Raw genomic sequence first — 144,179 nt, forward strand, 5'->3', positions numbered from 1 at the left:
TGGGTTGGGGTTAAAAAATACTTTCTGCAAGTTATTAAGTCTAGTCTAGCTGGGGTCAATACGGGCAGAGGAGGATCCCCTCGCAATCTGCCGGACACCGAAGCAACACACAAGGAGCTGCCACCACCTTCATAGGGCGGGGTCAGCAGCAGAACCACGTAGTCAATTAGCAGCTTTTTTCCTTTATGTAGCATCCACCTTCCAATAGGCTGCATGCTGGGTGCTGTAGTTTCAATGTCTCCCCTCCAGTGGGGTCCGTGTCAGTGCCGATATTAAAACACCCCAATTGTTTTCCACAATGTAAAGCCTTACAGTGGGCCTCAGAAAAATGCTCCGGTTTCAAAATGAAGATTCCACTTGAAAGCTTGAAAAGTCTCATCATCACTTCAGAAAACTCACCCAAGGGACCGATGTCAGGTGTTAGTGAGCCCTCCTTGTTTGACTGGTCTATGTCCTCTCCCATTTCCCTACTTGGCAGGGACGCCCGCAACACCGCTGTTGCTGCCTCTGAGTTCTCCCCTATTATTGCCCTTCATATGTCTTCCCGTGGCATCCTTGCCTTTTTTGCTCCTGTGACACACCCGCCCCTCCCCTTTGCCTTCTTTTCCATACCCCACTTCTCCCCACATGTTGATGCGTAAATATGGCCATTGGTTGTAAAAAATTCCCCTTGCAACTCTTCCATGTCCTCGCATTGTCTACCAACTTCAGGGCGGGTGCTTGCATTTGAGCCATTGCGAGCTCCCACCCCTCCCAATCCTTTGCTTCTGCTGTTGCAGCAAAGTAGGCCCAAAGCTGCTGTGCATCCTGGCCACCGCGGTACTCAACTCCTGCGGCACCCCTGCAAGGTCCAGCGTCCTCATTCGCTGCAATATTCAGCGTAACGCTGTGAGGTAGCCCCTCGTCTCCCATCATCCAGCCGGGGTGTTATGGAGCACTCTCCTTTTTGTGGATGACCTAAAATTGAAAATGGCATGAGCCTTACAGAACGGTGACTGTGGGATGTGGCAATTTGGGGTCATGCTGATCGGGTGTTTTTATGTGTGTGATAGCTATTAAATCCAAATGTATCCAATGTGCCCGGCGCAGTGGCCCTACGCCACTACTGACACAACTTTTTGCTCAGTTTACACTTACCCTTTTTTGTCAGAACGTACTGCTTTCTTGCTTATAATCTATGTTGAACTTGGCCCTTTCGGCAGGTTCACCCTGAAACTTTTTGCATTTTCCTAGCCTGTTTCTGTAACCTAGTGTTGGTGATTTTAGGCCTCTGTGCACTTTTTCACTGTGGACCAATGTGAAGTGCGTGTGCTCTCCGTGTATGTGTGGTGAGAGTGGACTGCCCTCCCATAGGAAGGCATGGGTATGTGTGTGTCCATGGTAGTTCCTGATGTTTGGGGAGTGCAGGGTCGAGTTTGGTGTGTGCAAACTCGTGAGATTAAATGCTGCACGATGATGTGCGCGGATTTATTGTATCTAGTGGAGAAGTGCCACTTTTAGCAGTTGGCATGTCTGTGCAGTGAATGTAAACTGACTGTCTGGCTTGTGATTGGCTGGAGCTGGCTGGTGTGCCTGGCTCCAGGAGTCAGTATGGGTCTGCCCGGTGGTGAATGGGGAGATCTGCATGTTGATGGCAGGGAGGAGTGCACCTGGGACCTGAATAGTGCTGGGCCTTCCCGCCACAATGCTGGCTCCACCCCCTGTGGTGTGTCTGATGTCCCTGACCCATCCTGTGAATAGGCAGAGGGGCTGAACAAAACAAAGTGCTCCAGAACCAGTTGCATCTGGTTCGCCCCTTGCCTGCACCTTTGGAAATAAAGGAAATGTGTGTATAAAAGAGGGGCTGTGACCCCATGAAAATGTTCTTGCTTTTGCAACTTGAAACTACCAGGGGCTTGCTGCTGCTGGGGCCCAGGGGAAGGCTTGCCTCCCTGGGCCCTGCCCAGCCCCTGGATGCCTTGGATCTCTAGCTAGGGTCCCCTTTTGTTTCCTTGATGCTCCCAAGTGCTGCTGGGACTATTTGCTCCAGTGTTGCTTTTGTCAAGCTTGTTAGAGCCTAAGCACCTTGCGAGCGCTGTATTTTAAATGCCCCAGGAGGAATGCGTGGGCTTGGCCGCGCTGGGCTGCAGCTGGTGGGAGGGAATCCCGACGGTGGGATCCCACCCTCCCTACCAATGTGAATGCTGCCAGAATCACCAGTGCCACCCCGCTTATTTTTGTTTTATACGGGTGCCCACCCCGCCTGATGGATGTGCCATTGCTTTTTTTTTAGCAGGTGCCCACCCTGCGTTGTGTTGTGCCCTTACGAGGTAGCCTACCCCTTGTATTGTGCCGAGAATAGATCACCCCGCGGCACGTGCAGCTGAGGCGGAAGTCAGGCAGCCAATGCCTGGAGCGGGGCGTGACTTTCGCTTGCAGGCAGGAAGTCCCGCTCGCCACCCTAGATCTGCCCAAGAGCCTCGCCGGCTCCATTGAGAAGTCCCGGGTCCCAGGAGGGGGCCTTGGTGAAGTAAACAGGCAGCAGCGGCCGCCGATGGCAGCGTGGGGCTCCCAGGAGGGACAGGGAAGCCATGCGCCACAAGGGGAGTATTGCCGGTCCCGGAGGCACTCGAGAGAGAGCCCCGCCTGGCGAGCAACGTGCCGGTCCCAGCTTGGAGGAGACCGTAGGAGTCCCCGCCCGCACAGGAGCCCGGTGAGTGAGGGCTGGGCAGGGGGGCATGGCCGCATCTTTTCCCGAGCGGGCTCCGCCTCAAAGGGGGCTTGCTCCACCGAAGGGGGCACACAATTGTTAAAAGGGTCCAGAGGGACCCATGTCCGTTCTTGTATTTTGTGCCCCCATTCCTCCCAGAGCCTAGATGGCTCCCACGTGTGCCCATACCAATTCACCCAGGCCCAGAGGGGCCCATGCTTTACTAGGGGGGCATAATTTGTTCTAAAGAGCCTAGATGGCTCCAGCCATAACCTACCCTTTATTTTAGCGCCAGTGCGCTCCACAGTGTTTAGGGGCAAGTTCTCCCTCCTGATTTTTGGCCGCATAATCATTCAGAAGCCCCAGAGAGGCCCATGTCTTTCCCCACACTCCACAGTATTTTGGGGGCAGAATGATTCCTAGAGCCCGAGTGCCTCCCACATGTTGTTGGCTCCAGTACTCTAGGGCCTAGAGGGCTCCACTGCGTTGCTGAGGATTGTCAGAGTCTAGAGGGGTCCAAACCTGTGGCGCATGTGATTAAAGGGCCAGTGAGGGCCCAGGCCGCATTTCTGCATTTCCAGCTGCCCAGCAAGTAGTGGGCAGCTGCACGTTTAGGTAATTCTTTTTAGGGGACATGGTCTTTTGAATCTAGGAGTGAGTCTCACTCCTTCGCCCTACCTTGGCCTCCACAGCTGCGCAGCACTTAGTGCCAGCTACAGCTTTTAGGCCCTGTTATTGTTCTCAGCTGCCCAGCAAGTAGTGGGCAGCTGCATCGTTTAGGTTTGCGCAGATGGCGCACCCCTGACTGGCACTGACTAGGCAGCGCGCCCTGACATTCTGGACACAGGGCATTTGAGCCCCTTCTTGGATGGCCAGTTGGCCAGGGGGGCTGGTAGATGTATAGGACGCAAGGCCCTAAGGTTGATTTATGTGCTAGAGTAATGTGGTGCTAGGAAATGTATTGTCTATAGTATATTTTGCGCACCCTTTATCTGATACCTCTAAACTGTGGTTTATGATTATGAGGTTATTTTGCATTTCTTGTGGTTATGCTAGTGAGATGATGTTTCACTCTGTGATTTACGCCCCTAATGTGAGTTATACTTAGGAGGAAGGGTCTAATGTGTTTAGACAAGTGAGAGATGGCATATTGTGTTTATGCTGGTGAGGTTGGCGCAGAATGTAATTCGCGCCAGAGGTGACTGTGCATAATGTAGGTTATGTTACAGGTTGAGGTGGAGTACAGTGATTACCAGTAGTTACTGGTTGTGTGGTTATGACCTATGTTACTTTGACCAATTTCTGCTAAGTGCTGATCCTGCCAGTGGCCCAGTCATGTGTAAATAACCCCTTGTGAATATTGTCTGTGCCAGTTGGCATAATGTATGTTATGTGTTTACTATCTGATGTGTTATGAGAATACAAAAGCTATTTTTATAGAACCTTGTGTGGAGTTCCTTTTGTAGTGTGCCTGAGATGTTGTTGCTGTGTGCGTGCGCAAATGCTTTACACATTGCCTCCGGGATAAGCCTGACTGCTCGTGCCAGGCTACCAAGGGGGTGAGCAGGGGTTATCTTTGGCGTGTAACTCCCTTGCCCTGACTAGAGGGGTGGTTTCTGCCTGGCTTTGGCGCAAGACTTAGCCAACCAGAAATCCCAGTTTTAACATTGGTGATCAGCAGTGAGGATTAGGACTTGTGTTTGCGCAGTACCTCAGCGACAACTGGCTACATTACAAAACTCTGCATTTTAGATAGTCACATGTTGGGGATTATTGTTTGTGATTTTGGTTTTCCTCAAGAGTGTCATTTTTTAAATGGTGTTCCTGCGCTTTGATGTTTAGTGGCAGAAGAGAGAAAATGACAGGGCGGGACGCCAGTAGGTGGGGTGATTCCCATGGATAGCGAGTCCCTTGCTGGGTCCAGTACACACTCCCTGTTCCTGTCCACAGAGGTGTGGGTAGATAGGAGAGAGGGAATGAGGAGAAATGGTTAGCTCGGGAGGGTGGTTATGCCCTGAGTGTAGTGTGTGTATCTGGTTTCCCCAGTATGGTGGGAGCCAGTAGTGGCAGCAAAACAGTGTCCAGTGCGTGAAGTCCCATTCCCAGTTCTCAGAGTATGGTGCCTGGTGCTCAGTAAGAGGGGTACAGGTTGAGAGTCAAGGGCAGTGAGGAACTGTCTTACCAGTCTGGAGGGGGCGTGTGTGGATGAGGGGTGTGTTGCCCTGGAGGAGTAGGTGTGAGTTCTTTGTTTGATAAGAAGCTTGCACAGGAGGTGTACCTCTGGTGGTGTGAGGTAGGTCCTGCAGAGGCCCTGGAGGAGTAGGTGTGAGTTCTTTGTTTGATAAGAAGCTTGCATGGGAGGTGTACCTCTGGTGTGCTCGAGGTCCTGCAAAGGCACTGGACGAGTGAGTGTGAGTTCTTTGTTTGATAAGAAGCTTGCACAGAAGGTGCACCTCTGACGGTGCGCTAGAGGTCTTGCAGAGGCATTGGCGAGAGATTCCAACAGGATTGACATGTATATCTTCTGGTCTTGTGTGGGAGAAGAGGTTCATGTGTAGCCCAGCTAGGTTCCAGTAGAATGGGAAGGGTTGTAGGGCCCCACATCCTGTCTCAGAGGAGAAGGAGTGGGAGGGACTGCATGTCTCCATGTGTCTGAAACACTGTCTCAGGGCCTGGAGGGTTCCCTAAGGGAGGACCAGGTCGGGGGCCTAGGCTGTACTTATAGGTCATTTGAGGAGGATCTTCCTGTGTCTAGAGGACGGGGAGTTTCTGTAACCAGTACTCCGGCGGTCCTGGTGTTGGGCAGTGCCGCTCCTAAGTAGAGGGTGCAGAAGTCCTGGTTAAGGGGTGAGAGGGGGACAAAAACCCCAGTGGAAAAGCCAGTGGGTCAGGGGCCAGCCAGAAGGGCTGATCCACCCGTGAGTGACCATGGTGACACCACGTCTGTTCTGAGATAGGCAGACTGTCACACGACACATTAGTGATGTGTCACCCTCAAGGGGGGCATGCGGGCTCCCCGTGAAGTCCTGGTTCGCTGGGCATTTGACCGCCCTGAGTGCTGACCATTTGTGGGGTCTCTGGGGGTCGTTCCCTGAGGAGGGGAAATCCAGGTTTGGGTTGTAGCCTGACCTGGAAGGCAGGGCATCTGTAACCAGTGTCCTGGCCGGGTTGCCTTCTAGGGGTACCCATGTGAACACAGGAAGGACCCATCTGAAAGGAGAGGGAACCTGTGTTTCCCAGAAGGGGTGGTGCAGGCCTCGCCGGGATCTTTAGGGTCCCTGGCTGACTATGGTAGTACTACCATGAGAGCAGGTGCGGCCCATCTTAAAGGAGAGGGACCCTGCTCTACAGTGGGAGGGTGTAGAACTCTGGAAGGGGGTGCAGAGTGAGGTAGTCCTCGCCTCTGACCCCGGTGCATCCGGTGATTGTAGATCCCAGGCGGTAGACCAGTAATGGAGAGAGGTCCTGAACTGGTGGGAGAGTTGTGTTCTGGAGGCTGCTTCCCTGGGAGGGTGCCGAACCCCAGAAGTAGAGGTAGGGTGGGGCATTCTTGCCCATGACCTCTGGTCAGCCTGAGGGTGCGGACCCTAGGTTGAAGGATCAGTGGTTGTTTGGAACTACACTGAGAAGGAGAGTGGAGAATGGCTATTGTGTGCCAGGGGTTACTGTCCACCACTCTGTGGATTGGCCAGGACCTGTGACATCTGGATGGCTTAGGGCCTGGTCCTGGCCGTGGACAACTAGAGAGTTCCAGTGGGGTATACTAGTTGGGCCGGAGAGTTCCTGTTTAGAGGAAACCATGTGGGTTCAGAGTGGCCTAGAACCGGAGGGTGTCCCTGCCGTGCGGGCCCGTGTCTGTGTTCTATTGCCCAAAGCAGGGAAGCCCATCAAGGGAGTGATTGGTCTTCCCTTCCTTTTAGCTGGAAGGGGGTTGTGTTAGACTTGGCCCTTTTGGCAGGTTCACCCTGAAACATTTTGCATTTTCCTAGCCTGTTTCTGTAACCTGGTGTTGGTGATTTTAGGCCTCTGCGCACTTTTTCACTGTGGTCCAGTGTAAAGTGCGTGCGCTATCTGTGTATGTGTGGTGAGAGTGGACTGCCCTCCCATAGGAATGCATGGGGATATGTGTGTCCATGGTAGTTCCTGATGTGTGGGGAGTGCAGGGTCGAGTTTGGTATGTGCAAACTCGTGAGATTAAATGCTACATGATGATGTGCGCGGATTTATTGTATCTAGTGGAGAAGTGCCACTTTTAGAAGTTGGCATGTCTGTGCAGTGAATGTGAATTGACTGTCTGGCTTGTGATTGGCTAGAGCTGGCTGGTGTGCCTGGCTCCAGGAGTCTGGATGGGTCTTCCCGGTGGTGAATGGGGAGATCTGCATGTTGATGGCAGGGAGGAGTGCACCTGGGACCTGAATAGGGCTGAGCCTTCCCCCGACAATGCTGGCTCCACCCCCTGTGGTGTGTCTGATGTCCCTGACCCGTCCTGTGAATAGGCAGAGGGGCTGAACAAAACAAAGTGCTCCAGAACCAGTTGCATCTGGTTCGCCCCTTGCCTGCACCTTTGGAAACAAAGGAAATGTGTATATAAAAGAGGGGCTGTGACCCATGAAAATGTTCTTATTTTTGCAACTTGAAACAACCAGGAGAGGGCTGCTGCTGGGGCCCAGGGGAAGGCTTGCATCCCTGGGCCCTGCCCAGCCCCTGGATCCCTTGGATCTCTTGCTTGGGGTCCCCCTTTGCTTTCCTTGATGCACCCAGGTGCTGCTGAGACCATTTGCTCCAGTGTTGCTTTTGCCAAGCTTCTTAGAGCCTAAGCTCCTTGGAGCGCTGTATTTTAAATGCCTCAGGAGGAATGCGTGGGCTTGGCCACGATGGGCTGCAGCTGGTGGGAGGCAATCCCGACGATGTGGATGCTGCTGGAATTGCGAGTGCCACCCCGCTTATCTTTGTTTTATACGGGTGCCCACCCCGCGTGATGGCTGTGCCATTGCTTTAATTTAAGCAGGTGCCCACCCTGCATTGTGTTGTGACCTTTTTAGGGAGCCTACCTCTCGTTTTGTGCCGAGAAAAGATCACCGCCGCGGCCCATGCAGCTGAGGCAAAAGTCAGGCAGCTGATGCCTGGAGAGGGGCGGGACTTCCGCTTGAAGACAGGAAGTCCCGTTCGCCGCCCTAGATCTGCCCCGGAGCCTCGCCGGCTCCATTGAGAAGTCACGGGACCCAGGAGGGGGCCTGGGTGAAGTAAAGAGGCAGCAGTGGCTGCCGATGGCAGCATGGGGCTCCCAGGAGGGACAGGGAAGCCCCACGCCACAAGAGGAGTTTTGCCGGTCCCGGAGGCACTCGAGAGAGAGCCCCGCCTGGCGAGCAGCATGCCGGTCCCAGCTAGGAGGAAACCGGAGGAGTCCCTGCCCACACAGGAGCCCGGTGAGTGAGGGCTGGGCAGAGGGGCACGGCTGCATCATTTCCCGCACGGGCCTGCCTCATAGGGGGCTTGCTCCACTGAAGGGTGCACACAATTGTTTAAAGGGTCCTGAGGGACTCATGTCCGTTCCCGCATGTATGCCCCCATTGCTCCCAGAGCCTAGATGGCTCCCATGTGTGGCCATACCGATTCACCCAGGCCCAGAGGGGCCCATGCTTTACTAGGGGGGCCTTAATTTGTTCTAAAGAGCCTAGATGGCTCTAGTCATATCCTGCCCTTTATTTTAGCGCCAGTGCGCTCCACAGTGTTTGGGGGCAAGTTCTCCTCCTGATTTTTGGCCGCATAATCATTCAGAAGCCCCAGCCCCAGAGAGGCCCATGTCTTTCCCTACGCTCCACAGTATTTTGGGGGCAGAGTGATTCCTAGAGCCCGAGTGGCTCCCACATGTTGTTGGCCCCAGTACTCCTAGAGCCTAGAGAGCTCCACCGCGTTGCTGAGGTTTGTCAGAGTTTAGAGGGCTCCAAACCTGTGGAGCATGTGTATTAAAGGGCCAGTGAGGACCCAGGCTGCATTTCTGCATTTCCAGCAGCACAGCAAGTAGTGGGCAGCTGCACCATTAAGGTATTTCTTTTTAGGGGACATGGTCTTTTGAATCTAGGAGTAAGTCACACTTCTTCGGCCTACCTTGGCCTCCACAGCTGCGCAGCACTTAGTGCCAGCTGCATCGTTTAGGCCCTGTTATTGTTCTCAGCTGCCCAGCAAGTAGTGGGCAGCTGCAACGTTTAGGTTTGCGCAGATGGTGCACCCCTGACTGGCACTGACTAGGCAGCTCGCCCTGACATTCTGGACACAGGGCACTTGAGCCCCTTCTTGGATGGCCAATTGGCCAGGGGGGCTGGTAGATGTATAGGGCGCAAGGCCCTAATGTGTTTAGAAAAGTGAGAGATGGCATATTGTGTTTATGCTGGTGAGGTTGGCGCAGAATGTAATTCGCGCCTGAGGTGACTGTACATAATGTAAGTTATGTTACAGTTTGAGGTGGAGTACAGTGATTACCAGTAGTTACTGGTTGTATGGTTATGACCTATGTTATTTTGACCAATTCCTGCTAAGTGCTGATCCTGACAGTGGCCCACTGGCACAATGTATGTTAAATGTTCACTATCTGGTGTGTTATGAGAATACAAAAGCTATTTTTATATAACCTTGTGCGGAGTTCCTTTCGTAGTGTGCCTGGGATGTTGTTGCTGTGTGCGTGCGCAAATGCTTTACACATTGCCTCCGAGATAAGCCTGACTGATCGTGCCAAGCTACCAAGGGGGTGAGCAGGGGTTATCTTTGGCATGTAACTCCCTATCCCTGACTAGAGTGGTGGTTTCTGCCTGGCTTTGGCGTAAGCCTTAGCCAACCAGAAATCCCAGTTCTAACAATCTAAAATAGAAACAACATGTTAGCCTTCTTATTCACACCACTTGTACCCAGAGTTTGTCGCACCAGCCCCTGTGAACCGTACATGCAGGCGACCGTCATTGTCCTCCTTCCCTCTGGTCTTACTGCGAAGGCCAGGTGGGCAGTGCTTCTCCGTAAGTGCCCCTCAAAACTCTTCCTACTCCATTCTGACTGTTTATCAAATCACCCCTCCCCGACCCATCCAGCGTTGGTGGAGACGTCCTGGGGAAGGGGGAAAAGAAGATGCTAGGAGCTCACTAGTCTCCCCAACCCCACCCCAAACCCCCCGGTGATGAGACTTGCACCCCCTCCCCGAGCCAGAGGGGTTCGACCCAGGGAAGTGTTGGACTGAAGTCCTTGACTGGGGTTTGGTGCAGGACCCTTGGACCATAACTATGTATTCGGCTGTGCTGCGAACCCCAAATAACTGCGCCCTTCATTTGCGGCCTTGGGGCAATACTGCTATGCCATCACCCTGTAGCTTAATACCTCTGCTAATATACGGTGCTGTAAGAGGAAGGCTGCGTATGAACCATGGCTCCCCCCATTCCTGCATTGCTGCCTTATTACTTGACCTACCTGCATTAATGCTATTGTAGCCCTACCAGTTCCATCCCCATTGAAAGATACTGGTCCTGTCACCTTCCCGCCATTCTATGTTCCGTACTGACAGTGTATCCATACCATCCCCAACCATGACCCGTTTGGCATTGATGGAGCTGTGCTGGGGAAGGGGGAAAGAGGTGGTAGGAGCTTATACCCTATACATCATAATTCCCGTCACTCCATCTCGAGAGTAGTATGAAGATTGGACTCATTCAGAATCTTGGGTCTTTTCAGCTTGCTGTCGCTCCTTATGTTTGCTGATCATCTTCTTAATAAAGTCTTGTGCTGCCTTTGGAGAGTGGCGAACTGTAGAGCGTCCATCATGTGTCACCTTCAGCCGAGCTGGATAAAGCATTGCATACTCCACTCCCAGTTCTCTCAGTTCCTTTCACGCCAGGTTAAAGTCCTTGCGCGCTAGTTGAACCGTCATTGAAAAGTCTGGGTAAAACGCCAGTGTGTTGCCCTGGTAGGTCACCGTCTGTTTTTCTAGTGCCATTCGCAAGATGGCATCGCAATCTCTATAATTAAGGATCCGGGCAAGTATGGGTCCCGGCGTGGCACCTGGTGGGGGTCTTGGGGCCAGGGATCTATGTGCATGTTCTACTGTGAGGACCGGTGAGAAATTATTAGCACCAAACACCTCACGAAGCATGTCCTCCACATATGTCTCCATCCATCACGTGTTTGTGGATTCTGGAATTCCTGCAATTCTGATGTTATTGTGACAGGACCTCGCTTCCAAGTCCTCCGCCTTGTTTTTAAGGACCTCTAACACTTTCTCCATATCCATGCACTTTTGAGTTGTGGCATGTGATTCATCCTTCACTGTAGCAATACGCTTCTCGGCCTCATCAAGGCGTTCCCCTTGCTTATCTAGTTTTGCTGACATGTTGTCAACTCGTTGATCAAGGGAATCCAGTTTGCCATTGATGTCTTGTAAGCTTTGTTGTATCGCCTTTAGAACCTGTTCCATTCCGCTGCCCGGCCCGTTTTTCCACCTCCAGTTCAGTGTCTGAGAGCGCTGTTGCACCTATGGCATGCAGTTTCATTTCAAATGGTAATTTTGATTGCTGCTTGTCCGGCTTGCCCATGATTACAATAACCAGCACTACCGACGTCGATGTAGGATGCCATATAATACCTCAGTTGGAGTGCTAGCTTGCCCTGTTGTTCCACTGTCCTGCTCCCTGCGTCCCCAGTCCTCAACACCACGTGCAGAGTAGTCTCAATAATTTGCGCCACACAGCACAGCCTTTCGGTGGTAGCAGTTGTTGACAGAAGCCGATATCGTATTGCCACAGATTTAATCCACCACCTCAGACTTACAGATTGCCCAATAGGTTCTGCAGCCCCCTATCAGCAGGTCACAGGGCCTCTATATGGAACATCACCTTGTCACAAAACACACAGCATAGCAATCCAGTAGCTCTGGACAGCAGGACACAGTTTATTAAGTTGGGTCCATCAATGCTGTAAGGTATGGATGATAGGCTTTACCCTCTCATGCTTTCCGTGTGTGGTGGCAGCAGCACTCTCAGTGTAGTTTTAAGGGGATTAGCACACTTTTAAGGTAGCAGCGCTGTGTAGGTACATTCGTTACCTTTTCTCGGCAATTTCATACCTCTCGTCCACATTTTTAGGAGGGTGGCGCCGTGAGTATGATCCCTGCAGCACACTCTCAATACAGGGCAGGGCAGTTTTCGCGTTTATGTATAGTACGTAGCGGCGCATTAATCACAATTCAGTGGCATGTCCGTTAACAGAACTGCTCATCCATATGACTCCTATGCTGACATATGTTTGCAGAGTGCACTGCCTAATGGCCAAGAGCAACAGCCACGGTGCTGCTGTTATCGTAATCCGCCATTTTGTACATGCGTTTTGTTTTCTCCTTTCTTTTATGACACTCGCGCATCGCTGGTTTGTTCACAGCGCGTTCCGGTATGGTGAGTTGTCAGCTATCTCCCCGTGGATGCATTCATTCAATAGTAGTAGCTGTCTCCTTTGCCTTTCTTTATAAATATGAGCCAGGGAATTTTCCCTGCGCTAGAAAAGGTTAGTATTTCTTTGAGTTCCTGCCTATAGTTTGAGAGCTCTGGTGTTACCCAGAGCCTGCGCCAAAACCTGAGAGGTTTGTGCGCTAGCTCCTCATCAATGGGTATAACCCCCAAATCAAGCCTTAAAGGAAGAATTGGGTTGCTAGATGGTAGTGCTAACAGCTGTCTTAGAAATTTATTTTCTACTTTGGTGATTTCGGCCCTACAGGAGTATCCCCTTAGTTCGCTGCCGTACATAATCACACCCCTAGCTTGCATTTTATAGTCCTCCAATGGTGGGCCAGCAGGTTTAATGTTGGACTTATTGGAAAGCTTAAGGATACTGCCTACGAGTTGGGCCAATTTTAATTGTTACTTGATTTGCTGGGGGCCCCACGTCGAACTCTGATTAATAGTGACCCCCAGGTAGTCAAAAGTCTATACCCTATCCAGTCTTGTTGTACCTAGACTGGGATTTGACAGAGTAGTTGCGGGGGGTTGAAGATCATAAATTTGGTTTTAAGAGAATTTATCTCCAAACCCCGACCTCTGCAGTATTCCTCAAAGCCGTCCAATATATGCTGTATCCCCATTGGAGATTTAGATAACAAGAGGGTGTCGTCAGCAAACATGATCGCAGGGACCCTACTACCAGCCAGCTTTGGAGCATCGTTGTTCTGTACTCCATTCAGGTGCGTGATTACCCCATTGACATAGAGGCAGAACAGGGTGGGTGCGAGCACACAACCCTGCCTTATCCCCCTGCCAACGGGAAATCTAGATGACAATGCACCATTTTTCCCACATCTGACTTGGGCAAAGTTCACCTCATGTAGCCTCATCAGTATGGTCAAAAATTGTACCGGTATGCCCAGCTCGAGCAGCACAGTCCAAAGTTTCCCCCGGGGGACTAGATCAAAAGCAGAGCGAAGGTCAAAAAACACCATATAAAGGCTGCCACCCTCTTTTTCCAAAACAGTAGTGACAAACGAAAAATGTGGGCAATGTTGGAGGTGTTCTTCCTAAACCCTGCTTGATACGGGCTAAGAATTGTGTGCTCCTCTATCCAGTCCTGCAAGCGGTCCAAATAAGTCTTGCAAAGATCTTCTGAGGGACATCAATAAGGCTGATGGGCCTGTAGTTGGCTGGGAGCAGAGGGGAGCCCCTTTTGAAAATAGGGACTATCTCTGCGCCCAGCCGAGTACAGGGCACCGCCATGCCTCTCAGGACCGCGTTGAAAAGGATTTGGAGTTACGGACCCCATATCTTCGGTTCCTGCCTAAAGAGGTCACCCGGAGGTTTGTCTAGACCTGGGGCTTTTCCTATGGCAAGTTTAGAGATTGCATTGCAAACTTCAGTTGAAGTGAACTCTACCACCTCGGATTGTGGGATAAGAGCTGGCTGTGCTGATATAAATTCGGATGTGTCCGGATAGTCCTCGGTAGAATACACAGCCCAGAAGTGGTCTTCCCAAACTTCCACTTCTATGTTTGGTTCAATGGCAGCTTTCAATTCTCCGCAGCCATTATTAATTATGGGCCAAAATTTCCGGGAATCCTTCGTAGCTAGGGCAGTGGATAAACTGGACCACTTATCATAATCCCACTCTTCCTTTGCACATTTAGTCAGCCATTTATAGTGTGCTCTCCTGACTTTTATTTCAAATTTATTATTGTTTTTCTTTAGAGCCTGTACTAGCTCTTGCCTTCCTACAAGCTTCATTATACCAGGTGCATTGACGGACCCTTTTATTCTTCTTGGCCACCCGGGTGTTAAATACCTCTGCCAAGTTGGAAACTAGATCCTCAGGAAGAGCCTGCATCTTATTGTAATGATCAGGGGAAAATGGTTGAACATTTAGCACATCAACCTCAACCAACAGGGGGACTATCCGGCTGTATAATTTCCAATGTTCTTCCGGGTGTTCCATTAATTTGTGCCACCTGACTCTACGTCTGTCATTAGACAGCGTAATCCTAGCATCAAAATCCCAAGAGCTTGGAATACTGGTCCTACTAATACTGAGCGGGCCCAGCTCCAAAATTAAGGCATTGTGATCACTCTCAGCTCTTGCAATGACATTTAGATCTATAACCTTTGGCCATAACCGTGTTTCAGCCAAGATGTAATCAAGACGTGACATGTGTCCAGGTTTGTTGAAAGTACACTTGGCTGGGGTATCAGAAGGCGTACGGCCATTACATGCCCGTAAGGAATGATTTAGAGTTAGAGCCGTTATCTGTATGGCTAGAGGAGACCATGCCCTCGGGGTTGGGGCCTGTGTCGCTGGTATCGACCAGTAGTCATCCTCTGTCAATAGAACATCATCCTTCATACCCTCTAGAGGCTCAAAATGACAATTCAGGTCGCCCCCTACCAGGAGATGAGTGTCACTCGAGATGGTTTGCATAAAATGGGACAACTCCTCAATAGTCCTGGATTTACTGGCTATACTGAGGGGGCGGGAATAGACATTAATGAGGGCAAGCTTGAAAGCATTAGGCCATTCAAGGACTACACATTGGACATCTTCAGAATGAGTAATCAATGTCTTAACCGTGCATCCCAGATGAGAGCCAACCCAGATGGTAAGACCTTCTGACGGGCGACCTCTCCCCCCCCATAGGGCCGGCACATGGAATGAAACATAACCCCCACAAAGTTGTTCTTCCCGAGCCCAGGTCTCTTGGAAGAGGCACGTGTCATTTTTGTCCACGAAGGATCCCCAGTCAGGGCATGTCATTTTGTTAGGTAGACCTGCGACATTCCATGACAATATCTTAAGTGTGTGTCGCTTACCACCCGAGTCGGTGCTCCCAACAGACACCTTATGACCCCCTTCAGACAATCTTATTCCAGCTGACAAAAGACCCTGTGTGTTACCTTCAGCAATTGTGTTTGCGGCAGGTTCATTAATGCTGGTAATGGGCGGTTGGAATTTAATTTGGGTGGCTGAGGGCATTGTATTTACTGAACTTCTTCCTGCACTCTTGACTCCTATAGTGGGTATGGAATTTCCTCTCAACTTATTTCCTGGATTCACCCTCACTTTCTCTTGGACTACCCCAGTTGTACCCTCATAGTTGTACTGCAATCAATCTACCATGTCGAGGCAGCTGTATCTGTTTTGAGTGCAGATATCAAAGGGTGTAAGGGTTTCTCCATACCTGTCCTTGTTTTTTTTTCCCTGCCTCTGCTCAGGACCCAGCTAGCTTCCAGTCTAATTCAATGTCTGGCCTCCGGCGCAGGGGGCCAGGTGGCTAAAAATACGACAATGGGAGGGATTGTATAACTGACCCGGAATTGTACTGCATCCACTCGCATATGTAAGCTACAGTCCTTGCGTCCCTAAAATTTACCAGAACGCAGTCTCCTATGATATTCTTTGGCCTGTGACCCACCCAAGACACCCTACAAACAAGCAAGATTTCACTGCTAATATGTGCCGGGAGTGGTCTGTTTATATTGAGCCAGTCTGTGACTTTATTTTTTAAGGGACATGTGAGATTCCTCACTAGCATTGGTCAGTTCAGGTACCCAAGCTAGAACCACAACATACAGACTTGATTCTGGGGGCAAATCAATTCTAATTAGCCTGGTTAGACCACTTCCCTGTTGGTACTGGTGTGCCACTTTAGGTTTCTCATTATTAACCTTTGTCGAAAGGCTATCAGGGGTGTCAGCGGGTATTGTCTGAGTTGGACTAATCACGAGTGCGGGAGGCGAGTAAGGTGGCAATACAGAATTTTGTGTCAATAATTCCCCCTGACCAATTTTAGCTTGTATTTGGCCAAAAGTCACCTTGTTGGGCTTTAAGCAGTCCATAGTCACTGATGTTGCTTTTTCAATTTTTGTCAACCGCTGCTCTATCAGTGATAGTCTCATTTCAAGTGGTTGAAGTAATGACTGGAAGAGGACACCCAGTTTTAACATAAGCGAGTCCTCTATTGTAGCTGTTGTGATGGATGAATTTACCCCTCCTGGAGTGGTTGCTATTAGAGGAGGAGGTGGTGGCCTACTATCTGGAACCTTATGAGCCTTTGGAGCCTGGGCCAAAGTAGCTGAGTCACTATTATCGGTACGCTTCGCAAGCTTGGCTTCCTACCACATAAAGCTACACCACCTCGCTTCCTTTTGGGTATAGCCCCTTCGGTTCTCCCACGTAACTGCCGAATGTTGGGCCCTTCCGATCCGCACACCGCCAGATTGCTTTCAGGGGTTGTTGATGAATTAATCTCTACTGCTGGCGGTAGCTGTAACTCGCCAATTGGAGGTAATTTTCCCAGACCCTGAGTAATATCGCTGCTTGGTATAATCTCAAGTCCTTCAGTGGCAGACATTTGGAGTGTATGCTCTGGCATGCGAGCATTCGCGAGGTGCCCCAACGAAGATATTTTTGCGAAGGCAATGTCTTTGGAAAGTCGACGCTCAATCAAAGTTATTTCATGATCCAGTACTGAGTATGCTCTCGTAATAAAATTGTCCAGCGTCCCTGCTACATATCCTCCCGATGTCACTTTCTTGCTCCGGCTTTTACGCCCAGCCATTTCCCTAGTACAGTTTTAGTTATTACAACAGGTACTTACGGGGTGCAGAATATCCTTCGGTGCGGGAGTTGCAAGCCGTTAGAGGGTGGCCCGGTCCGGTCTCCTCCGGGCTACACCGGGTTTAAACGGGCCCGCCCTTGGCCCGGCGCGCGCCTGCGCACGTTCTGCGAAGCGGTAGCTGCGAGCAATTAAATGCAGGCAGATAGGTGGGCGGGAATAGGCACACAGCTGCAGAGTTTTACCGGCTACTGGTACTCGCAGTCCCGTCACAGCAATCCAAGCAAGAGCACCAGGGTCCAAAGAAACTGCTTCGAGTGGCTCCCGCGAAGCGGGGGCCGCGAGCAGTTTCTTGCGGGCAGGTAGAGGCGGGAAGAGGCACACAGCTGCAGAGTATTACAGGGCTGCTGGTCCTCGCAGTCCCATCACGGCAATCCAGGCAAGAGCACCAGGGTCCAAAGAAACTGCTGCGCGGGGGCCACGAGCAGTTTATTGTGGGCAGGTAGAGGCGGGAAGAGGCACACAGCTGCAGAGTATTACGGGGCTGCTGGTCCTCGCATGGTAATCCAGGCAAGAGCACCAGAGTCCAAAGAAACTGCTACTTATTGTTATCAAGCTATTGTTACCAGAGAGTGTCCTATAATCAATTCTATTTTTAGGTTGAGGCTACCGTCCCACAGCGAAGCAGTGGGGGGGGCGGAGCCGAAGATTTAATGATTTCAACAGTGTGGGACTTTATACCGCCTCTCTCTTCCATTGGCTAGCTTCGTAAATGGAGGCTAGCCATTGGAAGAGAGGTGTGTCAATTACTATTTTCCCCGCCTTGATGCGATCCGTGGGCGTTTCTGCCTCTTTTTTTAAGTCCCGCCCCTCTTTCATCGTCATTCGTAGGTGGGCGTTTATTTATTATTTTTTTTGCCGGCACTTTTGATTTGCCATTTCCCCCGACCGCCGCTGGAGGAAGGTTGTGCTGCCCGCCCGCCCCCCCTCTCGTTGTGCTCCTCGAGCCCCAGAGGCTGCTGACGTCGCCCAGCTGCCTAGAAGGCCCCCGCAGTACTTGGGCACCTATCTTCACCTGCAGAGCCCCCACCGCTGGAAAAGACAGGCTGCGCACACCCAGAGGCTGCTGACATCGCCTCTCCCTCCTCTTTTCAGCCCCCCACCACTGGACATCGAAGCCGGGACTTCCGGTCTCCCCCGTGGTTCTATTTTTAGGCAGATTCCGGTAAAATGCCCGTATTGGTCTGTGCCTCTGACACTGCCTCTGCAGCGCCCGGGTCACAAACTTGTTGCCAGTTTGTTTCCAGCGAGTAAAAAAAGTATACCTTAAGGGTCAGACCTTGTTGTTTATGACTCCGCCCCTCGTGTCTCCACCCATTTTTGTGGGTTCTCGGGGTACTGTTTCCCTTTCCAGCACTCCATAGTAGAAAAACATACATGAAATCCCGCATACCCATGTGCACACAGAAAGAGACCCGGTTATACAGCCGGACAAACACACGGGTACTGACTGAGGTGAGCATGCACGAACGGGCGTCGGGTAAAACAAAACTAGCAATGCGCTTTTTTTCAGACCTCCCCCGTTGACTTGTTGTGATTGGGGTGTGTGTGCACGTGGTGTGTATGTGCGTATTCCTATTGTTTATTTTGTTCTTTATTCCAGGTCAGGATGTATTCGTTGTTTTTTTTTCCTATGTTACTTACCACTTTCTTATTCTCAAAAACATGTTTTATTTACAGGAGGGTGAACTAAAGAAAGAGCGTTGTGTTTGAAAAAATCATATTATCAGAAAGAATAACGCATGTTGCATGAGAGATTTACAGTCAGACTGAGCTCAACACATAGAAAAAGCCCAGTGCGCTGGTAACGGGGTTTGGGAGTTGCAGGTTTTCTGTGTTAACGTTTCTTAACCTTGTTATTCTGAGTTTAGAATTAACAGAAGAGATGCACGCGCCTAGTAGCGGCCCTTACTGGGCTCCCACAGCCATGCCTGTAAATCAACAGCTGAATATCTGTTACACTGCTGTGGGATCCCGACGATTGAACAATCCATGCCCAGTCCTTGTGAGCCCAGGCCAGTGTGCACCAGAACACCCATCACCACCTGTGTGCGCCCAAGACACTTACCACCACCGTTGTGCGTCCAGGACACCTACCACCTTTCACCACCGTTGTGCGCCCAGGACACCTACCACAACCGTACCCTCTACCCTTGAATAAGATGCTTTAAATTAGCGGAAACATTCATGCTGAGCAGCTTAATCGTTGGATGTTATTCTAAGCCAAAATACCCATCACGGAAAGATGAAAGGCTAAGTCCGCCCAGCGCATAACCTAGGGGGAGCACTGCAGCCGGTAGTTTCGTGCAGCCGGTGCACCACCCATCTCCACAACAAATACGCTCGTGGGGGTGTCGGGAGTTATCCTCCGTCCCAAACTCAGGGCAGCATATCTGACATCCAAAACGAACACCCTGCTTACAGTGTATTTAAGTGCGTCAAGGCGCTATATAAGGCCCTTGGACGCACACAGAGCCCCTTCTCACCTGTAATGCATGGCACCAGGTGGCCTCTGGTCGGCTGGGGGCGGTGCTTGAGCCGACCGAGGGCCCCCTCACCCGGTCAGCTGTCCCCCAGCCCGCCGGTCTTCCAGCGCTGAGCGGAGCGCAGCCTCCTCCCAGGGTTACCACAGGGACCGTGTGACGGGGAGGGAGAGATGCTGTGTGGTGCTTGGAAAGGGCGTGAGAGGTCGGCCTGGTACTGCATAGGAGTTTAACGGTGTGCGGCGTACTTAGCAGTACCATTAACGCTATAAAACAAAAAATATATATAGCGCTTCACACGACACGTCTAGGTTTCTAAGCGCTCTAAATAAAACGCGTTGCTTTACTAATTGAATGGAACTCGTACGAGTGAGCAGGTATGCAGGAGGCATGGGGTTGTAGGGTGCGCCGGAGTTAATGAGGTGTAGTGGTGTCAAATTGGTGGGGTAGGTGTAGGAGTCACTGACTGATGTAGAGCTACTGTAGGGGAGTGGAGAGGCGCTAAGTGTTAATGGGTGTTGGACGAGTGTGTCATGTTCATGCGAATGGTATGAGTGGACGTGACTGGGTAATTTCGTGGGTATACGTGTTGGGTTGTGCTCTAAGTGTGTGGCATGTGTATGTGTATGTGTTTGTGTAATCTACTTATTGGACATTTGTTGTGGGTGTGTGGTGTCGAAGATGACTCAGTGGAGCCTATAGGTGTGATGTGGGTGGATGATATACATCAAAGTGTAGATGTGGTTATAGATGGTTTGTGTGTGTGTGTATTTAGCTTGAGTGTTTGGAGTGCGTGCAATGGGTGGGGGAATCTTGTAGGGTTTGAGATTGTAAGCGGTAGGTTCTTGGGGTGAAACCTATGAGTCTCACACCAAGGGTGGTCATAATAGTGGGAGGGTGATGTTAGATTTTAGAGAGAGGCTGAAGGGAGACATGTATATATCAAGCTGTGGGACGCGTTTTGAATGCTAATGTAGAGTTTAGGATTTTTTTATTTGTGTGATAAGCAGGTTTATTAATTGAATGCAGGAGGATTATAGCAGTACGGTCCAACGTATGATTGTTTGGAAGGGGTTTTCTCTCGTGGTGTAGAAGATTTGGGGTGAGTGTAGAGTGGTTAAAGGGGTTTACAGTGCATGGAGGAGTTGGGGCAGAATGCAGGATATGTGTTAGCATAGTCTGTGTGTGTGTGGCGCTCTGTCTGTGTGTGTGTGTAGTCTGTGTGTGTGTAGTATGTGTGGGGCTCTGACTGTGTGTGGTGCTCTTGTCTGTGTGTGTGTGTGTAGCGCTCTGTGTGTGTGTGTAGCACTCTGTGTGTGTAGCGCGTAGCGCTCTGTGTGTGTGTGTGTGTGTGTGTGTAGCTCTGTGTGGATAGCTTTTTTTGTAGGTGACTTTATGTGTGGGTGACTGTCTGTGTGAGAGTGGCTCTGTGTAGGTGGCTCTATGTGAATGACTGTGTGGGTGGCTCTATGTGTGCGGCTCTGTGTGGGCGGCTCTGTGTGGGCGTAAATGCAATAGGTCATGCATTTGCGAGCGATTAAGCTATTGGCATAGTAAATGACAATGCCATTTATTTATGATAAAAAAAAGTCATGAGCAATGCCAATAGCTCTACCTTTAATAATGCCGAGACCATTGCATTGTAAATGCTTGTTTTCTAAGTGTGATGGTTGGTGGTGCAGGTAGTAAAAACTTACTAGTAGATCTAAGCAGATAGGTATATAGGGCACGGGCGCCATCTTTGTATAAATGGCACATTCTTTCACCATGATTTTAATTGGGTCTACATTTGCCATCAGACCAATTTCCTTTCCTGAAAAATCCCACACATCTGATCTCAATGTATTTTTCAATTCATCAGGTAAATTATTTTCAGCAAGAAGTGAAAACATCTCATCAACTTCCATCCCTTATTTTGCTAGCATCATTTTAAAAGCAATATCTTTATCAGGTGTTTGGAAAGCAATACCATCAGGCGTACAATCGATGGTACAGTTAATTTTTCACAACAAATCTCTCTGCAACAGGTTTACTGGACTCAAATCGCATACCACAAACCGATGCATGTCTTTGAAATTTCCAATATTCACTTCTATTGGTTTGGTTACTGGGGTTTTTATTTGCTTATTTGACACTCCTACAACTTGGATACTTTCTCTCGAGAAGGGTAGGTTTGGAATTTATGCTGCTCTCACGGTAGACCGTGTAGCACTAGTATCCACTAGGAAAGTGATGTCATTACCTTCAACTTTTCCATCAACAAATGGACCTGACTGATCTACCGCCAAGGATGAGCCAAGCACTATTCTTCCTCCCCCCTCAGGCACCGTCATTGAGCATGTCTGAATCACTCTCATTACTTTCCATACAACATTGTTTAACCATTTGTGTATTTTTACCACTCTCTCCACAAAATCCGGTGTTCACACTGTATCTCTGCACCTGAGCTCTCGCATGATTTGGCATAGGGGCTTGTGGCACCTGTAATTGAGTAGTAACTACTGGTTGCTGTTGCTGCTGATTCCCAACCACCTCATTCTGCATCTGTGGATTTAAAAGTTGGTTTACCCCATTACTCTGTTGAACATTTCTATACTCATTCTTCCAATGTCCATGCTTTCTGCATGTGTGACAAGGGTATTTCTTTCTCGCTTCTTCTCTTCTGTTCGAGAGGAACGCGCGAGTACGTGAAATAGGAGCAGCATAAAACCCATGGTAGCAAGCATTTTATATAATTCTGAGGAACACGATAATACCATCAAGTGACCATCCGGCGTTATAGTGGGTTTAGGCTCAGAGAGAACTCCATGGTACCAGCGTATATTTCTACACAAGGAATGTTCCTCGTATAACTGTATTTCCAAAGCATAGGAAGAACTGGAGGGCATGACTATTCTATATTTCTCGTAGTTTTAAATGATTTTAATTGACAACACACATTGAATACTTCGACATCAAGATTTAGAAAGGTATCCTGATATCAAAGGAAAACATATAGCACATGACAAATAATAATCAAGAAAGGTGGAGATAATCTTGATGGAAAAAGAATTCAATATGAAATAAGGAAAGAATTGATAGTGGCAACCAACCAGTGCCTACTGTAAGAGAGACATATATAACTGTCTTGATAAAGATGGCCTATCATTTATAACCATCAAAACGCATCGACGCCTTATTGTACATAATCAAGGGACACAGCCTATCCTGTAGACATGAAAAATTGAGGGTGTCCAGGATTAGCCAAGTAGTTATTCTCCCTGACATGTGTTTTGATGGCAAACAATAGTGTCTCTATTTTGTCTCTCTGTTGGGGTATAGTGCCTATGAGGAATTAGGTTGGGCTTTTTTATTGTGAATTGTTTAAAAAAAACTTTGGTCGTAGGAATCATATGTTTGTACCTGTGAAATATAGTTGTATACAAATGAAATATTGTTGCATAAGTTTTTAACTGGATTGAAAAATTTCCTTTTTTAGAATTGATTATTGTAATATTTAGGATGTTGTTTTTAATCAGAAAATAAAAAGAAAGTGTAAGCATTTACCTATTTTTGGGATTCATGGTTTATTCTAATATATGGGCTATAGTTGGTGTGATTATCACACAGAATAGTTGTTGTGAATTTTGCCCACCAAGGGACCGTTCTTTTTTCTACTGTACAATAGATGGTACAGTTAATTTTGCACAACAAATCTCTCTGCAACAGGTTACTGGACTCAAATGACATACCACAAACCGATGCATGTCTTTAAAATTTCCAATATTCACTTCTATTGGTTTGGTTACTGGGGTTTTTATTTGCTTATTTGACACTCCTTCAACTTGGATACTTTCTCCCGAGAAGGGTAGGTTTGGAATTTCTGCTGCTCTCACAGTAGACCGTGTAGTACCAGTATGCACTAGGAAAGTGATGTCATTACCTTCAACTTTTCCATCAACAAATGGACCTGACTGATCTACCACCAAGGATGAGCCAAGCACGTATTCTTCCTCCCCCCTCAGGCACCGTCATTGAGCATGTCTGAATCACTCTCATTACTTTCCATACAAAATTGTTTAACCATTTGTGTATTCTTACCACTCTCTCCACAAAATCCGGTGTTCACACTGTATCTCTGCACCTGAGCTCTCGCATGATTTGGCATAGGGGCTTGTGGCATCTGTAATTGAGTAGTAACTACCAGTTGCTGTTGCTGCTGATTCCCAACCACCTCATTCTGCATCTGTGGATTTAAAAGTTGATTTACCCCATTACTCTGTTGAACATTTCTATACTTATTCTTCCAATGTCCATGCTTTCTGCATATGTGACAAGGGTATTTCTTTCTCGCTTCTTCTCTTCTCATTTGTTCTTTTCCTTTATTTCCATTTGATACTTGACTATTCTGATTCTGTTTGTTAAACTGGTTATTGTTTTGAGAACCAGACTTTGCCTCTTGGTGTTCTGCCAACCTCACTTGTGCCCACATAATTTTCTCTTTCAGCTTCTTGTGTTTTGCATCAATATGATCACTACAATACTTCGCATACTTTAAGATATCATCTATGGACTTGCTTTGCCAGACATATGCTGTTTAATCATCTGACTAATTTCTGATCTCAATCCATACACAAACCTATACACGAAATGTCCCATATCCTTATCACCAACATTTTCAAATCCTCTATAGTGCTCTAACACCTGCAATAACCTTTCGCAATCAATAACCTTTCGTAATACGCATTCACTGACTATTTTGGTTCTTTAGTTGTTCTATCTATTTTAACCCAATTTGTTTCCTTTGGAGGAATTTTGCTGTTCAAGATAGTAATCACCTGTTGATACTTTTTCATCACCTCCTCTGAAGGCGCACCTGTTCTTGCTTCTCTGGGATACTCTTCAGTTGGCCAATTAACAGTAATTTTACATTCTGTCCACAAATCAGTTGGTACCACTATGTCAAACACGCCATCCACATCTTTTAACAAAACCTTTGAGACTTTCACATACCTCTCTACCTGCTTGAACCATTCAACCAATTTCTCTCTTAATCTGGGAAAATCATTCGTAAGAGACAAAATATCCTGTCTAGCCCAAGGAACATGAACATATCCACCACCAGGAACTTCTCTCATTGGACACATTCTTTCGGCTTGTTCTGTTTTCCTTAATGGAAATGCAGATGTTTCCTTTGTAGCTGCTTCATCCCTTTTTCTTGTCCAACTACCTCTTCATCGGTCTGCATCTCCCCATTTCTTCAAAATAGACATCAATTCTTTTATCTGCAATCTCCTTCCTGGCGCTTTCAAACTCTCCAAATACTTTTCGGTAAATTCTGACCTATATGGTTTTTGTAATATTTTTAACTTTTCTACATCTGTTCCAAATTCCGAAGCCACTTCTACTATCTTCTCATGAAGGTTCTTTGCTCTCCAGGTTATACTTTTACACAAAAACAACAATTCCTAATCTCCATATGAACCTAATCTGTCTGAATTTATGGTACCAATAATTATTTCTTCCAAATCCACTCTTAACTTGCTTACATCTATATTTTGTGTTTTTTTCTTTTCTAATCCTTTTGCCCACTCCTCTAGGTCTGCTGGTGGAAACCCTTTAGATTTCCTGCTATTGGAGTGACAGTCGGTTTTTTTCTCCTTGTATTTACTGGTGAAATTGTCTTCTGGGTTTCAGTCAATGTCTCAAGACTGGGGAGATCTAGTAACAAAACATTCAAATCACTCTCACTAGTTTGATCTTCTAACATCACCCCTTTTCAAGCACTACTCTGTAGGACTGTCACTGTTTGTAATTTAGGGGTATCTCGTTTATCACCATACAATGGAATAACAGGACCAATTGTTACTGGTACTATCAATGCTTCAGCATTCAAACTCAACTGATTTATTTTCTGAATTATTTCTTCTTTCGTCTTATTCAATGCCTTCCTTTCTTTTTCTTTTAATACTCGTGTGACTGTTGGATCATATAGAACCTGTGGTTTTAATGGAGTTCCCCTCATTGGTGCACTTGGAGTTGTATCTCTAGCATTTTCTTTATAAGGTGGAGGTCTTTTAACTAAAATATCCTCTAATAACTCATCATCAGATTCATCACATCTTGTTCCTGTCATACCTATGTGTTTCGTTGATTCTTTACACTTACTCCCTACTTGATCCTCAGCCATCAACACTGGATACAAACCCTCCGTTACTACAGCTCTTCTCTATCTTTTCTTCTGCATCCCTCTAGTGTCAAATGGGTATATGGGCAAAAATCCTCTATTAATTCTTCTACCTCCTCTGTATTTCTCTCCCTCAAATGCCTCAACTTCCCATTCCTCCTAAGCTTCATACTGTGTCAACCTAGGGTTTGGTTCTAAAGTATTCATTTGATATTTCAAATTCTAAAAAAATCCTTATATTAAACGTACCATGTTTTGGAAAAGTTAGAACACCATCACCTTTCGTATATTTACCCAATTTTCCAACCAAACAAACACATGATATCCTAGTTTCATCATTATAAAAGAAGCAGGCGCCTTAGGAGGTGGCATAAGAATTCCCTCCCTAGTTACTACACACTTGTCCTTCTTAAAGACATTTTTGATTTTATTAATCAACTTCATTCTTCCGATTCCTGTGACTAACAATTTCAGTAAGCAAGATCTAAGATTTTTTCCATATGTCACGTATTCTATTTGCTAACACTCGACCTATACCAGCGCCGCTCACAACAACAGTTCAATCAGGGCTCACTACATATTCTTTTCCACAACCAATACCAGGACGGTTCTCGTCTACTGGCCAATCACAGCTTACAACACACCCACTTGTCTGACCAATGCCAGCGCTGCTCTTTGTGACGTCAGTATGACTCCTGCTACTGACCCTCCCTTCACAAGGTAATACGATAATGTATTTTCTAACCTTTCTTTATAAATTTTTGTTAGTAACAACATAAAAACAGCGCCACTCTGCCTGCTCTGCTAAACCAAAGATATTTTTTTCACTTGATTCAAAGAGAAAGTACTTCCTTTCACTTGTGGACCCTTCGCTTTCACTCACAATCTACTCTTATACGATGTAGTCCCTAATATAACACCTACAGCCCACCGTAGCTTTTAGGTATAAGGACAACAGACAAGTAACCTTCTGCAGTGTGATTTCCTTACCACACTCTTCTAGATTCTGTTCCCGGATTCCCGCATTTGACACGGTGAACCATACAGTACTGCTGGAGAGATTAAAAATGACGGGGGTAAAAGGATGTGCTCTGAAATAGCTACGCTCTTACCTAACTGGAAGGCAACAGATAGTGTCACTGCCCCCTTATGAGACGAGCCAGTCGCTAGTGGCGCATGGGGTTCCGCAGGGATTGGCGATCAGCCCCATCCTTTCCAATATCTATCTGCGTGCCCTTCTCTCCCTGATCAAGTCCTTCGATATCGACCTTCCCAATTACGCGGACGACACCCAACTGGTGTTCTCCCTGAAAGGGAAAGGGGCGGTATCGATGGACAAGTATCAAGAGTGTATGCGCTAGACAGCAGGATGGCTCAGGCAGAAGTCTCTACGATTTAACAGGGGGAAAACAGAGGTGCTGTTCTGTCCCTCTTCCAGAGTGCACCAACTGCTAATGCCAGACTTCAAGCTCACCCCAGAGGATGACCCTTTAAATCCGGCCAAAACGGTGCGTAACTTGGGGGTGCAACTGGAGGGTAATCTCCAGATGGAATCCCAGGTCAACAAAACGACTAACGTATGCTTTGCGTTGTTGCGAATGCTACACCAGATCATCCCGCTCCTGCCTAAGGACATGCGTCCTATCGTGGAACAGAGTGTAATTCTTAGTAGACTGGACTACTGTAATGCTCTGTATTTGGGAGCCCCGCAGTACATCATATGGAGATTACAGAGAGTCCAGTCTATGGCAGCTAAACTGGCCCTGAATAGGCAACGGAGGACCTCAACAGCTGCAGCCTTGCGAGATTTATATTGGCTGCCCATTAAGGAGAGGATCTGCTTTAAGTCCTTATGCATTGTGTTCAAAGCGATGCACGGCATGGGCCCTATCCCTTTACGGGAAAGATTTTTTTGGTACAATCCGGAAAGGCAGCTTCGCTCTTTCAATACAAACTTGGTAAAGACCATCAGCTTTAAGAGAGCTAGGACGGGGGGCAGAGCCTTTGGAGTGGTAGCGTCGCAACTCTGGAATCAGCTACCCCTGCCTATTAGACAGTCCTATACGCTAATCGGCTTCAGAAAGCTGATGAAAACATGGTTGTTCCCGAGGGGCGATATCTAGTCCTCCCGCTGTAATGGTAGACCTGTTCAGCCGCAATATCTTCTGATGCTCAAGCGCCAGGATACCCTTAGGGTGACAGTTCTGCACTATATAAATATCTGATACAATATGATCTCCGTACCTTTACTTCCAGACAACATAACTACTCTCAGTGTTAAACATATAGTTAATAATCAGTAATCAATAATCTATATTCACCAAACTAATGAATAATAACCATAACTCTGCTACCATAAAACCAAACTGATCCAGTGGAAGGCAAGGTTGAACATTTCACAAAACCAAGTATTAACCCAAGTGTTCATTCACACTCCCTGGCCGAACCGCTGGGGGGTCAAGTGTTATAATTTGCTTAAGTTCGGATTAGTTAATTCCCTGTAACCACAAATCAGTTTGAAATAATATTCAATGCTACCTAATCTTTACAAATCAACACTCTTTCCTCTGGTCGATGGACCATTAGTTAAGTTAGTTGATGGTGACATTAACAAATTTCTTAACTAATTCACAGATCTCAGTGAAATACCCACAGACTCTGGGTAAGAGTCGTAAGCTTTATCTATGATTTCAGTCATAAATTTGAACGCTCATTAATAAAGATTCACAGTGCAAACTCCATCATTCTTCACATAGGTGAGAAAAATTCATTTAGCAAATACATTAATTGACACAAATTCATTCAACAAATCAAATGCAAAAAGAGTGAATAGATGAAGAGACAAAAGGCACAAACAACTTACATTTGCAAAGTAATATGCACATTTTGAGACAGGATAATATTTACCTAATGGGATTATTGGAAAACCACCCCTCTGGCCAAAGGACTAGGATCAGGAGACAAAGACTATAAGACAGGATCAGGACAGGACAAATATTTACTAGACTTCTCAACAAACCTGACACACCAGGGTGATTCCCTCTCTTACACTCTCTCCCTCCTCGATATATGTCCGCAATCTTCAAATCTAATCAGGCTGTCATTTGGATCTTAATCTTCCCAGTCTGCTCTCGCCTCTCTCTTTCTCTCTCTCTTTCGATGATGATCTTGATGCTCTCCCGATGCAGCATACTCATCTCTCTTTTCTACCTTAAAAGTCTCTCTAGTTATAGTCTTTATTTCTGCATGTCCCGCCGTCAATAGTTACAAATATTGGTGAAATACGGAATATGGTTGGACAGGGCTAGGGGAGTTTTCATCACACCATGCTGACATATTCATTTTTATTAAGGTACTTATTGTCTTCTAAACCCTTTCCCTTTAGCTCATTCATGTTTTTCTCTTTCCATGCACATATTGTTGCCATTGTAATAATTAATTCAATACAGGTTACATAGACGAGTGATACATGTCTTCTGTCCTTGAAGTCTGGAAGTCATTCCGCTTTTTCCGTCATCGGGTCACATTATGACTTCACTGAGCATGCATGATTTCTGTTCAGCCGTCGTCATTTTCTCCTTCTGTTATAGGTTTAACAGGCCCAAATGCACACTATTAACACCTTCAAGGCTAAAGGTATTCTCCCCCGGTGCTGCATTCCCTGATTTACCATTGTTCATGACGAGCTCAGCTCAACCGTGCCTCATGACGAGCTGAGCTCGTCATGAGCATCGAAGGGGTTAATAAAAGAATCATAAACAGATGTTATTTTCTTAAACATATAATTCTCACTGTTCACCACCCACTTCTACTCTATCCCATGTTATTGTTATCTATTTGGGCAAAAGTATTAACAACAGCAGATTTCTTTTAAGTTCAAGCAAGCAGATACCGGGCATGCGGTACCTCAAGACCACATGCTAGTCCTTCTTGCACATTTGTGAGGTTTTCCCCTCTCAAAGGGAGATAGTCACGTTATCTCTACGTAATTCTGGTTTGCACATGAGCATAGCTTTTTTGCAAATTAAAACAGATTTTAGTTGCGTTGCATTTTATTCCTCATTAATTAAGCACACGTAAAGCTTTTCTCCTAAATGTCGGTGTCTGGTGTATATTAGTTTAGTCTCATCTACAGTTTTAACGGTTAGTGAAAGTTAATGGAGGATTTCTCCGAGCAAGTTTTGTTTTCTTGAATCCTTGCTCCATCACTATCACCAACAACACCACCACCATCAATACCACCACCTTCACAACCAATACCACCTTCACCCCAAACACCCCCACCAATACCACCACCAAAACCACCAGCATCACCAATGCCACCACCACAATCCCACCACCACTATCAATACCACCACCAATATCACCACTAATACCAACACCACCTCTGTTCGATCGCAGCCCTGCAGTGAAGTGCTGCTCGCACCCACAGCTGGTTTCTCATGTTCATGCCATGCTAAAGACATTTCTGTGTTACAGATCATCCCCAGATATTGCTTTTAATTGTTGCTGTCTGTGAGTACAGCTGTTTGAAGCCATATTTGTGTTTGACCTCTTTAGTAATGGGTGCTTGGCATAGTCACTTCCCCTGTTCACCAAGTGAGACTAGACTTCTGGAATCACGCACCAGATGGGGCAGCTCAGGCACCTGATATGGAGCCATCCGTCACCTTATAAACTGATTGCGGTGCTGCAGCAGGGCCGTCGCGCACGGTGGCCAAAGCACACATGCGATGGAGGGAAGCCAAGGAAAGAAGAAGGTTAGCTGTCCTGCTGTCCCTCGGTAGGCTGTATCCACTGAACCAGAGAGCAGGTGAAGTAAGCAAATCACACTGTGCTGCTGGGGTTAGAGATGACACAATCCCCCTTTGCATGAATATCAACCAGGGGCACCACCATAACCTATGTCAAAGACCACGACACTACAGCATGTGGAGAATGTTTGAGCAACCTCGCTTTACACCATGCATTGTGGAAAATTTCTCAATGGGCAAGGAGAACATACAATAAAGTGTTCAAGAAACTAACATTTTCTACAGGAATTTAAAAACTACATATTTTACAAAACATCCCAAAAATGGGAAAAGGCCACTACAACGGAATAACCTAACCAGGCATGCATTACAACGCATGCGTGGTTACAACGAATGCCTTTACCACGCATACCTTTACTACGAGGTACGTAGTATCGGCATGTGTGGTAAAGGGTAAAATAAAAAAAAGGGGGCTTGGGGGGGTATACCCCCCCCCCAAAAAAAAACTCACCAGAAGACATATAGGGAAACGGCGTCGTTAAAGAGGAAATGGAAAAAAACGTACGCTTCCTCTTAACGACGTATGACGTCACCACGGAAGAAATTGAGGAAAAAGTTTGCATAGAAATACCATTCCGTTGTAAAGCATGCGTGGTAAAGGCATGCGTTGCAACGGAATGCGTAGTAAGAACATACAACCCCCAAAAATAGGCGTGCGTTATTTTAAAATTAAAATTCTTTAAGCAGAGAATGATAACAGATTTTGTTTCATTGTATTCGTCCGTAAAGGAGGGCCTGCTGCGGCAAAGAGCTACACACAAAGAGGCAAATTGCTGCCAGTTACAAAGAAAGCATTTACCATACTATTTACCATATTGTGAAATACAGCTATGCCATTTAAAAAAAATATTCAGATTTGTTGAGACAGAACGGGAAGTATCATAGATAAATCACTGAATTTCCTACCATGGTCATGTTTTTCTGGTGCCTCTAAATTGGAATTCTGCAGTATTATCTCATTCATATATGAACACCACAATCTTTAAAGTATCCCTGACAAACAAATATATAAAGTGCCTGTCAAGGCAGAGTCATCCTGGAGGTGTTCTCTCACTGTGTCACTTGTGAAAAATTGGAAAGAGGTTCCCTGTATAATAATATTATATGTTTACACTGGAGAACGTTTTGCTCCAATATAACTAGCTCTGCAGAAATAATGTCAGAATACATTTTTTATACGTCTGTCATAAATACATATATTGCACAAAAATATAATTTGTGCATTCATCTACAATGAACTGGCAATAATAGAGTTTTATGTAGCGTGTACCTGACCCGAAGGTCACCAGTTACGTTGCACAAGGACACACACATTCATTATTTGGTAGGCACGGGGAGATTAAGTGATATGCCCAGAATTACTGGACAATCACTTGCTTTATGGTGATCGGTCCGACCGCAGCTCTGCAGTGCAGTGCTGCTGGCATCCACGGCTGGTTTCTCATGTTCTTGCAACCTGCTGATGGCTGTCTTTCTTCATCAGCAATTCAAATGTAAGTTCTCAACTTTTTTTACATACAGTAGATTTTTTAGCAGTGCCTATTGAAAAAAATGCACAGACGCGGGAGGAAATTCAAGGAACGTTGTGGATATTTCTGTCACCCTCCCTGCAGCTGGTAGAAAATGATGAAGCAATGATTGCGCACATGTACAGATGTGGGAGGAACTAAAATGAACTATGTTGATTTTTCTGCCTCTCTGTATAACTCAAACAAAAGGAAGGAGCTTTTGTTAATAAACCGTAAGAGTGAAGCCGAAAAGAAGTAAAACGAAAACTGGCCATCTAGAGTTTCCAACTTCTTGAATACTGGAAAGTCTTCTATTTTAGTTTTCTTAAACCATGTGGTCGCTGCATTGTGGGCCTTGTAGTTTGCCCTTTTAACAGTTTCATCATGGCCACAAGAAGAAATGTGTTTTTCTTATGTTTCTTAGCACCCAGGATAATATGCTACATAGGTAAAAACCTATAAGGTCCTAAAGGCGAGACCAATTGCATTGCAAATGTGTAAGGATGTAACCAATCCAAAGTAGGTTTTATAATTTCATTTATTTAAGTCTTGTTGTACAACACACCGGCTGGAGCAATGGTGCCACAGCCAGGCAGTTTGATCTCTACGCTATCAACTGTCAAACTAAACTGTCAGCTTGAGTATCAGCTGGCATTCTAAAATGCCAGCTGATGTCACACAGGATAGCGCGAGGGCAGGGGACGCGTGTGAGGGGAAAAGGGAGCCTACAAGGGACACACAGTAAGAAAGTGATTAAAGATAACTCAACACATCTCCTTCTCAAAGGAGGTTAACAATGGAACAGAGGCTGAAAGGAGAACGGAGTGGGTTGGGAGCATCGTCCACATAGTTAGTCACGCACAGAGTCTTTGATTTTTCTTGGCATGGCCAAAGTATGTCCGCATCTACTGGTGGTGATTTCTGCAGTGGTGGTACTGCACTCTGACTCCAGTTCTTCTTCAGAAACTTCATTACTTCCTGCTCTGGATCCATTAGTGGGTTCGCTGCTGCTGAGATCTCTGTTTTCCCCAATGGACTCTATTTGCTCCTGATTTAGAGTAGCCTTCTCAGCCTTGTTTTGAGGGAACCAATGTTCCCTACTCTCTGTCCCCTCTTTTTCCAACTCATCTCCATACAGCCAACCAAAGTTCATTTGTTTGTCATAGTCTCTACAAACTTCCTCCTCCGCTGGTTTGTCCGGTTCCAACCTCTCTTCTTTTCCATTTTCTACATTGTCCTTCCTCTCACATTTAGATAGTGCAGATGCATGCCACACTTTCCCATCGCTGAGAAGGGCTGAATTGCAAAATCAGTTTTCCAAAACTAATGGTTGGGTGAATGTGTTTTGTCGTTTCTCAATGTGCCCACTTCTTTTTACACTCACTCTATCTTCTACTTGGATGTTTATGGGTTTGCATCCGTGTTTTATATCAAAAAAAAATTTGTATTACTTTTGTGCCTTTTGTACGTTCTTCCTGACCTCCTACGCCTACCAATTAGCCTTCCTACTTGTCTTAAGCCACCCCACATTGTCCTTGGATAGTGCTGTTCTGCCTCTCATCATTTCAAATGGGCTGATACCCGTGCTTTCCCTTGGTGTTATTCTGTATGCCCAAATCATATTCTTTAATTCCATTTTCCAACACAGCCCGTTGTTGTTCGCTAGTTGCATAGTACCTTTCAATGATCTGTTAAATCTTTCCACCACACCATTACCTGCTGGGTGGTATACAGATGTGGTTTTATGTGTAATACCATTTCTATCAATGAACTTTTTGAAGGCAACAGATATGAATTGCCTTCTCTGGTGAACACTACACCGAGGTACTTGACAATGTTGTTTGCTTCAAATTTATGGAGTATCTTTACCTCCGGCCATTTTGACAAATGGTCCACCAAAAGCACGATATACACTTGATCCCCTTGATATCGTATTGGGCCCATGAAATCTATGCCTACACTCTCCCAAGGCATCTCCGGGCAAGGCACCGGATGCAAGGATGGTCTAAGTGTGACTTGGGATTCGTCAGAGTTTTCGCATTGTGCACAGTTCCTGACTCTCCTCTCAATTTCCAAATCACATCCTGGCCATCAGTACAAACATTTTATCCTCTGTTTGTCTTATTGATACCCATATGTCCTTCATGGCATATGTCCTGAATCTAGGGGTTTTTCCCATTTTGCCCATAGTGCATCCTGGATATTAGAGTTCGCCGCACACATGACGATTTGGTCTCTGATTAAATCATCAAGCAGCTCCCCAAATTTACATGTTAGTGTCAAATTTTTGAGTATAGCCACATAGTCCTCCACACTTTCATCTTTCCCTAGCTTTCTGTGGTAACATTTATATCTGTTAACCCCCACACAGACCGTTGGTTTGTAATAATTATCTAAGTCTTCCAAAGCATGTGTACATATATCTCCTTGTTCGCCTACCCTTATCTTTTTGTTAATCTTATTATATAATTTTAGGCCTCCAGTCCCCAAACAATGCAATAATATATTTTTTTCTCTTCTGGATTCAGTGTTTCATTCTCGTTTTCACATGTGGATATATAATTGATGAAAAATTCTCCCCATTCTTCCCACTTCAATGGAGGTTCACCCGATGCAGCAAGAAATGCCTGTGGCAGTGACAAGTTGTATTTATTAACACTTGCCTTTCTGTTATTCCTAATACAACTTTATGACAGTTTACGTAAGTTAAAAAAAAAAATAAACTATGTTCAATTTCCTTTCTCTACTTTTATTTATTTTTTTTACTTTCCCCCCCAGTCTTTTATTTACTTGAAAAGTGTTATTCAGGTTTTTCTATAGCCTCCGCAATTCTTACTTGTTTCACGAAGTGTGGCGCTGGTTCTCTTTACTCCTTTCCCCGGCTGATTTCACTTCAGTATACTTTACTTTGCAATTGAAATGGCAGAGGCCGCCCAGCAGGGGGCTTAAAGGGCCGGCGCCTTAACCCGCCCCAAGCCCCCAGAAGAGAACCGGTTCTGGTCACCCAAGCATGCCCCAGAAGCGGGAAAGTGCTGTGCCCCCCCCGCTAGCAGCGCCAAGTGGGTGCCTACCTCCCAGCCAATAGGGACAGTCGCGGGGTACAAACTCCCCAATGGGGCATGCGGCCACCTAGGATGCAAAAGGGGGGAGCATTTAAGGTCCATTCCCTGGCCCAGTTGGCATCGTGGACAAGGGGGCTGCAGCGGCACGTTGGAATAATCTTGTCCCACCCACCCACACCAAAGGAGCAGCAATGTCGCAGTACTGGAAAGCGGGCAGGGAATGGGCAGAAACTAAGGACACAATGGTTGCTATTAGGCACTGCTAAAGAGCTAAAATCTACTGTATGTAAAAAAGTTGAGAACTTACATTTGAACTGCTGATGAAGAAAGACAGCCATCAGCAGGTTGCATGAACATGAGAAACCAGCCGTGAATGCCAGCAGCACTGCACTGCAGATCTGCGGTCGGACCGAGCACCAAAAAACAAGTGATTGTCCAGTAATTCTGGGCATATCACTTAATCTCCCCGTGCCTACCAAATAATGAATGTGTGTGTCCTTGTGCAACGTAATTGGTGACATTCGGGTCTGGTACACGCTACATAAAACTCTATTATTGCCAGTTCATTGTAGATGAATGCACAAATTATATTTTTGTGCAATATATGTATTTATGACAGACGTATAACAAATGTATAATGACATGTATTTCTGCAGAGCTAGTTATATTGGAGCAAAACGTTCTCTGTGTTACAGCATGCATGAAGCTTGCACTGCTGCTTATGCCAAGCAGTTCGTTCTGCTTAACTCTAACGCAATAGTTAAAAATAAAGTAATGGGAATAGAGTAGAGATAAGTGGTATACAGTGCATTCATTTATTCTGTGTTCTAAAACTGTTTCTTTTATATTTTTCATGTATCGTAATCTTTGGGCCTGGGAGATGCTATTACTCCATCTTGAAAACCCACACTGCACATGTCAAACTCCAGAAGGAGCTTAAGTCATTCGTTATTGAACCAAAGCCAAGATTTCATCACACTAGAAGATGCGCCTGGGAACCTGACTTGATGACCCCAAGCGGAAGACAAACTGTTAACATTGTATTTCTATAAGAACATCCATTGTTGGGTGGAATAAAGATGCATGAGAAAATGTAATTAATGGGCGGGAACGTTAATAGAATATTCAGAAGAAAAGTTTCACTTTGGTATGGTGTGATAACCTCTCCTCATTCTTTTGTCCAATCAAAATTGGGGATCCTTACACTTGTAACATTGGGGGTTGGTACACTGACCTGGAAAATAGTATAACTAGGGTAGGCTTAGTTAGTTAATTTGTCAGACTTGTCCTAATAGCTGACCTGTCACTACCCAACGCACTCAATAGGTGATCAGGAGCAGAGGTGCTGGCGGAGCCCTCTGTCAGAAGGTTCGAAACCCAGATCGGGGTTTGAGAGCTGAAGTGCTGGTGAAGCACTTTGTCGGAGAAATCGATAACTCTTTCCGGGTTCTGGCTGTTAGCTGCAGAGAGGGAGTAACACAGGTGTTGCAACTTTAACTGCGTGTGCTGGTCTTAGCCTTTGGTGGTCCTGTCCTGATCCAATTTGGCTTTACTTGTCCTGATTCTGATCCACGCCTGCATGCCTTTATGGTGCCTGCACTTTTGGGGTTCTGTCCTTTAAACTGACCCGTGGCCAGGGTTAGTTCTTCACACCATTCTATGTAAATATTCAATGTGGGTATGTCATTGTATTCTTTCCTTCTCTCTTCCCACCCTTTTGTGAAATGCGTAAAGACTACTTTATAAAAACTCTGCATATTTTCATTCTAATCGTTATTTTCCTAATTGAGAATTTTCTATTACTCAATGCTTGGATTATGACATTTTAAAGATTTTAGATAAAGAATTTAAACCTTTCCCGGGTTGTGGTTATTTTATGAGGGCAAATGTTATTATTCTACCTATTATTCTATCTCCTTTGATCCCTTAGGACTTTAGGTACCCATGACAAGGATTGGTAAGTCAATGGTATAGGTCCTAACGTAATTTATAAATCACTGATTAGAGTAAATGCACAGGTTACCTGATTAAATCTCATCATATGTTGTTTATGGGCCCAGGTGAGTATGGTAATCTGAGTCAGGTGACCTGCGCACTCTATCACTATCTCAAACAATTTACTTGACTCACTAGCCAACCCACTTTCCTTCCTTCCTTTTTTTTCTCGCTGGTCAGTTTCAAATTTCTTTTTGTTCCATTAACTTTGTTGCTCCTATCCTTTGTTCCTTTGTGTTTCGAAGCAGCCTTAGATTTTTATTTTTCCTCTTCTTTTTTACGCTTCTGCTTCCGCTTCTGTTTACTTTCCGTTTCACCTCTCCTTTGCTGTTCAATTCGCGTGGATATTACGGTGTGTTTCATTCCAGTAAGTTTTATAATTTCATTTATTTCTTGTGCAACACACCGGCTGGAGCATTGGTGCCATGGCCAGGCGGTTCGATCTCTACGCTATCAACTGTCAAACTTGTGAGCTTCATAGCTGCCAAGGTTTCAGATTGCTATATGTGACACATTCTTAAAATCGGTGTAATCATGAGTGACATTTCAACCATTCTGAGTGACACTTTTCCGCGAGCAAAATCAAGCAATGAAATAAAGCCATGAAGACAAAGGAAACATATAAATATCAGAAATGACACCCATTTGAACAACAGGAAACTCTAAGAAATTCTTAAACCGGCTGCATATCACCAGAAATCCAAGAGAACTAACCTATTACCCTTGTAAATGAATGGTAGTTTTGGGAATATGCGTTGCATCATTGGTACAATCAAGTACTTTTAACAGGGATATTTACCCCCTCCTCAGTGTGACGTTATTGCAGTAGCCTTAATTTAATATTACCTTGTGTCTAGTAAAGTCAAAACACTACACTACACTGATGGTGGGGGAAAAAATGCAGCTGCCGATGTCCTTCAGAAGTGTCTCTGTGTCTGTTGTACTCACTGGCTCAGCGAGCTGCATACACTCAGCTGCTGTAAAGTAGCCAAGTCAGACTGTCTGTCCCCAGTCACGACGCTGGAGGTGAGGAGCTCTCTATGCAGAATGGGTCACAGTGGTACTGCTCGGCTAATGTGAGAGACGGGCCGTGGGCCTGCCCTAAACACCACCTGCTCAGCCTCTCCCAGATGCAGAGCATGTGTTGAAGGAGAGCTCTAGTGTTGTCAGGCCACAAAAACAATAACTGGGGGTCCAGACTCGGACACAGGCTGCAGGGGCGGTGGGTGACATTTCAAAGTGGTGGGGTGCAAAGTGATTTGCATACAGCACCGTAGCGAGCGAGGGCAGCGAGCGAGCGCGAACCCCAAAAGGGGGATTTGGGGGGGTTACCCCCAAGAAAATATTGAAAAAAAAGAAGAAAAATTGTGCATTTTCAAGCAAATTTGAGAAAGCAGGAAGGTTAATAAAGCAATTGTGAAAGTGCAGTTATTACATTAATAGATGGCATAACATAGGTAGCTGCTTATTCAGTATAACCACAGAGCTTCATACATTTGGTCCTATTACGCTCAGGTGCTGAATTCAGACTATAAGACTTTCATGAAAATCTCAGCTCTAAGAGTAGAAGAAGTTGCACAGCAGTTGGGAAACAGCCTTCACAAAGCATTAGGAAAATGAGAGGCAATTACTTGAAAGCAAACTGAAAGCAATGCATCAAGTAGTAACTTAAAGCAATGCATCCAGCAAAACAGTGCATGCAGTCAACCATAAAAAAGTAAACTAAAGCAGGTGTGAACCTGTGAACCTTCACTTTGAAAGCAGGGTGCTAGTCAACAGGCCAGTCACATACATTTAAACTGAAGAAGAGTACACTTCAGCATGCAGGCACCAACATAAAAGCACCAAGCAAGTCAAACAGTTTAATGAAAGAAAAATGAAAGCAATACATCCAGCAAACAAGACAGTGACTAGAAAAGTAAACTGAAGCAAGTGCACACTGAAAGGAATGCGCAGTCATAAGTCAGACATTCACATAAAAGCAACTTACCAAGACACCCAATCAATTACATGGGAAAAAGTTGAGCCAATGCACCCAGAAAACCAGACCAACACACCAAAGCATCCCACCCCTGATTGGATGGCAGCTGTGCTCTTAGGGTCACCCCTCAGTTTTTTGGCATGGTTGAGCACCCCCCAGTTTTATGCCCTCTGTGTCTGAAGGGAGACAGGCAAAAGGGGTCATAATGGGACATCTGGCACAGCCACTTTGTAATCGAGGTCACCCACCCAGCTCAAGACTGAGTTACAGGCTGATCCTAAATCTTTAAACAACCACAAAGGTCTCCAGCTTGTTGGTTCTTGAGCCAAAAGAGTCCTCAGCTCACTGGGAGTCTTTACATCGCGCCTGAGATGACATGACAATGTCCCTTAATCCGGAGCAACTGTGGGGACTGGTCTGGGTCTGGATCTGACTTGGTACGAGCAGGATACAAAAAGTAACTGGTAGGTGGTAACCCACTTCAAGTGAAGGAGCTGTAAGGAACCTAAGCGCACTGGTGTTGATACCACTAACAAGGCAGCTCTAGCTTTCTCAGGGTGGGTGTCAGCTGTGTGATGAAACCAGCATGTGAAGCAGTTACCTCAAACAAACTAAAAACAATGCACTCATCAAGACAAGGAGTTACATGAAATCAAATAGAAAACCACCATCAAGCCAGGTAGTCACCTAAAGGCAAATTGAAGTGACTGCACACTATGGGAAGTGCACTTCACCAGCCAGCCTATTACACTAAAGGAAAATAAAAGCAATGCTCCCAATAAACAAGACAACATAAATTGAAAATGTTTCCCCGCAGGACCAACAGTCACTAAAAGTAAAGAAACAGAACGAAGTCAGAGGCACTCCAGGAATCCAGGTAGTCACACAAAATCATAACTGATTGAGCAAACTGTGTACTGAAAACTATTGCAAATAAGACAATTATATCAAAACAAACTAGTCACAGGGAAACAAACGCATGCACCCATCAAGCCGTGCATCACAAGTCAGCAAACAGAATCGAATTAAACCAGCAATACTTGGTTTCACTCAAAAGCAAGTATAAAGTGCACTTCAGCAAGCAGGTCAGCCACATTAACAGGAAACTTTCGAGGATACACCCCAAAAAGTCATAGAATCAGTTGCAAAAAAAACAAATGCACTCCAGCAACATAGGAAGTCGAATGATGAACACCACTGTACATAACAGCACTGTACATAACGCACACATTACACAGAGACTAGCAATCATAGGTGTGTAAAACAGTGTATAGGACATGTTATATAAGACAAACGACAACAAGGGGTGAATTCACATGTCATCCATATTGATAGGCAGTATAGTTAAAGAGTACTTGGTCTGGAGAAGCACAAACTCTGAATTTAAAATGTAACACAATGGATTGATGCTCTCTTTAATTACAAGAACTGATTTGTACCCAGTGAACCCTTTTCCCAACATTGGAACAATGACAGTCTGGGGGAAAAATCCATACACACTAATCTATACCTTGAAGTCTGCACGCAGTTCTTTGATGATGACAGTTAATAGTTCACTGTAAACTACAACTAACAAAAGGAAGTCTCTGACAAAAGCAGTAACCCACTGACCTGTTTACATTACATTCACTGTTATATGCATGGTACATATTCTTAGCAGCAAGCATATTAATCCTCTGCTCTGCACTACCTTACCATGAATTAAAACTTCGACGAGTCAAAACGTCTATTAGACAAAACTCCGATCTTGCCTGGAAGAACATTAATCACCTGAGTTTTTTTGACATTTTAATTGCTGTCTGGACATTGCTAGAGCGCGGCAGCAGGTGCATTTACTCACAATATAAACAAGCAAACACCAAACAGGCGCCCCACGTTCTAAATCAGCACCCGGTGCGGTGGTACCGGTCGCACCACCCTAGAGCCGGCCCTGTGCATTATATAACGCAACATTATAGGGCCCCTTCTCTATCATCACCATTAATGTGATGAGGAGACCCTGAACCCAACAGCTCACAGCTTGAATAATTTAGCATATTCAGATCAATCGCCATTTCCCTGAGTGTCTAAGGGGAGCTGCATGTGGGGGGGGGGTCTAGCTGGTCTGCGAGCATCCCCGCCCAAGCCTGCAAGTCATCAGCGAGTTTATTGTCTATTCAGCATTCACCCATACAGCTTTCTCAGTCACTGCCTATTCAATCATGTCTCAAACCCACTTACACATATCTGAGGGTTAGGGAACATCCAACGAATAGCCACTCTGCCACCCCAGCAACACGAACCTCCAACTAAGTCCCTTCTTCTTGCGTGTCGATACCTGCCTCAACAGGAATTGTCTAGCGTCTCCAGGGACTCCCCACTCTGTGGCTTCATTTAACCTATCACCTATGGACTGCCACTATGCGACCCGCTCGGGGCAATGCTATAGCATACGCATAAAGTCTGCTCCGTCAACTAAACTACTGAGGGCAGGTAGTCGGTGCACACCTCTCCCTACTAGTAATGAGGCCCAGTGGTGTGACGAAACTTAAGGCCCCCCTTTGCAATGTAAATGGATGGTCCATCCTCCGGAATCAACCAGGAGCTCTCAGGCCAGGATACTGTGCTGAATGTGGCCTCTGGAGCTCGGGCCCCCACACCGTGGGGGCTGCGGGGGCCTATGTTACATCACTGATGAGGCCACATATTGATGGGCTAGATGGGGGTCCTCAGCAGCTGCCAATGACTAGCGTAGGCTATATGTGATAGGATTATTCGAAGTTGGCATAGAGCTAAACGTGTACTGTGTACAAGTTGGCATAGAGCTGAACGTGTACTGTGTACAGCTAAGCGCCAGTCCTATCATGCTTAACACTGAAAAAAGAGTGGTTGAAGATCATTCTTTTGACATGGGTTCAATTAACATTTGGGTACATACATAACATGTTTTCAATTAGGAATGGGAAGCGCTATATAAATTCCAATACAAAACAAGTGGAACTTTAAAATGCATCCTTTGCAACGAAAATGTGAACTGTGCAATGGATAAAAACCTGCATGTGTACTCGAGCTTAAACAGGTGCAGTGAGGGGGAACTCACGGTATTTCATGCTTTACATCTATTGGAGTCGCAGGCATGTTCTATTGGGGCAGAGCTTGGGAAGCCTTCATAAATCAAGCAATATAATATGCAGGCTCTTTGCTTTATATTAATTGAAAAATTCAAAACCGATTGCGCAAAAAGACCCCATTAATTCTATGACATCTTGTTTCCAAAGGCGTTTTTGCAAACGAAAGAATACTGAATATACAAGTCTTGCAAATAGGTTGTTTCCTCAAAACGCAATGACCTTTTTATCTCTCATTTCCCTAAGGGCAGCAATAAAAACTTTAAACTTCTTAAATGGCACTTAATGCAAATGATTTTCCTGTTTACCCTTTTAAAAGTGACAGGTTGTTCAATAGAATGTATAATTGTTGGAAAATTAGAGATCACAAATGAGGCACCACGGCTGCTTGCCCGTAGTTAATTTTTCAGAATTTACTAATCACTTGACATAAATACAGTGCACAAAATGCCGAACGTGTTGAGAGGATGTTCTTTCCAGGCAAAATTAATTTATGCTACCTCTAGCCTTTGTGTCAGGTAGTTACAACGTGCTTCTTAAAAGTCACTTCTGTTTTCTTTTATGAGTGGAATGCAACCTTTGCCTCAGATTACTTGTTAAGAGAACTAACACGGCTGAGCATGGCGCCCATGACAAGCAGCGAGAGAGTGCTAACACGCATTGAAATCCACCAAGAAGCGCAGATGTAACCAACACCTAAAGCAACTTTTTTCATTTTGCAGGAAGTAGGCCCTGCTATATTACAGCAGGGGTTCTACCGTAATGAAAAAGATTTGTCATTGTAATGTCACATAATAACATCTCCACATACTGAATTCCGGACTGGTATTGCCTTATCAAAATCTCTATAACGCGCAGGAAAATTCCTGCTGCTCGAAAGCCAAAGAGATCGATTACGAATGCGCAGCAGTTATTTTTCAAACCCAAATACCCAAACGTCAGACTCCTGTTTATTTACAATATAAACCTGCATGAGCAAGAACAGAAAAAAACACATTGTATTTTACAGAAGCACACATATGTCGCCCATTACTCTGAAGTAGCTTGATGAAAAAATTGAATAATCGCTCTTTCGCGCAGGGCCTGCGCTCATTTACATCTGTGTGGAAATCACCAGTGCCATTGTACACAAGACAATCCACTCAAAGGTTGGCAGTGCGAATGATTTACACCCGTGTACACATGCCTTCAAGAGCCTCTGGAGAGGGCGCCTCTGGGACTGATGCACTGCTGAACATTGCAAATCCTCCTTCTCACTTCCTCCTCTGCCCTTGAAACACTTTTAGATGAGACGCTGAGGAAACAGGCTGACTTCACACACGAAATATCTGCATTTCACATCTGTGAATTTCTAGAGTGGCCGGGTTATTTATACATTTCTGATATTACGGTTGTTTAAAAAATGTTTCGGGTCCTGATTTTTGTTGTTGTTTTATACTTAAATGAATAAGAGATACATCAAAATATTTCTTACCTCAGACCTGCCAGTGCCAACCTATAAACAAATATCACTGTGTGATAATGGTGCTGGGCCCTGTGCCCAGAGCTACGAAAGAGGCACTCTCCTGGAATCTTCGATAGTGTGTGCCACCCCCACGCGCGGCATCCAATGATGGATGCTGCGTGGTGGACCAGCCAATCCTGGCTCTGCATGCTGCGCCAGGATTGGCTAGGGGGGCATATTTGCTGCTCGCCCTGCCGCCCTTTGAAAACCAGGGGTGTGGCAGGCAAACAAGTCCCCCTGGGTCCCGCTGGGGAGCTTGAGATAGTTGCAACTATCCCAAGCATGCGCACAGTGCACTGTAAGTTCCCCAGTGGGACTGCGCACTACGGTCTGCTGCAGCCTGAGTGTCACTCAAGCTGCAGGCCACCCCCCCCCCCCCCCCCTGCACAATTCCCGGCGGTGGGCTGAGGCTGTCAGGCTGATTGTTGCAATGTTATAGATAGCCGGCGGCCGCGATGCGGGTCCATTGTGGCTGGTGGGGCTACGCCCCTATGCCCCAATGGACGCATCGCGGCTGACAGGCTGACGGTGGCGGATATCCTGCACTTTCGTCAAGGCCCAGAGTGCTTTTCAAGCTTAACAGCAAATGATGTCTGTTTAGTAGTGTGTACAACTAAAGTTTGTATTATATTCATTAATGCATTCAAACATAAATATTTTAAAGTTGTTACCACTTATTTATGGTAATTTGTACAACACTGTTTGGCTCCATGAGCGAAACGGCTTATAAACATGTTTTTTTTAATAAAGACATGCTCGCAAAACATCAACATCTTATAAAGGAAAGCGGGGAAAATATTCGCGGGAAGAGAACAACTGCTTCATCATAGCCGAAATGTGCACTACAATTAACACCTTTGTAAACAGATCTACAAATCACATATTCAGCTGTCATGATTTAAAAACCAGCAGGAAGACAGACACGTTTTTCAAAAAAGCACACTGACACATTAATCTCCATTGATGCACATTGTCGATAAACCTCACTCTAATGGACTTCGAAATACAAACTTTTCCAAAACGCACGCCTCAAGCTAAGGAACCCATCAACATGCAATTACATAATACCTGTCGGCGCGCCGCACCAACACAAATTACAGTGTGGACGGCGCTCTAGGTTGAATCTCACTGTCTGTCTACTTTACCGTTGGGCACTGACTATGACGTCAGTTTAAGTTAGGCACCACGTGTGTCGGCCGAGGGTGGTGTGTGTCTACAACACTTGCATTCAATGTAGCATTGCAGTACTCACAGATCTGCGAGCACCTCTTAGCCTCTGCATGCTGTGAAAAGTGCCACCATGCTCATAGCTTGCTTAGTCGACCATACGCATTTTAGCAGCACTCCACGTGTCAGTTGAAGTGGCACTATAATGCGTGACAATGCATTTCAGTGCTGTGGTGCGGACCACCACACTGAAATGCGCTAGTGTCACGCCTGATGCGTGTCACTTGGTAGGGCTGCAGCTTGAGTATCACCTGTCATTCTAGAATGCCAGGCTGCTAATGTCACAAAGGGCAGGGAAGGCGCGTGAGGGGAAAAAGGAGCCTAAAAGGGACACACAGTAAGAAAGTGATTAAAGACAACTCTACAAAATGCTTGTATTTATTGATACTTTCTAAAGTACATAGTAGGTGGGATGCGCAACATCCGATTACATCCTGAAACTAATGTAAACTCTAGAGCCAGGTTAGAACTCGCTGAAAAATTAACTCCATAGTGCTTGAGACTACACTCGATTTTCGTTCGGTGGTCTCGGTTAGAAGCCAGAACTGTGCAACAGACTAACTAACCTTACATGTAAGGCAGGCAAAGCCACACATGCGAGCAACGAATTGGATCAACATCTAATAGAAAGAGGGAACGTTAACCATGTTTATTTATAGCGTTCGCACGATCAAACAATATGGACTAAGCGTTCAAAATTGAAGTTTCCAACTGCAGACCTGTGTCTTTAACTGTGACGTTAACTGGCCTCACCCTATTGGCGGCTGCTAGACAGCTACAACTCTCGCGATACCAACAACACTCTCGCGGTGTTGCATCCACTTGCCCTTCAGCACATTCAGAAACAAGTCGCTGCGTGTGAAGTGTCATTGGCTACGGCTGAAGAGACACCACGAGAATGGGGTCACATTCGGGTGTAAGAGGTAGGCGATTTTGTCACTCCCTCCTTCCACTCAACGATTCATTGCACGTGTTTCTGAAACAACCTACGGCTTGCTTTTCCATGTGTAGCGGCATTTCAGAGGTTGTATCTTAGTGCATTGATTGATGCGCCTACCCCTAACATGGCTTCTTCAAGTGACGTTCCTTCCAAATGCGCGGTCTAGTGTTAGAATACTTGAGACTTACTGTAGAAAAGTTCTCGGAAAAGTGGGCGAGTGCTAGTCTCTAATGTAAAAAAAAATGTGGTACTTTTAATGGAAAATATTTTGGGATCTGGTGTTGCTGAGAAAAGAGGATGGAGTCTTGAAAAGGGGGTACTATAGTTAACGTATGCATATATTAAAAAACAAAACTGTCGTAAAGAAATTAGCTACTAGGACAATTGTGACAGAAGGTGTGTTCTGGCTGGCTTACTTGTTTGGTAACAAAGAGGCTGCATTTTAAAAATATCTTATGCGATTAGGAAACCTGCTGCAGCGATCTTGGTGTGCCCAGTTATTTTCAAGGGCTAACGATAACAGTACGGTACATCGCGTGGTTACCTTCTGCAGAGATCTGTGTATTGCCTAGGCACAGTTTGACTCCTAAAAGTTAATGTGCTCCTGCCGAGCACTACGAGTAACATGTTGATCTCCGATTTGCAATTTATGTAGATAAATGCGCTACTGCTTTTGATACATATCCTTTTATTAGTTGTAGTTAATAAATTGTAATCCTAATCGTGCCCAAGTCCTTAAAAAGAAGTGGGGGGCCTAATCAAGTCAGGCATTATGCTATCACAGCGCGTGACATCAAATGTAGCATCACAGGAAGAGGCATCACAACCCTTGACCTCACAGGAATTGACAGTAGATCTTAAGAGTATACACACATATTTAGTAGGTTTATCACAAATGCATTTAGGCACATTACAATATTTAACAAATACAATTTTATGCCCTAGTTCCAAAAAAAGTGATGCAAACCCAACGCAAAATCTGGGACTCAATTTATACATTTATTTGTTTTAAACAGCGCCACAAGCAAATTGGCCAAATGGAGAAAAGTGGCAGTAAATCTGTTATTGCTTAATTGGCTACAAAGTCTGTATTTTGAAATACATTATGGAGTCAAGGCACTTGGTGCATAGATCTTTGGGTGCCCAATAAATCTCAGGGAATACTAATGGTAAGATACCTCTAGATCCTGGGTACTCCTAGTACGGCCTGGCAAGCCTTCCTTGGTGGCCCGCGGACCTTGCAGACATTGTACTGGTGTTTAAAAAAATAAAAAAAAAATAAAGAGTGTCAGCAAAAACCGCCGCAACAGCGCGGACTCCGAGATACACTGCTCTATGGGGGCCGGGTGATTCACAACAAAGCCTCATTAACAAGTAAATGGTCTTTTAAAGACCTGTTAAGTACTCAGGTGTAGCTGTGTGTGTGCCCAGGAAGTTGGGGTGAGGTGACAGACGTAGGGAGACGGAGGGAAACAGAGGAAGACAGACAGAGGGAGGGAGACAGACAGAGGGAGGGAGACAGACAGACAGAGGGAGGGAGACAGACAGACAGAGGGAGGGAGACAGACAGACAGAGGGAGGGAGACAGACAGAGGGAGGGAGACAGACGGGGAGGGAGACAGACAGACTGCAAGACAGAGGGAGGGAGACGGACAGAGGGAGGGAGACGGACAGAGGGAGGGAGACGGACAGAGGGAGGGAGACGGACAGAGGGAGGGAGACAGACAGAGGGAGGGAGACAGACAGAGGGAGGGAGACAGACGGGGAGGGAGACAGACAGACTGCAAGACAGAGGGAGGGAGACGGACAGAGGGAGGGAGACGGACAGAGGGAGGGAGACGGACAGAGGGAGGGAGACGGACAGAGGGAGGGAGATGGACAGAGGGAGGGAGACAGACAGAGGGAGGGAGACAGACAGAGGGAGGGAGACAGACAGACAGAGGGAGGGAGACAGACAGAGGGAGGGAGACAGACGGGGAGGGAGACAGACAGACAGACAGACAGACAGACAGACTGCAAGACAGAGGGAGGGAGACGGACAGAGGGAGGGAGACGGACAGAGGGAGGGAGACGGACAGAGGGAGGGAGACGGACAGAGGGAGGGAGACAGACAGAGGGAGGGAGACAGACAGAGGGAGGGAGACAGACAGAGGGAGGGAGACAGACAGAGGGAGGGAGACAGACAGAGGGAGGGAGACAGACAGAGGGAGGGAGACAGACAGACAGAGGGAGGGAGACATACGGACAGAGGGAGGGAGACAGACAGACAGAGGGAGGGAGACAGACAGACAGAGGGAGGGAGACGGACAGAGGGAGGGAGACAGAGGGAGGGAGACAGACAGACAGAGGGAGACAGACAGACAGAGGGAGGGAGACAGACAGAGGGAGGGAGACAGACAGACAGAGGGAGGGAGACAGACAGACAGACAGACAGAGGAAGGGAGACAGACAGAGGAAGGGAGACAGAAGGGGAGGGAGACAGACAGACAGACAGACAGCAAGACAGAGGGAGGGAGACGGACAGCGGGAGGGAGACAGAGAGAGGGAGGGAGACAGAGAGAGGGAGGGAGACAGACAGAGGGAGGGAGACAGACAGAGGGAGGGAGGGAGACAGACAGACAGAGGGAGGGAGGCAGACAGACAGAGGGAGGGAGACAGACAGAGGGAGGGAGACAGACAGAGGGAGGGAGACAGACAGACAGAGGGAGGGAGACAGACAGACAGAGGGAGGGAGACAGACAGACAGACAGACAGAGGGAGGGAGACAGACGGGAAGGGAGACAGACAGACAGCAAGACAGAGGGAGGGAGACGGACAGAGGGAGAGAGGAGGAGACAGAGGGAGGGAGACAGACAAAGGAAAGCGACAGATAGAGGGAGACGGAGGGAGGGAGTCCGGCAGAGGTAGACAGACAGAGAGCGAGGGAGGGAAGGGGAGTGGGAGAGAGGGAGGGAGGGAGGGGGAGTGGGAGAGAGGGAGGGAGGGAGGGGGAGTGGGAGGGAGGGAGGGAGGGGGGAGTGGGAGAGAGGGAGGGAGGGAGGGGGGAGAGGGAGGGAGGGAGGGGGGAGAGAGAGGGAGGGAGGGGGGAGGGAGGGAGAGAGAGAGAGGGGGAGGGGGAGGGGGGAGGGAGGGAGAGAGGGAGGGAGACAGACATACAGTGAGTGAGACAGGGAGAGAGATGGTGACAGAAAGGGAGACAGAAACAGAGAGGGAGGGAGGGAGATATATATATAGAGAGAGAGCGAGACAGAGAGAAAGATGTGTGTATGCCGGGTATGGTGGCTCAGTGAACAAAGGCGTCTGCTGCAGGGGCCTGTGTTCAACCTCTTGGTCACAGTTTTTTTTGCTCTAGTCCGCCCCCACCGGTGCGACACATGCTCTGAGATTTTAGTGCACTTGCTGGAGACAGCTGTGTTTTTGTCTAGTTCCAGTTTTGAATCAAAGTAGCATAGATAGTTATATATCTCCTGCAAAGCATATCGCTTGACAACATTTTTTATTTTATGTAGATCGATAAGTGGGTTACTGCTGTTAACTCTGAGATCCTTTTATTACATGCAGTTCATAAATTGTAATCCTTCCAATTTAGCACAGTGAGCTATAAAGGACATGTGACACCTACACCTTGTACCCCTCACTGTCTTATGTACCTCATCCTGTACATTGATTTACACACACAATTTATTGCCAAGGAATAATGTGTACGTGTGATGTAAAACTCTCCGACACCCTGGATTGGGATGACTAGCACTATAAAAGAAATACCTCTATTTTGATGTATTTAACCCCTTGCGTTCTGATGGCGGCCCCCGTCCGTCATGCACTGCGGTGGCGTGTGCGGATGACGGCTGGGGGCCGTCATGAACCCGCCCACTTCAGATTTTGCCGCACAGGCGCAGAATCGCGGCTGCACGGAAGCTGTTAAATTATTTGTGTAAACACTGGGACAGACCAACACATCGGACATTCTCAAAGTGCATACTTTTGCTTTATATGCAGGGATTGAAGGAAGTCAAAAGCATGGCTTTCTTAAGTATCTGTGAAGTGTAAACCAGCTGTGAGCTGTCGTTTTTCCTCCATTGCTTTTGCAGCTAGGTGTGAGGTTTTAGATGGCTCCCAGCCAGGATCCATCAAAAGGAGGCTAGATGGCCCCTTAACTTTGTTTTGGGCTCAGCTGGAATTTAAAATAACCATGCCCCCTCACCTGCACGTTGCTGCTTGGAATGCAAGCAGACAAAGTGCAGGCGCTGCGGAATGTGTCTCGGTGTCTGAAAATGACACAGGGACAAGTTCAGTAGATTTCTATGGGGACCAACTCCTTGGCAGGGAAGACAGCGTCCACCCTGTGGAAAAGTGGGCAGACGCCCTCTACCCGGGCTTGTCCCCTCCTGATATAACACTGATCTATGAACCGACACCGAGAAGGTGCATTCCCACTGAAAGTTTCTTTTTTTAGGACGAGCCTGGGCAGCGCATGCGCTGCTTTGCGAGCCATGCTGTATTTGAGTATGTACTTGATGCCCCTCCCTCTCTTCAGCATATTTGTCATAGGCCTGTGTCATTGTCCTTCATAAATGCTGGCTTCTGGTTTTGTTATTGGGCTTGTTAGTCCCTCCATAGTACCGCTTTTTTATCATTTGTAACCTACCACGAGGACTTGCCCTTTCATTTCCATTGTTGCACGGTACGTCGTCTTTAGTCTGTAAGCACTATTTTCTTTGAGCTTCTCTTACTGCAGGAGGGCCTCTCGTGTGCAGTTGTGACCACTGGCTTGTTTATTTAATTCGTACCAAACGGGGAGCTTTGCAGGGGACATGGGAGACAGAAGGGGGCAACTCAAGCATTTGGAATGCAATAGAACTTGCATTTGCATGAGTTTAAGATATTGGCATTGTAAATGACAATGCCTTTTTGTATGTTCTAAAAACAAAACATAAATAAAAGGCATTTCAATGCCCGTAGTTCAGACGCTCGTAAATGCGGGACCTATTGCATTGCAGATGCTTGTTCTTAACCAGTCATAATTGTAAGGTTGCTGAAAAGTGCTCATTAGGGTCATAACAATGTCTTATGTATTAATATACACAACCACTGCTTTATATTTTAAATTCAGTCTTTGTGTATCTCTAACCAGGCACTCTTATCATATAATGCCGACCAATATGGATACTATGTGACTCATACAACTTGTAACTGTCCTTAATGTGCATCCTGCAGACAGCTTAAGCTGTCTTGTTCAGAAACACTTATTGTGGGCTTACCAAGAAAATGACGTGTGCTTAGAGCCTGCCCATTGCTTACCATGGATTTGCCACTCTCATTTGCTTGCTTCTTATGATGACTCTCCTTGTCCGAGCCTGTCCATTTTACATTAGTCCCTCCTATGTGCAGCATAGCCTCTTTACCATCTCTCTGGCTGGCTTCTGTCTTTCCACTGCTCACTTTTGGAAAACTAGTTTTTGGGTCTCGGCTAGAAGCGCGTTCTCGCCAGAGAACCATAGTTGTCGGCTCAGCCGACAAGACCGGACAAGGAGTGAGAACAGAGCTGGCCACGCACGCAGCATTGTCTATGGCAGAGGCGGATTCAGACGCGCGCCTTGGGATTGGGTCGGGCGCGTGAGCTTGTAACGTAGACAGTTCACGCGCGTGACCCAATCCCAAGGCGTTCGTCTGAATCTTCCTCTGTGGCTTGATTTTGTCGCGACACGTGCGTGCTAGCGTTTCACTGCTTTCCCCTGCCCCACGCTGTCCCTGGGGAGGTTATCATGTGCAGGCATTGCCACTTTCCACCGCGTGGAAAGGCCCGCATGGCGACCCCCCCCCACCTCTCTTTCATATGGAGCATGGCAGCGAGCGCCTCAAGCGAGCTGGGGCAACCCAGCGCTGGGAAACTAGCTGCGGTATGGCCCACGCTGTCCCTGGAGAGGTTATCATGTGCAGGCATTGCCCCTTTCCACCGCGTGGGGAGGCCCGCATGGCGACCCCCCCCCCCATCTTTCATATGGAGCATGGCAGCGAGCGCCTCGAGCGAGCTGGGGCAACCCAGGGCTGGGACACTAGCTGCGGTATGGCCCTGCGTGCTACAATCGTGAATCAATTTTCAGCAGCTCGTGTGGGCGCTGAGAGGGCCGCCGTTGTTTGCCCCCAGGTCCCTGCCCAGGCTGGGAAGGAAGGCGGTTTTCGTAGTGTTTAATGCTTCATAGTTTGTTTGGCTCCGGGCTCCTTCCCATCGGCCCGGGAGGCTTGCGTCCTCAACACAGAAGGTCAGACAGAGTTAGGGCTTTACACTTGCGGACCCCCCTTACGACCTCTCTCATGTGTAGCATAGATGGAAGGGGTTGCGCGTTGTCAATAAAAATCCACAGACCACGGTATCGAAGTGGTTGGCTCAAACAGCACTCGCACTGGGCTATTGCGGGGTCACACAGTTATTATTCACACAGCTCTGATAATGCACCTCAGGCACGGGGCTGACACCGTTATTATTCACACAGCTCTGATGATGCACCTCAGGCAGGGGCTCACAGCTGTTATTATTCACACAGCTCTGGTGATGCACCTCAGGCAGGGGCTCACACCTGTTATTATTCACACAGCTCTGATAATGCACCTCAGGCACGGGGCTGACGCAGTTATTAATGACACCGCTCTGATGATGCACCTCAGGCAGGGGCTGCCTGCTGCTATTATTCACACAGCTCTGATGATGCACCTCAGGCAGGGGCTGCCTGCTGCTATTATTCACACAGCTCTGATGATGCACCTCAGGCAGGGGCTGCCTGCTGCTATTATTCACACAGCTCTGATGATGCACCTCAGGCACGGGGCTGACGCAATTATTATTCACACAGCTCTGATGATGCACCCCAGGCACGGGCTCACAGCTGGTATTATTCACACAACTCTGATGATCCACCTCAGGCAGGGGCTGACGCAGTTATTATTCACACAGCTCTGATGATGCACCTCAGGCACGGGGCTGACGCACTTATTATTCACACAGCTCTGATGATGCACCTCAGGCACGGGCTCACAGCTGTTATTATTCACACAGCTCTGATGATGCACCTCAGGCAGGGGCTCACAGCTGTTATTATTCACACAGCTCTGATTATGCACCTCAGGCAGGGGCTGCCTGCTGCTATTATTCACACAGCTCTGATGATGCACCTCAGGCACGGAGCTGACGCAGTTATTATTCACACAGCTCTGATGATGCACCCCAGGCACGGACTCACAGCTGTTATTATTCACACAGCTCTGATGCACCTCAGGCACGGGCTCACAGCTGGTATTATTCACACAACTCTGATGATCCACCTCTGGCACGGGGCTGACGCAGTTATTATTCACACAGCTCTGATGATGCACCTCAGGCACGGGGCTGACGCAGTTATTAATCACACAGCTCTGATGATGCACCTCAGGCACGGGCTCACAGCTGTTATTATTCACACAGCTCTGATAATGCACCTCAGGCAGGGGCTCACAGCTGTTATTATTCACACAGCTCTGATGATGCACCTCAGGCACGGGGCTGACGCACTTATTATTCACACAGCTCTGATGATGCACCTCAGGCACGGGCTCACAGCTGTTATTATTCACACAGCTCTGATGATGCACCTCAGGCAGGGGCTCACAGCTGTTATTATTCACACAGCTCTGATGATGCACCTCAGGCACGGGGCTGACGCAGTTATTATTCACACAGCTCTGATGATGCACATCAGGCACGGGCTCACAGCTGTTCTTATTAACACAGCTCCGATGCTCTCTCTAATACTCTTTACTAATAACTCTCTCCTACTCACTATCAACTTCTTACTCTGTGTGTGGGTGCTAATGCAATAGGTCTCGCATATGAAAGCGATGAAGCTATTGGCAATGTAAATGACAGTGCCATTTATTTATTATAAAAAAAAAAAAATCATGAGCAATGCCAATAGCTCTCTCTACCTTTAATGCTGCCGAGACCATTGCATTGTAAATGCTTGTTTCTTTTTGCTTGAATACTCCATGATCGTGTGCTTCTCCCCACGCTTCATGTTGCACTTTCTCTTGTGTGCTTCTCCCCTAACTACTGTGTTTTTGTCACCTTTTAGTGTTACTCCCATTGCCCTCTGTCCTACTCATTTCCTCCTCATCCGCAATCGTTTATATTTACTTTAACTCCCCCCTTTGTGTTTGCAGATTGAGAGACACCTTATTAATACGGAGCCATCTGACAGTCTTCAGTAAACAGGACCACTTATAGGGGTTCTTAACTCTGAAACCAATCTGAAATGGGCCCAGCTCTGCTAATATGCCCCTATGGGATAACTGCCAAGGCATTAGAGTACAAATGCAATGCCAACTACCATAGAGGAAAGTCTACACGTGGCAGGCTTTTAGTTACTTTTAAAACAGAACCACTATAGTAGGAGTTAGCAGAATTAGCAAAGGGTCTACATACAGTATAAAGGAATATTGAAGCAACACTGTGGAAATACAATGTGTTAACCGCTACATAGGTGGTCGATTATGTATTAATAGATTTTTTAAAAAAAATGTTGCAGATGCTTTACTGTTAATTTACTTTATTCACTGTGAACTATGTTTCAAGAGATTGACGTGTTCTGGTGTGTTAATGTTTTCTATTCCAAAGATGTTCGTGTACCTGCATGTATTGCATGCTCCCTTTCACGCTCCCTCTGTTGCCAGGGTAGTTTCAGTCTGTACTCTCTTAGGTCTTGCCTATGCAGCCATTGAGCTCCCTCTTAGAGACATACTGTATTCAAGATATGTGCATGAAGCTCCATCCAGTTTCCACCCATCTTTTTAATTGGCTCCTGCCACTGTCTTATTTATGTAAATGGTGGCTTTTCATTGGACAATAAGCTTAGTAGTCCCACTTTAGGACCACCTTTTCTCTTCTTGTAACCTCCCATGAGCACACTCCCTGTTGCATGTGTGGCTACTCGTTATGTTTTTTATTACAGGCTCGGAGCACTATTATCTTAAATAGCTTTGTCCTGTTGCAGGCAGGAGACGCTGTTCCGCAATGCTTTTTTTAAATTAATTTTTTCAGTGCAGCACGCCATTGCTGGAATAATGACTGCCGCGCCTCTCTTTTGGTTAGTTGTGATCCGAAGCGGGCGCGCACTTTTTTTTGTTGTCTTTATTTTCTTTGGTTACAAAGGCGGCACCCACACATTAGCTTTAAACATCTTAAGCTCAAGCGGGGGTGCAGCGATTGGTTTAAGAGTAAAGCAATCAACAGTTTTCTTTTTCCATTTCTTTACTTTTGAAGCAATAGCTGCACCCGCTCTTTAGCTTAAGATGTTTACAGCTAAAGCGAGAGTGCTGTGATTGATTTACAATGTAATTGCGCTTGCATTACTGAAAGTTTGAGCTATTGGTGGGTGTTTCATTATTATTAGCAACGCCAATAGCTCAAACCTTCAGCATGCAAGACCTATTGCATTGCAAATGCTTGTTGTTTAAACTGATGGGTCATGTGGGGTATATTACAGCTCTGTCTAGAAGAAGCACTGGTAAACCGTTCAGGTCCAAGAGTCAAAATTCACACCTGTCAGATGGGCCCTAGTGCCAGGCAAAGAGACCAGAGCGACTGGGCTGCCCTATCAAAGGACTTATCAGAATACATTTATTTTCATTATTTTGTTGAAGTTTTTTTTTACGTGTTTTGCTTGGACCCAGGCAAACATGAATGGAGTCTTGTTGAAATTGTCTACATTTTACAGTTGTTTTATATAATGTGACCTTAGTGTACCATAATTTGTACCCTCATATACTGTTTGTCCTACAGTTATGTGAATAAACAGCGCTGTACGCTAGATGCACAGTTTGCAGTCTATGGTATAACTTATTGTCTAAACAGCTTGACTCAGATTAATTAATTCTGAGGAAAATAGTCCCTCTTTCACATTTCTGTAATCCTATTTATTGATTTTTTTTATTTGCATTGTTTTCTTTTATTTTGTATTAATTATTTTCTTTCTAGCTTTATTTTGCCCATGGATATTATCAATTTTCTTTGTGCTATTCTTTGTTATTTTAATTCTGTTTCTAGATGTACAGAAATTCCATGCAGAAAAAAAACTAACATTTTCACTGTGGTATCGTGACCTGCCAGTAACAATCTTCAGAATATCATCCACCCTCTGATTCTTTAGGACAGACAAACACAGAAATCAGAAAATTGATTATTATTCACCCTTTGACAGCCATACCTTTTGGGAGACTCTGAATGATCACAGTCTGTTTGTTTGAGAAACCTAGAAGAATGTAAACCTTTGGTACATTTATTACAATGGCCACTTACTACAAGGTCTTCTAGCCACAAATAGGAGGGAGATACACATACTTTCCTTAAGATATACAGTAACTTGCAATGTATAATTTATATTATGTTCCACTAGAGAACGAGGTTTCATCTGTCATAAAAAATAGCCCTGCACAAGCTTTTATGCAAGAGTTGTTCTGAAAACTGGTTGCCTATGCTGCCTCTTTTTTAGGTCTCGCCTGAGCCACCGCATGCTCTGCGAGGCATTTGGGGGAGGGCTTTTGAGCTCTGAACACACGCTCGTGCGTGCGTTTTATTTTTTCAGAGCCCAAAATTGTCTTGTGCATGTGTCTTTTTTTTAAAAACACAGCACGCAATTGGTGCAAAGTGGGTGATTGTCCCGCCTTGTTTGTTGGATGGCCTAGGGTCCGCGGGTACGAGCTTCAACCTTATCTGTCTCCAATTATCGCATTGGTGGTAATTGCAAACAGATGGTGCTCGTGTCAGCAGGAAACAGACCAGCGGCGCTAGTGTGGCATAAGCCAGACATGGCCCTCCTCCTTTATTCCTGTTTCCCCCTCAGCAAAGCCTTTTGTTTACGATCACTTACTCACACTCCCCCCCCCCCCCCCTTCCCCTAAGTTCCCATCCACACTTTTGCGCCTCCCCCTTCCTTGTTTCTGTTTACAAAAGCTCCCCCTTCCATGTTTCTGTTTACAAAAGCCTCAAATTAATCTTTAAGTGCCCAGCCATCAAATCATGCTCACTTTTTTAAAACTTTGGCACTGTTTTACTATGCGTGAATGCTCATGTTTTTTGGGCGAGTTTACAAAAAAAGGCCCAGTTTTAAGAATTTGGAAAGTATGTGTCTTCACTGTTTGAGCTGCCAACTTTTGAACTGGGCAACATCGTTCGAGTTTGTAAATGAGCGTAATATATCCTGTGTTTGTTGTCACATAATTACACTGTACTCCATGCAACATAAATACACTCCTCATAATTCCACTCAGTTATGCATAATTACACACAACATAGTTACTCTACTGAATGCAACATACACTCCACACAATACCACTCAGTGCCACATAATTATTTGCTACATAATTACACTGCACTCAATGCAACATACACTCCAAACAATACCACTCAGTGCCACATAATTACATGCCACATAATTACTCTACTGAATGCAACATGCACTCCACACAATACCACTCAGTGCCACATAATTATTTGCTACATAATTACACTGCACTCAATGCAACATACACTCCAAACAATACCACTCAGTGCCACATAATTACACGCCACATAATTATTCTACTGAATGCAACATGCACTCCACACAATACCACTCAGTGCCCCATAATTATTTGCTGCATAATTCCACTGCACTCAATGCAACATACACTCCAAATAATACCACTCAGTGGCACATAATTACACACCACATAACTACTCTACTGAATGCAGCATACACTCCCCATAATACCACTCTGTGCCACATAATTACATACCACATAATTAGTCTACTCAATGCAACATAAATACACTCCACATAATACCGCACAGTGCTACCTAATTATATTCTACATAATTACACTGCACTCAATGCAACATACACTCCAAATACCACTCAGTGCCACATAATTGCACACCACATAATTACACTCTACTGAATACAACATACACGCCCCATAATACCACCCGGTGCCACATAATTACACGTCACATAATTACACTCTACTGAATGCAACATGCACTCCACACAATACCACTCAGTGCCACATAATTATATGCTACATAATTACACTGCACTCAATGCAACATACACTCCAAATAATACCACTCAGTGCCAAAAATTACACACCAATTAATTACTCTACTGAATACAGCATACACTCCCCATAATACCACTCAGTGTCACATAATTACACACCACATAATTACACTCTAGTTAATGCAACATAAATACACCCCACATAATACCACTGTGGCACATAATTGCACGCCACATAATTACACTCTACTCCATGCAGCATAAATACACTCCACATACCACTCAGTACAACATAATTACACACCACATAATTACTCTCTACTAAATGCAACATAAATACACTCCACATAATACCACTCAGTACCACGTAACTATGCACCACATAATTGCACTGTACTCAATGCAACATAAATACACCCCACATAAATGCACTCTATACCACATACCACCAATCAACAGAAATGCACTCCACACCATGACACAATTTCACTAAGCATAATTTCACTCAACACCACAGTTCTAGGCCACACAATTCAACTCCACCCATTTCCAATAACCACCTCATAATTACACACCAAACAATATATTTCAACTCCACAGTCCACAACGTACCTCTAATGCAGACAATATAGTGTCACCACCTGAGCACCAAACATCATTCACCACCACCATTTTGCATCAGCGCACCACCGAAGCATCACGTCAGTCTGCCCTTGGAATCTGGCTTCTGTTGATTCTCCCCTAGCGTCCGTCCCCTGCTTTTGCTCTAATTAAATTACTGTTTTCCAAACTCCACTCCCCCGTTATTTATGTCCTGCTCCCCCATAACAAAAAAAATTATAACAAACAAGCATTAGAACAGGCAGGAAGAAGTTGCCAGCAGTACAAGTAGAAAAAGACGAGAAGACATTTTTTATGTTAAAATCTTTTTTTTTTAATCAGGTTTTTCAGTTGTATATAATGTCGCCTTCGTTTGTATAAAGGTAACAAAAATGCTTAATGCTTCATTATTACTTTTCACCATAATGCACAGCAGCCACAATGCTCTACTACATAGTTAAAAGCCTGATAGCCTGATCTTGTTACCCACAACTTAATCTCCAGAGTGGCTGACCTGATCACTATTGCCTTGTCCAGATACAAACATATATTCCTCTAATTCCACCCTCCCTAGCTTTGAATACATCAACATCACGAAGGAAGCCTTCTTCAGCCTATTGGAAAGTACCAATATCCAACAGCTTTAAAGACATTTAGAGCAACATCTTGCTGTTCTCACTTGCTATGGACCAAGACATTTAGGCTGTGGCCATGAATTTATCACTTTTGACCTGCTTCATCCAGACTCACCAATCAAAGCAGGCAAACTATGCCAACGTTCAGGCCATCTTATTAAATAAATTTACATTTGAAGCAGTCCATTAGAACGTGAATTCCTTAGTTACAGAATGAGACTCTCAACTCAGCCATTGTTATTCTGATGACAGTAAAAACACGCTCTACTCTTGCCCCGCTTTATGAAAATCCAGCCACCCACACTATCATGCAGCCAGCACAATCATTTAGTCAGAATACTGGAAAAGACTGGTTGCTCCTTGGGAAAAGGTTTCTAGAGGTCAGCGCCAGTTGGACAACTTTGTTTCGTTCTTTAGCCCAAAATGGCAGCAGGATCGGCAATAAATAACCACGTGACAGAAGAGCTTGTTTGGCTCCAGTGTCCATTAGGTCATTGTCAGAGGAGCCAGATAAATGTGTGAAGCTCAAACGCTTTATTAGTGGCCCAACCACAGTGTATTGATGCACGTGTATATATATATGTATATAATATACAAATACAGACATACATACTTGTATCCCATGGAAAGGCCGCAACATCCTGACATCTACGTTCCTCTGGCCCGCCCTGTGTTTTACTCCAGTGTGCTTGACGTGCTTCATGTCTTTAGGGTGCTGGTTGGCAAAGAAGCCTAGCACTGCTAACAGATGGCCCTCGGATGTGAACTCCCACTCAAAGTGAGTGTGGATAATGTATGTATGTATGTTATGAGCATTTGTTTCACGAGGAAGGGTTAAGAGTGAGGGTTTTCGTTGGTCGGTTGCCTTTTTATGGCGTCTTCCCACATATTACCTCTGTCCTATTGTGAATGAGATAAACTAAATAATTATTATTTTTTTAAATATCTTTTTATTGGAATTTCTTGTCGACAAGACGAGTGAAAGAAAACTTTGCATCTACAATTAGGCCTTTTATTAAAGAAATACAATTCAATTGGGTATGCAGTTCAGGGAGTATTTAGGCATATCTGGGTTAAATCGTCATGATATTGCATTTCACCCTACTAGAATATCGATATGATGTTACATTCAGTCCCTTGTTCTCTCATTATGTCTTAGGGGAGGCAGGAATAGTGCCTTTTTGTAGAAATCTTTATTATAGTAAAACAATAAAATGTGTAACATAGTAAACAATCAAAACATAAAGCATTCAGATGTCTGGTATCTATGTGGTCGTTGTAGATTCCATTATTCTATATCTAGTTTCACTCCAACATATGAGGGTCATCCGTATTCATGTCTGGTTGGGGGAATGGGTGAGATTTCAAATGGGTTGGCTACTCCCTGGTGTTGGGTTCAGTTGAGGGAAGTTTGGGGCATTCACTTGTGAGTTGTCATTCTGTATGTTGTCTGGGAGCTCTCCCCGTCTTCTCCTCCCCTGCTATCCTAGGCCCTCAGCACTTTCGACCACAGTCACAATGCTATTGGGTGGCGTCTCATGCCTCAGTTGTCCTCCTCTATCAGCGCTGTTTCTTCTGCTCTGGCCCAGGCAAAAACAGCTTCTTCACAGTCCTGCGTTTTAGGTCTTATTGTTGCCTGCCAATGGAGGGCTATGCATCTTCTTGCCAGTATTGGCACAAAATCCACAAAACTACCTGGATTTAGGTCGTGGGAAGTGACCCAGGAGACAGACCTCTGCCATGAAGGACAATGAGCAGAACAGCACATCATTTAATGTCTCCACAATCTGGTGCCAATACTCCTGTAGGCCTGGAAAATCCCAAACCATGTATGTAAACCCCACGTCGGGGGTCCCACATCTAGGGCACTGCTGCTCCCCAGTACCGTACATGATGTTAAGTATTTGTGTGGTGAGGTAAGTCATGTGCAGGAAGTTGAATTGTGTGTACGTGAAGTTTGAAATCCTAAAATCTTTCTTTGGGCAGTTCAGGGCTTTGCCCCAGTCTGCCTCAGTCATCTCCCTGCATATAAAGTCTCCACATTTCTTTTGTAAGTGATTCAGGGGCTTTACTATCATCTCCCTGAATGCTCTGTATAGCCATTTTACTAAATTTCTTGCCAACCCAAGCATCACCACTGCTTGCATCAAAGCATGCGTGTCAGGTTCGCGTCTGCCTCTTCCCCACAGTGACCTAAAGGTCCCCATCATTGTGTGATAATTTAAGAATTGGCCCAGAGGCAAGTCAGAGTGCGTGATGAAGTCTTCAAGGGGGATCAGTTCTCCCTCCTGATAAGTCACAGGCCGTCAGTATGCCTGCTGTTGCCACTCTCGCAACCGAGCTTCCGCAAATAGGAAGGGGATGTCATCCCTAGGTAGGCCAAGGGAAGGTCTGGCATTTATAGGGGGGGTCCACGCTGTATGGCGCATGCTTATTTTCCAGTATTTCAGCGCAACCTGTAATAGCGTGCCAGGGGCTTGTATCTGTACCTTTTGGGTACACTAATTTTGATAGCAATCTCCTCTTGTTGACCGCTCGTGCAGAGGGTCTTAAGCTTTCCTGACCTTTCACATCCAACCACTGAGCAAGGCACTGCGCTGCTAGGTAGTAGGCCTCAGAATCTGTGACCTCAGTAGCACTGCCAGTTATACTCTTTGGCGACCCCTCCTCCTAAATCAGGTCTCTTAGCATAGAGTCCAACTCTCTGAACCATTTTCTGGGGATCAAGATGGGGATTAACGAAGAAGTATAGTGGCCTTAAGAGTACGACCATTTTAGATAGTGCCACTCAAGCCATAACTGTGAGTTTGAGGGAGCGCTAGAATTAAATATATGTTTTAAGGGAGTGCGTTACGTGGCCAAGGTTTCCATTTGATCATGGAACACCTCTATGTCCAAGTATTTAAAGGAGCCAGGGGCCCAGTTGATTCCTGCCGGGAGTGTTATCGGCTCGGGCAGTGAAGGCATGATCGGAAAGACATGGGTTTTGGAGGTAGTATCTCAGTCTTGTCAGGTTTGCAAAGTCCCTCAGTATATTCATTGCAAAAGTCACTCCTTGGGCGCCCCGCCTCAAATATAGTAGTATATCATCTGCTTCAAAAGAAATTATATACATTCCCCTCCAGTATTAGTCCCTGCCTCGACCCCTCCTGCCTAAGCTGTTCTGCTAAAGGTTCGATAGCTAGGCCGAACAACAGAGGGGATAACTGGCAGCCCTGCCTAGTCTCTCTGTAAATGTCATACGGTGCTGAGACTACTCCTCCAGTTCTGACTCTAGCTCTGGGGCCGGTATAGAGCAACTATACTCACTGGAGCCTTCATTCCTTAATCCCATTCTCTGCATGACTTGAATCAGAAAGTCCCATGGCAGGGAGTCTAAGGCTTTTTCCAGATCTCCAGCCATCACAACAGTGTCTGGGAATGTAGAGACTGTGTGATGGTATAAAACATGGTAGAACCTTCTACGGATCCCTGAGGTCGATCTTGTTGGTATGAATCCATTTTGGTCAGTGTGGATTAAGTCTTGCATGTTTGGCACAAATCGCGTGGCTAATATTTTGCTAAGGATTTTGAAATCTATGTTTAAGAATGGGCGGAAGTGAATGTACTGGGCAGTTCAGATTTAGTTTTAGGTAACAGGATCACTAATGCTTCTCTGGTGGAGGCCAGTCGTTGACCAGAGTGCAGCGCGTCAGCAAATACCTTTTCCAAGCGTGGGGCGAATAGTGATTTAAAGGTGGAATAGAATTCCACAGGGAGCCCATCCGGGCCTGGTGTTTTCCCTCTGGCCATCTCCTTGATTGCAGCTTAGATTTCCTAAATGGATTTTGCTTTCCCAAGAGCTTTCTGCATTGTAGGGTCTATTCTACATAGCTTTAGTGTTTCTAAGTACTCGTCTATGTGTTCTTTAGGCACTTTGTTTGGTTGCCTGTATACCTTAGTGTAATATTTAAGTTCCTGAATATTTATCACCCTACTGGATTTAGTCATGGCAGCCATGTACCTAGTTGTTGTTGTGTCCCCCCACTTGTGTCAGTATGCGACCCGGTCCCATAGGAGATTGATATTATAATCTCACCGCTGTATGCTCAACTGAAATTCCTTAGCCCGACTCGCAGAAACGTAACTGCTGTCTGCCTATACCTTTAAACAATCACATTTAGTTAGAGAGCTGCCTTCATATTGCCCGGCGGAGAGCACTTTATCAGGGGGGAGATCAGATGTAACTCAAGACGAAGTCCCTCGTCCCGGCTCACCCACAATGTCTGGGTCCGCACCGCCAACCCTCTTGTATATCCTTGATTACCTGAGTCCCGGCGGGAGTAATTCCAATAGCCGTAATACCCTCTCCTACAGTCTCTTCCTGTTTGGATATTAGCACACTGCGTGAACTAACCAATTACCCAAAGTACTCGTATGATTTCATCTGCTGAGTGCGGGGTTACTTTCGGTAGGTGTACTTTGCTTCCAGTGGCGTCTCCTGAGTCTGTGGTTCGATCTTGTTTCTGTGGCGAAATGATCTGTGGCGAAATGATCCGTACTATCGCTTGCAATGACGCCTTTCTATCTTGTTCGGTTTGAGAGGCAGTAGGCGTCTGCAGTTGTGACTTTCTCCATGAACGGCGTAGCCTCTTTCTGTTGGGGTAGTTCATTGCTCTGGAGCAGATTGTTTTTCGGGCTGTGGCGTTACCGGCTTGCATGCTTCCATCCACGACCACGTCTCCTCTGGGCAGTCACAAAAATGTGTGGTGCCACCTAGCATGATTCTGAGCTTTGCTGGGAACATTTGCGAATATTGAATAGCTGCCTCTCGGAGGGACTTCTTGGCTTCAAAGAAGGATGCACGATGGGCCTGTACTTTGGCTGTGAAGTTTGGGAACAATAACACCTTGCTATTATCTAGAGTGTAGGAGCCATGTGTTCTGACCTGTAGTAATATGCTGTCCTGGTCTCTGTAATGGGGGATATTTGCCACAACTGGACGAATAAACTGAATATATTTTCTCTGGTATAGTCTCCCTAAGTGGTGGGTGGGAAGGTCTGCTCTTTAGTGTATCGTTCAGGTAAAGCTCACAAAGTCCCTGAGTTGCACACCTCACCTCAGTCTCTTATTTTGGACTCTCTCTTGCCTGCAAATCGACATCTTGACCAGTTGTTACTTGTCTATTTTGTTATTTCTTGCTCCAGAAGCACCTAACAACGTAATCTAAAGGGAGGTTGCACGTCTCCACGTCAGGAGTAAACACAAGCATTTGTAATGCAATAGTCTCATATTACTGAAAGTTTGAGCTACTGGCTTTACATTATTATTTGCAACGCCAATAGCTCAAACTTTCAGTAGCACCTGCACTGCCTTTGGTTTGTTTAGCGTCTGTATTCCAAAAAATTAAAAGCCAGTTCGAATCTGGTGTCCAACTGCTTGCAAGAATTAAATCCACATATGGATTCAATTTTCCCTCTGACATGTTTGTCAATGCAGCTCAATAAAGTAACTTGGCAATGCGTGTCTCTTTCACTGGCAGCATCGCTGAGTTTATGAGCGAGGGAGAAAGAGGGCGGCTGCCAAGTCTTAATTCTCAGCTGTTAAAGTTGGTAAAATGACGAAAGTAACATTGGAAAGAATTAAATAGACAATTCTGTGTTTTTGCATTGTCTAAGAGAAAAAAATCTGCCTTTTATTAGCATGCCCTCTGAAATATTTGTCGTAATCATATCACAAATCAAGTAGCGATATGAGAACATCCAACAGGGTTATTAACCAGTTGAAATATCCCAACACTATGATCTCCAAGTTTATTATCAGCTTTTTATTCATATTCAGTAAAAAAAAAAAATCTGTTTATTGAAAATAAAACAAAGAAACCTGCAATGACAATAGACATCCCTGGTCGTTATGTAAGGAAACTAGCATACAGCGATAAAATCGAAGCATTGTGGGAATACTCAGACTCTGTTCTTTTACCAACAGTACACAGATCAGCCTTAAAATCCAGGCCTTCGTTGTTACAATACGGCATCATTAGTATCCACAATAGTTTCATCTAGCTCTCCTCGATCCACATACTTTAATCCATTTGTTCGGAAAAACCCTTCCTATGTAAACCACCCTTTCAGTCTGCATGCAGCAATCTATGCTGAATTATAATTCTTGTTGTTAATTGTAACGCTTCCTTCTGCCCATGTGACCAGGTCTGCAGTACCGCTGGCAAATACTCAAAATAAGTAAAACATGTCTCTGGCGGCTTTCCTTATTCCTGATGAAAGTTTCCACCATTTTTCTCCTGCATTCTTTCCTCTCCTAAATATCTGTATCATAGGTTTTGAGGTCTCGCCTAGCGACGCAGCGCCATGAGCTGCTCGCCTGGGCGAGATCTATTGTTGCCGACTTGCTTTGTGATGCGAGACAGGATAGGTGCACATGCTTGAAAGACCTCTGCTGTGCGCGCGTACGAGTCGGCTCGCGGCGTTATCACAGTGCCTGCTCACACCATACACGTCGCCCAGACATGCCATGTGCACGCTCCTTAGTAGTAAAGAACAACAGGAGTGTGACCCATAGACCGGATTGAGTTCTGGGTAAGTATACATCTTAAACAACAATATCTCAACCGGATTCAATGGAAAGGCAGATACACAGGTATGTACATGACATTGCAAGGTAGCAAAGAAAGGATAGACTCCCGGTATTTTTTCAAAGGTGCTCATGGCATCATGTTTTAAAAAACAATTCATACAGGACAGTTATACCAGCATTGTGGGCATGAAATGCGGAGGCAACCCAAGGGGACTTTGTGCACGTAGTGCTCATGAAGCAAAGAGTGACGACGCGAGTGACCAGTGGAAGCACAGCGGAGACACAAGGTGACAAAGTGAAAAAAATTTGTTATATACAAAACAATGGTTCCTCTTCAATGATTGGAAGACATATGACTGTTTGTGTACCTAAGTTGAGGGTGCGCCGTGAGTTGCGCTGTATGATCGGTCAATGGCGTTTCGATCCTCTCAAGTTAGGATCATCATCAGGACCGGGTTGCCATATTTAAAGGTGATGATGGGGAAGGAAGGGAGACAGAGTTACGCGGAGGTGGAGGTCAGGTGCTGTACAATGAGGCGGCTGTAGACTGGGTTCGGCAGCCGTGGTGGAATACGGTGTGAGCGGAGGAGGAGACTAGGCGCAGGGTCGGATCCCCGATCCACTGTGTGGCTCCCGGAAGGATGACTTGGGAGGCAGTGGGACTGCTGGCAGGGTTAGAGCCCTGATCTTCTGTCAGGGTCACAGGATGGGTACCTTGGAGGATGAGTTACGGGCCTCGGAACTAATCAGGAAGCCATCTGATTGCTGCCGTGAGGTCCTAGTCACCACAGTGGTGTGCGGTCTGGCCTAGCAAGTTGAGGAATGTGTGCACTCACAGCGTCTCTTTCACACAGCCTATGTGCACGCTCATGGCGTGTCCTTCAGCGTGCGCCTTACAGACATGGGTCCGCTAACAGAATGGGGGCCGGCAATGCACCCAGCCAAGCTCTCACTCACCGGCTCGGTCTGCAGGTTCCCTGGCAGTCTCTTGGGACGCCGTGGGGCTCTCCTCACCACTCGGGAGCCCCGTCTTACCTCTGGTGCCATGCAGTCTGTCTCGCTCTTCACCCGGTCCCTATGATGGGGCAGGGACTTAAGCATGGAGCCTGCAGAGTTCCGGACATTCTCCCGGCGGTTCCTTCCTGTTTGTTTGGCAGGCCCTGCCCAAGTCCCAATGAAGGCTGCCTGACTTCCGGTTTTGCCAATATCTGCCCCGGAGGCAGGGAGTGTGCCCCGCGGTCGTCCTTTGTGACCCTAGATCATGCTTATGCTATAAAGGTTACAAAAGCCAATTGCGAGTTAGGTGGCACAATAATACATTTAAAAAAATACAATTATGTTTGGGGCACTGCAACGGAGCTACGCACAGGACGGGGTATAGGTGTATATTGCATTTCCCTTACTACTCCCCATCAAGAGTGTCTACACATGCGTGCATGGGTGTGTGTGCACGCAAATGCATTTTTAAATTATTTGAATCCCCATCCATTCACGGTTGCTGCTAAAACTCTGATGTGCATACATGTGTAAATGTTATCATGCTGTTTTATTTTTTATTTTTTAGACCCTTTCCTCACAGCTGTTGATATTCTTGCAACTTAGTTACTGGGATGTTCAAACTACTCTTAATTGCTGTTTTTATTCGTTCTACTCACAACAGTGGGTCTGTGTTGTAGATGTATGATAAGATACTTCTGTATAAGTTACAAGATACGTTTATTAAGATACAGCGGAGCAGTACACCTCGCCAGCTGACCAGACCCTCAACTGACAAGTGTGGAACCTTCAAGTACAAAGTAGAATGCACATAGGTATACTGGGAGGCTTAAGAGGTGTGAACACAGAGAAAGGTCTAATGACCAAAGGTGGCCATGTTGTGAGAAGTATAAGTTTACTACAGTCTGCAAGTTTGGAGGATCAGAATAGGTATTTACTCGCACTGTCCTTGCCTAGCGTTTAGAACTTACACCTACCTGCCTGTTAACTCTTTAAGACTGTGTTTCTGCTCAATTCTTTGTTTTGACATTTTACTGTTTCTCGATAAATGCACTATTTTGACAGGCCCCTTTTAGTGTCCTTCCTTCATGTGTAGATTTTATGTGGTGTTAACTTTTACATGAGCGCGCTCACATCCCGTGTGTGCATATTTAGGTCATTTGATATGGTGTAGCCAATGCCATTCCAATTGCTTCTACGGCGAGTAAAATTAATAATGCACAGATGGATTGGTGCCGTCCTCTTTGAAGTTCAATTACAAACATCAGTTGCAGCAGGATAAATAACAAGCATTTGCAATCCAATAGGGCTCGCATTTTTGCAAGTTTAAGCTATTGGCATTGTAAATGACGATTCCTTTTATTTATGCTTTAAAAAACAAAACATAAATAAAAGTGATAGCCATTTACAATGCCAATAGCTCAAACACGCGCAAATGCGAGACCTATTGCATTGCAAATGCTTGTTTATTGTTGTAACGCACTTGTTTACCCTTTGTTCGCTTCAAATCATGTAAAGAATCCCAATTGCTACTTCTACTTTGTGCATAAATGTTTTCCCTCTGGAATGTACACTTCTTGTATTGTTTATTAATAATCCTGATGCTCCAAAGTTTAGTAGACCGTAGTGTGCTTCTAAGAACAACAAGGTGAAAAAAATCTGTAGACCCGTTTGGTAGCCTGTTACCATATTGTCATAACATCCTATTTCTTCCATTTAACCTGTACTTCCTATTCCTAACCATGGTCATTAGCACTTGAGTCTGTTTAACCACCAGTCGTACTTGTTGTCTTTACTTTTTGAAGCCCTAGTTTTTCATTTTTTTCTTAATGGACTCAATCCTTGGAAATGTATGAAATCCTTCTTGTATGTTCATGAGTCTTGAGAGACTTTGACATTTCTGATTCTCATTTCTTCCTCCTTTAGCGGAATGGATTGCTGCAGTCACTGTGTCTCTTGGCGCTGCAGCTGCTGCTTACTTTGCTTACCGGAAGTTATACTGCAAGGAAAAGTGCTGCAAGTCGATGGTTAACACCCAGATCGATAAAGATAATCCCAAGGTTGTGCATGCCTTTGACATTGAAGATCTTGGAGAAAAAGCAGTGTATTGTCGCTGCTGGAGATCTAAACAGGTGAGGTAGTGAAGAAAGGTTGGCATTTATTCCTATATGTAATATAGATCTGTCTTTTCAGTTTATCAATTACCCTGTTAAACATCCTCATGATCCTGGGTTGATAAGTGAAATTTTGGCTTGAATGCTAGTGAAAGAAGTTCATGCACCTGTTTGGGGTGATTATACAAAACAAAGTGAGAACGGATCATCCACCTATTTATTATTTGGTTACTTCAAGTCTTCTTCCTTTCGTCCCTTCGGATGTGGTTAAGGGACTTGGAACCCACAGGGTGTTTAAGAAGAAACTCTGAGACACAGGGCTGCAAGGACTACTTTAGGTGCCACAGACTGTGAGGCAAAAAAACTAAAATGTTGATGAGAGAAGCCCACATCTGAAGCAGTATCCCATGGAGAATTTCACCACTAATAGTAACAACACAATACAAGAAGCATTATAATCGAATAACACGGGGACGTTGTAAGTACTGGCGCACACAACGCTCGCAAACACAAGGAGATGATGGACGGAGAGCTGAAACTTTTCAGACACTCCATCAATCACAGATCTGGGTTGAATCCATTATCATTCTTTAGCTCACTTCGCCACCCCCACGGGACTCACGTCTGAGCATACCCGTCCCACTCGGGGTGATAAATGCAAAAACAACATTTGATGGACGGAATGCACAACAATGTCATACATTCACCCCAGTACAGAGATCTGGGCCTAAATCCATTGTTTTATTGCTCACCGCACCACCCCTGTTCAGACATGGCCATATGCAAATCAGCCTTGACCCTAAGCCTCATGGGAACATTCGGGCCCGAACTGCCAAGCCATGTCTTCCCTGGACGGTAATCAAGCATCCTAGGACCGGTTTCTGGCTATCAGTGGTCTTCAGCTAGGATGGCTTGACTCTAGTGGCGTGGAGAGCACGGGACTCGCGTCTGAGCATACCGGTCCCACTCGGGGTGACAAATGCAAAAACGGTTGATGGACAGAATGCAGAACAATGCCATACATTCACCCCAGTACAGAGATCTGGGCCTAAATACATCGTTTTTTTGCTCACCGCACCACCCCAGTTCAGACATGGCCATATGCAAATCAGCCTTGACCCTGTGCCTCTTCGGAACTGTCCAGCCCGAACTGCCAAGCCATGCCTTCCCTGGACTGGAATCAAGCATCCCAGGACCGGTTTCTGGCGATCAGCCGTCGGCAGCCAGGATAGCTTGACTCCAGGCGCGTGAAGAGTACGGGACTCACGTCTGAGCATACCAGTCCCACTCGGGATGACAAATGCAAAAACAACAGTTAAATAGCCAGCATCTAGACCGCCAGTTGGAGAAAGTAGGAGGGTCCATTGAGAAGTAACACATGAGCGAGCAATAGCCTTTGCAATGAACAAAAAGCCTGCCACTGGCCTAGCTCTTTTGTTTGATTCTGTGCTATCTAGTAGCCAAAAAATAAAGAGTTGGGTTATTTGATACATAGAACCCTAAAACTTTAGTTAAGAAAGCCTCAAGGTCCTGCAAAAAGATATCCATTTTTGGGAAAGATAAAGCCTGTGCAAGGTGTCAGCAGCAACTAGGCCACATCTATTGCACTTCCCTCCTCTCCCTCCACCCCATTTACCTACCTTTGCTGGAGTGTAATACAAATTAAAAATGGACATAAAATGCTGGTTCCTGAGACTCCCAGTTAATAACACCTGGTTTGCCAATTCCAGTGAGTCCTCAATATATGCTTCCCTTCCAAGCCTAATTTCCCATTTCGCATTCTTGGCCTCAATATCATCCGGGGAAGCTTGAGTTAAAATTTGATAAATCTTCCCTATCCGGGCCTTACTCCTCACTATCTCCAACACTGGTATCCTTTCTGAAATCAGATTTGTCCAATTCTCATTTCCACCAAGAAAGCTGCATTCATATTTTAAATCTTCAATTTCCGTCGTACCCGTCTCCATACTCTGTGGGCAGCTTTCAATATTTTGAATGTAGCTTATTTTATAATAGCTGGGTTCAAGCATTCTGACCAGACAGCCCTTCACTCCAGTACCCAACGTTATTTCATATATTGTTGGTCTGGCTTCCTCTGGAATTTCAGCCTTAACCCCGACTAAAAGGATACCCATGTGTTGTAAAATAGATGCTCAGTAGTAGAGAAAAAAGTGTGAATTGCCAGGCCCCCTGCTGTTTAGGAAGGGTCATCCATTTGGCCGCTCTTCTTGGTTTAAGATACCCCCATAGGAATCTCTGACAGATCCTATCCATCCTTGCTAAGGAGGATGAGGAAAATTCCAAAGGAGCCGTTCTAAAAAATGTATAAAAACTTTGGGAGGATCAACATTTTAATAACATTGCTTCGACCACATAAAGAAAGATGAAGATGGTCAAGCCTTTCCAGTTTTTTACTCACATTGTCCATTATTGGAATAATATTTAGATCCGGGATTTTATCTACGGCAGCTGTGATCTTAACCCCCAGGTAGATTGTCTCTTGAGCCATCAAGAGACCTTCAGTTTTAGCAGTTCCTGAGCAGAGAATCTTTGTTTTCTCCATATTTAGCTTATATCCTGATAGGGTACCAAACTGTTCAGCTAAGATATTTACCTCTGGGATTGCTGAAACGACTTCTGTAGTGAGCACTGCAATGTTGTCCGCGTACGCCAATGCTCTATAGTCAATATATTTTTAAGGGCTCATTATAAAGGGCAAAGAGCAAAGGGGAGCACAGACACCCCTGCCTCGTACCTCTACTAATATTGAACTCCTTTTAGGATAGGCGGATTACAGCATTGAAAGATATAATGCCTTAATTGCCTGGACAAAATCTCTGCATATTCCCTTCCACTGCAGGACAGACTACAGATGCCGCCAGAAGACCCTGTTGAACGCTTTCTCTGCGTCCAACAGGACTACCCCCAGCGGTGGTTCTGTGGCCTGAGCCCAGTCAAGGAGGGCTATAACCCGGCAGACATTATCTATGGTATTCCTGCTGGGGATAAGCATGTGTTGGCGGAGTGATACTCAACCTCGTTGCGAGTATTTTCGCGTAGAGTTTACTATCACAGTTTATAAGTGCTATGGGTCGATGCAATGCTGGGGTCAGGTCAGAATTCCCCTTTTTTTTTTTTTTTAAACATGACCATAGCTGTCTTCTGCCTTGAACTGGGGGTGTATCTCCTTTGAACCAGCTGGAGGATTTGCAGCATCTCTTGCTGCAGAGACTTTGAAAATGCCCTATAAAATTCTAGGCGAATGTCATCGCGCCGAAGAAGTTAAGGCAGTCTCCAGTTCTTCCAGAATAATCGGGGACGCAAGGATTTCATTTTGTGCGTATGCGACCTCCGTCTTTTGTAGATCCTTCAAGAAGGCTGCCAGAGATTCCCCCCGCCTTGGTGGAGACATTCCCTCATTATACAACTGTTCATAATTTTTAAAAACATTTAATACTTCTATTGGAGATTTTTGAATTTGGTCTCGTTGTCGTAGGCGTTTTGCCAGAACCCGTCTGGTATTTCCCCCCCCAATTTATATAATTCAGCCCTATGCTGTACATATTTAGCTGCCACCTCTGAACTGAAATGCTGATGTATTTTAGGTTTATTAATCACAATTTCCTGTTGGCACTCCTCAATATTGAGCCCTTTACTTACTTTCACCATGAGTTCAATCTTCGCCACTCTTAACTTCTCAAACCATTTCCCTTCTGCAGAGCTTTCTGTCGGGAAACCGAGAAACTCAAGTTCTCTCCTCGAGACCCTGTTTTAAAAGTATCTCAAACTATGATATCTGAGGATGAGCCTCTATTTGCATCAAAAAATTCTACAATCCACTAAGCCTTATGATCCCTATATGATTGATCACCTAAAAGTTTTCTTTTGAAGGTCCAATACCTAAGGACCCTAGGACCGCCGGTCAATGAGAATTCAGCTACTAAAGCATTATGATTTAAGATGAAGCTCTCCACTTAAGCTATTTTGACTAGGTAGTCAGAGATAAAAAAATAGTCCAGTCAGACTGATTTATTATGAGGATCCGAATAAAAGGTGAATCCTGGATCCGGTGATCTAAACTTGTACCAGCTATCGATCAGACCCTGTTCTCTCACCAAACTTTGCAGGGCCTTAAATACCCTTACTTTCCTGACCTGACCTGACCTGATAGATCAGCATTTATATTAAAGATACTATCTAAGTGAATATTAAAGTCTCCACAGAGGATCAAGAGATGTGGCCATAGGGCAAGTTCAACACTTAAATCAGTATATATGGATCACCTAGATTAGACCCATAGATAACACAGATTGTTATAGTCATAATTAGCTGGTAATTTATATTCCACTATGGCCCATCGCCCCTGCTTATCTTTCTTGCAGAGCTCCAAAACGCCTCTTGCACGGATTCTGACCCCTCTAGTTGTTGTCCCCTGCCAAGTGCATGCTAATATTTCAAAGGCGAAGTCCCTCAGCCACCATCACTTGCTCCAAGGTATGTGGGTCTCCTGAAGACAGACCACATCAATCTACATGTAGCGAAGTTTCTTAGCCAGCATGTCCCTTTTTTATCATTAAGGCCACACATATTTAATGAGCAGATACAAATTTTACCCACCATCCTTGTGTCGGCAATTCTCCATATCCAATCTCTCCATCAAGTACATTAGATGACAATTAATCATAGAAAACATTTTAATCTTCCTTAAACATATACAAACATCATGACATGTATTAAACAAAAAACGAATCAACATCTGCTTTCTCCCACCCCTTTTTCTCCCCTCCCCCAGTCCCCTCCACCCGTCACGAACGGCTAGACCTAACCGGTCCGGTGATGGAGAGGGAGCCCTCCTGTATTTCCGCCCAGCCAAAAAGGCTCTTGCTAGTGCCCAAAATAAACAAGATGACAGAAGAGAGAAAAACACCACCGATATATGGTAAGAGAAAAAACCGGAAACAAAACCGATGCCCTCCAGCATTCATAGAGTTTACTTAAGGGATTGGAAAAATTCCTTAGCTAGAATCTCTGATGGAAAAAAAATGAAGGATTTCCCTCCAGATTACTTTAAGTTTGTCCGGATTCAATAAAAACACCTGAGCGCCAGTTGATGCAACCTTTTGAGAATAAGGTTGAAGTCGCCAACTGCGTGCTACTGTCGAATGACCTTAATCAGGCCTTATAAAAAAAATGGATGGCAGTTAAAAGAACGATGTCGGTTCGCGGGCGGGCTAGATCATAAATTGCTTGGTGAAGGAGGAAGTTCCCTACATAGATCAAGATAGCACAAGGTTTGTTCCCTGCTGAAATGAAGATTTCTTCTGCTTGAATGGGAACGTGTGCACGTTGTATTTCTTGAGCCCAGTCTCAGTTTCCCAGCTCAGGAAGTGCCCCTTTCAGGAGATCAACAGTGAATTGTAAAGCATCTCCCCCCCTCAGCCCCCTCTAGAATGCCCAAGACCCTCCAGCTATTACGTCTCATTCGATTTTCAAAGTCCTTCAGCTTGCAACAGGTGTCTGACATTTGATTTTCCAGTGACACTATCATCTCTTTATAGGTTGAGGCTTCATTTTCCTGCACATTTACTTTGCTTTCCATCTCATCCTTTCTTCCCAGAAATTCAGAGCAGGTCTTAGAGATGGCCCCCTGCAGCTTCCTACACCCTGTCTGGACCCTCCAACTTTCAATGTGCATTTCATTTCTATGGGCCATGATATTTTGGTATATAGAGTCCAAGGAGGCAGGGTTCAGCTTCACCTACATTGCTTCCAGCTGTGGCTATGTTGCCTTCTAGATCTGGGGAGATAGAGTAATCCCAGAAACGACCGTAAGTTTTCTTTTCATTTTTTTACTACCTCTGTCATGAGGATTCCTCCCCTTCTTAACTGTGGCAACATCAGCCGAGGTTTCATCTTGCCCCCCATTTGAATTTCTGGAGTCTGATACAGTCTGAGTCGGACCAGTCTGAAATGTCAGATAAGGAAAAGAATTTATATCCGCCTTCTGCTTCAGCCCCTCGATTGACAGCAATTTCTCCTCTTAACCCATCTACTTTAGCAGAGAGACTGGCCGGTTGAGAGATCTCATTTCCCCCTGCCATTGGTAGCTCATCTTCATTCTTATTACCTTACCTTGCCACTAGATCCCTCTGGAGCCTGCGCTGCCTCTTGCCCCTCTGTACTACCAAGAGTTAGAGTCTGGCTCACCTCCGAGTCCCTAGGCGTCAGCAGTAGCTGTGTTCCAAAGAGCGCATCTTCCGCCTGGCGTAAACTGCTGGAACCGGTATCTTGAACTTGTGAAGCCAAGCTTTTGGGGAGGGCTGATCTAGCACCGTTGAGGCTTTCCTGTTCGGGGTCTTCCCTAAATCTCCCATAGTGGTGCAGGGGTTTAAAAAAAAAAAATAGTCCAGATGCCTTCCCTTTCCAGTACAGCAGGTCCTTTTTGCTGAGCAGCCCTGTTCCACCTTTGCTGTGGGCTTCTGAGCGATTGCTCCAGTCTATATGCGGTTTTTGACTGTTTTCATCTTAGCTGGAGGCATTGCATACATAGGAGCCGGAAGACCACCGCTCCTGGCCGTAGCAGCACCGCTAATGAGAGAGACCACCCGCCAGGCAGAGTGGCTCCAGACACTGCAGACCAGGGCTGCCAGAGTGAGAGAACTCCCAAAATCCTCGTACAGCATTTCGTACGTCTGGCGGCAGCACTCCTTTTTCCCCAGAACATGCTGAACGCAGAGAGGGCTGGAAAAACGGGTTTACGGAACGGCCGAACGGGAGCGCGATTAGAAGCCATCATCTTGCCAAGATCACCCTCGCAAGTAAATGTAAGGTGAGATCTGAAAAAGGCAAACCTTTGTTCCGCCAGCCAGGCTGGCTCCACACCCAGTGGGAGATGAACTATTCTTAACTGCAGATTCCTCACCTTGTAAATTACCCCTATGCACCATACTGGATCTAGAAAACTCAAAAACAGTGCTCCCGCATGCTGGTAGGTGGTGCTGTGTGACTCCGACTGAATGCCATTCCACTCCGGATGTGAGAAGAACTGCATGTAAGCTCCAACCACATACGCTGACGGAAGCTCCTTTCTTTCTGCATTTGAGATCTGGAGCCTTCCTCCTTCTTTCTTCACTCAATGAACATATTTTCTTCGCAATTTATTTTTTAGTGTGCAAGGATGTCACCCTCTAAATTAACAAGATTGATACCTTCTAGGGACTGTGACAAACAGATATCTGTGACAGATCACCACAAAGTGTGCCTCTGGACCTTAGGTTCTTCACTCGACTCCAAGACCTGCAATGACTGCACCAAGATAAACCTTAAGGCCATCCGAGAGTATGAGGCGAAGCTCTACGTGGCAAAACACTGGAAGTAGCCGCATCTTTCCTGCTCCAGGTCAAAGTTGAAGATGAGGACCCGGTCCTTCTACTGAAGTAGTTTCCAAGGCAGATCTTCTTTGTTTAAGTTTTCTGGTGAGCCGAATGAGAAATATAAGACGTCCAAGCGACTCTTTTTCTCCAGAGAAGGCGTCAGTGGGTCACTGTGCCTCCAGGTCTAGCTCTCAGTCCAGTCAGCAGCCGATTCCATCTCTGGCCCTGACGTACCTTGAGTTTCTGAGTCCATTCGTGACGCAGCAGCAGGTTGAGACTTTTCGAGAGGCTATGTTGCTGATTTTTGTCTCACTTCTGGTTCTCCTCAAGTATGGCTTTGGGTCCCAAGTATCCTCGGGGACTACCAGTCGGGTTACTGCTGGCAGGTTTGTTCCTTGGTGCCATCTGGGCCCCTTAAACTAGCTTCGGTTTTCGAGATGGGACAGGTGCCGAAATCTGCACTGTTTCAACATTAGCATCAGTGTTACTGGAGCAGGATGATAAAAGGAGGAGGAATGAATGGAAATATTGGGAAGTGTGAGTGGAAAAAGGGTAAGAGTAATGAGGGTCCCACTTGAATTGAAGATTTCTTATTAGTAGCTGTAGTAGTTATGGGTATGTCAAATTAGACGTATAGGTAGAATATGCAAAATATTTTTCCAGAGCTTAATACAAATCTTTGCAATACACACATTGCTAATTAAAAATTAATGAATGAGTATTTATAGAGGGGGACAGTTACCCAGCAAAAACGGCATGGTGCTATAGGAGGAAGTTAATTAAATAGCCACTTTTTATTTTTTTGCAGAAGGCCAGGTACTTTTTTGATCTGATGTTAATGGTCGATCCAGGGCTTAGAGGAGTTTTAATAAATAGATGTCCTACAGAGACAAGCTTTTTTGATTTTGTTTTTGTTCAGAATAGAGAGCAGAAATCCAGATGAGGAAGCAGAAGGCGAGAAGGACAGTACAGAGTAATATTAGTTCTAATGTCCAAAGTACATTTGCGTGTGAATAGCCCTATGACCGGTACTAAGGGCTTTGAAAACAACTGTATTCTGCACCCAGAGCCAGTGTAGGCCACATAGATCTATGGATAAGCAATTGCACCAATGAATGCCTAATGGCAGTCCTGCAGCACTATTCTGAGCAAGTTGACGTATGTTAACTAAAGCAGTAGGAGGTCCATTTTAATGGAATTCACATAATCTAGACGAATGGATTTTTTGTTTTTTGGATGGGAGAGGAGGAGTAAATCTTAGCATAATAGTCTTAAATGGTAGAAACAGTTGCAGTTAATGTTATTGATATGTGTGGAAAAAGTAAGATTGCAGTCAAATATCACTTCTAATATTTTGAAGATTCTCCAGGTGTAGGAAGCTTACTGTATTCAACAGGCCACCAGCTCAAGTACCAGGTGGAAGGAGGTCCTTCAAAAACGAGGACTTCCATCTTTTCTCCATTCAATTTAATTTAGGTAGCAGATTTGGACAGTGTCTGAATATCAGCAGTAGATTGGATCTCTTTATTGAAAATAATAATGGTTCTCATGTCTTCAGCAAAATAGACAAGTTATAAACCAAAGGAGCGAATCAGTTTGGCCAACAAGGAAATAAATATTGAACAGTATATGAATAGCACCTTGCCTTGAATACCTAAAGAGTGTACTTGACGTGAAGTATATAATGTGATACTACTGCATCAAGGGCAGTGCAGAGGTCTAGAAGAATTAAAAGTGCTCCTCCTTTCTGATGTTTTCTATGCAATCTCAGGGACTGATAATGGAGCTGACTTTATTATTAAAGTCCCTATTTAGGGTCGAGCAAGGTGAAGGATTCAATGTAGGGAGACAATTGTCTATTGATCACTTCTTCTAGACCTATGGAGTTGCGAGTAAAGACATCAGTTATAATTGAACTGTAGAAGATGTTAATAGCGTATTCAGAAGTGGGAGCACTAGGGCAGCTTTCCAGCTAGTAGGAACTTCAGCTGGATGTACATATGTTACATATAGAGGTGATTGCTGATGCCTCTTCTTCAGATGCCTAATTTAGATTGTGAGGAGCTCAAGAGTCTGGAAAAAGAGGGTCTGGAGCAACCTAGGCATTTTTTGGACATTAAATGCAAGTTGGATTATCAGTTCATAAAAGAACAAATATGGTGAAGGAGTAATGTATATAGCGAGATGATAATTAAAAAGATTATTAACAGTTGCAAAAACATCCAGCGTGAAGTTGTTTGCAACTGCAGTCCCATTATACTGTTTTAAAGCTATAAGATACACAATTTTGGCCTATGGACTATAATTCTGATGCCATGCTCTTTCAGGGCACTTGCATCTGAGTTTCATGTGTGCTGGCTCCTCGTTTGTAAGAATATCATGGAGCTGATGGAAAGGAATGTTTGTATTCAGAATTCCAGAATGACGCATCGGAACTGAATGATGAAGCTATGTGATAAATATTCTTCCACACTCACTTCAGTGCTATGAGTGTTATTCCGAAAGGATATTTCCTTAAGAATTTGCTGGAGTGGGAATCGGTTCACAGTATTTTAGTATCTCGATTTACTATCACACTACCTAATTCCCACAATTGTATGATTCAACTTGCCTTGGTTGAATAGATCTTTGCTGTTGTTTTAGAGTAGAAGAGTGTAATATATCTATAAATTATCATCACATTCAATTATCTAAAGTTTAGTTAAAAATGAGAATTTGTAGATGTTTAAAGGGTTTTATTAATCAAATCTTTTAGTAGGTCTTATTTATTGCAAATCACAAGTTCATTCAGATTAATCTCAATGATCAAATGACAGCAATATAAAATCAAAGTTGGTTAATCATTAAAATAAATGCATTAAGCATGTTCCATAAAGGAATGAATCCCTAGTCTAAGAATCGGGATGGAGTTAACAGAACCCGTAAATAGTTCGAATTGGAGAAAGAGTAAGAGAAAAGCATAACACTTCAGTGTTTCAGTCGACTCAAAAGGATAAAAAATGGCAAAGCAGAACTTCCCATAAAGAGTTTCGAGAAACTCAGTTGAGTATCAAAGCAAGTCTGGGTCTGGTAAAATGTGTGGCAAGTCGATAGAGAAAAAGTGAGTAACCTACTCTTGGAACAAGCACTAATATAGACTTAACATTTCACAATTTTGCAACATGCTTCTTTTCTCATCTTCCATCATCTAGTCGGAGTCCGATGCTCTCCTGGGAACAGGATCAAACCTCATCGTATCACAAAAAATACAGTAGTCCATGGACTGCAATGTTATGTTTTTGACTAATTTATAACAATAATTTACTTAAATGGAGTTTGTCTCTTTCAGACTTACTTTCTCACACATAGACTGCATCATTTACTTCCTAGTATCTATGTAGAAGTCAAAACATCTATATGCAATTAAAGATTTTTTTTTACATAATATCCAACTATAGAGCAAAACAAGTAGATTAGGTAGTCACGTTAGCATTTTAGACTGCGCAATTCAATGTATGAACTCTTCATTACTCCATGAAACAACTTATTTGATCACAAGTCAATAGTAGTCTCTGTGTATATAGAAACATTCTGTGGAAATACTTGAAACTGTATAACTAACTATTTAAAAATGTTTTTTCTCATGTAAGGGTCAGAAGGTAAACTTTTTATGCGTATTCAGCATTCTCTATTCAAGCTTGCTTTTCAGTCCGCTTGCAAGCAATGCTACTTTAATAAGTTTGAGGCCTAGTAAATAAGATTGCCTACAGTTTTATGCATTCAAATTACATTATTTTTCATCAAAGCTTGCACGTTCATTCTGCACATTTATTAAAATCAGCATTATTTTTCATTAAATGTAAATTCTGCCTTAGTGAATTGGCTGTGAAAGCTGTTTGAGTATTTGGAACTGTATGGATAGTAGATGGTAGCATAATGCAAAAAGGTATTGCATGGTCATCAGAACAGACCAGCGGGGCCGGTTCTTCAGCTTTGAGTAGAGAACCTGAAGCAGATATGGCAACCAAGAAACATCATGCAAACTGTTTTGCTTATTTAACTCTTTGTATGAGACCAAAAATAGAGGAGTCCAAAGAGAAGTAAATATCCAGACGGATAATATCCTGAATCCAGAGATTAGTATCTCTTAATACCAATAAGTTTAACATTTTAATCATAGGCAGAGCAATAAAATAAGCCAGCCCCTTGCTTAACTCTCTAAATGCCCCGGCGAACAGTAAATAAGCATACCAGAGAGAGAGTGAGAGGAGGTGCTAGCAAAGGAAATTAAAAAAATAAGTCATTAAGTGAAACTAAAGGAAGCATCTGCAATGATGTGAATCTTTGGGGGGGGTTCAGTTTAAGATTGCCAATCCTCAACCTTTTTTTAGGTGAGCAATTGTGTTGAATAATACTATAACTTGAGGGAATCTCAGTTGTAAGTTCTGGATTATAAGTAACCTATAGCAATATTTCTGTAACAAAATATCCATCTATTAAGATTCAGTTAACAATACAATTTCGTCCTTGTGTGCCATTATAGAAAGGAGTTACTTGTATTTAAAGTGTATTAATGTCTATCTAGATTGGTGCTTGTTAGGGCACCATCTAGGGAGTTAACGGTGGTGGTTGAAGGAAAATATTAATTGTCTTACTTGATGTGATTCATGACCAGTATAGTTAGCCGGGTTCTCTCTCTCAACTCTGCTACTTAGCATGTAGATTTATTGGCCATAAAATAATTTTAGCACTTCAAACCCCTTTGTACTTCTGTTGTTTGATACTAAGGGATTCCTGTATAAGACTATCAGTATCTATCATTTCTTGTAAGAGAATTAGGGTAATTAAATCTCAACTCCCCTTTCTTATTTACAAACCATCAAATTACATTTTAACTAGCTTGACCAACCGCTATTAGTTACTTTTGTAGATTTTGAGCTAAGATGATTTCCCTCAAATTCAGTCATAGACATTTTGGCTGTTAACTGGGAGAACATAGACTGTTTTAGCAATAGTTGATGATGGTCCCACTGTTCAAAAAGTCCTGTTTACCTCGAAATATAATGTGACCTAAACACGGTTGTAGTCAAGATAAATGCCTGAAGTACTTTTTTTCAGTGTGGAGCATTAGATATCAAGCAATATATTTATAGTTAGAAATACACTAAGGTACTTCACATAAAATATTGACATCAGCAGGGGTATTACACAAGCCCTGCAGCTCCAGTGCTGCAGGAGTTCCCCCAACCATTCAGGGGCTAACTTAACATTTAGGTAGCCCCCATTCAGGCCAAGGGGGCTCATCATTTTGCGTTAGACCACAGAACATCAGTGCATTTCTTCAACATGCATTCCATTAACTACTCTTTTTATGGAGGTCTTTTGTACTCCATAAAGTCATTGTCAGCCCATGCCTGCAATCCTAAATCAAGGTAACAACCAACTCGTGCTTCACAGATACGTTTCGCTTCCTCAGGCCTCGGTCATAAAGAATGTACTTCCACAGTATCCTATGATGATCTGTGGTCATATATTTAGAATTTTTTTATATGTGATTCCAATTAATAGGAGTCAGAACTTTTAATCTTTACTTGATCGAAGAAAGCATAGATTTCAGAAAGAGTAAGGAGCAAAACAACTCTTCTCATTGAGTGTCTCTCCACCCTCCACGTTAGCGGTGAAGTGAATATCAACATGGACCATTCCTAGACTGAGGTACAGCTTAATTTCTGTCCGGGAGCCCAGTCGTAGTCTTTAAATTGATACGCTGTCTGCGAAACACTAATGAGAGGGTCAGCAGGTGACCTACTTGGTGCTGCTCCTTACCAATTTGGCGCATTAGTTGGTGGCAGTTGACCACTCGTCTGTGGCTTGCATTGTGTGGGCCACTAAGAATGGATTAAGCTGGCACATGCACAGAGTTTGTAAACAGAGCACAGAAGCAGGTTGCACATCACATGCCTTGTATTTTTTTGCAGGGCCCTCTGCCTGGGAATGTGGAGGGGGAGCATGGAGGCACACACTATGAACACCCTTCTTCAGGGTGATTAAATCAAAAACTCCATGTGAGCAAGGTGGGTGTAAGGGTGCACATTGCCCTGAGATGTGGGTAAGGCATGGCTAGTAAGAACAACCTCCCTGCCCTTGGGAAAGGCAGCACCGATATGTGCCTCTATTGTTCCAACCCAGGGGATTTATATTAAACTGAACATTGGGAGAAAGAAACAAAAATGGAGACCAGGGCTAAAAATGTTTAGGGAGGAAGTGTGGTTTAATATAAATTCTGGGGAGCATAGGAGGACTTAACTCCCACCCCCAGCCTTGCTCAATTCAGAGGAATTATTTAATTTCCATACCGGTCTTACTTAAAGGCTTGGGAGGGGTGAATGCCACCCTTACCATCCTGCATTGCTTAAGTGAGTCAGGAGAAATTTAAAGGTGTGCAAGGAATGCAGCCGTCCCCTTTGCCCTGCTCACGGGCGAGGGGAAGATTCACTGCTTTGCTCCTCCTTGCCTTGCCCAGTGTTGGGGTGCCATATTCCCTTCGCAGTGCCCAAGTGCGGGAGATGTGCTCTACAACTGTCCTCCCCCCCCCGCAAACACCCCAGCTAGTCCAAAGAAATGAGAGGTGGGTATTACTCTTGCCTTGCCCAATGGCTTAGAGGGAAGAGAGCTCCTCGCTTAATGGTTGTGTAGGCTTTAAAAGAATGTCAACTGCCAGCTTCTCCTCTATTTGTGGCCTGTGCAAGGATGGCCATGGAGGAGCAGGGCAGCTGGCACTCTTTTCGTAATTGGGCGCAGGGCTCAGGAGTGGATGCTATGTCACATTGCTAATACACTCCTCCATGCCCTCCTAAATGCTACAAGAAACAGTTGATGGACAGAATGCAGAACCATGTCATACATTCACCCCAGTACAGATCAATGCTACTGTCATGGAGGAGTTATCCAGTTAGCACCCATTTCTTCTCCCTGTTTGCAAATGGCAACAGAGGGCCGGAGCATGTTCGTTCATCCTCTTCTCCATGGCTTTAACAAAGCTGTAGGCCACAGAGGAGCAAATTAACTGCCATGCACCAGGTGCCCTATTTGCATACAGGGTGCAGAGGGAGGTGGTTATTAAGCTGCTCCTTTTTTAAAAAATCTTTTTTTTTTAATGTCTGCATGGGGCACACAATGCATGGGTATCTATCCCCTGAGCAATCCATGGGAGTTGTAGGTCATTATTACTCTCCTCCCTCCCCCAGTGAAGAGAGGTATATAAGATCCACTGCATGCCATTTTGTTTTATAAAACCTCTCCTGATGTTCGTGAACATGGATAGAACCATTAAAACAAATCTTTGGGCTGAACGGGGGTACACCACAATTACCAACCTCACTATCATTATAACTATTACCAACATTACATTACCCTGTTCACCATTACCAAAACCTCAACCATTATTAACGCTTGCCTCAGCATCCTACTGTTATATGGCAACATACCCACCTTCATAAGTTCAGACACCCACATCATCCACCAGCATGACCACTATCTAATGCCAACACACCTACCATCATCCCCCCCCCCAACACAGCTACAATTTACTATTGTTCCACAGTGCCACTTTATCAAAGAGTATTTCATACACATATCATTTTAAGCTTTCTCAACTAACATTAGAACATTGTAATGTTTAGACCTCCTTTAAAGACAATGTAGTAGCTCCAGGCTTATATTATATATAGCCTTATAGCCCTGGCAGAGGGCTATACTGGTTGTTAAAAGCTGAGGGTGAGAGCCTTTGTCAGTAGGTATAGCCCGAGGCAGATGGGCTATAAGGCTAGTAGAATATTCCACCCACTAAAAGAAGAATGTTTTAAATTAAAAAGGGAGAAACGGAAAGATAAACATGGGAATGTTGGAGCAAAAGACTTATACCAGCCATTATAAGCCCAGAGCAACTCCATTGTCTTCAGTGTTAGTCATTCATTCTTAATCTTTATTCGATTTTACAAATAAAATCATAAAAGTCAAGTCATTAAAAATAACATACAATATTTCATTACCAAACACAATCTTATTTTAAAACCCTTATTTAAAAGCAAGCGTACAAGAAAAAAGCAAATGGATGGAGAGTTCAACAGCTGTAAAAATAGTAAGGCAGGCCTGACTTGAGTAAAATACAATGGTTTTAAAATTGGGCGTAGGAACTTATATTGTAAACTATTGTATTTTGGGCAGAGCATGACAACATGTAATGTATTGTTGATCAATGTATTATCACAATTGCAAAGGGGCAAGTCTGAATTCGTAAAACAACCATGATTAAAAGAAACTAGGTAGGGAAATAAATTCAACCAGAAATAAATTGTATTCCGTGTCAAATAAGATTCTATATTACTGACAGTTTTCACTAATGCTGCATGTCGTATGGAATATTTCATTAGTACAGAGTCCTCTTGTTCTGATACCAACATGTCCCTAAAGGGGGTTTCGACCCATTTGCCATCAGAGCAAGTTATGAAGGAAGGATTATCATACAGATCAGGCCTCCCTAGGGTCCGCAAATTATGCACCACATATGCCAGCCACGGGATAAGGGGGGATTTTTCTAATTTGAAATAATCCTGCAAAATTAGTCTTCTCAAACGAAGTTCCTCCTTTACCCAAATTGAGTTCCAAAGCTTTAGAGGACAAAGGCGGAGCTGATCTCTAATAAAACCAAAACTTAGTTCTTCGTGGACAATTTCGTGAGGTACACTTTGTGGAACTCCCAGGAGACCCCATTAAAATGTATTTTCGGCTACTTGAAGTGGAACTCTCAATATTCCAGTGTTGTATTCACCTGGAGCTCCAATGTTTGTCTTCATGGTTCTCCCTTTTTAATTTAGAACATTCCAACCTTAGTGGGTGTGATGTTCTTATATCCTTAAAGCCCTTCAGCCTCTGGCTATACCGGTTGTTCAGTGGCCTCGGCCTCGTTTTAGGCTCTGACCTATTACTCTGTTTCAGGACCTTGAACAAATGATGTAACCCTGGTCTGCGGGCTATAAGGCTATAGTAGAGGTCAGAGTTTAGGTTGACTTACTAGGGCGAGGTTGGGACAGAAAGTGAAGAATTTTTTTGTTAATTTTCTCTATTATTTTTACCTCAATAATAACAAAAGGGCACAAACATCAGGTGGCAGTACTTGGTACTAATTGTCACATGCGAATAGTTACACCATAATTATACATTGCTGTCCCAAAATTATCATTCTTATCAGCAGACATTGTTGTTAAACATGTTTTACTTTACAGGCATATCGGCTCCTTCCATCATGTTATTTATCCCCCAACTATGATGACAGCACCTTGTGTATTCAAAATCGTAGGACCCAGTCCCTCCCCAGTTGAGTCACTCCTATCCCATGGCTGTGAATTGGAATTAGAGGCCTTCTCTAGAAGATATTGCTGCAGCGGCTGCCTGATGTTGCGTGGTCTGGATGCCACAGGAAGTAATATAGCGTATAGTTCAGTTAGCCAAGCTTTCTGTGTATGAGTGTGTCTACTACCCCAATGGATGGCGATCTCCCTTTTGGCCACCAGTAATGCAATTGCAACGAACCTGCGCATATTTTTCGGGACCTTGTGAACATAGCCCAACAGTGCCATCTCCGGGCTGGGCTCAATGGAGTGGTGTACCATTTGTTATATTGTTGTAAATATTTCCCCATAGAATCTGCAGATACTATTGCAGCTCCAGGTCATATGTGCAAACTCTGCATGCTGTGCATGGCATTTGGGACACGTGTGCAGGCGGGATAGGTCGATTCTGTGCAGTTTTGGATGAGTCATATATGCTGTAAAATGTTATAATTTTTGCCTGTTGTTGAGGGATACCTTCCGTGTTCGTGTGGAACAGTATTCCCACTGGGAGTCTAGCATTGGATGTCCCAGATCTCGCTCCCATGTTTCGCAAATCTTATCTCTATTGGGGACAAGAGCCATGCTGGCTTTGTATAGCTTGGAGATATAGCCCCATCCCCCAGAGTCAGTGATTATAAGTGTTAGCGAGAGAAGCATTCTGGCTTGTTTTGTTGCACTAGAACACTGCACCCCCCCTTTCATAATGGGCAGCCAAGGGTTTGCCCGCCAACTGGATAGCCAAGGAATAAAATGGGCGCCCGCCAGTCACTAGGGCTAGGTTTTCCAAGCCCAGCTGAGCATGAATACAGTCTGTATTTCTCGGGGCTTCTAGGGAGGCCTAGCGTCCGTATCGCTGCCAGTGGGGTCGGGTCTGCAAGGTCTGCCTCTGACTTTGCATATGGAATCCATGCATCTGGGCTGGTACCAATGGTGTGCGAAGCTGCACTCAGTCACTAAGTAATAGATTTTGAAATTATGGACCCCCGAACCCCCAAGGTCATATGGCATAGTCATTGTGTCATTTGGTCACATGTTGGTTTAAATTGGCGTTTAGTTTTCCCCTAAAAATTTCAATGCCATGCGACAAAGTAGGCCCGATTTTCGCTCTCATGACTTCTAATAATGATTATAAACTCGGACCAGATAATTTTTTATATAAGTAGCGACTCAGTCAGTCGTGGCGTCTCCCCCCCCCCCCCCCCCCCCTTTGAGTTTATAGCCAGAGACTGCCCCAAAGCAATCTGCCTCATATTCAATTTCACCCAACGCTGCAGTAGGGTTAGCTGCCGTAATTGCCAGATCGTCTGCATACCCCAAAATCTTTGTTTCGAATCCGTTATGCCTCTATTTAGCTCTATCCTCCTGATAAACAGATCGGTATAAAAAGCAAAGATGAGGGGAGAGCATGGGTACCCCTGCCTAGTTCCTTGTTTGATATCTATTCGGTCACTCTGTCCTCCCATAACACGAAGTTGGATCTTAGGATTCTTATACAGAGCCTGTATGGCTCTTATACACCATGTACCAATATTTACTTTCTCCAGTGCCGACCAGAGGAAGCCCCACAAGACCCTATCAGACTGCTTCTCTTTTCCAGCAGAATAAGCGCCATAGGGTCTCGTGTGACAGAAGTGCCGTCAAACAAGGCACATACTCTCCTGATGTGTTCTGCTGTTCCCCTACCGGGAATAAAGTCATGCTGACGGATCAATATCACTTTCCCTATAACCACTAAGACGATTAGCTAAGATTTTTTTGTAGATCTTGGCGTCACTATTCATTGGGCTGAATGGCCTGTATGATCCAGGTTCGCTAGGGGGGTTTGCCTTTCTTCAAAAAAATAATCATTGTAGCTTCTCCCCATGATTGCGGAGGTGTTAATCCATTCTGAACCTGGCACATTGTACTACATAAAACTTTGCTCAATGTTGAAAAAAATGTTTTATAAAATTCTAGCGGGATAAAATCAGGGCCTACCGCCTTGCCTGACTGCAAATCTGCAATAGCTCTCTGGATTTCTTCATCTGAAAAGTTTACTTCCAAGGCTGTAGAATCTTCTATAGAAAAAGCCTCGGAGGGGACTAGCTCTAGATAATCCCTTATAACTTTAGGATCCCTAGCCATGTCTTTGCTATATAGATTATGATAAAACCCATTAAATGCTTTGAAATGTCCTTAGGGGTGGTAACAACTGTCCCATATGGTGGTCTGATCTCCGTGATGTCCCCCCTGGTAGCTATCTGTCTGGTCCTTACTGCCAAGATGTGCCCCACTTGCTCGCTAAATTCATGGTGGGTTTGTTTCCATGCCAAAAATGTACCTGCTGCTTTAGTAGCCATGATCTCCCTTACTGCAGCCTTTGCTAGTGCCAGTTCTGTAAAATCTCCTCAATATTAAGGCTAGAATTGATTGCTCTTACCAGCTCCTCCTCTAGGTCCGCAATTAATCTTTGTATGGCCTCCCTCTCCAATTTTTCCGTCTTATTTCGTCTCAAAGAGTAGCTTTTTGTTTCCCCCCCAATGCCTGCCTTGACAGCGTCTCAAATTACCCCGAGCTCAGCAATCCCCCAATTAACCTCAAGAAATTCTTTAAGCCAGTTATTCATATGTTCAACATATTTTACAAATGTCATTTGAGATGTCATCAGTGATGTCATGAGTGACGTCCTTAGCAGTGCATTGTGGGGGCGCGAGATATAGTTAGCTGAACTAACTATAACGGGGGAATTTCTATGGTTTTGACGAGTGAAATGTCCAACTAACCATAACGCACCTGAAACCTATGGTTTTTTCAGTAAATTTCTAAGGTTTTTGAAATGCTTATTTCTAACTATAACGTGCCTGAAACCTATGGTTTTTTTCAGTGAATTTATGTATGTGATCAAGTCCCCTTGGAGGGACGAAACGCGGCATGGCTGCTGCTGCACCTCGTATGGAAATAAAATAACATTGCAGCCAACTAGCTATCGTGGTCCGCACTCTTTCTTTCTCGTGGAAAAAGGGAATTGGTAAAGAGTTACCTGCAATATATATATATATATATATATATATATATATATATATATATATATATATATATATATTCTCCAAACCCTTGGTGAAGGATCACATCACGCCTTGACTCATGGTGCGTGTCCTGTTTTCTCCTGTTAACTGTTTTTTATCTGTTGCGTGATCAAACAGACATTTTGTGCATACAGGAACCCGGAGTTGTAGCTTATGTTGTATGCTTCCATAAACATAACTGGCAAATTGCCGTGGTTTTACACATTTTATCCACAAACCTAAATCGGTTATCACTATATATTTTTCTGTGAATTTGATTGGTTTTACACAAATCAACAGAGGCAGTTCCATTAGAAATTCGTTGTTTGGTGCAAATCTGGCCCGCAGTTTTTGCTGTAGTTGCTAGCAAAATTTCCTATGGGAGCTAAAATGGGAAAACCTAATATTTTTACTCCACTTCTTAAACATTTTGCCACTGTACGGCTCTTTACGAAAATTAGCACGCTGGTCCTAAGCTGACTATGCCAAGCGATTGCCATTGTTGGTGCTAATCCACCCAGGGTGTAAAAAGTTACATCCAAATATAAAAATGCCTTTTCAGTAAATAATTTGTCTGAATTATAGTTAGAACTTTTGGGTATCACTGTAATACAGGTATTTAACAGCAAGATTTAGGAGCTGTATATGTCTATTTAGTAATCTATTTTCACTTCTAAATAATTAAAGTTAAATGGCGGAGAAAGTTGGTTTCCGCAGTGAGAAAGTTAGTGGAGTATACAATAAATATGAATCGTATATGAAACTATTTTTTTAAGATTTTGAAATGGTCATTATGTAGGCACCTTCTTTTTTTATGATGCTTAATAAGTGTTAAGATGATCAATGTTTTAATTTAAAATTATGACATCAGAACATTCGAAAAACCTGTTACACAATTAGAGATTGTCCCTTACTGCAGTTTTTATTTTTATTTTTGTTAGAATACTTGCAAAATACATTCGTACCGGCAGAGGGCGCCCACCTGTTGCTTTAAGCGACGAAGGAAGGTTTCATAAAAAGATTAGAAATGCATCGGAGGGAGCAGAAAGAAAGCAAGAGCAAATGCATTACCACTGGTTGTATTTTTTTTGGCAGCCCAAGGTTAAAACTTAAATATCATTCTACTCGTTTTTGGAATTTGAAAACGTAACATTTTCGCTCTGAGATTTCCTTAACCGGGAGTGAGTTCTAGAAAAACGTCTTCCCGTCCTGTAGATACCCGGCACTGAAATATACTTGTTTTAACTAAAGGCCGTCGCATTGTGCACTCTCGCTCTCCTTGTAATATGGCCGTTTTACCTGCTTGTTAGGGCAACATGTGGCCCGCCCTCGGATCATGTCTCGGGCAATTGTATTTGGATGTCTGATCTTTCTTGTGTGTAGGGATCTTACTTCGTAGAATGTCTTATTTCCAGGGACATCTTAAGGATTTTAGTGGCCCTGGGCCAAACATATTTTGGGGGCCCCTATTAGGAACACCTTTAGATTTATGATCCAATACCCACTTCTTTCATGCCTTCTTTGGCCAGGTCACTGCCACTGCTCAGGCATAATAGTATACATTCTAAACGTGTTTCCAGCAAATAATGTGTGCGTTTTTAATACTGTCATATAGCAGCAGCTCACTGATATTACTGCTAAATAATCTCTGCGACCCACTGCCATTTCTCATGTGAGACCTTGTTTTGATCTAAAAGGAAATGTTTTCATGAGTGTTGTATGGTGTTGAAAAACAAAAACCCATTTCTCTGCAAAATATCTGTAACGGACTCCCATACATTACCCTTATTAAAAATGAATGAAAGGAAAATTGAATTTAGAAAAATCTTTGTTTAAAAAGTAATTCAAGGTCATCAGAGCAGGACAGTGTGGAGAACAGAGCTGGATCTATGAGGGGCCCCACTGAAAGGCTGGGGCCCTGGGCCAGAGCCAACTGTGCCCATGTCTTAATACGTCTCTGCTTAGTTCTTTGACTGGGGCCCTGGGCCAGAGCCAACTGTGCCCATGTCTTAATACGTCTCTGCTTAGTTCTTTGACGCTTGTTTGTCGCTGTGGCTTCCAGAGAATCCTACAGGTCTGGATGTATGATCAGACGGGATGTTTCAAGGTGTACGATTGGGGCGGGCTACTAATCAGCCGTTCCCCCCGATTCCTGGTTAGTGTTCTAACGGTACATTTGTTTTCACGAAACTGTGATCATATCCCAGTTTCCATTAATACAAGCAGCCTGTAATGTTAGAGTTAAATGAACGACTTGTGCCGAAGTACCACTCTTGATGTGCAAATTCCCCGAGTCATTTTAAGCTTTTCAGAAATGTTCAAATGAATACTATGGGGGCTTATCTTCTGACTCACCTGCTTCATGCTTTGCATGTCCATATGCAGCAATCACAATCCCATGAATCTCCTTATTCGACAGATATTCATTGGCCTTGGACTGTGAAGGGCCCCTTGAAGGATGGGGTGCTCCGTGCCGCTGGGTTTGCAGGGGCCTGCGTTACGCCCTGTGTCCAGCAGCAGAATGACAACAAGCATTTGCAATGCAATAGGTCTCGCCAGCGCTTTAAGTGGGATGCAAAAACTGTGAGGGGGGGCAATGTCATTAGGGGCGTGGCTTAACACACAGAAGTAAAAATCTGTGCTTAGCATAGTGTGCCGCCCGACTCATATTTTGCTGTTTCTGTCATTGAAAACTAGTAATATCATACATACAAGTCAGGAAAATGGTTGTTAGTTGTGTACGATAAATAAGCAGCAACTGTGGCTTGGCTTATATAATATTGAAAACGCTTCCACTTAAAGCCCTGGTGACACCAGGACAATGTTGCAGCTCCTGAGATTTAAGAAGAGAAGGGAAATCCAGAGAGAAAATTACTCTCTTTAGGTTTAAATCTTTTTTTATTGCGTTTCATAAACAAGAAAAAAAACAACATTGCCGTACATACGTATTCTCTAGGGCGAATCAGGCTTCTGATTAAAAACGTGTAGAGAGAGAATCAGCATTGCTACAATTCCAAATACAGAAAAAATGAAACTTATTCTACCCTCCCTTACCCCCCCCCCTTTCCCCAGCCCTCGTCCACTGACCAAAGTGTCAATGCAAGACAGGTCTACGCCGCACCTCGCGACTGGGCTTCCTGGGACTCTACCGATGGGGGAGCAGAAAGGCGCAGCAAGCAGAGATATCTTGAACATGTAAGCTCACAGAACTCAGAGGCCAACAGAGTGTGGAATGGCTGCCAAAGATCTTCAAAGTGGAACCATTCCCAGCTAGTGTGAGGGTTATCTTCTCCATCCCCAAGACCTGCACAGGCGCTGCAACCAACCCGTAAATGTGGGAGTGCGACTGGTCTGCCAGTGAAGTAGGATGTTTTGTGTAGCGGAACCCAGAGCTATTGCAATCTAGCGGCCAGCCTAGACCTGAGCAGGTATAAATTACTTTCTTTAACCCCTTTCACGCGGGGCTAATTCCCCCGGGGTGCGGGGGGAGAGGGGGCCGCGTGCCGTGACGACTCCGCCCACTCCCATGGAATGCCCGCGCAGGAGGGGAAATAGCCCCACGTGGGCGTTCCGAGGCAGTTATGACGAGCTCAGCTCACTCATGAGCACAGCTCCACTGTGCCTCATGACGAGCTGAGCTCGTCATAAGCGTCGAAGAGGTTAAAGGATTTCCCTTCCCCTACAACGCTCACCCTGCATGACGTCATGCCGTAACTTCTCCACAAGTGAGAAGTGAGCTGTTTGAGCATACGCACATCGATGTGCAAGCAGTCACTGCAGTCCGGAAAAAAAACGGACCGACTGTGCCAGGGCACAAAACACAGCCTGATAGAGACCCGTTTCATGGCCCCCTGTAAAATACTACCGGTCCTCCGCAAGGATGAGACCCTGCCCATTTAAAGCTCTGGATCTTGCATTTAGGAGAGTTTGACCTATTGGCATTGTAAATGACAATGCCTTTTATTTATGTGTTGCTTTTAAAACCAATAAATAAAAGGCTTTGTTATTTACAATGCCAATATCTTAACCAATTGCAAATGCGAGACCTATTGCATTGCAAATGCCAGCACCCGTGCTATATAAAATTTAAAAAAGTGGTAGGAGAGAGCGTCTGTTTGAGAAAATGGTGCTCAGAGGCTGTAATTAAAGCCTACCGAGTAACAACACATGTAACAGGAGTGGCCTCATGGGAGGTTACAAAATGAGACCAGGCGGTACTAAGGAGAGACTACTAAGGCTATTTACCAATGAAAAGCCACAACTTACAGTGGACAATGACACAAGCCAATGAAAAGTAGGGGCGGGAAGTGGGCAGAGCTTCACGTCCCTACCTGAACACACCATGCTTGCCTGGCAGAGCAGAGCATTCGCTGCCCAGGCTCGACCTAAAAAACTTTTGAAAACTGAAATGCACAGAAGCAATTCGCCCTCCTGTATGACCCTGCATTAAAGGCGTGTTCAAAATGCGCAGTTGAAAATAACATGTCCCACAGGTATCTCGCAAGTGTTTATATCTAATCTATTTACAGATAAAGGCAACTGTGGTAAGTCAAACTTGGATGTTTTTTCCATTTTCTAAAAACGGATGGGGAGAGCGACTGCAAAAAAAATTTTCGTTTGCACTGTGCAATAAAAACATATATTGCCAAAATAGGCCAAATATAATAACTAAGTGAGACAATACGAAATATGAATCATTAGCAAAATGTCATGAAAGGTGTCGTAGTGGAATCGGGCAAACTGAACAAGAGTTCTTATGTTCAATTTTGAGATAACATGCTTTGATTTATACATTTTTCGATTGTGTTTGATAAAACTGGATTGAGATTAACGTGGCGACAGGTTTCAGACTCTTATTGAAGCTAAGAGATGAAAATTCTGATCACACTAATAAGCTCCTAATTTCAGGCAGGAGCGAAAGGTTGTATTGTTTTTCATTAATTTTTCATACATAATATACGCATACATTTTATTCTCTAACGTAGTCAAAAGTGTTGTACAGCTGTGTAGACCCAGTGTTCAGAATCTATAACCAAAATAAGTTGTTCTTGTTGCATTAGTTGCAAAACATGCTATGGTGTTGGGCAGGAAGAATGTGATCCAGAGTTCTTACTGAAAAGACTTAGCTGATGAGACTGCTGTGTATGATTCATCTAAATCCGTGCTTCTCAACCTTTTCAACCTGCAGCCCATATGCAGCTAGTTGTATGTCTTTTAGAACTATATCATAAAATGGCTTAATGTGAACCATGATTATTAGCTTGCCCAATACCATGCTTGCTGCACAAAACATGAAATCTATTCAGATCAATAGTTTTCACCCGGAGTGGCTGATTCAACACTATGTTGTAGGGAGGATCTTGGTTGCTTCCCTTTTCGATTCTTTTTCACAAAAACCCTCCCAGTTCACGTAAAGATATAAGGTTTACCTTGAATCCTAGTTTTCAAGATGAGAGTATACTATTGCATAGACGACGCAGGCTTCTCTTCACTGTCTTAAAGGTGTGTCTACCTCCCTAAACCCCCTGTGTGAATGAAGTCTGTGTATAAGTAAGTAAATGATCTTCATATGTGACTGAGCCCTTCACACGAGCTATCTTAATCACTATTTCCCAGTCTCTATAATTAAGAAGACTGGTTATTTATTATTGGTCTTCGTGGGGCTCAGAGCAGTGGCCTTTGATGTAGAGTGCAATGCGCATGTTAGACAATGAAAGGGGCAGAGATGTTGGATCTGCCAAACATGTCTTCAAAAAGAGTCTCCTCAAACCAGTAGAAGTCGACCCCGCCATTGCATAGTTTAACAGACTATTTCTTTGAGATCATTCCTCCAAATCGCACATTTTTACTTTTATGATGTCAAGTTCTTTCTCCATCTTCAGACGTTTTTCATTTCTGGTGAGTGAGTCATCTTCAATGTTCAGTAAGTGGTGTTTTGTGTGTGTTTGTGTGTTTTATGCAGATGATGAGGACAATGGTTCATTATATGGTGTGGTTGTTCGACCTCATTGTGTAATGAATTCCCAATTCCATATCCGGTCCAGTCACGTTTGAAAAACCTTAGCTCCGTCCTGGGTAGCTGTGGGTCAGAGCAATCCGGCTTTATCAAATGAGCAATTGTAAAGTATTAAAACGTACGAAAATTGTTGAATAAGAGGGAACACAACACAATAACACAATAGACATCCATCTCCAATTTATAAAAATAGGTTTTATTTTTTTCCTTTAAATAGACCCCTAATGACAAAAATCCACCAGGGAGTTCCACAGATACGAATCTTTAATTAACCAGTAACTCACAGCTTTTCACTCCATGCAATAAATCATTTAAATCTACGGCGACTCACAGTTTAGGGTTAGCCACAGCAGGTCTTCAAAACCTCTCCAAATGCACACTTGTAGTACCCAACTCAGATAGCGAGTTAGTCTTGGGGTCCAGTCAGGACTAGTTGAACAGTTACCAGTTAAATCGGTGTCCAGTCCAGTTCCAGGTCCTATAGGCTAACCACCATGGAAGCCAATGGAGTGGTCCTGATGCAAGGGATGCAGGATGCTGAAGATGCTCAAGGATGCTCAGCTCATGTGGACAGTGTGGGGTGAGCCTCCTGTGGCTTACCATTTGTCCACAAACCAAGGGGAGGTGGGGCAACTTTCTGCTCTGGGCGCAATGTCCCACAAAGTCTGGGTGAAATCCAGCACATGTGCTGGGAGACCAATCTTCCCTCCGATGACTCTTGCAGGTCCAGCAGACTCAGGTGGAACTTTTTAGGGTCAGGAATCTGTCTCCCAAGCTGCACCTTGGCGTCCATCAGTGGTCAGAATTTTTGGCACTGAATTCTCAAAGGTGGAGGTCTCTCAGCTTTTATACCCCTCTAGTTTTAACAGGGAGTCAGCCAACTGAATCCTGGGGCCATCTGCTCACAACATACCATATGCTACATATCTTCCCCTTTATGGAAAAAAAATAGAAAGAGAAAGAGAAAAAAAACCAAAACTAATAAAATATAAATTAATTGTACTGTTCCGGTTTCTTAACACATCTGCCAAAATAAGATTTCACACAAGAAGATGAATTGGCAGTGTTTGACATATCATTATCATCATTGACATTACAAGAAACAACATCACAAGGCAAGTTGAAACTATTTTCTTCTGCATTGTCATAGCACCAAAAAGAACTACGAGGATTTGACACAGGATAAACATCCTGGGTAGTAGACATGCATATCATTAGAATGAGCTAAAGCTAAACGCCTAATGTGCCATTTTTCACCATTTTCTAAAGTCACAGAATTATGATGAATTTTCACAATCTTTTTTGGAATACTAAACATGCTATGACCCTTAGGTACCTTCTTAGCTCTTATAATAAAAACCCACTGAACCATGTTTAGTATTGTAATACATTTTGTTCTTGAATTGCGAGCAAGCTAAATTAGATCTTACATCATCCAAATCACAAACAGACATTTCATTTAGTTTCATCCAACCTTGATTAGTCTTGGAAAACGGTATCCTTCACCTCATGAGAGAAAAAAAGGACTATTTCCCAAAGAAGAATGAGGTGTTACCCTATAAGCCAACAACGTTTTTTTCAGTTCACTTTCCCAAGAAAATTTTGATTTAATACACAATCGCAAAGTACTCTTAATGACTCTATTAGGTCTTTCCACAGTGCCATTACTGGAAGGATGATAAAGTAGAGTTAACTTGTATTTAATACCATCAGATGTGAGAAACTTTAACATTTCTTTAGATTTGAACTGTACTCCGTTGTCCGTTATTATGGAAGCAGGACAACCTTCTTGTAAAAATATACAGTCTAAGAAGTTGATTACATTCTTACTGTCTACTTTGTCAACAACCTTTAGTTCAAACCATCTAGAAAATAAATCAATAAGTACAATAATATACTTTAAAGTACCATCAAACCAGTTGATAGGGCCCAATAGGTCTAAAGCTAATTCTTCCCTTGGAAGAATTGGGGAATGCACAATGCCTAAGGGTGGATTCAAGGTTTTCTTGGATTTATCAGACATCTCACAATTTATGCGCGATCTAACAACTTTCTCAATATTGTCAATCCCAGGCCACCAATATTGGTCTCTAACCCTAGATTTAGTGTGAGAAATACCGGGATGACCTTCGTGAGATAACTGTATATTTGTTCCCTTAAGGACACAGGAGGAATAATTTTGTCACCCCTGAGAAGTAAATGATCAGAGATTGAAAGTTCATCTCTGACTTCCCAAAAACCTCTTAAATCATCATGCTGATTTTTTTTTTTTACAAAAATTGTTCCAACCATGTATGAATTTTGATTTAACATCCGCTAAGATACTGTCTTCAGAATCCGCTTTTACCCATTGTTCTTGAGAAATGCTGTTAATGAAACCATCATTGGGTAAAACATTAGCAACAGAAAAATCATTCCAAGAACTACAATCCGATTCTATAAGGGGTAAAGAAAGTCTACTGAGACAGTCTGCAATAACATTCTTGGCTCCAGAAACATAACGAATTTCAAATAAAAAATCTTGCAAGCGCATGGAAAGGCTTGCAATTCTAGCAGTGGCTTTGTTGTGACCTTCTGTAGTGAGTAATTTTGTAAGAGATTTGTGGTCACTTCTGACGCAGAACCTTTTACCCTACAAACATTTTCTAAAATGTTCTAGACTCCAAACTACAGCTAAAGTTTCCCTTTCTATCACAGAATACTTTTCTTCTGTAGGAGACAAAGATCTAGATGCAAATGCAATAACGACTTCTTGATTGTTATCTGAAATTTGAGTTAAAACTGCCCCATGACCTTTGGAGCGGGCGTCTGTAGTTACAAATGTATGGGCATAAGGATTAAAACCTTGAAGATTGGGAGCATTACAAATAGCTTTTTTTTATCATGATAAAAGCTTGTTGACATTCTTCAGACCAAGTAAAATTGACTTTATTTTTCAAGACATTTCTCATAGGATGAGTCTTCTCAGAAAAATTACTCACAAATTTTAAATAAAATTCAGCTAAACCAAAAAATGTCCTTAAATCATCCTTAGACTTGGGAGGAGGAGCATCTAATATGGCTCTTACCAATTTAGTATTGGGTCTACTACCTTATTCACTTTTCTTGTGCCCTAAATAGACAATACTATTCTCAGAAAATCTGCTTTTGGAAATTTCAGCAGTAAAAACCTTTGTTATCAAGAACACTTAACACTTTTCTCAATCTGGAATCATGTTGGTGAGAATTGTTGCCCATAATAGGAATATCATCTTGGAAAAAAATGATACCCTGCATATCACCAAAAAGTTGTGACATTAAACGCTGAAAAACTGCAGCCGCAGAAGCCAACCCAAATGGCATGCAGCGAAAGCTAAAACACCCAAAAGGAGTACAAAACGCTGTTAAATCATGGCTTGAATGGTGTAGAGAAACTTGGTGATATGCTATAGAGAAGTCCAATGTAGAAAAATATTTTACACCCCGAGTTAATGACAACATTTCATCGATTCTTGGTAAAGGATACTGATCGACAATAATATTATCATTAAGGCTTCTTAGGTCAACACATAAGCGGATTTTTCCGTTGGCCCGTCTAGCTATAACCGATCGAGAAATACATTCTGCAGCTTCTACTGGTTCGATAATGCCACTTACTTGCAATTTTAATAATTCTTTTTTTACTTTTTAAAATGATGGGCACATTACGCACTTTGTGTACTTTAGGAACTGCATTACTTTTTAACCTGATGCAATGAGAAAAACCTTTTAATTTACCAATTCTTCCTGAAAAAACATAGGGAAACTTTTTGAGAACCCAATTCTTGGTTCTCTCTCTTTCACAGGCAACAAGAACCCGTTCTGGGCTGTTGGGATCAAGTATAATATGTAATGCTCTTTAATCCTTCCAACCCAAAACTGAAGGGCCATCAGAAGCAACATAAAGTTTACATACAGCAGTATGATCTTTGAACTCAAATACTAAGGAACGGTAACCTAACATATCAATCTTATCATCTGTGAAACTTTCAGGAAGAACCTCAGTAGGTTCTAAATGTGGACCTAATTCATTAATTAATTCCTTATCCCAAACACTCTTAGCAATAATAGTGAAAGGGGAACCGGAATCTGCAGCAATCTGTAAAGGAATCCCTCCAAATTTTACAATACATAGAGGTTTACTCCTATCATTATTATTGATGTTTAAAACAACATTGCATTGTTTGTTTTCTTTGAAGTTATGCGCTGAATTACAAGCATCAGTCATAATCTGATGAATCAGTATCTGTAACGCAGGTAACCTTTGGTCTTTTACTAGGTTTTCTTTTGCATACTTTAGCAAAATGTCCTAAAACTCCACATTGTGAACACTTTATGGATCTTGCTGGACATTTCTCAAAACCAGTGTTGTGTGATTTTTGTCATCACAACGATCACAAGCAAAAGTAGAAATATCACTTTGGTTAATTCTTGGTTTTGAAGAAGTCTTATTATTAATTCTTTGCTTTGGAAATTCTTATTATTTCTTTTTGAGAATTCCTTTCCTTTTTTGGCATCTAAAATTGTAGTAACTGTAGGAGTAGGTTCAACTTGTTCGGAAAAAGCCTTAGAACTTCTATCAGAAAATTCTGCTTTTTTAACTAGAGCAATGACATCTGTAAGACTGGACTCACCTTCAATCCAGTCTATCCTGAATGCCCTTATTTTTTGTACAAACAACCACTTGGTCCCGAATAAGTTCATCATGTCAAACACAAAATCTGCAAGACAAAGCTAACATTTTTAATTAAGAAACATATTCCTCTACAGATTCATGTTGAAGCTGTTTTCTTTTGAAAAATGCGCGTCTCATTACTTCTTTACAAACCGTGGGAGAGTAATGTTCAGTTAAATCTAAGATAGCAGTTTTTTAAAAATGTCACTATCACCAGATCTTTCCGGTTTTTGCATTTGATTGTAAACTCTTAAACCTTCAGGGCCAAGGCTGTGTAAAAGCATTCTTTTTTTTCTTTCTGGAGATAAAATACCAACATTGTCTTCCAAAGTAGCTATATAATTGAGAAAATGCTCCTTCTATTCTGTCCAATTAATAATTGGCTCACCGGGGGCAGTGAGGAATTCTTTAGGAGTACTTAAGTTAATATTAATTCAAGGAGTTGAAGTTGAAGAACTTGTTGAAGCATTGGTATCCATGGCAAATACGAATCAAAATGCCAAAAAAAATATAATAAATTAGTAAATAAGACTTACTTGGAATGAATCTATAATTAAAATTGAAAAAACTGTAGTATCCACTGAAATATTGGAGTAGACTTGGAATCCAACACTTGTAGAAGTAAATAAGCAACACCAGACATGCTCAATGAATAAGCAGAAACAACTTGAATAAAATTAAAGATGGCGCCACGCACGCCGCGTCGGGTTACGTTGCGTGACCTTTGAAGTCACGATTGCTTTCGTAAAGTTGTGCGCAAAGACGTTGCCTGACGTTTGAAGTCACAAACTGAAGGCTTGGTGCTGGAACGTTGTTGCCATGTAATCTCCGTGATCCGCGCTGGTAACTGCGGATAAACACAACAAGGAACGCGTGGCAGATTAAAGGTCAGAGCAACCGTAAGGTAAGGATTCAAAATAAACAAACGGTGGTGAATATGGTAGATGCGTATAGGTAAGGAATACTCAAAGTACTCACTTGCTGCTTCTTCAATTGCTGCTTCCTGAATGGTGGTTCATGGTAAACTCAAGGTTATGCAGGAGTGATTTCTTTGTGAAAACAAGGAGAAGCTGATGCAAAAATTTGAGTTCCAGAAAAAAATCAAATTGAAGTGAAGTTTAAAAAAAAAAAAATACAAAGAATAATCCGATCCCAAATGTTGCCAATTAAATGTAGTATTCAATTAAACTGCAGCTCCATTATATTCAAAATAATAAGGTTTATTCATGTAGAAGTAATGAGCACATCTGGTCAGGTCGGCTGGCAGAACAGATTGTCCAGCTACATTCCAGACCAACTACAAAATGAAACATAGAACAGTAAACACATTCAAATAACTACACTAATAAAGCGATACACTTAAAGTTATACACTTTCCCCACAATATACCATATGCTACAGTATTTCAGCCTGATGCGAGCCTGAGATGTTGATAAAGGTAGAGTTGACAGGTGTTTGAAGAGGGTACATTGCGCTTTTGCCACCTGAATATTCTCACAGGCGTACCTTAGAGAGGACATATATTATACTTTGATTGCCTTAAGTAGAGGTTTTAAAGAGGGTCCTGATAAGTTGTTGGCTAGTTTCAGGAATGTGTGAATCATTTCATTTTGTTTCCTCTGCTTGGTTGGAAAGGATTGGAAACCTTTGATGGTAAACCATAAGTGCAGGTGTATTTAGGAATCTGCACATTGGATGGTCTTGTTTATGCACCAGCTTGCTCTTTCTGCTTAGCCTAATATCAATGTGCAAAACATTGAACTTTTTATTTATTTTACACTTACGTGGTTGGCAGCACAGTAATATTTGAGCTGGTACAGTAAACGCTATAAGGCAATTCTTGTTTGATTAAAAAGAAAATTACTGAGTCTTCTGCATACATTTGGAGCTGGCTTGGCATTCCACCATGTTTTGGAGGGCAGGCTCTGTTGTTATGCAGGTTAGGGGCCATGTCCGTCACATAGAGGTTACATATTAGCTGGGTGAGAACGCCTCTCGCTGAAGGAATTTTACTGGTAAGCAATGAACCATCCCCCATTTTGACTCAGACCTATGTCTCCTTGTATAATGCCTGAGGGACCATCTGAAGAGTGAAATTCTTCCGGTTTGTGCCATAGTTTGTTACAATCTATTGTGTCGAACGCGGTTCCAATATAGATCAAACACAAAAATACGTCCGGAGACGAGTGTGCCAAGTGCCTTTTAACAAGCATTGAGAGGGCCATACTATTATCAAGTGTGCCATGACTATCTCAGAAGCCAGTTTGGTACCACGTAATGAGCTTTCAACGTCTGTCCAGAGTGTTAGATCTTTTCCAGGGCAAAGCCCTATTTTAAAAATATGTGCCAGGGCAGTGTTACCCCTAGTGCTCAGTTTGTAAAACATTAAGTTCCATGGCCCAACATTTTGTTCAAAAACCCACAGCCAGAGCTATTTAATTTCGGTGTGCTAGATATCAAAACTGTGTAGTTGTCATTCAGCTTCATGCCTCTTTAATCCACCACCAGGCACCTCCAGCCACTTTAACTCATTCTTTCAGGTTCCTGCTTTGTCCCTTGAGTTTTCTTCCAACTTTATCTTCCTACTTCTTTCCCCTAATGTGTTTTTCTCTCTCTTGCTCAGGGTCAAAGTCTGACTGAGGAGGAAAAATAAGTGCTGGTCCCCAAAAATGAGTGCAGTGGGCCTCACCTGCAACCAATGTCTCAAGTGAAGCCCTGGCTATCCCTCTTGTGGGCTGGGGTTGTTCACTGCAGATTACAAAAGGTGTGCACAGGCGGAAGGGTCCATAAAGACACACAAAATGTGCTGCAAAATGCACCTATATGCTCCTTAACTTTCAACGTTTTTAAGGAGAGAATACCCCGGTAGCCTCTTGAAATAGCTGGACTAGTGTGCTTCACTCGATAAATCCAATACGGGCCATGCATTTACACCCCCACCATTTTTAAATTGTACCAGCCACCACTGTATTCTTCATCATCATGAGTCTAAAATCATAGTGCTGTAAAATATATTTATACAGTGGCAGCAGTACTTGAGTCCGTTTTCCAAGGTCAAGTTGCAGTACTGCATTTGTGAGGCTTTCTCAGAAGAATATATTAATTTCCAGTTCATCAGTTTCTAATACCACCAAAGATTTCAAAGATAGGAGCAAGATAATTAAATTAACAATTTAGGTAGAATGGCAATATGGAGCTCAAATGTAGCCTAACAAATAGGAAAACCAAAATGCATTGCTTATTAAGAATCCATAAATATTCACAGAAATACGGTTATTTCTTGTCTTCTTTAGTCTTTATTCAAATTTTCCAATTCTATAATGATCATTATTCCTTATAACGTATTTTAATTCATTCAAGTGTTACAATATACTGTCAACAAATGTTTCGTGGTCACTTGCTTCCTTAGGACTTATTATTTGTATTTCTCGGTAAAAGTAGTTACTGACAATATTATAACCAACATGTCTTTCTATTATTTCATCTTTCCACTAACTCCGTTTTTTTAATAGTTTTTCATTGTCTCAGTGATTTTATTTGAATAGTACGTAGTCCATCTCACAGATATTGTGCAGTTTAGTGTGGCTGGAGAATCTCCATTACATCTCATTCATGAAAAGGTTTGTTGTTGCTTTGATCTTAGAAAATAATCAATAACTTTTGCTTAGTTATTGTACAATTCTTTTCAAAGCTTATACAAATGCATTTTCCGATGGTGATGAGTTTCATTCTCTGCTTTGAAATATTGAGTGATATCTGTTACAACTAGAGCTGCATGTAAAATATATATTTTTCACCACCTTGAAGACAAAAGTTGTAAAAGTTTGTAAAACCAAAATGTAAAAATCAGAATATATTACCTGCTATGTTTTAGATTCTCAAAGGACAGTATGGTCAATTCAATTTAAAAAACTTTTTGTTAGGTTTCATGTGATAAAACCATAAAAGCATGAGATAAAAACACAGGCTAAAATATGATACGTACAATCCAAACTGGAGCCTTCCCGGTTTAAACATGTTATATACAGTTAAAAAAAATATGTAAGCACTTAAAAATATATAATTGCCAAATCACCACAAACACACATAAAATACCTGCTATAGAAAAAACTCTAGATGGTACCACAAAACGCCTTGCAATTAACCAAGTTACTCGTTAAACAGGCTTGTGGAGCAAGGTAAAGTGTATTGTGCCGGGAATAGTGACAAGGATCTGGCCTGTTGGTTACAACTCGCCTTAAGCCTGATTGCGGATTAAAAAAAATTAAGCACATAAAAGACAGTATTTGAAGGAGACTAGATCCGGCAAAAAGTATTTTGCCACAGCATCCCTGCGCGCCTGGGGGACGGCATCACTCGACTCTGCCCCTGCGTTGTCCGTGCACGTGACATCAGTGAGGTCAGATAAGTCCCACCTCGGCGCGCCTACTTCAGTTGTTTCCTTTTCCACGTGCAGCGCAGATCCGGATCGTGCTCTAGGCCGGTTTAGGCCTTTCCCTTTACGCTATTGCGTGTGTGTGGGGACAGTGTGCAAATGCCTTCGGGCTTGTGGACGCCTGATGTCGGCTACAGATCCTCACCCCATCTGCTTGTGGTGTTTGGGGGAACACCGCAACTCCACTGATTGTGAGGCGTGCCAGCAGATATGAAACCGAAGTCCCGGCGGAGCACCGGATGAAACTTCTCTCAGCTCGCATATCCAGGTCGGCGTCATCACCCTGCCTGGCCCCTGCAGAGGGTTCATGAACCCACTAATTCTCTCGTCAACATCGTCCCTCTCCCAGGTCGCAAAAGCGTCACTCACCTGTTGGTAAGTGTTGCAGGTTGTACCCGATGGTCGGTTCCTGCCCTGTTGGGGGCACGGGCTCTCCGCCGGTGGTACGACCCCGCGTGTCATCCCCTTATCCGCCGTTTCCCGGTGTGGGGGCGACTAGAGCCCAGATGGAGACATATGTGGCGGCTTTTCAAGTCTCGCTGGCTTCTCCTCCTCCTCTTTCCCATCCTGGGACATCAGCTGATCCCTTGCAGTGTGCAGGGCCCTCCATGGTGTTGCTGGGGGATCCGGCCCTAGCAGGCCCAGATCCAGGTACGGAGGATATTGTGCTGTTGGGGTGCGGCCCTTCAGGGGTTCCTCCTTCGGACCAAGGCCCCTCTGCTTCGCCGCAAACTCCTGCGGGAGTCCCTATGGTGTCGCAGGAGGTCGTCTGGGCTCGGGACGCACCACCCCTGAGGTCCTCTGGACAGGCAGCGATCTTGTCTGAGGCCGAGGTGATGCCGCTTCAGCGCCGGCAGCTGCTGACCCTGGCGGCACCATAGGGGTCGGCGGTCAGGGGTTGAGGCTGGTGGGGGACTCCTAGTCCTTCCCCGGGTCCCCCTTGTCCCCCCATGCAGGGGGCTGCCTCCTCAGAGGTCTGACCGGCGCCTTTCTGGCGACACTCCTTTGCCGCCCTGGCTCTGGCCTAGCGCTGGTCTCCTGCGCTGTGACGGAGCCTGCCCTGGCGTCTACCTCGGCGCCGGACAACGATGTCCTGCCTCAGATTGCGGAGTCTATGGCGCCAGGTCAAAGTCAGGTCGTTGACTCCTCTTCGGACGCCTCCTCTTCTCCAGAGGTTCGGCGCTTGCTGGTTTCATCCTCGCCGGAGACGGGCCGACACATTGTGGCTTCTTCCCCGACGTCGTCTAAGGGCAGCTCCACGGCGTCTTCGCAGGGGGAGCCGAGAGTCCCCCACTCATCGGTCCCTCTTCCTTCTTTTCGGTCCTGGCCCTTCCTTCCTCCGGCTGGCTTGGGGGAAGGCCGCCTTAGCTTGCAGCCATCGCCTACCGAGCTGCTTTCCGCTCCGTGGGGACCTACGGAGGCGGGTGCGACCTTCGCTCGCACTGTTTCCCCGACTGCGGGAATTTTGCGCATGGGTGATCAAGCTACCCATTTCCCTGCTGCTCATCTTCTGGAGTTTCTTCATCAGGGCTCTGGTGGTAGGAAGCTGTTACTTCCCTTCAAGGGTTGACTCCATTCTTCTCTTTTGGGGACTTGGGGGCATTCCGCCACGGGGGACACAGTCCCCCAATACCGTCTGCACCGCCGCGTGATCCGGTGTATCTTCCCCATCACTCCTCTACCAGACGCCCACTTGTGCAGAATGCTTTTCCCTCTCTGCCACCCTGTTATCTTCCCCGTCACAGGAGGCACGCTGGCTGGACTCCTGGGGGCGCAATATGTTCGCCTCAACCAGTGCGGCTCTGCGGGCCCTTAACACGCTGTGTGTTTTGGCTAGGGCCACCTCTTGCTTGTGGGACTCGGCGGATCCTTATGTCTGCCGCTTCTCAGGAGGGTGCCTGTGGTGGTTTGAGGCACCATGTGTTGGATGGCCGGGAGCTGGCGGCGTTTTTTCTTCGCTCCACTCTGGACATCTTGGAGGTGCTGGGTCGTGTCATGGGTTCTTCGGTTGCCCTTCGTCTCCATACCTGGCTTCTGGACAGTGTGTTCCCGGAGAACATTCGGCAACGGCTGGTGCACCTTCCTTTCGATGGTGCTCTTTTGTTCCACGCCCCTGTGGACTTGGCCATTCAGAGGTTCTTGGCGGGGCTTCGTCGTCCTCCTCCTTCTCCCGCTCATTGACCTGTGAGTTGATCTGGTTCATGGAAGTATTCTTCCGTTGGGGCGGATCGCCCCAGTTGTGTGTTCTGTGTGCTTCGTGGCCACTCGAGTCCTTGTTAGGACTGTGGTTCGATTGGCCGGCCCTTCTTCTCTGCTTGTTTTTGCTTTGGGCTTTGTACACCATGCTGGCCCTAAGACTAGGCCTGCTGTTTTTTCTCTTTGGCTGCTTGACAAGTCTTCTGCGGGTTTTTCCGCAAGTATTTTCTGTTGTCCTCTGCCCCGGACGTTGGTCCCAAGAGGTTCTCATGTTTTGGGACGTAACATGCCCTATGTGGGGCAGTGGTAGCTGTTATATAGCTCTGTTATGCGCTTGGTAGCTGTGATCGCCTTCAGGCCTCTGTTCTCCGTGGCGTTAAGGTATGTTGCAGTTGCAATCCTCTTGCTGATGGCTTGAGTGGCGCCCTGGTATGTCCTTCGCCAGGGTCACTGCGCGGTTCGCCTCGTTTGGCCTGCTGTCCGCGGCCGGGCGTCTTGTCTCTGCCTGGTTCCACTTCTTTATGAGCTATGGGTGCGGACTCCTCAATGGAGTGTGTCCGGACCCTTCTTGCTCTCGGTCTTCGGCTGGTGTCTTGCTTGCCCTGAGCGCATCCTTCCGCTGTGCTCTCGGCGTCTGGCTGCACTTGCTGGTGCTGACCTACTGTTTTTCTGCACCATTGTGCCTTCCTGGCGATTTGGTGGGACAGTCATCCTTGCCTTGTCCGCTCCTTCCAGTGGGCCTTGCACTCAGTTCTACCTCTCCTCCCTGTGGGATGAGATGGTCCCGGAGTTCTTGTTCCCTTTCAGGTGCAGTCTGTCCCTGCGGGTCGCTGGACGGTTCTTCCTGGGTGACCTTGAGCTGCCCCTGTTTGGCTTCCGTCTGCTTATTGCGGACAGCGCCGTTCTGTTTGGTCTTTGCCTTCTGGCTGAGTTAGGCTTGGTGGCCCTCTTCACTGGGTGTGTTTCCAGTGCGGGGAGGCTTGCCTTTGCTCTGCCTCTTCTTCTTGGAGTCTCTAGGTTGTTATTCTCCTTCAGTGCTCCTCTTCCTTGCCTTGGGTGGTGGTTTTGTTGCCTTGTATGGGCATGGGGTGCTTTGGCCTCCTTTCGCCTTGCCTTGTTTCCTCCGCTGAGTGAGGACGGGCTACCTCCTTCTCTTCTCTTTTCCCGCATCCCCTTCGGGGTTCGTGGTCTTCTGCTTGCGGGGGTTCCCCTTGCCTGAGGGATAAGGCTCCTCGTCCTGTCTTTGCGACTCGGCCCCTGTGGGATCCTCTGTTATGACCAGGCTGGTGGCCTTCTCGCGCAGACCCTCCTTCTCCCTGGGTATGGCTAGGGTATCTATTTTACGTGAATGAATCTGCAGCTAGGAGTCTCTATCAGATGTCCGAGTTACTTACCTTCGGTAACGATGTATCTGGTTTAGACTATTCTAGCCGCAGATTCCTTCACGACCCGCCCTTCCTACCCATTCTGCGATGACCCTTTGACTTGGTCTTCTGCATTCGCCTCCCTGTGGGTGGCTATGTCTTCAGTGCCTGCATTTTGTTGCTCTTTTCTGGCAGGATGTTCGTCCTGTTTATTTGTTCCTTCCTTCCCTTTTGGCGCTTTGAAGAATCGGTTTGTAGGTACTTCTGTGCCTTTGTGTTCTAGTTGTCCCAGGTTAGGGCCGAACACTCCCCCCCCCCCCCCCCCCCCCCGCCCCCCCTCTCCTTCTCTTGCCCCTTTAATTGCTAGGGGTCCTGGCCCCTCTGCTATCCTCTAAGTTGTGTTCTTTTGGTTGAGCCTCTTCCCTTGTTCCTTATAGGGGCTGTCACATTTTGTGTTGGGGCTGTCTGGGAGTCTAGTCGTGCCTTGTTTGTCCCAGACTGGTTCCCCTTCATTGTAATTGGTTGTGGTCCTGTTATGTGTTTCCATGATACTTTTCATGTGTTCTTGACTCCAGGGGGGGCTATCTTTGTGATGGCAGGGTTACTGTTCAGGGCTATGCTCTGTTCTTTATTCTTTTCCCTGCCTGGGGTACTGCATTGTTTGACACTGCTCCTATGGTCTTGTTCCCCACCATCCCTTTTTTTTTTTCGCACACTGTTCCTATACTCTCACAGTTTTGTCTAATGTCTCCGCTTTGTGGTGTGGAAAAGTTCTCCGAAGAAAACTGATGTAGGCGCACCGGGTGGGACTTATCTGACCTCGCTGACGTCACGTGCGCGGACGAAGCAGGGGCGGAGTCGTGTGATGCCGCCCCCCCCCCGGCGCGCAGGGATGCTGTGGCAAAAATATTTTTTGCTGGTGCCAGTCTCACGCCTAGGGATAATTCTACGTGAAGGAATCTGAGGGTAGAATAGTCTCTACCAGATGCATCGTTATTCGAAGGTAAGTAACTTGTGCGTTACCAGTCAACATTTGAAGGAATATAAAAGTGGGCTGTTCTTGTCTAAAATTGGCTTGTTTCAAAATAGGAATAAAAAGGATTTTCTAGGTGCATCATAAAATGGGCAAATCATTGTGAAATGAACCCTGCCTTGCAGAGATGTACCATTGCAGCCGCAGGAAGGAAGAGTTTGCCCTTTGTTCTGACCCCTGGGACGGGCAAGAAGAAGATGGAAAAGATTGAACCAGAACCTGGTCAGGAGAAAATGGTTGTATGAGTTTGTGAACCCCAGCAAGTACAGCTCCACCATCAGTGCCGTCCTTAACATGATGAAGCGAGGTACGCTGGGCTTCAGAAGCTCTTTTCCTCCCTTGCCATGATCTGACGTCCAAGGAAGGTTGTCTTAATGAGGGCCAGATCTATCTTGTATATTGCGTCGAGGTTGGATAAAAGATCTCCTCTTGCCAGACTGATGAGGCTCCTTTAAACATATTTGAGTCCTGGTACCCTGGGTGCGTGATCAAAAGCCAGACAATCTTTTACGATTGCTCTATTTAGATAGGTCCCCTTCCCAGCCCAGATATTTAACCAGAGACACACCGGGCGAAAAGCTATCAGGTCAGAGATGTAGGCATGCCTGGCTCTTCTCTTCATGAGCAGTGAGGGAGGGAGTACCCTAAGGGACGGATAAAAGACGGCTTAGGAATTTGTTTTCCACAATTTGGGTATCGTTTGTATCAGCGTACCCCCAGATTTCACTGCCATAAAGAGCCTTTGAGGTTCACTTGGTCCTGTAGACCTTAAGAAGGGCCCCCGCCGATCTTTTCCCCAGTCTAGCAGCAAAATTACAAATGGCTACAGTCTTCCTAGTGAGGTAATTTCTCTGGCGGGTGAGTTGGGACTCCCAATTCATTTTTGTCATCTAAGAATAACCCCAAATAGACCACGCTCAATTTAGGAATCTGGGTAAGCCCTACACTGAAAGTGTATGGCCTACTGGGACGTGCCCCTACTTGCATAATATATGACTGCAGGTTAATGATCATCAGATTCATGTCCCCCATAAATTGTGCGAAGGAGGTTATAAGCGCTTGCGAAACCCGTTTGGTCCTGGCCATCAGGACAGCGTCATCTGCATATAGCAAGACTGGGAGACCCCGCCGTCCTGCCTGAGGGAAGTCTGGCTTGGTCTCCAAGAGGGTTATCTCCAGGTTGTTAATGTAGAGGTTGAAAAAAACCAGGGCCAGAATGCAACCCTGATGGACTCCGCCCCTAGCGGCAAACAAGTGTGATACATTCAGGTCGGCCGAATAACACGCCGCCTTAGTGTCTCAATGGAAGTATTGTAGGAAGGAGACTATATCCCTGTCCATCCCTTGAGAAAGCAGGATCTGCCACAGTTTGCCTCTGCTCACACAATCGAATGCGGAAGACTGGTCCATAAAGGCCAGAAAGATGGTACCAGAGCGGGCTACTGTGTACTTAGACAAGATCAGAAAGAGATTTAGACATTGATCTGTCATGGAGCAGCCAGGGTGGAAACCGTATTGGGCATCCGACAGGATGTTATTGTCAAGAGCCCAAGACTATAACCTGCCCAGCAGGATCTGCCCTACCACTTTGACCACGGAGTCGAACAGGGATATAGGCCTAAAACAAACAGTACTGTCCCTGTTCCCCTTTTCAAAAACCGAGACGAATATGTAGGTGACCCAAGAGGCAGGAGGGCCAGACCGCGTGGCTGCATTAATTACAAAGGAAAGCAATGGTGCCCAGAACTCCACATCCGACAGCTAAAGATCAGGAGGAATTCCGTGGGGTACCAGGGCCTTATTACGCGTCATGCCAGTAATGTCTTGCCTTGCTTCTTCCGTTTAAATGTAGTTGTTTTTTCTGTTCTCCCCTCCAGTAGTAAAAACTGTGTTGAAGCACCCTTAAACATTCCCTCAACATAGCTGGCCTATCATTCTCTGTAATATGTGTGTCTAGGACATTTGCGGCCTCTACTCCCAAAAAAGCTATTAATAATGGTCCAAAACTCGGCACTACACTTAATAGTTGTTGCTTCTATAAGCGTACCCCAAGCTTCCTCCTTCAGATCCTCCCTACGCTTGCTGAGGGCTATCTTATATTGCTTCCTTCGAATTTTAACTAGGGAGCTGTTCCTGGGGAGGGCATGCAATGCTATTCTGAGCCTCCTAGCAGCAAGTGAGCATTCTGGATTAAACCATCTAGGTGCCCTTTCCTGTTGGACTTTGGGTGCAGGGAATGTTAATAGTGATCCGACAGAACGGGAGATGGATTTGAAGGCGCGGTTGATGGACTCGTCCGGCTCTGCCTCCGCGTCCCGACAAATCTCGTTCTGTCACTTCACTAAGAGGGACTCAAACAGGGAGCCTGGGACAATCTGCACCCATTTGTGCCTTCTACCTCCATCAGTGGGCTAAAGTACTCCTCCTCCACTACTCCTCCTTTTCAGACCCAATATAGGCCAGTTAGCTTTAGTACACAGCGGATTATGATCCTTGTGGATATTGGCTAGCTGAAAAGTCAGAAATCAAGTAAAAAAGAGGGGTGTGAACTAGAATTAACCCGATAAAGGAGGTTTCACGACCTGGCCCTTTAAAGGTGGGAATTAGCTTCCTCCTATCTGAATCCAATTATTCCATAGTGTTTTGCAGGTCAAGATCACAAACTAGGGAGTTTAGTTTGCCCCCTGTCCACTATGTTCAAAATGCGCATCAGCAGCGTGACGGCAGGGGGAGCACTCAATACCTCCGAGAGACCCTGCAGCCTTAGGTCCCCACAAGGATGAACGTTCAAATCACCCAATAAGACTATATTACAGGTGTTACGGAGGAGGCATTAAAATTTGTCAGGAAAGTGCCTCATCGGGTGACGTTACAAACCTTGGGAAGATGTAGCATTATGTAAGTTCAAGAGTAGCAATCTACACAACCCTAGAGAATAATGAGGCCTGAAGGCTTTGGTTGTCCGTATTCATGTCAAGCCCCTTATCCTGAGTGACACATAGACTGGAGGCCCCTTCGGTCGACCAGCCCTTGAAGGTGTTATGGGTCTATTAAACAACTTGTAGCCTTCCCAAAACAAAAGTTGTCGACGGTTCAGGTCTCCTGCAGGCACATAATGTCATACTTGTGGATAAAACACAGCCAATCTAGATCTGTAAACTTACTGGCCAGGCTGACTATATTCCAGGAGATGAGATTGCAAGAGTTAGTGTCCTGGTCATGACCGCTGGAGTATAGTCAATATTTCATAAGTCCAGTTAATTGTATTTCAGGTTTTCAAAGAATAGCAAATCCCAGTTCTAACAGTGCTTAACATTCCCAGGGTTATAGAACAGCGTGAAAAATATTACAAAACCCCCAAAAAAGCCTACTACGTTGTTTAAGTGCAATTAAACACTTTATAATCAGCTTCTATCTAAACCAACACTTGTGTTTGTATAATCCAAACCTGGGCTGCTAATCTGTCACTCATGTTTGATGATGCGATGGCCTGCATTCTTTGAGCATCAGTCACAGTCTGCAAATGGAGATGAGCCATGGTTTAGTTTTCCTAGGCACAGCGTGAGTGCAAAAAGGCAATCCAAAATTTCCAGCGTTGCGACATTCCATAATGCCATTATTATAATGTTTTGAGACCCCTATAATTGAGTGGTATGTACACTAGCTGTTGTTATTATGGCCTTTTTAGTTAACTATTTAATACTGAAAGATGTAATTTTAAGTAGAACTATTTTTTCATTTTGTTTTTATATTTTGCATTAATTATTTAATACATCAAATGGGTTATCATCATTACTATAACGATCTTAATAAAGGCTGTGTAATTTCAGCTTTCAACATATGGTTCAATTTGATTGCAAAAGGGTGGGGGATTATTTATTTCTATTCTGGTGGCCTCTGCAGTGTGAATGTGCAGGATTTTGTATGAAATGTCATCTTATTGTCATGATCACGTAGGTCAAAACAAGTGAATTTAAATAGTTGGGAATATTCGTTACCTTGTATGGAAACTAAATTGTTTCCAAGTAATTGTCATGTTCAGCACTTTAAAGAGGCAATGAGACAAGGCAGTGGCCTTATGCAGGTCTTCTAGTAAGTAACTACAAATAAAGTTTAGCTGTCTATGCCTTTCAGTCCTTGCAGTATTTGAATAGTAGCGCTCCATGTAAAAATAAATTCTTTAATTCAAGTTCTTGCTTTCTGTTTCTTTTCCCTTAGTTTCCATTTTGTGATGGCTCTCACACTAAACACAATGAAGATACTGGGGACAATGTGGGACCTTTGATTGTGAAGAAGAAATAGTGCTGAGTAGTGCTGTTAGAGGCCATGGAACGGAATCCAAATCATGGTTATTCTTCCATCCTTTCAACATGATGAATAAAAGCCACTCTAATTCTTTTGCGCCGAAGTTCATGGAATACTTTGCGCTTTTGTCTGTGTATATTATCGCCTTTGTCTTATTTGTTAAAACACTATGATGCTCATATTTGTATTTTTTGGAGAATATCTGGTATAAATGTATTTTCTGCTATGTCACCAATAGTTTTCATTAATAAATTGACAATGAACATGACCGTAAAATGAGGATATTGGAATGTAACCTGAGATGTACAATGAACTATTAAATTAATTTGGAGATCTGAATAGTTGTGCTTAAGTTGTCTTTAATAGTTTGTAAGTGGAAAATGCATTATTACACTAGATTTAAAAAAAACTGGAAAACAATAGTTAGTAGATGGCATTATCTGGACGTTCTAGACTTGATTGTAGAAGCTGTATTGTAAAACTAAGATGGCGCAAATCCACAAGAGAGGTAGAGCGAATTACAAAACCAACATTAGTCCGTATCATTGAGCAGTCTGGATCATTGAGAAAGCAGTCTACAATAATCTAATAACCGCAACAGCAAAATATTGTAATTTTTCAAAATGTACAGTAATTAATTTAGTTGAATCACTTGCCTTCAAGATCACCATCCACCAACCAGCATTTCGTGTGTCTCCTGGACTTTGTTAAAAAAATTGCAATCCTTTAGGAGAAATTAGTTAACAACTTAGATTAATCATTGCCACCCATGCTACACTGATGTCAGTTTCTTTTATTGCTCTTCTTCAGACCTCAATCTGAAGCTCTGCTCTTTCTATTTCTTTACTTGTGGGAAAGTTTTCCCTCAAATGTTTCAAGTGTGCAAGTGATGTCACACCCTAAGATAATAGGGTTTTAGCCTTTTAGGAACTGTCTGTGACAGATCCCCATGACGTGTCTTTGGTACTTGGATTGGGCGCAAGACTCCAAGGCCTGTGATGACTGTGATCAGAAGAACCTGGAAACCATCCGAGATCACGAGGCGAAGCTCTATGTGACGAAACACCAGAATGCTGCGAGCGGGTCCCTCTAAGTAGAAATCGAGATCCGCTTCTGCTCCCAAAGTTGTTTCTGAGGCCTATCTTCATTGCGGTCAATGCTTCAGGTGTGTTTAAGAAGAACCACAAGAAGTCCAAGCAGGACTAGGCCCCGTCCTACGAGAGTTTTACCGTCTCTCTTAGTCTTGCTCCTGTTTTACATAGGAGCACACTAATTCTTTAGTTCTGATACACCCTGAATTATCTGGGGCATCATAGGCATTGCAGCAGGTCGCAGCCTTTCATAAGACTATGCGGCACATCTTTGGCATGCTTCTGGTGCTTTTTGTAGCGTCTACAGGCCTGAAGGATCCGCAGCGTCTTCCAGGCAGATTACCAATAGTGGATTCGCTCTTGAGCTGCTTGGACCCCTCAAACCCTCCTCTGGTTCTCTACTGATGTCAGGTAGCGCTCCAAAACCTGCCCCAGCCCTTTGTTCATAGTCACCTGTGCCGATGCCACTGATGCCAGAGGAGGACTCCCAACCCATTGTTATGTCCGACTCCAATCCGACTACGGCCCCACTGAGGACACATACCGATATTGACTTGGCACAGCCGTTACTAAATCCATCACGCTCTTTACATCAACATTTTTAATATCAATCCCATGCATCCATTATGTCACAGGTTCCTTTTTAGGACCCTCCTTGATCCTGGATACACTTGATTCTTTGCACACCTTTACAATATCGAGGTTAGCAATTCAATAATTCCCCATTTTCACCAATGTATGTTTCGAAACGCACATGGTGATGAATTAGGTATTACCTTATGGGGGTGCTTCTTCGAGCCCAAGATCAAGCAACATGATTTTTCTATTATGACCAGGTGAGATTCCATTGGCTACCCTCACTTAACTATTGAGGCCCCTCCTTTCACGTTACCACTGCCACTATTATTCATGATCAGACTGGCTGTGTTCATACTTTCTAGTCCTGAGAAAGATCTGTTGTGCTGTTTTTCATGAACACACATTGAGAGGGTCGAAATGACGATGATATGAATAGGTGTTCCGTGCCAATACCTCACATATCTACCACCAATAATTGAGCATATGTTTGAACAAACTAAAGAGTTCACAATGGGCATCCTATTGAGTGATTTAGTTCTTTCTGTATATTGTCAATGGTTTGTTATGCTGTATCTATGTGACCGTCTTTGTTCGTATGATACTAATTTATGTTCTTGTTTATGTTGCATAACGGTCCTGTGACTGATATGTTGCACTTGTGTTTTTCTACGCTATATGAACATTAATATACAGAGAAAGTACATCTTTTTTGTCAGTGTTGGTTATTACTTTGTTTATTAATATACATGTTATACCATTCATTGGCAAATCTTAATCAGGAAAAAAAATACCCGACCTGTAAAGAAATTCTGCATTTCCCTACAGATCCAGTTGTGGTTAAGTAGAATTAGTCCCCCAGGTTCTGTGGGTCACTATGGCACTCCATTAGAGTTAATGGTACCATTTGTATCCTAGCTGTTGCAGTTCTTCATTGCAAATTCGACCTGTCAAAATAACCTTCCTATCAAATATTTAAAAGTCACTCCTATGTAGGCCTTACAATCCATAAGGCAGGGCGCATGGTACTTAATAGTAGGAGATGTAGGAATTTCAGGTTAAAAATGCCAGTGAAAAAGCCCCAAACTGTATTTTTACTGTAGCAAGGCTGGCTATTCCTTAGGAAAACGCTGGGTTACATTAGTACATCTAATAATGCCAATTTTGGTAAGACACTTCTAGAAAAACAATGACTATTTTCAAAAGTTATTAAAAATCAAATTAAATTCTGTAGTCTGATAGTTGGTACATTTTAGGGAAAATGTAATTTTGAAAAGTTACCTTTTTCTCTGGCTAAAGCCTCTGGATGCCTATCTGCATAAGCTCCAACTACCACCAAGTAGGTGACTAGCCCCTGATGTACGGAAAATTATTCACCACCTCCCAATTACAGTTATCATCACAACCAAGCCCATTTGCATTACCAATAATCAGTCGGTTGGCAGTGTAGAAGGTCCAAGCATTTATTAGACAAAGACAAACTCTGCCAGAGGAGCTCCTTGCGACCTAACTCCAAGAGGTCCGCCAAGAAGACTGCTGGCACATTATCAGAACATCACATATATACAGTTGCATTTGCAGAATCATTGCCCAAGATGGAAAAATACAAGCTGGTACAGTTTGGTGCATAAAGGAGAGACCATATATGGCAGACAAAGCACTCTTGGTTTAGCTCATCCTAGATTAGCAAGGTCGGCCGGGTGACTCCCTTCTGCCAGCTTCTGAACAGCCTGCCCCGCACCCCTCCCGGAATGTGCTTATCAGGCCCTCCTCTGCTACCTACAACCTTGACGGGCCTAAAGAGCTGAAACCGCAATTCTGCAACAGTTGGCGTATTTCTCAGGAGAATACTTTCTGAATATAGTAAAGAGAACGGGGCTGTTAATACAGGACTCCGAGCGAGGCCACAAAATGGCGTCGGTCGGGACAACAAAACGTAAAATGCAAAGGCCAGTGCAAGCTAAGGTTCTAGAACGTGACAGCTGAAATTTTGCTAATGTGTATATGCATATACTAAGAGGTTTAGGTACATCATGCTAATTCTAACACATCGATTATAGGAACTATATCGTTGTACCTTGAGGCCAGTTCCTCAAACCCTCCTTTTAGCGTGGTGTAGCTAAATAGATAGGACAGGAAATCTAATCTTCAAAAATATCTTCATTGATTGTCATCAGCTCATTTATCTCCTGTTGCAACATCTGGGCTTTAGAAGGGACCTTGGTTGGTATACAAATGGTAGCGACCCTGGAAGCACAGTAGGAACAACATGCCGGGCCGCACTGTAACAGGACACAGCAGGTAAAAATGATACCGGCTGCTCCGCACAAAATTAACAAAATCTTCCATCCCCAGGTGGTAAGAAGTCCCCAGAACCACCCAGACAGTGACCAGGAACCATTATCGACATGCATGTCAGAGGCAATGCGATGCAATTTCTGAATGGCCAAATGAACAGAGGGGGCGGAGTCAGGAATATACACGCAGCAAGAGCTGCCGATCACGCGGCATGCTCCACCGTGGTCAGCTAAGATGACGTCTAAAACCATACGGTTTTGGAGCGCAACGAGCCTCGTCGCCTGAAGCTCAGCCGTAAGGTTGGTCATGATGTCAGTAGTTATATTAATGACATTTTCTACTATCCTGGACAGTCTTCGAATTTCTCTGCTATTAAAAATTGGGCCCCAGAATGGCACTAACCCCTTGCTAAAATCTGTAAATTGCTGCAAAGAGGTATCAGTTTGGTCGACCTCAGCCTTAATAAGCTGCCTGCGCTGCCTGTGGGGCACCACTGAAGGCGTCGGGGTCATAGAGCGCAATCGATGTGTACGATGATAATCTGAAGGTGCTATGTACACGGGCGGATAGAGGAAGGACATGTAACACCGTCCCGCCCAATTTCGAGGTAACCAAGTGTATGCATTTTCACCACAAACGAAATAAACATTGGGCGGGGTGACCAACGGAGGGCAAATGCGTTTTCGTAAACGATAGGTGTAGTTGCAAATGCTCTCCCCAACCTGGACTCTGCCTATCCCTTGTACACAGAATACTGAGGAAACATTCAGGATAGGAATAGGTACAGCACGATCTCTAGTAACATTTCGCTCAAGGAACAACTGAAAGTACTGGGATGCATTGAAATTTCTAAAGTCATAAAGTTCTTCCTCCATCCAAACCTCATCTCTAACTGCTAGATATTTCTGCATACAAGCCTGTGGGTCTATATATCTCCGCCCCCCACGACCGCTTCTATTAAAGCCATAATGTGCATCAATGTATTCGTACATCAAGTTATGCTCATTGTAGTCCAAATTTTTTCGCTGTTCACCCCAATGGCGGTATATAGCCGAAAACAGCCTAAACCACGCTTCACAGCTTCCTAAATAGGTCATGGGTAAGGAGAGGAATAAATCATGATTATGAACCACCGAGGGCAAGAGCCCACACACCCAGCAATCAGTAGTGCTAGCAACACTGTGAGTTTGATGAAGCATCTCAACAAAAACATTCTTGGCATAAGTCTGGCGATGGCGCTCTTTGTGAGGTGCTAAAGTGTATAGGAGATGCTCAGAGGGGACAACAGTAGTTGGTAGAAATTTCTGCAAAGGGTACTCATGTTCCAGATAGACAAATAAACCCATGAACACAGCTATTATGACAGTAATTACTACTACAAATGCTACTTTGACCTTTATGGTCCATGTCGAAAACATTGGTTCATAAAAGGGTATATAACGTGGGGCAATTGGAATTTCTTCTTCTAGTACAGGTCGGCCAAAAGGGTGCATTCCTAGCTAAAAAATCCTAAAAATAAGTCCTGGCCTAGCAGTCCGTTCTACCAGAGGGTTCTTCCCCCTGTGTCCGTTAGAGCCTCACAGGCAGGCTCTCATCATTAACCAAAAGAACCAAAAGAAGGTGGTCTGAATTTGTTCCGTGCGACAACCTGGCTTTTCCGTTGACGTCAGTTTCTCTTTCTGAACAGAGCACAGTGATCAAAGTTCCAGCTCTCAGCGCGTTCAGTCCAGTGTCTCGCTCAGCACCTCAGACCATCAAGCTATCAAGCCCTGTCTAGGCAATCAAGTCTTTCCTTATCTCCTGACGCTGGGGTCTGAGATACCAGTTTTCTGCTTTCTCGGCCGCAGGTTGTATCGCACACTACCCGGCACTTCCTGATCAAAAAACAACACACCAGATACTTTCTGAGAATTTCCAGGGGCACTGGGAGCAGGATTCGAAGCTCCAACAGATTCAGTAGAAACCAAGTTGTCTGGCCTCACCGCCTTCTCATCTAGCCTTGTCTCAATCTCACAGGCGTCGGAAAAGGGCACAAATGCAGTAGCTTTCTCACTCTCCTGCGTCAGAATACCCCCTGCACGTTGTTGATCATAAGGAAGTGGAATTGGTAGCTTTTTTAGATGTGAAACATGATGCCAGTGCTTCTTCCCGTCCACTTTAACCGCCGTCCGGGTAGCCAGAAGAATCTGACGGGGCTCGGACCACCTTGGAGCCAGGCTGGAGTCTCGCTCAAATTTCTCCACCAGTACCCACTGGCCGGGTTGTAGTCGAAGTCCGGGGCCCTCTGGCAGCGGCTGCAGTACGGAGGCTACCTGCTGATGAACAGAACGAAGGTCTTTAGTTAAAGCGTAAAGGTAATCAATCAACATAGGGTATTCAATATCGGAAAAAGACCGTGGCCTGGGCACCCCCCACAAGTTCGCCGGCCTCCCAAAAACAATTTCATAGGGTGATAGACCAGATCAGGAATGAGGGGTAACCCGCAAAGACATGAGTGCTAAAGGTAGGGCGTCAGGCCATTTCAATCCTGTACTTTCCTGTATTTTGGCCATTTTCAGTTTGAGCGTGCCATTGTATTTTTCCACGAGTCCAGCTGATTAGGGGTGCCGGGCAGCGTGGAATTTCTGTTTAATCTGTAGGCCCTCACAGATATGCTTAACCAGGGCCCCATGGAAGTGTCCCCCGTTATCTGACCAGATCAAGCGGGGCAAACCAAAGCGAGGCAGGAATTCTTTGAGGAGGGCCTTAGCTGTGGCCATTGCCGTGTTTTCTTTGGTGGGGTAGGCCTCAACCCATTTGCTAAAGGCACAGACAACCACTAAAACGTACTTCAAGTTGTTAACGCGCTCTATATGAATATAATCCATCTGGAGTACCTCGAAAGGCAATGTCGGTGGTGCAAAATTCCCGCTCAAGACATTCTCTCCCTTCCCCGGATTGTGTCGCAGACACACCATACAGTATTGGACCAACCGGACAGCCGTCCTTTGGATGTTAGGGTTGTTCCAAACTGGGTCCAAAAGCCCACAGATACCTTTCGCTCCTATGTGTGCAGGACCATGCGCCATAGTTACAACGGCCTGCACCAGTGCGTTGGGCAATAACCATCTTTGTTTCTCTGTCAGATCGACCCAGCAATTATTCTCATCCAATCTTCCTACCTCCTTTTCCCATCTCTCCAATTCAGCGGGTGTAGCTTCCTGCTGTAACACCCTTACACTTTCCATGGTGTTATCGAATAACTCAGAGTCCTGCACCCACCTTGCAGAAGTATTCACAAACATTTTTGACATTAGGGACTGTGCTGTCTGCTTGGCCACCTGATCCGCAAAGGCATTCCCTTCCCCCACCTCATCTACTATTGCTTTGTGCGCACTGCATTTAATGATGGCTGCTTTCTTAGGCAAGGTGAGGGCATCTAGCAATCGTAGCACCAAGGGACCATTCTGTATCTTTTGACCATGGGAAGTAAGAAAACCCCGCTCCCTCCACAGCCGCCCAAAGCTATGGGCCTCGCCAAAGGCGTATTGGCTGTCAGTGTAAATGTTGACCTCAAGTCCCTCGCTCAACTCACAGGCTCGCAGGAGGGCCAAGAGTTCAGCTGCCTGGGCTGACCGATGCGGAACTCGAAATGTTTCGACTACTGTTTTTAGAGTCGTAATTGCATATGCAGCTGTTGTTGTTCCGTCTGCCAATTTGAAACGGGACCCGTCTACATACAATTCCCCCTGGGGTTCAGCTAGGGGGGTGTCTGTTAAATCAATCCTGCCTTTAGTTTCTTCTTCGGTGCGAAAAATACAATCATGTATGTCATCATTATGTTCACCTGTAGGGAGTGGTAACAAGGTGGCCGGATTCAATGTTGCACACCGGGTGATCGTGATGTGTGGTGCGAATAGTGTTAACTCGTATCCAGTGAGGCGTGCGCTTGTGAGATGCTGTGTTTTTGTTTTGTTTAGCAATGTATCCACAGCATGCGGTACCATCACTGTTAGGTTGGAATTTAAAACAAGTCTTTCTGACTGCCGGATGGCTACCGCAACAGCTGCTGTGGCCCTCAGACAGCTTGGAAGTGCTCTTGCGACATTATCCAATGTAGCTGACAAATAGGCGCAAGGTCTTTGCTTACCACCAAAGTCCTGCGTTAACACTGACAGTGAACAACCATCGACCTCATGTACATATAGTACAAAAGGTTTATGGTAGTCAGGAGTGCCCAAGACAGGGGCGGAACAAAGAGCAGTTTTTAAAGATTCAAAAGAGTGCTGACATTCATCCGTCCAGGGAAGGGGTTCATGCACGTCCTTAGTAGTCCGATGCAACAGAGGTTTAGCAAGAAGGGAAAAATTAGGTATCCATTGGCGACAGCAAGAGGTTATGCCAAGAAAAGCGCGAACTTCACGTTGCGTGCAAGGGACAGACATTGTAGCAATGGTAGTAATACGTTCAGGTGTTAGTCCTCTACCCTCCTTCGATAGTAGATGACCGAGGTAGGTCACCTCCTGTCGACAGTATTGGAATTTCGACAGAGAGACCTTATTCCCCTTTGCAGCCAAATGATGTAACAACTTGACGGTCGCATCCTTGCAACCCTCTTCCGTATCTGAAGCGTTCAGGAGATCATCCACGTATTGCAGTAGGACGTTACCCCGTGGCAAATCCAAGTCATCCAGCAAAGCCTTGAGGGCCTGGCTGTATATACTCGGGCTTTCAGTATAGCCTTGTGGTGCGCGGCAGAAGCGGAAGCTGCGGCCAGATAACGAGAATCCGAAAATCTGCCTGCTATCGGGATGAATGGGAATACTGAAGAAGGCATTCTTCAGATCAATGACCGAAAAATACTGCGCGGTCGGTGAATCATCGTAAGGATGGTGGTAATGTCAGTCACCACAGGATACTGCGGCACCACAATCTTATTGACAGCTCTAAGGTCAATCATAAAACGGTAAGCAGCATCTTGTCCTGGTATGCTAGAATCAGAATTCCTTTTCAAAATCGGAAGAATGGGGCTATTGCACACATTTGCGGCTGTTTCTTCCACCACTCCCTTGTCAATCAAGTCCTGAATTATAGATAGCAACGCCCTCTCACCTGCCGGTGCAATCTTGTACTGCGGGATGCATGGCAGTTTTGCCCCTTGTTTCAGCGTGATGTGAACCGGGGGAATGTCTAACTTACCAACATCAGCATCCCCGTTGCCCAGAGTGTGGCTGGGACGCCATCAAACTCCGGGGGCAGGGGCTCATTTTTAGCAAAGCATTCTCAGGTATTCAGTACAAGGTCTGATCGTCAAATATACCCCATCGGCCGAACAATGAATGGTCACGTTTAGTTTCTTCAACATATCCAAACCCAACAAATTTTCTCCACAATGTGAGGTAAGCAAAAGTGGAGTGTCGATGGTGGCAGGGCCAATCGAGAAGGGAAGAGGTTTGGAAATGGGACTGGCCACTGGGACTCCCGAGAATCCCACTGAAATGTTATTTTGCCCAGACCGAGTCGCCCCTGGAACCAACGGTCGAGCAACGGAACTATTAATTGCCCCCGTGTCAATTAGGAAATTTTCAGAAATCCCCAACACCTCCCCTTTTACATAGGGTCCCTTTTGATTGACCGGGATCGACACTTGGCCCCTACTCTGTCCCTGGCTGTCCTATGCTCGTGCATACGAATCCTGATCCTCATATTCATAATCGTTATGATAGTACTGCCGGTCTTGACCTTTATCAAAGTGATTACGCTCAGACTTGCCTGAACCCTCTTCTCTGCGCATATCGTTCCGGTCAGGGCCTCCCCGTCCACGTCCCCGCCCTTGGACTGCTCCGTTCTGAGCAAGTAACAGTGGACACTGTGCCTTCCAATGCCCCTCCTCTTTACAATAGGAACACTGGTTCAAACCCACAGTTGGAGCCCCGCCCGCGCCTCGGCCCACACCCGTCCCTCGGGACACGGGTCCCCGAGTTCCTCTTCCCCCTCCTTGTCCCCGCACGACCTGATGCAGTAGAACTCGTGTTTTCAAATCCTTGGCCTTTTTCTCCACTTTCTCTTTACATTCATTCTCTCTATGTTCGTAGTACTGGGCCATGCTCAAAATTACAGAAGGGGTTGAGGTAGTCCAGGTACTTTCCGCGGCTTGTAGACGTGCAGAAACTTCCGGGGCCAAGTTCGGAACAAATCTATTCACAAACAGCCTAATTCCACCCTCTGTCGCTAGATCTTGTCTACTAAAATCGATAAAAACTCCTTCAAACCTTGTAAAAAAATCGGACACACTTTCGTCCTTTTGTTTGCAAGCAGTCAATTTGTCCCAATCTACTTTTCTTGGAGGTATCAGAGTGTGCATAAAGGCGATGATTCTCGCCAGTAAGGATGTTATTTCAACCCTAGGCTTGTCTCCTGGTTTGCGATCCCTGTCCCATACTCGTAGCTCATCCCACGTACCCCCTAATTCGGCGTGATCAGAGTCATGCACCTGTCGCCATATATCCACCGGCACAAGCAAACCAAAAAACAGCTCCACATCTGCTAATGTCATAACAGCCGAGGCAGCAGCCTCGGTCAGTTCTTTGTAATAGGCTGTCGGGTTCTTGCGAGGGTCGGGCAGTTGGGATTTCAATGAAAGGACCTCACTCCTTTTCCAAGGAGTGTACACCCATTGCTCTTGAAACCTGGCGTCTACTCGTTGCCGAGTAATGACCTGATTATCATCGCGCAGTTCAGGAACCTCGGGATGATAAATGGGATGGACCTCTCGCATGGGGTGCTGCGAGGTCCACTGAGTCAAGGGGTGTTCCGAAGTCCATTGGGGACATTTCAAAAATAATCTTCCCCTATACTGGACAATAGTGACTACATTTTTATACACTTCCTGCGGACTCAAATTAAACCTATAGGTCCAATCACGAATCTCATACAATATTTGAGGAGCGCTCCCATTGCTAAAACTGACCTCCCAAGCCCAAATGAGGGAATTCGACATTTGAAACACCACGTGTTGTTGCATTACGGGCTCCAAATCTTTCACAGTGCTCCATATGTCTTCTACTGTATATGCGTTATTCCTGATCCATTGGACAGCTTGATCAGCTAACGCTTCCTTCTCTCCATAGGCCACGGAAGACCTGGTAAATAACCGTTTACCTTCCAACCCCCCTAATGCCCCTTTCGGAGTCTGATCTGCAGCACCGGGCGTGGTGCTGGCTGATTGAGAGACCCCTATGGGACTTGGTACGCTCAGTTGTACTCGGGGGAATGGATAGGGCGATTTAGAATCAGGGATGAGAGTGGCTATGCCTCCAGGTGAGGGAAACGGGATGTTCGTGTCGCGGTTAGGGGTGGTGGAACTCTGATCCACGGGTGCCGATGCCGGTGGTACAGCGGCTGGCTGGACGGGGACCGCAGGGTATATGCGTTGCGGGGCATATGGCGGGGGAGGTCTTTGATCTAGTAGATCCTCGATCTCGTCCTCAGCTTCATTTCTAGTTACATAGCTTTTGTCGACTTGCAACCTAAATCGTCTATCTTCTATCTCTATGTTCTTTTCCGTTTTACTCTTATCATGTGCAATAGCTTTCTGCGTAATAGTTTGCCCTTGCTGGACCTTAAGTAATTTTTCCGATCTAATACGTCTCCTTTTTGCTTCTTTCTGCCACTTATTCAAAGTATCAAACATAGCCTGTCGGCTGCGCTTGATGAAAAGACGTTCTTGTAAATACTGAATCTTTTTCTCATCAAAAGATCCAGTCTTTGGCCACTGTAATTCTATGTTATCCTTGGTGTACTTATGCCACAAGGAATTAAAGAAAAGGGGACCAATACCATGCTTGCAATACATATCGTGGCTGGGTGTACCTTCCGGCGGAGAAGGTTGGCTTTCGTCCAATCTCATGCTTTCTGGACGGAAACAGCCAAAGCACAGTTTGCTAAGACACGGCATTGTCCCTTTCTATACCAAGTCGGCTGAAAAGGAATCAAATGTTATTATTCAAGAAAATTGAACCAAATTGTATTCAACACAATTTCATCAAACACATGGCCATGTTTTCATTCATTCAACGTACATATTCCAACACACATAGAACAAAACGTGCTGTACACAAACGAGAGACCAAAGGTATACCAATATCCTGCAACCAGAAAAGGCGGAGCCCGTCGACTCCTGCCCGTGGAGAACTCTTTGATGCAATATTCAGAAAACCACAAAATCAAAGTTCAATAACAGTCTTGTCCTTAGACTGCCTGGAGATAGTTTACACAGGTTTCTAAACCACAGACCAACCTACAGGCCATCCGGCAGTATTCATGGTTCACCTCCCGGACTATGCTGGCTAAACCCGCTTTTGCAAGCGCTGCTCCAGATTTGTCAGAGCGCTACCCAATCTCAACTGTCGGCGTTCCCGAGGACAATCCGGCCCAAGTGCAAACCGCAGTCTCCCACAAGTAAGGCGTGTAATCGCTATCTCCAGTTTTTCGCAACAACCAAACCAGGGGCATCTACACGTGCAATCTCAATATTGCCCCGTCAGACCCCCTTTTCAGAGTATCTCCTTGACCACAAGTAACCAAAATGCCAAGTACCAAGTCCAGAATCCAACACAAGACAGGACGAAACACTCACCTGGTGCACGCAGGTCTGATTGCACGTTCTCCACTGCCAACTCTCAATAAGGCCAACGTGGCCGGTTCTCGGGTCACACCCGAAGGACTCCGGCGTGAGGTCACTAGCAGCTGAGATCCTCTCCACCGGAGGGGCAAAGCAAAACCCCAATTTCTCGTTGGTTTATTCTGCAATTCCCCCCGATTGACAGTACCCCTTTTTAATATCCCTCTCTGAGATACAGAGAGACGACCCCAACGCGGAGTCCCGGCGGAGTCGCCAACTGATGTACGGAAAATTATTCACCACCTCCCAATTACAGTTATCATCACAACCAAGCCCATTTGCATTACCAATAATCAGTCGGTTGGCAGTGTAGAAGGTCCAAGCATTTATTAGACAAAGACAAACTCTGCCAGAGGAGCTCCTTGGGACCTAACTCCAAGAGGTCCGCCAAGAAGACTGCTGGCACATTATCAGAACATCACATATATACAGTTGCATTTGCAGAATCATTGCCCAAGATGGAAAAATACAAGCTGGTACAGTTTGGTGCATAAAGGAAAGACCATATATGGAAGACAAAGCACTCTTGGTTTAGCTCATCCTAGATTAGCAAGGTCGGCCGGGTGACTCCCTTCTGCCAGCTTCTGAACAGCCTGCCCCGCACCCCTCCCGAAATGTGCTTATCAGGCCCTCCTCTGCTACCTACAACCTTGACGGGCCTAAAGAGCTGAAACCGCAATTCTGCAACAATTGGCGTATTTCTCAGGAGAATACTTTCTGAATATAGTAAAGAGAACGGGGCTGTTAATACAGGACTCCGAGCGAGGCCACAAAATGGCGTCGGTCGGGACAACAGAACGTAAAATGCAAAGGCCAGTGCAGGCTAAGGTTCTAGAACGTGACAGCTGGAATTATGCTAATGTGTATATGCATATACTAAGAGGTTTAGGTACATCATGCTAATTCTAACACATCGATTATAGGAACTATATCGTTGTACCTTGAGGCCAGTTCCTCACCCCCTTGAGGTATGCAAACTGCCCCCAGAGTAGAACCAAAAGCCTGAGTGTGGGTAGGAGATGTTGTTTCCTTGACATGATCACCAGCAGGGGGGGACCAGGAAATGCAATATCATCAAAGATGCCCTGTGTGTCAAAGTCAAATGTTAGCTGACACCAGGGCAGGACCCTTTATTTATTTTTCTCTTGTCCCCCTACCTGCCAGGCAGGCTCCTATCACAGTGGGCCTCTTTTTGACATTAGTGTGAAGTCCAGCTGAAATTTGAAACTCTGCTCAATAGGTCTGCTAGGGTTTTATATACACCGCTTGGCCACACTTCTGAGGGTGAAAGCAAGTCCCCAAAACAAATCTTGTGTATCCACTGTCTGTTTGGTGGAACATCCTGCTTTTCTTCTACCGGACTGCTGTCTCTGAGTTTATTTGGCCTACTGTGGCTGCTTCAAACTGGATTTTTGGTGTTGGATGGGGGGGGGGGGGGGGGGCAGCAGAATTACCATACTTCACCACCCCCACACACACCCAGCTGAGAGACCACATTTAGAATGGCTGAAGACTTATGCTATCTTGATGGTGCCTAATGTGGCTAGGGTAAAGCACAGAAGCTTTTACCCCATTGGTTAAGGCATGCCTAGGAATCTCTCACCTGGCATAAATGTGGCCTTTCTAGGCACCCACTTCAGAACAACCTGGACCTGAAGAAGATCAGAAGAGGACTGATCCAGCTGTCTGTGACACAAGAGGAGCCCTGAAGGACTGGACTTACTCTTTCTTGTACTCAGGATAAAGACGTGGACTCCAAAGGTCATAAGGCTGACCTCCTGTTACAGGGACACAGCAAGCTAAAAGAGTCCTTTTCCTGCAAATGTCCAACTGAACAGTGACAACTGGACCAGGAATGGACCCTGCTGTTTGGTCTGTCCCGCACACTGTGAGTCGGTAAGTGCCTCAACTGATGTCCTGGGTGGACTTTAGGAGTGTTCTCTGGTGGTGGATGAGACTTAAAGGACAATTGTAAAAAGGTAAACTTTCAGACCATGATGAACCTGATTGGTATATTTGACCTGAGCTTCATCACAATCTGTGTTCAATTGGGCCTCGGTCCCTGGCTTCCGAGACCATTGACTGTCATTGCCACTTTATTCTTGGTGCTATTCCTATTTAAAATGTTCAAACTTGGTTTCTCCGATTTCTCCTATGTTTTTGTTGTTGTCATTTTGGTGTCAGTATGTTTATAACATTTTACTATATTTTTTTGTTCAGCTTGGAATTTGTATTGTTTTGCTTTTTTACCTTATTACTATTTTGTACTGCTTAAATATTTTATATTGTTCTAAGTTAAGCCAATCTGGTCGTTGCCATAACTTCAAGGGGACTGAGCTCAGGTTAATTTAGGGCCTTTAAGGGTTAACCCTTCAAAGGTTGTGATTGCTCTATCTATCAATCAATCAGGTTTTTTAGGGCGCACTACTCACCTGTTACGGTCCAAAGGCGCTGGGGGAGTGTGGAGGGGACCATATGCAGCTCATTTAGGGTCATTCAAAGAGCCAAGTCTTGAGGTCTTTCATGAATTGGTGCAGTGTCTGGCTTCGCTGGAGTTGAAGTGGGAGGTCATTCCAGGTCTTAGTTGTGAGGTAAGAGAAGGACCTTGTACCCTCTGTTCCTGTAGAAGCGTGGGACGGTGGATAGGGCAAGGTCAGCTGAGATGTTTCTTTTGGGGGTATTGAAGGAGAGGCGGTTGTTAAGGTATTGTGATCTAATGTGGAGAACCTTATACCGTGTGTGAGCAGCTTGAAAGGTATTCTTCTTTCAACAAGGAGTCAGTTGAAGTTGCGGAGGTGTTGGGTGATGTTTGCGTCGTGGCATATAGAGGATTAGTCTAGCCGCGGCGTTCTGGATGATCTGGATTTTGCAGAGGAGTTTTTGTTGTTGATTCCAGCATAGAGGGCATTGCCGTAGTCGAGTCTGCTGGTGATGATGGCGTGAGTGACCATTTTTCCTGGAGTCGGGGGGTATCCATTTGAATGTACTGCGTAGTATGCAGAGGGTGTTGAAGTATGCTGAGGAGACAGCGGTTGTTTGACAATTCATAGTGAGCGATGAGTCTAGTATGATACTGAGGTTACGTTCATGGTCTGTCAGGGTGGGTGGATTTCCGAGGGCGGGGGGCCACCAGGTGTAGTCCCATGAGGTGAAGGAACCAAAATTTACAATACCGGACTATACTTACCAATAGCCCATGCACATATATATAATAATAAGGCAGTCGGCTATGGAGAAGGTCGAATTTTTTATTCAATCATATACAAGCCCTGACAGGGGAGCCTCAGTCTACACGACCCATGGAGGTGCGCAGAGGAGACTAACTAAATACAGATGATACAAGGCATATATACGTTTCACATATTCAGGTTAACACCCTACAAGGAAAAACACAAGTTTTCAGTAAGCCAGCAGGAAAACCCATATTAGGCACTACTAATTGACGGTGGCTAAGCTAGAGCTATTCCGGGGGCAGGTCAGCGAGGCGCCCTCTCGTCTATCTAAAACCCCGGGAGTACAGGAACGGGCCCTGCTAGAATGTGCGCATCCCACTAGAAAGGCAGGTGTGACCTTGGGTTTCCCTGAGCTACACACAAAGGAAGAAAGAAGCAGACTGAGCAAGTTTTGCATGGTTTCGTACCCTGAGCTAAACCACGTGACTTCTGAGAAGCCGTACATGAACGAAGGGAAATGAAACAAAGTGGCCCTGACTATATCAATAGGTCTGAACGGGCCTACATGAATCTATCATTAAGTCAGCATATATTGTCTAATACCTTGCGGTTATTCATACATATATACGGTTATATGGTACATAGTGGGCCAATCATAAATATATATAATTTTATATCTAAACAGATGGCCCTTTTGGCCTACTATGGCCAATATAACTACTCTACTCTACAAACACCCCTTCATCGATCTGCATAAGGTCTGTTACTTCCTTTTGAATCATTTGTTTCTCTACCTTTTCTTGTTGAGAAAGGGTCAGAGCAGACGTTATCTTAGTGGCACAAAAGGTACAACATGACGGGCCACAGTGGAGGCACAAACAGCAGGTGAAAATTATTCCAAATGCTCCTTCCAGGATCATGAATATCTTCCAACCCCAAGTAGCTAGGAGGCCCCCAGAACCACCCACTGAGGGACCAAGTACCGTTCTCCTCATGTAGCTCGCTAGCTAGTCGATGTAATTTTTTAATGGCGAGATGTATGGTAGGGACCGAATCAGGAATGAAAACGCAACAAGAGCTGCCGATCACACAGCAAGCTCCACCCCTATCTGCCAGGATGACGTCTAACACCATCCTATTTTGAAGAGAAACCAGCCTCGTAGCCTGAAGCTCTACGGTGAGGTTGGTCCAAATTTCGGTCGTGGTCTGGACCACGTTTTCCACAATTCTAGACAAGCGTCTTATATTCCGACTATTAAAAATAGGATGCCAGAATGGGACCAGGCCCTTGGAAATGTCTTCGAATTGCTGTAGTGAGGTATCTGTCTGATCGGTACTATCAGTAGCATCGCTCCTAACAGTCCGTTTAGATTCTATCTCTCTCTTTATTAGCTGATGAGTTCTATGGTAATCATAAGGGGCAATATAGACAGGAGGATAAAGGAAGGACAGATAACACCGTCCTGCCCATCCTCGTGGAAGCCAGGTATAAGCATTTTCCCTGCACACAAAATATACATTAGGGGGAGTGATCATCGGGGGAGTACTGTTGGTCTGCAATGTGTAAGTGTAATTACATGTACTACTCCCTACCTTAATATGACCTCTCCCCCTAATACAAAACAAGGAAGTGGAATTTATGATGGGGATTGGCAGATCTCTATCATTGGTAACATTGCGTTCTTTAAAATGCTGAAAATACAACGTGGAATTGAAAAGTTCAAAATCATGCATTTCTTCTTGCAACCAGGTATCATTTTTTGTATCAGTATATACATTCATACAGGCGTTTGTATCTAGGGAACCCTGACCTTCATCTCCTTCAGCATCAAATCCTTGGTGTCGCTCTATATACTTTAAAATGGCTTCATAATCCCTCTCAGAATATATTTTAGGATTTACAACATAGTGGGAATACATCAACGATAGCAATTGCCACCAGGCTTCACAACTGGCTAAATACGATAAAGGGAGAGAGATGAAGAACTCATGCTGATGCATAACTGACGGTAGCAAACCACAAACCCAGCAGTTTGTTTTGTTCGTAGGACTGTGGGTTTGGTGTAACATTTCAATAAAAACATTTTTCGAGTAAGTTTCCCTATGCCTAGCCTTATGCGGTGGCAGAGAGTAAAAGAGGTGTTCCTCTGGGGAAGGAGTAGTTTTCAACATTTTCTGCACTGGGTGTTGAAATTCCAAGTATATAAACACACACATCATTATTACAGTGATTAGGACAATAAAAGCAACGAATGCCACCTTCACTCTGGCGGGCCATCCGGAAAACAATTGCATATTATAAACATGACGTCGAGGGGCAAGTGGTCGTTCATCCTCCATCATAAGTCGATCAAAGGGAAACATGCTCTCTAAAAGTCCAAATCTATCTCGGTCCCTTGCTAAAAGTCCACAACTAATCTTTATATCCACAAAGCACGCACACCACCAGAGGGTTTCTTCTTCCCGCTAAGGGATCTTCTCCCTGTGTCCGTTTTTAGAGCCTCACAGGCAGGCCCTTATCTCTCATCCAAGAAAAAGCAAACTTTCAAATTCCAAAAACACGATCGCGGCCCTTAACTCAGTCTTTCTTTCTGAACAGAGCCTTATTACACAATGTTCCAAGCTCTCTGCGAGTTCAGTCCAGTGTCTCGCTCAGTACCCCAATCACTCTACTCAATGTTTTTTTATCACAAAGTCTTGATCTAATTCCTTCAATTAGAGAGTGGGGTACCGCGCTGTTTTCGGGGCCGCAGATCGTATCGACAATGGCCAGGTCGCTCCTGGTCCGAAAACAATTCAGTGGCATGGGTAACAGACTCTGTCACCTCTTGTGGTGCCTCGGGACTGGCAGTTGCTTCTGATTGAGCTATCTCACCTTCCCCTTCAGGCAACACTCCACTTTATTTCCCTTTTTCCTGAGCATCCGAAAAGGGCACAAAACTCTGGATCAATTCTCCTTCCTGGCTCGGCACTCCGTCTTAGTTCTGCCGGTCAGCGGGCAGGGGCAGTGGGAGGCGCTTGACGTGGCTCACGTGGATCCAGTACTTGCGGCCATGCACCTTCACTGCTGTCCGTGTCACTAGGAGAATTTGGTGGGGGCCAGACCATCTGGGCTCCAAACTCGATGTTCGTTGATAATTCTTCACCAGTATCCACTGGCCAGGCTCCAAACGATGTCCAGGACCCTCCGGTAGTGGCTGCAATGTGTCCGATACCTGTTGATGAATAGAACGCAGATCTTTAGTCAAAGCATAAAGGTAATCTGTCATCAATTGATAATCAATATCCCTAAAAGATCTGGGCCTAGGGACTCCCCACACATTCGCTGGACGGCCGAATATGACCTCGTATGGATTCAGACCAGTCCTAGAATGAGGAGTCATTCTAAGGGATAGCAAAGCTAATGGGAGGGCATTGGGCCACTTCAATCTAGTGTCTGCACAGATTTTGGCCATTTTGAGCTTTGAGATGCCATTATATTTTTCGACCAGGCCCGCTGCTGATTGTGGGTATCTAGCAGCGTGAAAGTTTTGTCTTACTTTTAATCCGTCACAAACACTTTGTACAAGTAGGGCGTTAAAATGGGGCCCGTTGTCCGACCAGATAATTCGGGGCAAACAAAATCTAGGGAAAAATTCCTTAATTAGGACTTTGGCAGTAGTGATTGCAGTGGCATCTTTGGTGGGGTAGGCCTTGACCCATTTACTAAAAGCACATACCACCACCAATACATATTTCAAATTATTCACACGTTCCATTTGTATATAATCTATCTGTAGGTCTTCAAAGGGCAAGGATGGATGGGCAAAATTGCCACTCAAAACAGATTCTCTACCTCCAGGGCTATGCTGTAAACACACCGGACAATATTTTACAACGTGGGCTGCTATTTTAGCAATATTGGGGTTATTCCATACCGGATCTAACACTGCGCTGATTCCTTTAGCACTAATATGGGCCGGACCATGCGCCATAGTGACTACTGCATATACCAATGCATTAGGGAGCAACCATCGCTGCTTCTCAGACCGGTCTATCCAACATCCATTCTCATCCAGTTTCCCAATCTCCCGTTCCCACCTCTGCATCTCTTCAACAGTCGCTTCTTTCTGCAACTCTTTCACACTTTCAAGGGTATTATCAAAAAGGGATGTTTCGGTGGGCCACCGGGCAGATGTACTAAGAAACATGAGACTTCCTTTAGTTTGAGCCGTTTATTTTGCTACAAAATCGGCAAAGGCGTTCCCCTTTCTAGTAGAATCTACAACTTTCTTGTGTGCACTGCATTTAATAATAGCTAACTTCTTTGGTAAGGTTAAGGCAAATAACAATCGATCAATCAAGGACCATGTTGGATTTTCTGACCATGCGTAATAAAGAAACCCTGCTCCCTCCACAGCCTCCCAAAACTATGGGCAACGCCAAAGGCGTACTGGCTGTCTGTAAAAATGTTCACCCTTATGCCTTCACTTTTTTCACAGGCTCTTAACAAGGCTATTAGTTCAGCTGCTTGAGCTGAGTGGTGTGAAATCCTTGCGGTTTCCACCACGGTCTTCAAAGTGGTAATGGCATATGCATCTGTTGCAGTGCCATCTGGTAGCTTAAAGCAAGAGCCGTCCACATATAATTCACCATCTGGTTCAAGTAAAGGGGTGTCAGTTAAATTTACACGCCCCTCTGTTTCTTCTTCTGTTCTGAATACACAATCATGGACATCCACTCTCATCTTTTTCAGGAAGGGGCAATAACGTGGCGGGATTCAACGTAGTGCATCTTTTAATAGTAATGTGAAGGGCAAACAATGTTAATTCATATCCTGTCAATCTAGCACTCGTAAGGTGCTGGGTCTTGGTTCTATTCAAAAGGATATCCACAGCATGCGGTACCATGACTGTGAGATCAGTGTTCAGAACTATTCCTTCGGATTGTCGGATGGCCAGCGCTACTGCAGCAGTGGCCCTCAGACAACTCGGGAGAGCTCGTGCAACAGTGTCTAAAACTGAAGCGAAAAATGCACAGGGTTTCTGTTCTCCACCAAAAGTCTGTGTTAACACTGATAATGAGCAACCGTCCACCTCGTGCACATAAAGTGAAAAAGGCTTCCGGTAATCCGGAGTTCCCAACACAGGTGCAGAACAAAGAGCAGACTTTAAAGAGTCAAAGGCTTCTTGACATTCATCCGTCCAGGGTAGGGGTTCATGCACATCTTTGGTTGTCAATTGCAACAAGGGTTTAGGGAGAAGTGAATAGTTAGGAATCCATTGACGACAATAAGAGGTTATTCCAAGAAAAGCATGAACATCACGTTGAGTGCGAGGTACAGACATGTTAGTTATAACAGATATTCGTTCAGGAGTTAATCGCCTCCCCGCTTTCGACAGAAAATGGCCTAAGTAGGTCACTTACTGTCGACAATATTGAAATTTAGAAAGGGACACTTTATTTCCTTTCTTAGCCAAATGGTGTAACAATTTCACCGTAGCCTCTTTGCATCCCTCTTTAGTATCAGAGGTCACTAGTATATCATCTACATACTGAATAATGGTATTTCCGGCTGGCAGAATTAATTCATCAAGAACTGCTTTTAAGGCTTGGCTATAAATACTGGGACTTTCAGTATAGCCTTGGGGAGCGCGTGTAAATCTAAAACTTCAGCCAGCCAATGAGAATCCGAAGATATGCCTGCTGTCTGGATGAATCGGGATGCTAAAAAAGGCATTCTTCTGGTCTATTACAGAGAAATACTGAGCTGTGGGGGGAATCATAGTTAAGATGGCAGTTATATCAGGTACCACTAGATACTGTGGAACCACAATTTTATTAACTGCTCGAAGGTCAATCACAAAATGATATGTGTTCTTATAATCTGGGGCACCATCAACTGGTGTTTTCTTCAAAATCGGTAAAATCGGGCTATTACAAGTATTCGCTGCTGTTTCTTCCACTACCCCCTTTTGCATAAGGTCACGAATAATGTTTAACATAGCCCGTTCACTTCAGGTGAAATTTTATACTGTGGAATGCGAGGCAGCTGTGCATTAGGTTTCAGGGTAATGGACACGGGGCTATCTTTAACAAACCAACATCCGTGTCTCCTGTTGCCCACAAAGTCTGAGGAATTGTAGAGAATTCAGGGGGAAGACGCTCATTTTTTGCAAAATATTGAGCGTCCGTCAAAGAAGGTTTCTGCATTGTCAAATATACACCATCCGGTGAACAATAAATCTGAGCATGTAATTTCTTTAAAATATCTAAACCCAAAAGGTTCTCCCCACAATTAGATGTCAGCAGAAAAGATGACTGTATAGAAATAGGGCCTACAGTGAAAGGCAAAGGCTTAGAAACGGGGCTTACCACAGGTATTCCAGAGAATCCTACTGATACATTGTTTTGGCCAGACAGAGCAGCCCCTGGGACCATTGTATGAGCAACTGAACTATTCATTGCTCCAGTATCCAATAGGAATTTTCCTGATGCACCCAACAGTTCCCCTTGTACATAAGGTCCCTCTTGGTCAACTGGTACTGTAATGTGGCCCCCTCTCTGTCCTTGGCTGTCTCATGCATAATCTTGTCCATCGTACCCATCGTCCCTGTAATTCTCATTATAGTACTGCCTGTTCTGTGGACTATCAAAATAGTACTTCCGGGAATCCTCGTTTTCCCTCCGCATGCTATTTCGATCGACATTTCCCCGGCCCCGTCCTCTTCCCCTACTGGGGCCGCTTCTTTCCATTAACAGAGGACAGTCCGCCCTCCAATGCCTCTCCTGTTTACAGTACGAACATTGATTCAGACCAATGTTCGGGGGACCTGCTCTTCCTCTACCTGCTATTCCGCTTTGGAAGGAACCGCGCCCACTTCGTCCCGCATTTTGTCCTCTACTAACTTGCTGCAACAAGACTCTAGTCTTTAAATCTTTCGTTTTCTTTTCAGTCCTTTCCTTGCTTTCATTTTCTCGATGCTCATAATACTGAGCCATACTTAGGATCAAGGACGGGGTGGCCGTAGTCCATGTACTCTCAGCTTCCTGGAGGCAAGACATAATCTCCGGTAATAGATTTGTGACAAACCTATTTACAAACAGCCGTATTCCCCCATCTGTGGATAAATCCTGCCCACTAAAATCTATGAATGTTTTCTCAAACCTGGTGAAAAAATCCGAGACACTCTCATCCTTCTTCTGTTTGCATGCGGCTAACTTATCCCAATCTATTTTCTTTGGAGGCAGGAGGGTCTGCATATACGTAATAATGTTATCCGGTACTGCTAAAATTTCATCTCGCGGTTTGTCTCCAGGTTTTCGTTCCTTATCCCAATTTTTCAATTCATCCCAGGTTCCCCCTAGCTCGGGTGTGTGATCCGTATCATGTATCTGCCTCCAAATATCAACCGGGATCAAAAGGCCGAAAAATAACTCAATATCAGGAATAGTCATGATTGCGGAATTGGCAGCTTCAGTGAATTCTTGTAATAAGCAGTTGGATTCTTACGAGGGTCTTGGGGCTGGGCTTTCAATGTAAGGACCTCGCTTCGCTTCCAAGGGGTATAAACTCATTGTTCCTGAAGCCTTGCGTCCACCCTTGCTCTGGTTACATTGCCCCGTTATCCTTAATTTCAGGTAATTCTGGAAAGAAAAGAGGATGTACCTCTCTCATAGGATTCTGTGTTCCCCAATCAGCGCATTTCCGATGCATTCGTTCACGATACTGCAAAAGAGTTGCTACATTCTGATATACTTCATCGGCCTGCAATTGTAATTTGTGGGCTCGATCTCTTATATCTCTCAAGATCTGAGGAGCGAACCCTCCTCAAAACACTGTTCCCATAGCGAAATCAATCGGATCGCCATCTATACTACTATTATAAAGAGAGAACACAAACCTTTTGGCAAGGTAAACTCGGGAACCACAGCGCCAATCCACACACCCAATACATTGTTGTAATCCTCAGGGTGTGCAGATGGACATAGGCTATAGAATTTTTTTTAAAAACGTAAATTTAAAAATATAACTTAAAAAAAAGTAGTGCCCTGAAAGTAGCGTCGGCCGCGACGCTGCGCTGGCCGCGACGTAGCGCTGGCCGCAATGTACGTGATGACGAGAAGGAGCGGCGGTGAAGTGAGGAGCGCGGGGAGGAGCGGCAGCTCAGGTGCGTCATGACGAGGAGGAGCGGCGGTAAAGTGAGGAGCGCGGGGAGGAGCGGCAGCTCAGGTAAGGCTCTGGGACACAGGAAATGTCGGGGCGGGAGGGAGCCGGTGCTGGAGGTTGGCCCTGAGCAAATGCCGCTGAGGTAAGGCTCAGGCTCTGGGGGCAGCGTTTCAGGCTTACGTGCACTCCCGCCCTGGCCCCCGACCACCACGACATTGTCCGGGACACAGACAATGTTGTGGCGGGCGGGGGCCGGGGCGGGAGTGCACGGCAGCCTGAAATGCTGCCCCCAGCCCCCTTCTGCCCCAGGCAACGCTGGGGCGGGCTGCTAGTATTATCTAAAGCCAATTGCTGAGCAACGGGCTCAAAATCTTTCATAGTACTCCAAATATCCTCCATTGTATATATAGCATTCCGCATCCATTGGGATGCCTGATTTACTATAGCCCTCCTTTCTTCCATTCCTAACGAGGATCTAGTAAAGATCCGTTGGTCGTTCGAATCAGACCCGAGACGCTTGGGCGTAGTATCTAAGGTAGCCAAGGCTCGAGGGTCCATAGTACTCCGAGCCGGAGGGGAGAGAAATACTGGGTGCAGAGCAGAAGGGACAACTGAATCTGTTTGCAGGGAAATCAAGGGTGAGGTAGATGGTCGGAGTGAAGGAGGGGGAAGCAGCGCACTCCGTACAGACCCGTGCGGCGGGGCTGTAGCCGCTGCTCCCGCAGGGTCTTTAATGACCGATGCAGCTCCCGGGCGATCTATTCGGGCCACGGGCACTGCTGGGTATAAACCCTGTGGAGCATAAGGAGGAGGCGGACTGAAGGACTGGGTTCTGATAAGACCCAGCGGTGCCAGGGACAACACCTGAAACCTTCGTGGGTTACCTGTTCCGGCGTACAAATGACAGAGACTCGGGACATTTCCTTCGGCGTCAAAGATTCGAGGTTTATTTACTGCAGGGAACACAGAAGTCACAAGAAGTACATAGCATGTAGGTTCATGGAGACTGCTTCAAATTGCATCTGTGGATCGCTCCTTTTATACAGTTTTCCGTCATAGGATAACATGGTAAACAAAAGATTACAACCCGGTTCTCACAGTACATTTCATAGGGGGTCGCTTTCATGTATTCAGGGTCCGGAACATAATTACAGTAGCATTTGTCGGTTCCCAACTGTAAAAGTACATCTTCCCACCATTAGTGCATTCCGTTTGACTGTAAACGAATCAAGGAAGAGTCAGAAACAGGTGCAAGGGAAGGCGCAGATAGTGAACAAATCAAAGAGAGTGTAAAAGGGGTGGCATCAGGAAACACAATTTGCAGGGATCAAAGGAGACGTGCCTAATGAATGCACAACTGAGACAATAGAACGGCACGACAGGATGAGCCTCGAGAGGGGCCATCTGCCTTACAGTGTCATCCCCCTCATCATAAAGACACCCTCAAAGGAACACGTGTCTTCCGCAAATCCCAGGGTCACGAAGCGGACAGTGTCCGTTCGCTGGCTACTTGAGGGCAAGAAACAAAATGGATGCCATATCTAAAATGGAACCCGTGGGTGCAGATGAAGAGACCCATGAAACAGACGAACGGTTTAGGTTAGCACAGCAAAAACGCGTACACCCACTAAACTCGTCATTTGCGGTTCATAGATACCAGACTCGACCGTATTCGGGCGAGTCGAAAACACCACTTACAATTGTCACGGAACCTCAGGACGAGTTTCCAATAAATCCTCTATCTCCTCTCCTGTATCAGGTCGGGCCACATAACTCTTGTCTGTCTCCAAACGGAACTGTCTGTCCATCTGAGCAATATTTTCCTCTACTTTTCCTTTATCGTAGGCTATGGCTTTTTGAGTTACAGTCTGCCCAGATTTAATCTTTCCCAATTTCTCTTCCCTCATTCGCCGTCGTTTAGCCTCCTTTAACCATAGGTTCAAGGAGTCAAACATTGACTGGCGACTTTTCTTCATAAACATTTTATTTTGTAAGTAATTCATCTTTTTCTCATCAAACGACCCGGTTAGAGGCCATTGCAATTCAGTATTATCCTTCGTGTATCTGTGCCACAAAGTATTAATAAAATTGGTGTAAGACCATGTTTAACACACATATCAAAACTGGGGCTTCCCTCGGGAGGGGCAGGCTGTCTTTCTTCCAGCCGAGCATCTCTCCGACAGCAGCATCCAAAACATATTTTACTGAAACACGGCATAATGACAATAAATTCACAATTCTCATCTATACATACTCAATCATGTCTTTCACGTGGGCGCGCCCTCTCACCATTCACTCTATCAGGCTCCTTTATTCTTTGACCATATAAAGTGCTGCAAAATGCATCAGGGTTTCAAAATGAGCTCAATACAAATTCAAATGCAAATGACATGTCTTCAAATACGAACAGAGCCCGTCGACTCTTGTTCGGGGAATCAATTCAAAAAGAATTCCAGACCAATCCGAAATTCGACCATGAATAAACCACTCGGTAGGAAAACCACAAACCCACTCCCTAGGTTTCCACTGGTCGCATTCCGGTTGGGCCGGTGTTTCAGAGCAAGAAGCTCTCGAACCCTAGCTTACCCAGCTGCTCCCAGTGCTTCCCCGAAGTGAATCTGGCCGAGCGAGCACTCCAGGCTTCGCAGGGCACCAAGTATTATTCTCAAAACAAAATCCAAAAGGTGTCTGCCCGTGCAGCCCCTGCACCGCAACGTCAGACCCCTTGATTCCCTTGTGGAACGGCTTCCCCGACCACCATCAAAAAACAGACTGCTGTTTCCAAATGGACACTTCTTACAAGCGTCCGATTCCAAGTTTCCAAGTTTCTATTCCAAGTGGACACTTCTTCCAAGCATCCGTTTCCAGGTTTCTATTTCCAAGTCTAATCAAAAGGTTCACTCACCTGGTGCACACAGGCCGATCCCGACTTCTCCACTGCCGATTTCTAGACAGACCGACAGTCTGTGTTTCTCTTCGGTTAAGCCCGTAGGACTCCGGCGTAGGGTCTTCAGCAGCTGGGAGGGATACCGGGCTCGAGGGCGGACTCTCCAGTTTGTCTAACCGCTAGTGGGTGTTTAGGATCAAAATACTTCTTGTCCACCCACTCGGCCAGAACTCCTCCCTGTCCCATCTGCTCCTGTTTACAGGAGGGGACGACCCTATCGCGGAGTCCCGGCGGAGTCGCCAACTGAAGGAACCAAAATTTACAATACCGGACTATACTTACCAATAGCCCATGCACATATATATAATAATAAGGCAGTCGGCAATGGAGAAGGTCGAATCATTTATTCAATCATATACAGGCCCTGACAGGGGAGCCTCAGTCTACACGACCCATGGAGGTGCGCAGAGGAGACTAACTAAATACAGATGATACAAGGCATATATATGTTTCACATATTCAGGTTAACACCCTACAAGGAAAAACACAAGTTGCCAGTAAGCCAGCAGGAAACCCCATATTAGGCACTACTAATTGACGGTGGCTAAGCTAGAGCTATTCCGGGGGCAGGTCAGCGAGGCGCCCTCTCATCTATCTAAAACCCCGGGAGTACAGGAACGGGCCCTGCTAGAATGTGCGCATCCCACTAGAAAGGCAGGTGTGATCTTGGGTTTCCCTGAGCTACACACAAAGGAAGAAAGAAGCAGACTGAGCAAGTTTTGCATGGTTTCGTACCCCGAGCTAAACCACGTGACTTCTGAGAAGCCGCACATGAACGAAGGGAAACAAAACAAAGTGGCCCTGACTATATCAATAGGTCTGAATGGGCCTACATGAATCTATCATTAAGTCAGCATATATTGTCTAATACTTTGCGGTTATTCATACATATATACGGTTATATGGTACATAGTGGGCCAATCATAAATATATATAATTTTATATCTCAACAGAGGGGGTGTGGAGCCAAGGATGAGGAACTCTGTTTTCTCTAAGTTGAGTTCAGGCAGCTGTTCATCATCCAGGTTGTGACAGCTGTCATCCCTTCTTGGAAGTTGTGCCTGGTGACGTTGGGTTCCTTGGTGAGGGAGAGGATGAGTTGGGTGTCATTGGCGTAGGAGGCTATGTTGAGCCCATGGTTTCTGACCATGGTTTCGAGGGGGGCCATGTAGATGTTGAAGAGGGTGGGGCTGAGGGAGAACTCTGCATCTGGTCTCTGGCGGTTCTGAGAGGTAGGGTGGTAGTCTTATTCTCTGGTTCTGCCCGTGAAGAATGAGTGTATCCAATCTAGGGCTTTTCCGTGGATGCCGGGGTCTTGGAGTCTGGTGGCTAGTGTGCAGTAGGAGACGGCGTTGAAGGCTGCTGATAGGTCTAAAGGGAGGGCTGCTGTTTGGCCTTCATCAAGGAGGACGCAAATGTCATCTGTGGCGGTGAGGAGGACGGTCTTGGTACTGTGGGTGCTGCGTGTTAGACCTGGCATCATTGGCGTGAGTCTCCCTTCCATTTTGACGAATTGCCTCCTCTGTTTTGATATGTTTTTGCTGGATTTCTGCTTTGGGCACTGTGCCACTGCTAATCAGTGCCACAGTGCAAGTGTTCCCTATGTTAAATGTATGTACTAATTGGTTATTCCATGGTTGCGTTATTTGATTTATCTGTCAGCCGCTAGTACAGTGCACCATGTGTGCCCAGGGCTTGTAAATCAAATGCTGCTGCTGGGCTTGAAGCACTGGTTGTGCCACCCACAGAAGCAGCTTGTAAAGTGTGTCTCAGGCCTGCCATTGTAAGGCCTGTGTGCAGTCTAGCACTGCCATGTCAACTTGGCCAAGTGCATCCAATTGCCAGTCTCTAAACCTTCCCTTTGCTTCATATTAGACACCCCAATGGTAGGCCCAAGGGCAGGGTGCATTGTAAGTATAAGGTAGGACATGCTCTGGTGTGTGTAGCATGTTCTAATAGTGAATTTCAGCCATTTTCGTTTTTTCACTATTGAAGGCTACCTGTTCTCTTAAGCCAGAATGGGCAGTTAGATTATTACATTCTTATAATCCGAACTGACTCAGGGAACATGGTAGAAATTCGAATTTAGTATGCCTGAACTCAGAATTATAAAATACCTGTTTTAGTAAAGTTTATTTTAATATTCTGTGCTTGCAAATACCACTTTTATAAAGTAGGTATTTGCTTGCCTAACCATTTGAGCCAGCCTCTGCTGGGTTGTGTATTCCTTGTCTGGGTTTGTGAGTGACAGGGCTGGGGGATTCCAGGAGACAGGCTGGGGCAGCCCAGTGGTGAATAGAGAGATCTGCATTAGATGGGAGGGAGGAGTTGCACCTTAAACCTGAATAGGGCTGAGCCTTCCCTCTACAATGCTGGCTCCACCCCCTTTGGCTTATCTGATGTCTCTGCCCTGCACTGTGAGAGGAGGAATCATGTCAACAGAGTGCTCCAGAGCTGCATCTTCCTTCCCCTGTGCTGGCTCCACCTCCTGTGGGGCGGTTGATGTCTCTGCCCTACCCAGTGAAAGGAAGAGAGTCATGTAAACAAAGTGCTCAGGAACTGGTTTGGACTAGGCAGAAGCCTCTCTGCCTTCGACACATCGAGAAGAAGCGCGTCGCCACCGTAGCTGAAATCATCACAACCCCGGAGAAGCGAGCCTTCGTCGCATCTCCCCGGAAGCGTGTTCTCATTGAAGCTGCCTGCTGTCGCATGCCCGGAGAAGCGTGACGCCATCGAGAGAGTCTCCATCGCATCACCGGAGAAGTGTGTGGCAGGGCCTGTCGTGGCTCCAAAGTACAGAGTCATTGCAAGGCTGCCAGGGTGTCATCGCATTGTCATCGCATCGCTGCATCAAGGGCACCACCTTCTCGCATCGCAACCGGATCATTGCTTTGCATCAAGGCGCCATCTTGCGCACCGCAACGGGCCCTCAGGTCGAGAACCTATGCATCACCTCCGCACTTGTAAGGCTCACTACGAGTCCTTTACTCTGCACAAGCATTGAGGAACGACGTAACCGTTCCCCCGGGTAACGGAAACGACGGGTCTCCCCTTTTGCGAGCCTTTTGTTCACTTTGCGTTACGCATCCAGGTACTTTGTTGAGAACATTGTCGCATTTACCAACAACTTGAACAAAGAGACTTTAATCATCTTTTAAGTAATCTTAAGTGTAGTATTGTGGATTTTTGTCGTTTGTGGTCTTGTGTTTGTCTATATAAAGAATACTTATTTTTATAAAACTTGTGTTGTGTCCATCTAGTGTTTTCACTCTCTTACTGTGTATATTTACAAATGCTTAACACACTGCCTCTGATTTAAGCCTGTCTGCTCGTGCCAAGCTACCAAGGGGGTGAGCAGGGGTTATTAAGGAGTGTAATCCCCTTATCCTGACTTAGAAGTAAGGGTCTCTCTTTTGGACAAAGGTGAATACCATTGCCAACTAGAGACCCCCAGATCTAACACTGTGGAATGCAGAGTGGGAGTAGTCTAAGATGTTGGCTTTGATGAAGTATGCTAGCTGGGTGTTGATGGCTTTTTTTGATGACCTTGGCTGCGAATGGAAGCAGCGAGATCTGCCTGAAGTTCTGAGGCCTGTCTGGTCTGCGGAGGGTTTCTTCAGGAGGGGGTTGACTTCGGCATGCTTCCAGTTGTCGCGAATGTGGCAGTCTCAAGGGAGCAGTTGATGGTTCGACATAGCTCGGGTGCGATAGCTTTAGAGACTTTGTTTCAGTTTCTGCTTGGGAGGTGGCATGCGTACTTGTGTGTGTTTGAGTTTTCTGAAGGAGAATTGGATGCAGTGGTGGTCAGTCCAGAAGAGTTCCGTGGTGTGGTTGAAGATGCTGCTGTTTCCTCCTGCGAAGACTGGGTCGAGTGTATGTCCTGCTGTGTGTGTGGGGGCAGAGACCAGTTGCTTCAGTCCTATGTTGGTGAAGTTTTCTAGGAGGGCGGTGGTGTTAGGGTCATCGTGGTTGTTTTTGTGGAAGTTTAGATATCCGAGTAGTCTGTGGAGGCAAGGGCGTGGGGTGCAATGAGGTTGGTGATGACGTTGATGAACGGAGCCCAGGGGCCAGGCGGTCGGTAGAGAAGGGTTCCGCAGAACGTTGTTCTGGGGTTGGTCTGGATCTGGAAGTGGATGTGTTCCATGGGGGGGGCAAGGAGTCGTCTGAGTTGGTGGTTGGCATGCAAACTGAGCTTTTGTGGATGACTGTGAGGACCCCTCCTAGGCGGGTGGGGCAGTCTTTCCTCAGGATATTGTATCTGTCGGGGATGGGGGTTGCAATGTCTGGTATAGAGCTAGCATTGGTCCTCTGGTGGTGGATGAGACTTAAAGGACAATTGTAAAAAGGTAAACTTTCAGACCATGATGAACCTGATTTGTATATTTGACCTGAGCTTCATCACAATCTGTGTTCAATTGGGCCTCGGTCCCTGGCTTCCGAGACCATTGACTGTCATTCCCACTTTATTCTTGGTGCTATTCCTATTTAAAATGTTCAAACTTGGTTTCTCCTGTTTCTCCTATGTTTTTGTTGTTGTCATTTTGGTGTCAGTATGTTTATAACATTTTGCTATATTTTTTTTGTTCAGCTTGGAATTTGTATTGTTTTGCTTTTTTACCTTATTACTATTTTGTACTGCTTAAATATTTTATATTGTTCTAAGTTAAGCCAATCTGGTCGTTGCCATAACTTCAAGGGGACTGAGCTCAGGTTAATTTAGGGCCTTTAAGGGTTAACTCTTCTGCTCTGACATGGTTTTTGGCTCTATTTCGGAGTGATGAAAACTTTAAGCTTGCTCACATCTATAATCTGTATTCTTACCTTGTGTTGGCCCTTTTAAGCCCTTTTTTCCAGACCTAGAAGAGGATAGC

At 45.1% G+C, this 144,179-nt stretch overlaps 1 protein-coding gene across 1 annotated transcript; it reads left to right on the top strand.

Moving 5' to 3' along the window:
• The first annotated feature begins 45,440 nt into the window (after window positions 1-45,440).
• On the top strand, window positions 45,441-112,751 carry CISD1 (CDGSH iron sulfur domain 1). Its single transcript, XM_086921936.1, has 3 exons — window positions 45,441-45,578; window positions 68,395-68,600; window positions 112,326-112,751. The coding sequence occupies exons 1-3, from the start codon at window positions 45,554-45,556 to the stop codon at window positions 112,407-112,409; spliced, it is 315 nt and encodes a 104-aa protein (XP_086778062.1). The 5' UTR covers window positions 45,441-45,553; the 3' UTR covers window positions 112,410-112,751.
• The last annotated feature ends 31,428 nt before the right edge of the window (window positions 112,752-144,179 follow it).

Source organism: Lissotriton vulgaris, chromosome 5 (assembly GCF_964263255.1).
Source record: "Lissotriton vulgaris chromosome 5, aLisVul1.2, whole genome shotgun sequence".
In the NCBI taxonomy this organism is placed as follows: Eukaryota; Metazoa; Chordata; class Amphibia; order Caudata; family Salamandridae; genus Lissotriton; species Lissotriton vulgaris.

Coding starts and splice junctions, on each gene's coding strand:
- CISD1 (XM_086921936.1), top strand. CDS start 45,554: ATGGGGTCACATTCGGGTGTAAGAG. Junction 45,579..68,394: donor GTCACATTCGGGTGTAAGAG/GTAGGCGATTTT, acceptor TTCCTCCTTTAG/CGGAATGGATTGCTGCAGTC. Junction 68,601..112,325: donor GCTGCTGGAGATCTAAACAG/GTGAGGTAGTGA, acceptor CTTTTCCCTTAG/TTTCCATTTTGTGATGGCTC.